The sequence below is a fragment of the Oreochromis aureus genome, linkage group 5, assembly GCF_013358895.1.
Source record: "Oreochromis aureus strain Israel breed Guangdong linkage group 5, ZZ_aureus, whole genome shotgun sequence".
In the NCBI taxonomy this organism is placed as follows: domain Eukaryota; kingdom Metazoa; phylum Chordata; class Actinopteri; order Cichliformes; family Cichlidae; genus Oreochromis; species Oreochromis aureus.
In genome coordinates, this window is record NC_052946.1 from 18856065 (window position 1) to 18977960 (window position 121896).

Consider the following 121896-nt stretch of genomic DNA (forward strand, 5'->3'; position numbering starts at 1 on the left):
AATGTATATATGCAGATGGAGCGCGGCCACACCGACGTTGAGAGGACTGACCTCGGGGTTAACTACTCTGCTAAGTGCTTAAAGTCATAAAGCTAAAGGTGTGAGAAAAGGATCATAAATAGAAGTCGCTTTTAAGAAAGGGCTGGTGTGGCAATGCTGATTGTATGTGTCTCAACCAAAGATGTTTAATTCCCTGTTGCATTGCCTCACACTGGAACCAGACGGGGATTATTCTGCTAAGTGCTGTAAGATCTGGCTGTACAGCATAATTGGCTGCAACTCCAGCTCAGCTGTGATGTGACTGATGTTGTCAAAAGCATATTCAGTATATCACTTTATATTCTTCATGCTGTTGTCAAAACAGTCAAAATTTCACATAATGTGAAATGAAGAGGAGCCCAGCTCACGGGGAAGTTCTATTTCATCTGTAAAAACACTCAAGTCATCCAACCTTGACTTCTGGGGGTAAATCCTGGCTAGCACTGCAGATTTGAGAGTGATTATTGGTTCTGCTGATTTAAATAGCAGGAAAAGCCTCTTTGATTCCCATCACCTCCTGTGGGCCAGGCATGGAAGAAGCGTTAAAGCCTGTTGTGGTACGTGGTTGAAGCGATGACAGTCCATCCCGTGGGAAATATTTCCTTACACTACTGGCTTTTAGATCAGAAAATGTGCATCATCACATGTGTTCAGAATTGAAAACTAAGAACTCCCATTTTCTCAGAGCATGACCTAAAGCCTAACTATCCATTGACCGTCTATTTAGAGGCTGACGTCACTAAAAGGGTGCGAGTGGTGCAGCAGGCCCTGAAGCAGGCATGGAGGGACAGGAGTTGCAGTAGCTCCATGGATGACTCCACACAAGCTTGCTTTGTGTGGAGAGCCGTTTCCTGCATTCACAGGAAACTCTCATATTGGAAACAGATTTTCTCAGATGGTTAATCTGAGCCAAAGCCCAGCTGAAAGCACTCTCAGATGCTGCAGAGTGCACACAGAAAAGGAAGAAGGAACTGTGGGAGGGGGCCAGCTTTGAAACTCATCCCCCTCGTCTTGCAGGGTGTGGGGCATTTCCTTCATTATTTTCTCTTTTTTTATGAGCACATATTTCTCTCTCTCTCCCTCTCTCTCTCTCTCTCTTGCACTTTCTTTTTCCCCTCCTTCACATGCAGGTCTCATGTTTCATTGCTGACTGGTGTTTGGTTTTTCAAATGTCAACACACAGGAGGCTGCCTGCGTGGAGGAGTTACCCCGTCCCCGGCGGCAGAGTGAGGACCACGAAGACCTGTGGTGAGATGGAACTTTCAGGGTCCAAACATAAATACAGCATGCAACACACCATCACAGCATGCTTTTAACCCCTCAAATAAAGGACGTTAACATATATGGATCTCAGCGCAAGCAAGTAGTCATCTATTGGGTGTATAAAACTGTCAGGAGAAATCCAGCTGACCCTGGACTCAACCCAAACAATCTCCCTGCTACATGTGGACACGCACACATATCTGGGTTTCGCACATGCAAGAATGTGCCTGCTTTCTAAGGAGTTGATTTTCTTGGCCTGCAGTACACAGCTTATACTAGAGATTAATTGCAAAACTAAAATAAAAACAAACACATAGCATTCATCACAGAATTTCTGTCTCTTTTTTTGGATCTAGCACTGCTAAAAAGAATTTGTTCCTGCTGTCACATATTAGTCGTACATTAGCTTAAGTAGATGTCACTGCCAGGTATGAACTTTGTAATCTGATATTATTAAGTCGTCATTAGGATATTATCTTTGAGGTGAAAAAAAAAACATGTATCGAGACAGAGCCCAGTGCGCTAAACCAAGCAAACTGCACATGCAAGCATTAAATGCAACCAAGAGCTGACGCCCTGCCAAATGCCTCTAACAGGCTAAGAATAAATTTTGCTCTATGACTGCTGGGGCAGACTCCACCTTTAACACACTGGCTTCAGATCTGGCTGTTTGTGTGGAGTTCTCATGTTGTCCCTGTGCCTATGTGGGGTCTGTCCAGGTACTCTGGCTTCCTCCCATACACATTAGGTTAATTAGTGATTGTAGATGTGAGTGTGAATGGTTGTGTGTCTCTCTGTGTTTGCTCTGTACTAGATTTCCCTCCAGGGTGTAGCCCGCCTCTCGCCCCATGACAGCTGGGGTTGGCTCCAGTAACCCATCCTTATTTCATCTCTGAGAAATTATGTCACACCACTGACCTCAGTGGCATAGTTTACAAATGCAAACTATCCATTGATGATGACATCTCCCTTTGCTGATTCTAACATGCCTCTGACAGCAGGCAACGCATCAGTATGTTCTGAATAAAGTCTCCCAGTGAGAAGGCCATTTGTGAGTATGTCACACTTGATGCACCAAGTAATACCTTAGGGCCCACTACACCAAATCAGCAGCTTAATTCTGTCCAGGTATCACCCAGTAGCCACCACCATACTCCAAGAGCGCTATAGCCAAGGTTACCATGGTGATAACCCTGAGGTCAAGGGAAGTGTGCCGGGGGTGGGACCCCCCACAATACAGGCAGGATTTTCAAGGCCACACAGTTAGATCTCTGGATATTAATGTTTACCTTATGACAATTTAAAGCAACCAAAGAGGCCAAGCAGAAATAAATAAATAAATAGTATAATAAATAATTCTTAAATTGTTTTCTTAAATTGTCTTAAATTTTTTCTGTCACAGGCCCAACTTTTTGGAAAGAACACAGGGTCACGTTCACAGTGTAGCTCTGATTAGCTAAACACAATAAAATGTCTGGTGTTTTTCAGGAACTGTACTAAACTGGTTCAAAACATACTTAGAAAACAGGAAATACTTTGTATCAATAGGTAACTTCACATCTGAGCAGACAAGTATCACATGCGGAGTTCCCCAAGGTTCCATCCTGGGACCCCTTCTGTTTAACATTTACATGCGCCCACTGGCACAGATTATAAAGAACAACAAAATAAACTATCACAGCTATGCAGATGACACACAGATATATATCACAATGTCACCAGGAGACCGAGGCCCTGTACAGGCTCTTGGTAAATGCATTGAGGAAATTAATGACTGGCTGTGCCACAATTTTCTCCAGCTAAACAAAAACAAAACTGAAGTAATAGTCTTTGGTGCCAAAGAAAAACGATTACAGGTCACCAGAGAACTTCAATCTATACACCTAAAAACCACAAACCAGGCGAGAAATTTGGGTGTAGTGATGGATGCAGACCTAAACTTAGAAAAACACATTAAGACAATAACAAAATCAGCTTACTATCACCTCAAGAATATTTCAAGGATAAAAGATCTGATGTCTCAACAGGACCTGGAAAAACTAGTCCATGCATTCATTTTCAGTAGGCTTGATTACTGTAACAGCATCTTTACAGGTCTACCTAAAAAATCAGTCAGACAACTACAGCTCATTCAGAACTCTGCTGCTCGAGTCCTCACTAAGACCAAAAAAGTGGACCACATCAGTCCAGCTCTGAGGTCTTTACACTGGCTGCCTGTCTGTCAGAGGATAGACTTTAAAGTTCTGATGCTAGTCTATAAAGCTCTGAATAGTTTAGGACCAAAATACATCAGTGACCTCCTGACCCAGTATAAACCTTCCAGATCTCTCAGGTCATCTGGATCCGGTCTTTTATCAGTTCCCAGAGTCAGAACCAAACACGGAGAAGCTGCATTCAGCATTTATGCTCCATATATCTGGAACAAACTCCCAGAAAGCCTCAGATCAGCTGAAACACTCAGTTTATTTAAATCCAGGTTGAAGACTCACCTGTTCTCAGCTGCTTTTGAATAAAGCACCAAATCCACACTTTTAAGCTTAAATTCCAAAACTTACATTTTAACTACTGATTTTATCTACTGTTTTGTTTGTTTGTTTGTTTGTTTGCTTGTCTTAATCAATTTTAAATCATGCTTTTTATCTATTTTGTTTTTAATGTCTCTGTAAAGCACTTTGAATCACCTTGTTGTTGAATTGTGCTATATAAATAAATTTGCCTTGCCTTGCCTTGCCTAGAACATGCTTTTTAGTTTATTGTGTGTTTTTTTTTTAATTCGGATGAATGTTGTAAAAAACTGAGATCATAGATCTGGTTGTACAAACCAGTTCAAATAGCTCTGGTTGTATAAAAGTGTAAATCTCAATGAACACAAAAGCAGTGATATTGTTCTAATACAATATATGGACCTAATCTGTGGATTATTCTCTTACCCTGATACTTTGAGTACACTTTACTTTAAAAACCCATGCGATTTTCACTGAAGTGATATTCTCACTGCAGGACTTGTTAATGTTACATAATTTCCTAAGGGATTAATAGATGAATCTGTTTTATATTGCTGCTTTTAAAAGACTGAGCACCTCTTCCACCTTCAGACAAAGAGACAGAAGAAAAGAATAATAAAGAGTGAAACACAAGTATATACCTGTAACTTGATCTGGCCTGGATGCAGTTTCACAGTATTTTAAATGAGGTTTGTAATGTTGCTACATCAGTCACTTCTTTGAGGGTTTTCCAGCTTTTCCTCAGGGTGCATTTCTCAGAAATCCTCATCTCTGTAAGGGTCCTTTTTTTTATTTTGCTTAGTCTTCTTCTTTCCTGTGTGCTGCTTTGGCTGACTGCATATCTTTTGTACATGTTGGTGGGCCAGACCTCATCTTACCTTCCAGGTGTTCTAAATGATCCGGAGGAAACTTGGCAACTTGGCAGCGAGCTGCATCTTGGGGCGCCAAGGCAGATGTGGGCACACTGTGCACTTTGCACATAAATCACTGAAAACAATTGTCCCACTAGAACCATTTATTACAACAATACCACAACTGCAGCCATGCCTCAATTCTAAAACAATCCTGACATCAACCATATGCAACAGTGAGCACACGCATGCATGACGACTCACTTGGGATATAAATAAACCGCCTGAGAGAGAACATATGTGCTTTAGGTTATGGCAAAGAAAGACTTATTCTGCTTTCCTTGAGGGAGAGCGTGAGTGTGTTCAAAAACCCCTACACGTGTAGTTGAAGAGCTCTAAACAGGGGTTAGTGAGAGAAAGGCTTCCCTTCGATCATATTTTATTCACAGGAGTGCCACGCTGCCAAATATGCTGCTTTTTGAACGAGGCCTCAGGGTGTGTGCTGTAAGCTTCTGCTGGGAAAAATGTGCTCTCTTTGTCATTTTCTCCCTCTGCTCTTGTCTATATTTGAACATGAGAATCTCCACTGTGGTAAACCAGATGCTTTGCTCTGGCTTCAGACTGGGAGTTTTTCCTTGGCGTGGCTATGTGATTAAATACTGGGACAGAGAGGAGAGCAGCTGAGCGGATCGGACCTTCAGCCACAAACTGGGATCCTCACCGTGCAAAAATTGCGTTACGGTCAAAGGGATATGAGAGCTGTTATCTTGCTGGCCGCTGTATGTAAAGTATTTTCTGTCATGCTTTTCCCACTGAATTTGTTCTGTCATAATAAACAATGAAAAGCCATCGTTTTATTGTGGCTTATCGTGCACAGTCTGCAAACAATGTCGAATTTGTATAAGATAGAAGAAAAGGTTTCTGTAAATATCACACATCTGTTTAAAATAGCAATGCAAATGAAAGCAAATCCTTAAAGTTCAGCAAAGTGATTTTAAGCAAAAGCAAATGAGCTACCCGAGTATATGTGCCCCCAGTGTTTTTACTCCAGCCCGTATTTTCATTCCGCATATAGTTTATCTTGTTTTTACATCTTGCCATCATCCTTATCTTGTTGAGGCTAGTCATCCCGGGGCAAACCTCACGGCAGATATGCATATAAAAAAAAGAGTAGCCCTGTCCCACAATGCATTAAAAAGCTTTTTGCACTGCTGCACAGCCCTGCAGCTATAATAAGCTGTTCAGCTTATGTTAACACTTGGACCCAAAAGAACATAGCCTTCACATGCACTCACACCCACTTTATTAGGTACACCTTGCTAGCCCCATTTTGCTTTTAGAATTGCCTTCATTCTGTGTGGCGTGGATTCAACAAGGTGCTGAAAAAATTTTGCATTTTGGTGCTACTGCACATTCGTCGACCGTTCCACCACATCACAGAAGTACTCTGGTGGGTTGAGATCTGCTGACTGTGGAGGCCATTTGAGCGAACAGTGAACGTGGCATCAAAAAGGCATTTTCTCTCAGAGAATTGCCACTTGTATTTGGTCTTTTTTAGACCATTCCCAGTGAACTACAGAGATGATTGTGGGAAAATCCCTTTAGATCAGCAGTTTCTGAAGTACTCAGACCAGCCCATCTGGCTTCAACAACAGTGCAGTTCAAACTCACTGAAATTTCTTTTTCCCCATTCTGATGCTCAGTTTGATTTTCAGCAGGTCACCTTCACCATGCCCACATGCCTAACTACACTGAGTTGTGATCGGTTAGATATTTGCATTAACAAATGAGGGAAACCTTGTTATTCTCTTTCTTTTCCACTCAATGCATAAGTGAAGAAAAAGGCAATATGTTTAAGGCAATTAACATAGCACAACCTAACCTGTTGTCTTTTTCTGTCAAATGTACCAAATAACCAAATCTGTGCAATAACCTCCAGTGTTTTGTAAAATATTGGAATTTTCATCTGTGTATTTATTTTTTGCACAGTTACCTCTTAGCATCCTGCCACAATCTGCAAGATGCTGCTGGGAAATCCTGAATAGCAGAAGACGTTATAAATTACTTAATATTATAATATTGAGTAAAATTATATAATTTCTTAATTTTCTTGAAATCTCTTTGTTATTTCTGCCTATTCTTTCCATTCATTTATTTCCACGTTAAATAATCACCAGTATCAGGATCCATGTCAGTATACCATTCATTGAGCACTTGTACTCATCACTAAGCAGTTTTTAGCTTAATGTTGTGTTTAATCGGTTGCCAGTCTGCAGAGTCTGGCCTATGCAGTCAGATGATTATAAGATTTTTAGCAAAGCCACCTATTATTTCATGTACAAAGTTACGACTGTTTGTGTGGCTTTCATGATCTGTTAATGTGCTTTGAATGTAAAGAAATACACAGTGATTCACTGTTCTGAGTCACCGACTCCGGTGACTTAGTCAGTGACAGCAGTGATCCTTCAATAAAAATTTCTGACTTCATTTAATACATGTCTACTCAAAAAGCATGAATGTACAAGCCCTGCATCCAAAAATATATTTCCATTTCCTTCAACAGTTTTTTTTTTTTTTTCCATACTGGCTGGGTGTACGATATCAAGCGCTGTGCAGCATGTAGAAACATGATGGCATTTGATATCTACGGCCACATTCGTGACCACATGTGTATGCTGCTGATTTAAAAATAAATAAATACATAAATACATTTTTAACACGTGATTGGATGTTAACATATGAGTGGCATTCACAGGTCAGTTACAGATCACGTCTTTTCTTACTTTTAACCAGGCTGTCTTTTAACAGCCAGCAGCGACCACGGAAAAAATATGCAGTCATCACTTGTGAGCAAATCTTCAGCAAACACAATAATATTGGTTTAAGGGATGGCAGTGCATTATCTAGACCTGACTACTCACTAAACCCATACGAGTGCAAAGAAGCAAAAAGAATCCAACTCAAACCTTTCTTTGTGGTTTGCAGCCTGGTGCCAATTATCGTGATTGGACCACGGTATGCTGTGTGTCCCAGCACAAAAGCCACACACTATCAGGTGTGGGACCACATGAAAAACCTGAAATAAGAGATGGGCTGGGGGGGGAGCTGACCACTGGTGTATTCCAGCTGTGATCCACTCAACAAAATTAGACTTCAGTTCTAGTCGCTTCTCAGACAAACTAACTGAAATCGGATTCCTTCACAAAGTGGTGCACCGTTTTAAAAACTGGGAAAGCAGCTTACTCTCATTTCCCTGATTGTTGAACCAGAGTTTTACAGGGAGGCCTTCAGTAAAAACAAGCATGTGGGACGTGTTACTGGAGTGGAGGGGCAAGCAATTTATCTTGAAGAACAGCAGTGGACAAGAAGAAGATTAAGTTGAGGCCAGATTTCATTTTTGGGCCAGTGCAAGCACACAAGTGGTTCCACAGGCAACAGAAAATAACTGCTCAGTTATTTTCTGTTGCCTGGGAATGTCAAATACTTCTTTCTGCAGCTCAACTGTTTAGTTCGCTGATTAATTTGACGCTGCTATAGATGTTTTTTTGGAAAAAGCAATAGTTTTGTAAGGTTAAAATCATATCTGTCACGCTTCAAAACTCCCGAGATGTTGCCTGTGGTAAGAAACAGCCTGATAAGCCTCACCTGTCACTTTCATCCAAATATGGTGTTGGATACAAAACGTATAACCCTTCGTCTCCACATCCGCCTCACTTGCTATTGTTTAGACAAGCTGCTGTAAACGTCTGCCCATAGGGAGGACTAGCAGAAGGTAAGTACACTGTTTAAACTCAGCAGCTTTCAGTGCTTTTTTTAGTATCTCCTTATATAGGCCTGGCTCATCAGTTTGTTGGGCTGCAGCATTTCATGTCCTCCAGAGCAGCAGACAGTGAGCCCCTGTATAAGAGCAGCCTTCAGGGTCCAGGAGGTCAGTATGTGCAGCATAGTGCAGGCATCTTTTAGTTTGAGCGGACTCTTGTGTCTTTGTGTTCCTCTGCTCTTGTGCTCTTGTGCCACACTTACTTTCAGGGTGTTAACAGTCCCAGTGGTCTGCAGTAGCCTCTTTTGTAAAGTAGCAGGCCACACTTGGGACTAGTCTGTCACAACTGACCTTATTGATCTTTTTCAGCAAACATGACATCTGCTCGGCGCTAATTGAGAGAAGTTTCATGCCTACAACTGTCAGCCACTATAGCAAAGTGCCAGGCTGTTGTAAAATCTAATTGTCTCTTTGTCCTTAACAAGTAAGTGTTGTTTACTGAAAGGCACCGACCGAGGAGTAAAGATGAACACTCGGTTAATCAGTCATATCTGAAAACAGACAAAAACACACAAAGGGAATAGCTTGGCCATACCATCTACCAGAACCTCTAATGCGCAGTATGCTCACCTGTTACGCTACTGTGTAATTAAACTAAATGAAATGTGTAATTGTGTGATTCCATTCTGGAGTTTGAGGGCACTATATCTGGGCTGATTGCAATAACTTCCTGGGGTCTTGCTGTCACTGTGATGTTTCCCACTACTCTAGTTTTTGTACAGACTAAACAAAGAGGATAAAACATGTTTATAAAAGATCTTCGAAAGATCTGCTATGATCTGGTAGGCTATACTGATCTGTAAACAATGCAAAACAAACCGTTTCAGCGTGGTAAGATCAGATCTTCACACTGAATCACACTGAACATATATAAGGATATAAATATATGTTTATATCCTTATATGTTTCCATATAAGGACATATGCATTCTAAATCTACCATTTATTTTGTTTCAATCTGATTTATTGCTCTTGATGAAGAGAAAAAATGTTTGGCAGATGAATCAATGAACCAATTAAAAACCATTTAAACTGACTGGGTTATTTTAAAAATCTTACATGTATTCTCTGTATTCTCTATAACTATAACACAGTATGTGCTTTGTAGACACTGGACTGTACCATGTAGCATGTGAGGCGTCAGAGATCCAAGTACAGAGAGCAGACTGAAGGGCACACATCACCTCTGGGTTCAGAGGTCAAAAGGAGCCACACTTCCTGTAGCCTGTGCCATGGAACCCCTGCTGACTGCTTTACTGGCTCCCTCATTGTTCAGATTTATCATCCCTGCCACTGATGTGGCTTCTCGCAGGGGCCATTAAAGACCAAAGAGCATCACCCCAAACCAGATGTTCCACCTAACAAAGTCTTCAGTGCAGTCTTTCACTGAAGCTTAAAAGCGCATGAAAGATGGGCCCGACAGTAATCTGTAGAAAGTCACAACATGAAACACTCCTGCAAATGAAAAGACTTCTCCAGGTACAAGACACTTCTGCTTTGGATTAGCACAACTACATCCTTAGATTGTGTGCATTGCATTAATATCGTGCCTTAATAATGGTTGAATTAAAACAATTCTGCAAAGAAGAGCGGGACAAAATTCCATCACAGTGACATGAAAGACTGAAAGATTGCAGCTTTTGATGCCAAGTGTGGCAAAACCAGTTATTAAGTTTAGGGAGAATTTACTTTTCACACAGGACCAGGTAGGTTTGGATAGCTTTTCTCCCCCTTATAAATTAAATCATCATTTAAAACTGCATTTTGTATTGCTCAGGTTATCTTTGTCTAAAATTATTATCAGTTTGAGTATCTAACACATTGAAATAAGACAAATGTGCAAAAAACTAAGAAAGCAGGGAGGTGGTAGATACTTTTTCACAAGACTGTACATAGAGAAAATCAGGAGGATTGTGACATGACCTGACCCACTTCTAATTATTGACTTGTGTGCAAAAAAATGCAGGGGAAAAAAGCACGAAAAGCCCTCTGACCAAAAACCTTTTTTCTTTTCTTTTTCTTTTTTGTTTTTTTTTTTTGACGTAAATTGAACATCAACTTAGTGAGAGTGATGCTCCATCCACCAGGAGTAAGAACAGGGATTGCACAGAACATAATTTAGCTGTCAGAAACCGGCTTGAAGAGCTTATTACGAGACATTCTGTGGTGTGGCTTTGTGTCTGTTCTGGAGGAGGGAGAGCCTGAGCTCATAGAAAAGGGAAAGCAAAAGATGAAAAAGAAGAAAGGAAGATGAGAATGTGAGAAAGACAGACTACAGTCTGGTGTGGTCTGATGATGTGACATGAAAGCTCTCTGTCATTCATAGTGGCGTCTGAAGTCAGCGCTGGAGGATCACCACCCCCGCTGCTGCCTGCTGTGCTACAGAAGCAGAATGTGGCTGAAGAGTCAGGGGGGCTGATGATCATATCAACCCTATTAGGAGAGTGCATGTGCAGAAGGCAGCTGTGCACAAAGGAGCACAGTGTTCACCTCTTTCAGCTGATGGAGGAGGGTTTCACATGCCATGTTGATAATAGCATTAGCATCTAATCAATGGCAGTACTTCAGACTGCTCCCACTGCAGATGATGCACATGTATCCTTGTGATGATCATGTGGTTTCTTATTTGTCTAATGCTGACAGTGAGGCGCTGCAGTAAAAAACAAAAAACAGCCTGTCCCGAATCTTTAATTCTCCTTATGCTAAAGAGATTTAACATTTATTATCACCTCTTGGCTTCACAGCTGTGTCACGGTGCAGCGTGACTGACTAAGCAAATGTTTACTTCTTCCCAAACAACAAGTCACGTGTCATGTGACAGTTTAAATGACTCAAGCAAATTAAGGCACCGGCTCATCACGGTGCACACATGCTGTCTCTGCATGTTTATGTGTAATTAATTTCTACACCCTGCAACTTTGGCGTCGCTTCGGGGTTACTGGAGAAGATGTCAACACCTCATCGTCACGTGCAGGGCTCAGTCTCAGTCAGTTTTCATATATGCACTTTAAATAGACTAGACCGGCAAAATTATTTTTTGTATTATATTTTTGTATTTTTTGTCTCTTTTAAATTTTATCTATTTATTTCTTTTATTTAACTTTTATTTAACCAGGAAATCCCTTGAGAATCTGTTTCCAAAGGAGACCGGTCTGAGAAGGTACACCATTTACAAGGTTACAAAATTGACAAACTTGAATATAACATGTACTGACAAATAAAGCATAGCATAATCCAAAAAATAAAATCTATCTTGGGAACAATAGTTTCACTCTGTAGTCAAGTAATTCTTTATAAATGCAATGAATTCTATAAAAGAGACAAAAATCCAGAAAGGTTTTCGTCTGTCCTTTTGAAATATTGTTGCACAGACTGTTGCTTGCTGCCCAGCAAACATACCATCTTGTATGGCCACTGTGGGTACACCCATGTGGCGCTGTGCCCACGTGCACCTCATACTTCACTCCGGTTTCACATTTGCCCTGCATGTGGTAAATCACCATTTGCTAGTTGGGCAAGTGTGTAAAGCTCTACAGTATGGAGCAACTCGCTCAGCCCATAGTGGGGTTTAAAAAAAGTACATCGTTAAAAGCAAAAGAGAAAAAAGAAGAAGCCAATTCTAAATTCATTCATACTGAATATAGCTTATTTTAAACATTTTCATTTGTCCTTAATAAAAGATAAAGGTTTAAAAGTAAAACTGTAACATTTTGGGACATTGCCACTTGTGTAAGTCACTGAATATATAATAATATATGGCAACATCCAAAAGCCAGTTAGCTTAGCTTAGCATAAAAACCAAGACTCAAAGAAGACAACTAGGCATTGCTGCAAAGAGAAGAAAGTCCAGCTAATAGCATGACTGAAGCTCAAGTTCTTTACTAATTTCATGTTGGTTTGAGGCTTTTTTTTCTTAGCCAATCCCATTAACATCCCATTTTGGGTTCCATTAAAAAAACTAATGCTAACTCAAACTTAACTCAAGTTTTTTAAAACAGTGGGCCACAATCTGACTCATGTCATAGTTCATGTTCAATTTTTTCCTACAGTCTGAGGTTTCCACATTATTATTTAATCTTTATTTATATAATCCCTTATTTGCAAGTTTATACTAAGAAAAAAGCATGCAGCCCAGAGTTTTACACTTACATACAGATATAATGTAGCAACAGTTTTCTCATTTAACTATCACCAAGACATCAGATAAGGGAATAATTTCACAGATGTTTGAACTGTTTCATTGAATAAACACACGGATAATTATTATGTTGCAGCAGTAAGTGCACACTCAGCACATCACAAAAAAATATCCATGGAACCAGGAAAGCCTATTTGTGTCCCGATTTCACCTAATTTAGGTAAAAACACAGCATGCTTGCAGGTTTACAAGGATAGCTGATGCTGCCTCAATGTGTTTTATCTGCACCAAGAGACACACAGCCTTGCAGAGCAATGTATTGCTTAAAGTCAGCCAAGAGCACTGCCTGATTTCACTGTGTAAACACAGGCATTAGCTGAGGTTTATTTGCACTAGTGTTGCAGATGTAAGTTTGTATTCAAATACAGGCAGTGAAATGGCAGAAAACAAAACAGAAATGTTCAAGAAATTATGTCCATTTTATTATGCAGAAAACTATGAGTGAGTCCACAGATAGATGGAATATAAAAGTATGTGTGCTGGTGGGGAGGGGGCTTTTCCCTTTCATTTCCCTATCATTCCTCAGGTCCTTTTATTATTTTGCCAAGGCAAAGATGATCGTGCATCATGTGTTTGGGGGAGGGTCGATGTTGGCAAGTAGGATAGATCGTCACAAGTCACGAGGGGCCACAGAGGTGACGGAGCTCAATGGCACAGTAATTAGCAACACAGTGGTCAGCCTGTGATGTAAAAGCGGCTGTACTGTGTACTGGTCCGCCCCGCAGCTACACAGACGCTGCGGTGCCTCAGGTCACCATGAACGCCCCGGTCATAAAGTGGTCGACATCACAAGCTTATTAGCTCTGTGTGTCCCTGTGCAGCTAATTGTATGAGGACCATTTTGAGCTTTTCACCATCACAGTGAGGGCATTTGGGGAAAGTGAGGACATCTGGCCACCTCTCACTTCATCACATCTACTCTAAGGCAGGTTGTAGGTTTTAGACATGGTTTTGAGTTAAATTAGTGTCCAGTTTAAGCTTTGATTAGGATTAGGGTTACTGTTAGGTGCTGCTTTGGTGTCACAGGCTATAGAGATAGACCGTGTCCTCCAAAAGGACAACAGCTTATAGACTCACAACAGTGTTGCCATGTGTCTGTATAACCTCTGGTTTCACTTTGTTACAAAAGTCATAACAAGAACTGAGGGTAGCCCATAATACTGGTTGTTTAACATAAAAAAAGTCATGTATAACACATTAATTGCTAGTTTTCTTAAAAGTTATGCAATATATTTCCTAATTACTTGCCGGCAAATGTAATTCATTACACTACTCATAACTTAAGTTACATTCAATCCCCTCTCTCAATGAGGACACACATATGATCTTTTATCTAGTGTTTACGTATGAACACAAGGCAGAACTGAAAAGCACAAAGAGACCTCAGAGTGATCATATGTATTGTAAACAAAGTAGCTTTTGATCAGTTATGAATCAATGAGTTTTAGGTAATTTTACCATCTCTGTAAATGTTTTATGTAAACCTTAGCCAGAAAATTATTACAGCAGTCGCTGACAAGCACTCGTTAGCATACCAGCAGCTCTGTGATTAGCACTAAAGTTAAAGGGACAACTTTAGCTGAGAGAAATGTTGGTGGGGTTAATTTTTTGGTTTTTATACCCAAGAAAAAGTTAAACAACAACAAAAGCATCAAACTACATAAGTCAGGAGGAAATTAAAAACATAAAGCAAAATTTCAAGGTGAGCCAGTTGAGGCATTTCTGAGGAATTTCACTACAATGTCACTACAGGGACAGATACAGGATTAACAGATACAGGATTCTTGGCAGGTGAACGCGGATGTTCACCTACTGCCGTCCATCAAACGTTTGATGTGACAAATACCGGTAAGTTTTTCCCAACTTCCATCCAGCTTGTTTTTTCCTTCTACTACAGGGCTGGTTTAGCCGGTCGAAAGAGCTCTCAAGAGTTCCCATATTGCACTCCCTTGCGTGTAACAGTGATCCATTCCATTTCCTGACTCATCATCTAAATCCTGCCGTTCACATCCTTTCTAAGCGACAAAGGGAGTGGCAACAGGTAAAGGAGGGACAGAAATTTGCTTTAAGGCTGATCTGCAGTGGCGGTTGGTTGAGAAGCCTTCAGGCCATTGGATATCCAGAATATTTCTGATTTTACAGGCAGCACCTGTTTTTTTTTCCCGCTAAAAATTGAATGGTGGCTGAATATTACAACTTAATTTCCTAGTGCTGAGCAATGACCTGCTTTGGCACCATATTATAATTGACAAATTTGTCACCAGACATTTCTGGGTAAACTCAATAAAGCACATATTATATTCTCATGATGTGAGGATTGTGTTGGACTGTATTCCAGGTTGTGATCATATGATAGTCTCTCCCGACCGGGTTAACTTCTCCATCAAATTAGCCTGCAGAAGTCACCCCATGACTATGTGCTACTGTCTCCTCTCATCAAAATGTGACTCTCATTAAAGTATCTGGTTTGATGTAATTGATCCCTCTTTGCAGTCCATTTACAAACTAAAGCTGGGTAAAAATGAAAGTGATCATTCTGTTGACTAACTCCACACAAACTAAACTGTTAAAGTTCTTGCGTAACATGTCACCTAACCTGTCTTGTTTTTTTGTTTTTTTGTGCACCGTTGACTCAACTAACCGATCCCGTCTAAATTCTAAGGCAAAGACAGCCACAGCTTGAAATTCTGGTTATTAAACCATGACAGTAGTTGTTGTTGACAAACGTACAGCAATGTGCAAACGTCTTCAGCTACCTCACATTTCCTCATGGTTTCCTGGGAAAGAGGGAAAGAGGAGCAGCGATTGATTTGAAACGTGCAAGCAAAACACGGAAATGCACTGTATAAGCCATAAAACAACTCATTCTAATGAGCTTGAAAGTTGCTCAGTTGTCTCTTGTGTGTAGACAGCAACACAGGTTCATCCCTGGAGTTAGGCGCCTTTTCTTTATGCCTAAATGATTCATAGGTCAGTGTTAAGAGACTTAACAAACAAGAAAAACAATCCCTCTAAAGATGGTTAGGTGCAAGGACTGGACTGAAAAGTGAAAAAGCAGCCCATGTCCAAAGAAAAATTTTAAACATTTGTTATTCTATAGCAGCTGAGATGGGCTCACCTAAAGGTGGAAAGTCAAAAAACTGAGTCTGGTTTTTTTTTGTGTGAAATCATACAGTGTAGATGGGTTTATCAAACTAATACACATTAAATGATAATAACAGTCAACCACTGAAGTTTAAGGCCAAAGAAAAATAGCTTGAGAACAAATGTGAGGTAGCTTTACAGTGATGAGTGCCGAATACATGTAAATGAACAGGACAATGTACGCAGCGTGTCCGCTGAGTGGGAGAGAGATGTGAACGAGCCTTGGGGGCTGTGGGGGGCTCTGAGTTTAATATTTGACTCCATCAGTCGTACTGAAGCGTTCACCCAGTCACGCGGTCCGCATTAGGACTGACAGCTTTGTTTAAAATCAACAGTAGTCCAGGTGCGGCGGGCAGCCATCTGCTGCAGCAGCCCACCTCGTCTGGCCTGTGTTGACACAGGGGCCACAAGGAGAACGTGCCGCTCTGCCAGACAGGGGATTTTACTTTTCAAATATAGCTATGACATTATAAGGAATTTACTAAACACGTGCTAGCTAACGACCTAGCTTTCTGAATGTAAAGCTGCCTAAAATACAGTGTCTGCAAATGTAGAATCAGGTTAGCGAGCTTTATGGGTTCTACCATAATTATGCAAAACATAGAAGTCTCTTTTTTTAATTTACTTTTACAAATTCTGAAGCTGCTGTCAGCAGTCATCAGCTATTCCCATCACCATATGTGGTGTGGAAACTTTTATTTCTATATAGATAAAGGATAGAGATATAATTTTTTAAAATGTAATCTTTAATGGTGCTGATAGGTAGCTTGCCAAAAAGTGCAGTTCCTGAAGTGGACAGTCCTCAAACACTTCCATGGTAATGCTTGTTTTAAGGTAACATAGCTTTGTCTGTTTGCATAGGTAATTGCCTACAGAGAGCCTGCGGAGAGGGGTTTTCAACCAACGCAAACATGCTCCCTTCAAAAACCCAACAGCACCCAGCTCAACCGTGCGTAGGTCGGATACTTATTGGTTGACAAGTGAAAGGAAGAAGTGCAAAAACAATGTTAAAGATTTTTTTTTAATTATTAAAATACAGCATGACTCTGGTCTGTAGTTGCACTGCATACTTGAATTCCAGGGACAGTTATCAGCACTGTTCTCACAATCAGACATCTCATGGATTTTGAGGTCTGGCTGATTAAAGACAATTTAATGTTCAACAATGTGGATCATCTGTGTTCTTCCAAGCAGCTCCATAGGGTAATGTGAATACTGCTGTCAGTCAGTGTTATTACTCAAGGACTCAAGGATGGTAGATTTACCTGCAATGGATAGACAGAAAAATTGTATCAGTCATCGTGGCAAAAAGGTGAACTATATATCTTACAAAATGTCAAACTATCACCTTAAAAACAGGAAATATTTTGAATATATAACATAAATAGAGGTTGCGTTGAGTCAAAAAGAAATAGGATGTGCAAGAAAATTAGCTTTGCTTCTATGAACCTTGAACAATGTTTTGTATTATTTACTACATCTAAAAGGTAGGCATCTGGTCTCTCACATGATTGTGTTACTTTACCGTCTGACGCTCAACAACCACATGATGACGCACACGTTCAATCCAGCTGATCCTCTATGACACATGATTTGAGTTTGGGTTATGTAAAGCTGCTATCTGAGTGGCCTTTTTCAACTTCTGTAAAATGCCATCTACCTCACCTATGGTTTTACAGAGAGTGGTGGAGCAGTTTCAAAGGAAACCGGCGAAGCTCCTTGAATGCATCAGCATCTGTTTTTAATGGATGGAGCCCATGTTGGTTAAAGTGGTCCAAGATGGCCAGATTCTTTCAAAATGAGGTTAACAGTGGGGTTAGCGTTCAGTCATCCACAGTGTATCTTTACTCCATCGTATTAGAAATAAATCTTTGAAAATGTAAACAAACAGCCCGTGAAGTGCCACGATCACTATTTGTGTGTGACTGCGTGAACCCCACCCCCACCCCCCGGACGTTTTCTCTCATTTTTCTCAACATTTCTATTTACACTCGGCCTGCTCTGGCATATATCAGGACAAGAGGTCACTAAATAAGTTCAGCCATCATAACAAATTATCCATAACCAAAACAGTATGAGAGCAAATCAGCCATGACCAACTGGTTCAGCAGAACAGCGATGCACAGTCTGCACAAACAAATATCACATTTTACTAACAAATACCTGCAGGGGTCTGTGGGGAGGGAGTGGGGCTGGGGGGAGTGACGGCAAATTTTATTTCGATTAAAAGTGAATTCTGAATGGAGAATCGAAGAATGAAGATGAGTCGGAGGATGTCAGCAGGAAGTAAAAATGTCAGAGGAAAAAAAAAGAAGAAGAGTGGGAGGAAGCGGGAGACTGAGAGATCTTTGAGACCACACAATGTCTGCTTTCTGTTTGTCTCATCAGTGTAGCACATCTTAAGACTGGAGAAGGACTCCATTGTGCAACCATCCAATGAGGGTTTTCTATCCAGAGCTGTAGAGGGACAGTTAGTGGCGAGACCATGCTGTGGAGCGCCACAGGAAGACAACTTATCAAGGTCGCTCTTCTGACCCCAGTTTCCTGCTCAACAGAATGACCGATTGTCTGATCGGGCTCGCATCCTAATTACTTTTCTCACACCCAGACACTTCTTGCTTCCATAGCTGGGCTTTTCATTGCAGCTTGCTTCACAAAACTCTCATTTATTCCTGTATTTAACTCCTCATTAGCATTTTGCTCCTTGCCTTCTCTTTCTTCTTCATAAGTGTAGGATGAATGTTTCTTCCATCGCTTCTTCTTGTCTCTCTACACTCTTAAAGTTTATCTGACCACAAGCCAGCTCTTCCTCGCTGCTTGTGGCTATGTTGCTTCCTGTGTCTGCAGTAGTTGGGCAAGATGGAGATCCCATTGCTTCACTCTTCTTTGTATGTCAGTCACACGGAAACACTTTAAGTTATGACCCACACAAGGCTACATGTAGATTATTCTGAGTTAAATCATCCCCTAAGATTAAAAGACGGTGCTGTATGGTTGCTTTGGTCAGCACAGATTAAATATGGTTAGCACTTTTGCCTACAGCAGGAAGGTTTGGCGTAATTCTCCTTCATAATGTCTCTGACCAAGGCACTGGCTTTGAGCTGAAGTTGCCCAATGCATGTGGCTGCTTACTGCTCTGAATGCTCAACGTCAATTAAATGCACTGACTGGATTTCCCAGCAGGGATCAATGAAAGATCTTTTCACCATACATGTATATATGTGTGTGTGGCTATACAACATAAATCAGGGTTATAGTCTGTGTTTTTCCATACAGGATTGCAGCAGTTATTTCAAGCAGAGAAATCCAAAAAACTGTTTTCTTTTCAAAAAATAGAGCGTCTTCTTTGTGGTTTCTGGTTTCTGGGTTCAGCTGAGCTCTCCAGCGGGGATGCTGTTTTCTTGCCTGTAGCCTTCTGTCCCTGTTGTATCAAAGCTAAACTATGAGACAATGTTTGTGTGTGTGTGAGTGTGAATACTTGTGTTTGGCAGTGAAAGTTTGACTTAGCCGTGATGTTAGAGTTAATGCCCCGACTGTGTGAGTGCAAACCGACATTAGGTCATGTGGCCGTGAATGGACTCTGAATGCCCAGAGTCGCTCTCACACTTACATCCTCCAAAAGCAAAAGCGTGAAAGAATGTTGAGAATGTGTGGCTTTGGCATCTTCTACATGCTTTGGAGAGTTTCCTTTGTGTTTTTACTGGTAGCGTGTTAAAACCGTTTCCATTGTACTGTAGTTCTATAGAGAGCACCCGCCTCTATTTAGAAATATAAACGCACACACACACAAAAACCATACGTGTTTCTGCCCCACTATCTTAAACCGAATACATTTTCCAAGTGGACATTAGAAAAGGTGATTTTGGACCCTGTGGGCCCCGTCTTAATGAAAGGGAAATTGCTGCTGTGTAGGAGTGCTAAAACGTGAGGTTCTGCAAAAAATAAAAAACCCCATTAATTGTCTCCAGAGAAGCTAATGTTTTTTCCATCCTCTTCAGTGGTGTTTTTCCGTGTCAGAGTGCGGAGACATCACGTTGGCAGGCAGCGGGCTCTGCTCTGCTTTGCAAATATGCATGGAACAGGCTCTGCAGTGGCCCATTATTGTGTACCTGTGCCAAATGTGGGTGAATAGGACACAACGTTACACAAGCTCAGGCAGGTCTGTGCTCACAAGTAGTGCAACTTCAAGGTAAGAATAGAATGCAAAAAAAAAGCCACCACATTCCAGAGATGATGCTTGTTTATTCAAGCCTTAAAAACAGCAAAACAGTCCAGAGTAATCCTTTATGATAGTGCTGAAATCGAGAAATAGCATGGATGGACTGTTTTTACTGATCTCCTGCAAGAATTCCAAACTGAGAGAAAAAACTATGTGGGAAAAATGTGAGAAAACTTGTGGCACAAGTTTAATACAGATAGATCTTTACCTCACGTAGGAACACACAAAAAACCATCTGAACTGCTATGGATAAAACATTAAACCATCAGATTCAAGCACAAAGCAGTGTGGAATTTTAGCTCCTAATGAGGCATTTCTTACACAGTGGCATTGGATTGCTTGCAAAGGCATGTGTTGTACTGAACAGAGGAAGTAGGGTCTGACCTAAGGGGCCCTATTTGGCTATGAGAACCAATGCAAAGCCTCCTGGGATATTTAGAACATGTCATCTCAACTGTTATGATTCCCACGAACTTAAGACACCAGTTTATAATTGTGAAAAGCAGCTGTGTGACTCCTAAATAAAGCTTGTACACACCAAAAGGATGAAAAAGTTCTCATGGATTTGAAATTAGACTGAATATATGTACATATATTTTAATTAAACATATCAAGTCAGTATATATATATATATATATATATATATATATATATATATATATATATATATATATATATATATATATATATATATATATATATATATATATATATATATATATATATATATATATATATATATATATAATGACCAGATTAGTGGGAGTATTGCCTGTTAATGAGTGAAATCTAGCTGATAGCTAGCTGAGTATTAAATTACATTTTCTTCTGTTTTAATTTACTCACCAGAAAAAGAAAAAAAGATGTATATTAATCAAATGTATTCTTTGTCAAACTGCAGGCTAAAGAGCCCCCGCATTTCACTTCCTGTCCCAGTGCTGATAAGTTAATAAGAAGAGCCTGCATTTGTTACACGAAAGGAGCCCCTCTTCAGTAAAGGCAAGAAAGCAAAGGTAATTGACTTTTAATCACTTTCCGGTTCGGAGACAGATGCTGGTGGGCAAGTCCAGCGCATGAAATATTTGATACTGCACACCTTTCTGCATTTGTTTCCTGAGCCTGGGCAAAAATCACATTAGACAGTTAAAGTTTTTTCCCCTAAAGGGATCAGTGATGTTGCACTTTCTGTTTCTCTGAAACATGGAATCCAGAAACTGTTGGTAGCCCCAAACAGCTCAGTGAGTCAGTCCTTTGGAATTCATTCAGAATCCAGTGTAATTCATCAACATTAGTTTTATTAATGTTATATATATTCTACTGTCAACTGATATCCCAGCATTGTGATGCCATGAACGCAAGCCTCCTGATCCACTCTGAGGGTAGGTAGTGGTTACCTTGGGGTTTACCCACTGTAAAATGGAAAAAATTGCCAGATTATGCAATTTCATATTCCTATTTCCAAGTAACACTGATTCACAGTGTAGGTTTCCCTCTGACTTGGTGCTACATAACTGTCAACAGGAGTTTGATGTACAAGGTAAAAACTCCAACTCTCTGTTCTAAACTATCTAAAAAGCAAATTACTAGAAAATCCTTCTTCCACAGAACTAAAAAGAAAATGAAAGAAATTGCACGTTGCTAGATTTTTCCCTTTGTTGTATTTTCAAAAAACAATAGTCACTGGTGCGACAGGAAACTGAGAAGCCCTACTGACTCTACTTGTTCTACTTCTTGTTACTGGACAGCTACTGTTTTCATAATCCTGCCTACGCCTAGGACAAACAATAAATGGCCAGTAACCGTTCAAAGATTTTACCTGCAATTTGATGGTCAGAAGTAAAGTGTAAATATAGCAAAAAACACGAGTTTAATTCTAACAGAGAAGTTTAATTACTGGCCCTTTAGACCAGCCAGCATCAGCAGTAGAAACTTCCACCCCTGAGAGCACAGAAAGACTAAAAGAGCAAATCGTGCTGAAAAACAAATTGTCTGGTTACAATGTAGATTTTAGCGCTCACATGAGCTTGTGTGTATGGCAACACAAAAAAATTACACGGCTGAGGAGTTTGGCAAATTTTGGCACCTCATCCATCTACTCCTTTTATTTACTAACGTGATAATTACATGATTACATTCGTGAACATGATTTCGTGCTGACATTCCCGGTGAGGACCAGGACTAAAATTCCCAGCTAAACTTTTAATTAGCAGGAAATATGTTTTGTGTCCACTCTGTTAGACTGGGCCACCCTGTGAGCGTGCGATGCTTCAACAGATCTGCCTCAGATCATCTCATGTGCCAAGTTCATGAATGTTGTTTACGACAACTGTTAGTAACAGAGTTGAACTTGCTCTAAGCAGAATGTGGGTGGCAGCCATTCTGTTGAAACTGGAGTCATTTTAAAAGGACCTTCTACTCCTGAAGCAACCTCACCTCGTGCCCACTGAACGGTGCTCCTCTAAAGCCTTTACGTGCTTTCAGAAGGAGGCAGTGGAATCAGCTGGATGGGTAATGACACACAGTTCTTAGCTACATCGGTGAAAAATTAGAATATGTCAGTAAGATATTTAAATGTCGGGTAACCTGGCGTTTTTTCTCTTATCGTTCTTATCACTGATCCTACTTTCACCCACATGTATGGAAGTTTGTTTCCTATGCTATCCATAGGTCAAAATTTGAGGTTATTATCTCAGAATTGCAGGTTAGGTGTCTCAAAATTTTGAGTTAAGCATCTCAACATTTCTATGTACTAAGTAGGTTGAGTTAGCGATTCAAATTTTAAGATAAGAACTTATCTTAAAATTTGGGCATCACACTGTTCTCATACACTTTTTCTTTAAATCAATACATAATCATTATGTTTGTGCCTGCTACTATAATCAGTGATCCTTTCCACCTCAGGAGTTAGGTATATTCAGTTCAGTTTATTTATATAGCACCAAATCGCAATAAGAGTTGCCTCAATGTGCTTTATATTGTAAGGTAAAAATCCTACAATAATACAGAGACACCCCTAACATTTAAACAACCCCTATGAACAAACCTTAGCAACAGTGGGAAAGAAAAACTCCCTTTTTAACAGGAAGAAACGTCTGAAAGAATCAGGCTCAGGCAGCCATCTGCTGAAACTGGTTCTGGCCTGTAAATAACTATAAAAGATGCTCCTGCTTTCACATCTACTGCATGTAGTGGGACGTGTTCAGTAGGCAAAATGCCATTGAGGTGATTAATGTGTTGGATTCATTGTTTCCTGTGTCCTTTTCTCTCATTCCCACTGGAAACATGCGCTTTAAATGTAATGAGCTCAAGAAAGAACCAGAGAAAAAGAGCACACCCAGACGATTTGCTGAGGTTCTCTTCACAAAGACGCTCTGTTTAGCTGCCTTTTAGAAACTATCTTGTGAATATTGTAACTGCTTCATGATAAGAGCTCATTTTATCCCCAGTGAGTGCTCAGCAGTGAGCCCTCAGTGACATTCCAACAGGAGACCTTGATAAACAGGCCAAGACAAACAGCGCCCAGTTAGAACCATCTTTCTCTCCTCTCCTCCCCTGTCCTTGATATCAGACATGATTGGTGAGTCTGGCTGCAGCAGGGAGCATGGGAAATCCCACTGGGGGAAAATTCTTTATCTTTATATGGTCTGGTGTAGTTTCTCCTCTGAATTGATGAGCAAAGTGAATTTGTAAAGGCAAAGGTGAAGTGATTGTTAGCTTATCTTGGTGCATATGCCACTCAGCATTTTTTTTTCTCTCTTTGCTTGGTGAGCACAAGATTAAGTATACCATTAAGCAAAGTGTGTGGATGAGTTGGTACCACCTGTAAGGCTGGACCACAATAAGAGCAGAGCCCAGGTTAAATGAGGCAGGGAGCTATTAGCGAGAGGTTCTTCATAAAGCAAAGAGGAGAATAAATGTGTGCACCATCTGCAGCCAGCTGCTTCGCCTCCTCTCACCTCTCACTGCAGACACATGGGGAATTACCTCATCGGGAACACAGCACTCTGTTGATACAGCCTCTGATTCTGGCCTGTAAATAGCTTTGTTGTCCTGGTTAAAGCCTCTCTTTTGTTGAGTAAGAACATGAGTCCCATGGTATCTAACAAAATACTGGAATTACTATAGGTCTGCGCTTCCTACATGCTATCAATTTATCTTTTTTTATTATACCCCAGTTACACTGAACCATGCATCTACAACCACCATCTCATGTGCCCATTTCTAATGAAAATAAATGAAACCACATTCATTTGCTTTATAGGAGAGGACGCTTAAAGCGTCCTTTAACCGACTGCACTGCGGAGATTCATTATCAGTGTAAGGAAACTGAGATAATGATGGCAGAATGTGTTCCAGTAGTCTCTGGGAATTTTAAATAACCAATGAAAGGTACACATAAGAGCAAGTAGAGTTTGGGTTTTTATAACTTCTTTATTTTCAGCATATTAAAAATGGGAAACAGTCATATAAAAATAAAGTGACTCTGAGGATTGTTCAGTCTGTAAATGGCTCCACACGAAAATGGATGTCAGATGTAGCTGATAATATTTTTGCAGATTATGGGCTGCCGGCTGCCTGACTTCATGAGAGCTGCAAAGCGATAGAAGTCCGCATCGAGCTCATTAATGCACGCGTGCGACTTGTGGAAAAATGGAACTCTGGATTGTGCTGCCACAACCGGACAGGACAGACGTTTTGCAGCATTGTCAGTTCTGTTAATCTGAGATTCAGTGGATCTCATCCTCACTTTGTCCTCCACACTCTTAGACAGTCCAACTAGTTTCCTCCTCATATTGACGAAGAAGGTTTTTCCCAGCCTAGGCCTTGAAGTTGGCTTCAGGTTGGTAGGCTCTGGACATTCTGGCAAGTCCATCCAGTTCTGTATGAGATCTGCAAAGCTGTTGTCACCTAAAACCAGAGGTTGGCGGTTGCGCCCTCTGGTCAATAAAGAGTTTGTCCAGTCCTCCGGGTCACTGGCCTCAAATGATGTCCATGTCTCCAGACAAACGTCGGAGGTGGATTTGGGGCGAATACGTCCGCTTGGTAATCTTTGTGTGCGCATGCAGGCTGAAGATGACACCCGCACATTCCTGGTCCTCCTCAGATATACTCCATCATCCTGCCACGAGGCCTCGGAGTAGCCTGAATCAAACTCCAGACTCTTGTGACTGCTGGGAGAGGCCGTGCTCAGTCTGAACCCAAACCGGCTGCTGGAGTCGTCCTCATCCTCTTCCAGAGGACTCGCCAGGCAGCAGGCAGAGTCGTAGGTACTGGCCGTGCTGGCATCAGACATCCGTAGGCGTGCGCGTTGCTCCCGTTGTAAAGCTCGCTGCTGACAAGCGCGCGCCAGTGCCGAGTGTTGGACTAAGGCTGGGAGTTGAGCGTTGATGGGAGCGAGGGGGCGCCTGGCTGCAGGGCAGCTTTTCCAAGGTTGTTTTAAATCTTGCAGTGACCTCATCATATACTGCATCTGCTCCCGTAGGCAGTCACCGGAGTCACTTAGGCAAAGCTGCAAAGAAATGACAAAGAGTTTTAAGAAGTTGGCAATTAGTCATATGATATGGAGCATGAATAAAGCTAACAAAAGAAGATGACTGGTAATCATTAATCCTTTTTAAATGGAGTGCTGGGTAAAGGTAGGAACAGGGACTATTTTTGGGACACGTTCAAACTTGCTTGGAGTACATTTCAGCCTATGAAAGAACATCTTTTCCTATTGTAATCTTTAAGGTCAGCTGACCTGCTGTTCAAAGAGCGCAGTTCTTCAAGAAGCCAATTTCAAAAACAAAGGCTATAGGTTTGTCCGTTAATTCACTGAACCACACCAACAACTAGAGTGAACGCCCTAATTTCATTGACTCAGAAATGATTCAACTGACAACCCAGACAAATGTTATTCCAGAGAGAGAGAGACGTCCTGCCCAAAGTGAAGCGAACTATACACAGAAAGTTGACAGGGGTCCTGTCTCTTTAAGGGTGCAACATGCTTGCATATAAATTTTACCAGGGTAATACTCCTGCTTCCTCTCTGACTCAAGGAGCGGATTGGTCAGAATCAGCCAGTGGACACTGGTGGCTCACTCTCAAACTTAAACAAGAGATCATGTGATAGTGAGTAACATAGAGTTTAAGAGCAGAGGTGAAGGAGTAACAAAAAAGGAAAAGTGGGGTCTCATTTTCTTACATTTTTATAAACCCACTTTAATTCCCCGTTGCAACAAAGTTTGACATCAGTACAGAGGTAAGATATGAAAGGATAAGCAGTACAGGAGGAAACCTGACACAGTCTAACACCAGCCACCACAACTGCAAGGTAGTTGCAGGATTCTTGTCAATACAGTAACCTCTGAACCTCTATGACCCCTCATCTCCTAGTCTACTCCAGAATTTGACCCTGTTGCAAGACCTTCTGCCCCCATTTTGCTTTTTATCATAACTCTGCAAGCTGCACAAAACGTGAGGAAGTAGGGAACGTGCACAGGAGGATTATCAGCACGTATATGAAGTATCGGACAACATGTTCTATCATGCAAATTAAGAGACGTTCCAGCTGATCAAAACAGTGAATGTCTGGTAAACAGTTAAACTTCACCTTGTTTGAAGAACAGAATGAACTCTTATCACGATTTAACATGTTCCACGCGTGGAAAGACTGACTCTACGAGTCTATTCAGAATATACTAGAATGGTTTCGGGGTTTACACTTTTATAATAAAATTAATATAAAGCAAACTTACCATCTCTTTTCCTTTCATCTGTAAAACGTAATATCTGCAAGAAAGAAAATGATGGAGTGGATTTAATGCAGCGCCCCACAGACATGACACCCCTCATAACTAATAAATAACACTTCGTGAAAGTATTTAATAACAAGAGTTTAGGCTACACAGCGCTTACCTTGAACGTGACAGCTTCGTCCCATTAAGAAAAAATTGTCCCGATTCGATCAAAGCAGTCGCGGGATTTAGTGTCCCCAGTAAGGAGTCAGCCCTTTCGGCTCCAGCCGCTTGATATGCTGAGTGAAAATTTCAGCCCCCTTGGCCTCCTTTTACAGCTCCGCGCTCTGCAGCCAGTTACAACCACTCGTGTCTGAATGAGCCAATCAGGGCGCAGGATGCCCGCAGAGCTCATTTGCAAAACAGCAGGAGAGAAAAAAAAAAAGATACTTCTGTAGACTATAGCACCCCCACAACTCAATTCAGATTTTTAAACATACCCTTCATCATAAAACACCGTTGTCGTGTAATGTTTGAACGCAAAGACCTGGGAAGATTGAACCCAGACCTAGAGATTACTTTAGTGGGCCTGTAGCATTTATAAATTATGTTATGAGATTATGAGAGATAGTAAAAGTCTTTCTTTCTATCGCTTCCAGAAATAATAATAATAATAATTCAGCTTTTACTTCATTTTAATTCACTTATTTTGTTGAAAAGGCGTCACATCAGTGCAGATCATAAAATCGCATTCTGGATTCAGAAAAACAAACTAAACAAAACGGCAAATAGTAAAAGTTTTAAGAAGCTTCCTTTTTTTTGGTCAGAGCAAACCCCTAACTTATCATATGGTAAAAAAAAAAAAAACACACACACACACACACACACAAAAAACCACCAATCTTTCTTTCTTTTTGACTGCGACTGACTGACTGCTTCATCCCCCCTGTGATGCATTTATACGTAATCAAACACTTTTCATTGTGTTTCCTTTCCTAGCCCATTTTTTCTATCCCACATGATTGTTTTAACCCAAACCTTGGCACTCTTTTTTTAGGTTACTTCTAATTTTTGTAGTGCTTGTACAATTGGTGGCTTATTGCACTCTCATCCATTTATTCAGAAGCAAAGTGCCCAAGTGTAAATTTAACTGCATGCCACCACCTTGACGGTCAATTGGCACCCCACCGTCCATTCACAATAATGTGTATGCAAATCCAATGGGCTAAGGCATGCATTAAGTTGTTGGTCTTTGGGGAATGATCCTGATGGCCCACTGTTCATGTGCAGATTAGTGCTCACAGCAAGCCCCAGAACAGCGGAGCCAGTTTACCTGTTCCAGAGTTAGATTTCTACGAAAACTTGGCTCTGTGCATCAATCTATCTACCTTGTGAGCGTGTGTGGCTCTGAATCTGCCATCCAGAAAAAAGTCATGTATGAAACATCGCATACATACAATACACAGTGATTTTTTTCAAGGTTTGGGAAATGTGTAGTTTTATTATTTAAAAAAAAGGCTAAAAAGAACTTCTTGCTTCCCTTCTGGGTACAAAATGATTTATTTTATTCTTATATGGGCCTAATATGTACTGCTAAGTTAGCTTTTGTCAGTCTTTATGGGGTGAGGATGATTCATATACCTTCTTATTGTGTGTGACATAGAAAAGTCAAGATCAGTCAAGATTTGGTGATGTGCGTGTAAATAATTTCCCAGCCATTGTTTCCATCGTAAATGTTCAGCCCACACGTTCAGTTATTTTGTGGTTCTTTATAATTCCCGAAGAGGAAGGAAAGCTCTCTTCCTGCTGCTGGCTGGTGGGAAATCATTGGATCACAGTGACAACAAAAGGTTGAGAATGTAAATGTAACGATCAGTCGTTTAGCACCTCACCTGCCGTTTACATTCCGTGAATAGATGTCTATGCAAATCTGAATGACGGATTCATCCAGACAGTTGGGGAGCAATCCAACATTAAGTAGCATATGAGCATTTGCAACATGTCCCCTTGACTCAGATGAGCACTTAAAATAAAACTTTGAAATAACTGGTGACTGCACAGAGACTTTGACATCATACCTGATGATGAAGGGACCTACTGTGTGCCTGAGACTTCACCCTGCCTTCATTCACAGAATCGGAGCGCCCTCTGGAGAAAATACTTTGCAAGGGAAACTGGCTTGAAGAGTGAAAAAGTGTCATGCTGATTTTTCTGCATGCAGTTAACAAGCATTTTTACATTACCACCCCTGTCAATTATATATTCATTTACTAAACCTACAGCAATGCAGAAATGCAATATAGCATTATGATTGTCAGTATTATTATATCTGTGCTTTATAGGCCATAAAAAGTCTAATAAGCTTTGTCAAAACTTCCTCCTGAAGGATCATTTCAGGAGGAAGTCACAGCTTTGGTAAGACTGCATTATTAGTATGCCACAAGCTAATGTGAACTTCTTGCTGTTTTCTGTTCCCACCTTATCACTCTCATCAATAACAATAACAATATCCCAGACATTTTCATGTGCAGGTAAACTGAACGTTGCCGCTGCCATTTGCTAATCAAAAAATCTGAATGGTGAAGTGTTTATGAAGTCAGTTTTCAATAAATAGCAGATGCATCTGACTGTGTGGTTTTTAAGACGCAACATATTTCTCTAGACCTGAAAAGTAAAAAATGTAAACCTTTTCTCCAACACAGAGTCTCATCTACTTCTATAGTTTCCCCTGTAGAAGCTACAATCTAAATATACTATATCTGCTATATAGCAAGAACAGCTGCAGGAAAAAGAAAACAAGTCATTTTCTGCTTGCTGCCAGTGTTAAATACTTTTCGTGGTGATAGTTTTGTTAGAGACTGACCAAGAAAGTTGAATAGTCTGTAAATATTTGTTGATCAGCTATTATCTCTATATGCATGTGTCCACCAGATGGCAGTGTCAGTGTTTTTAAAATTCGTGCATGCCTCTTGCATCAAACGGAAGACATTATTGAAGTAATACAAAGCTGTATATACTTTCAAATTAAGAAGTCTTCCTCCTGTAAATGAAAAGAAACATCAAGCATAAGCAAAACACACTTTTTAACACTTGTGTTTAACCTGTGAACGCCTAGTGTTTTATATTTGACACATGAAGATTTTTGTTTTTGAGACTTCTACGACATCAGTGAGATTTTTCCCCCTGAAAAATCTAAATAAATAGAACAATAAATTTTTAAGCTTTTTTTTTTTTCTCTCTCTTTAAAAAGGGAGATGTAGCAAATAAGATAAAAATGAAAACTCATGGAAATAAAAATGTAATTCATTTTTTAAACAAATTTGTCAGATGGTTCCATAAACTCCTGGCTTTCTGGCAATTATTTCATGGTTCAGGCTTTAAAGGGCTAATGCAGCACTCCTTTAGTCTTTCTTGGTCTAATATAAGGAGTAGCTTGTGCCAATAAGATATGCATGTTTACCAACACTGACTGTTGTACACATTACTCTGCAAAAGTATTGTAACCCCTCGTTTCTTTGTATTTTGTTTGGGAAATGGGTGCAGCGATTTTTGGATTGGAAACCTATAAATACAGTACATCAGTTCGTCTTCCAACAAGCTTAAAAATCATTCTTTGGTTTATTTTCAACACAGCCTGAGCTCTCTTAGTCAAGCTTTCTTGCAATTTCTGTAAGTAGTCTTCAGGAAAAGTTTTGCAGGCTACTTGAAGGACATTCAAAGCTATTTTTTAGATGTTGGCTGCTTTTGTTCTGTTCTTTGTCAAGACGAGCACACACTGGTTCAGAGTAATTGAGGTCCGGGCTCTGAGGAGGCCAATCCATAACCAATAGTTACACATATTTTCTATCCAGGTAATCTTTTACCAGATTTGGGATCATTGTCATGCTGAAAAAAGAAGCCAATCCCAGTAGGACACTTTCCAGATGATATTGCACAGTGGGTTAAAATCTGATGGCATTTTCCTCTGTTCATAATTGCGTCAAGATTTTGACAAGATCCCCAACACCACTGGCTGTGTAGACACAACACTGGTTGATACCTTGGATTTACTGCTTGAATAATTCATTGGTCGGTGTTAAAAAAAAAAATCCTCTGAAAATTAGTCAGTGACAAAGACTGGAACGAAAATTGGCAGAAAAAAAACAACAAAAAAACCAGCATAATGTGCAAATGAAAACTTTGAAAGACCTCCAGAAAGCCCCAAAGTCCGGAGAACTATTTAATCAAGCGCACCTAAAAAAAAAAATATTACAAGTCAGTCACCTTGGAAGCAAAACAAATGGGGGTGGTTCAAGACTTTTGCACAGTACTGTAGCTGTGTTACAGTTCACTACATTTGCCAGCTTTTGATCAGTTGCTCTAATGCTAAAGTCAGTCATCTGTGGAGAATTTAAGGCCAGGAGCATTCTTTGCTTTTACCGTGTCCAATTGACATTGATGAACACAAAGATATGTATTACTGGAGTTTAGTTCTTCCTCCGTGGCTGAAACCATCTAATCAAAACCTGCTTAGCATCTGACCATGATATTAAAAACAACCCTTCAGTTATTTTACTCGTGTAAAACCATCATCCCCCTATTTGAATCATCTGTACAAATTTACAAAAAAATATAGTATCAAAGCTCTCAGTGAACATTTTATTCAGTGATCACCTGAAACACGAACTGGCAGCAATATTAACGTAACACAACAGACAGGAAACCCCAATATACCGAGTCTGGTGATGTCTACTTTTATTTAAATTAAATCATAAAGGAATTTTTAAAGCATTTTATTATTTACCAAAAACACTAACCTCTTTACGGAATTAGATTTTCGTCTCTCATTAACAATCACAATACTACTCAGAGATTCTAGGCAGCAGAGCACAGTAGGTCAAACAGTTCTGAAAGCATTTCTAAGAAATGGTTGTAAACAGAAGTCAAGGCACAAATATACTGCAACAGACATGGAAATGATACTATAAAAGTGAAAGAATGTTAGGTACACACATACTTTAAATATTGTTTAGAATTTAGCTACAATTTCCCCCCAGCAGGTGAAGCCATTTTTTCTTTTTTAGCCTTTTAATTTTTTTTCCTATTTTTTTTTTGTTTTTGTTGGAATGTTACATACTTTGTGTGGATTACAGAGCTAATATTTGCCAAGTTGAGTCATGCAGAATATATACTTTTTGCTATGAATGATGAACTGATGTAAACATTATAAAAAAAGCACTTTCTTTTTTATGAATCATATTTTATGTCCATGCCTGTGCTTCAGCTCTTAAAAAATAAGCATCATGTGATTAAAAGGTTAATAATTTGCACATTGGAATTTCTAGAAGTAAAATGAATGCATTTATATATATATATATATATAAAAAAAAAAAGAAAACATTTCCCTCCTCTAGTAATTGAAAATAAAGAAAAAAAAATAAAATAGATGTTGATTTTTGTGGTCATAGCCCAAAGAGTTAATAACACGAGCAACTGGATCAGCAATTGTTGAAAATCTGCAAGGCTCGTCGGGTTTTCAGTCTCTTAGGTGTCTTTATAAAAAGCAGATCAAAGCATAAATCGTGGTTGGCCAGTGCAGTCATTCATGATCCGTGTATAATCCCCCATCGCTATGGTCAGAGCGGTTCAAGTATCTGACAGAAACACAGAAAACAAACAAAAATATCTCAGTCATTTTGGTTTATGAATCCACATGGCTCTCAGTGACTTCAAGTCCTTTCTTCTTTAGACTCACCTCGACTCTCAGACTGATTTTCAGAAAAGGCCACAGTCCTTCAGGTTGTTCTTGATGATGACATCGGTGACGGCATCAAACACAAACTGCACGTTCTTGGTGTCAGTGGCGCAGGTGAAGTGAGTGTAGATTTCCTTGGTGTCCTTCTTCTTGTTCAGATCCTCAAATTTGGTCTGGATGTAACCCTGGGCCTCCTCATACGTGTTGGGGCCTGAGAAAAGTTTCAGGAGAGCTTAATCAGTGTGGAAAAGAAGTCAAATCTTTTTGCTGATAGGCAGAGACAGTTTCACTTGGCACTCATCCAAACTGACTCATTTCCAGCAATTCCTACAAATCAAGTATTATTATTTCCCTATCCTGCATTGTAGTTGTGCACGTAGTTGCAACTTGCACCATTATGCATGGGCAGGCTGTTACATTTAAGTCAAAGAAGCCCCCGTTTTACTTAAGAACCCCGGGGAATGTTGTTTGCACTTTTCCTTTCTCACATGTAGCAGACGAGAGTTCACCGTCTGCTTCTAAAGAGGTCTCAGGTGAAGGATTTTCCTCATTAGAGCACGCAGCAGGAAGGACACTTGGAGTGCATTTGCTTACACTATACCGACGTGAATTTTTTAAATTTCATATTTTCATAAAAAAAATGGGTGCACCCTTCTTGTGCAAAAACAGTACGGTCATTTCTGGCTTAGTGGAAAGCAAGTGGGGAGGAGGGGAGTAAAATTTGCATCCAGAAGGTTTAAAGAAGATTTTGGGAACGTGTTGTAAAAACACCTTCAGGTTTTTTTTCTAAAAAGTTGCTCATTTCTGACACAGGAATGGACTGATGTTGCACAAGAAATACAAACTGGGGCTAGATTTTGTTTCATGATTTCATGAAAAACTCGGCTTGGCAAGTGAAAACAAGTGCAAGTCTCAAAACATGTTTTTCATGTTTATCATTCTACACAGTTGCAACGTTATCACTGGGCTTGCTATAAAGAATAAACACAATGACAAATGTGTTTATCATTGTGTTTGTACTGAGGCAGTCATACATACCAGTGTACTCAGGGAAGCAGATGGTCAAAGGGCTGTGAGCAATCTTCTCCTGAAACAGGTCCTTCTTGTTGAGGAACAGGATGATGGACGTCTCTGTGAACCACTTGTTGTTGCAGATTGAGTCAAAGAGCTTCATGCTTTCATGCATCCGGTTCTGGGTGGGCCGGGCACAAATGCGGAGATAAAGAGATTATTAGAGAACACTACGAGACCACACAAAGGAAATGAGTTCACTGAAACCTCGGCCCTCCTTCCAGTTCTTTTCATTTTCTTGGGACTGGACTCCAATGTGAAGTTCAGCAACTGTTTTCTAAGTGTTTACTCACCATCTCCTCGTCCTCAGCCAGGACCAGATCATAAGCACTCATGGCTACACAGAAGATGATGGCTGTGACTCCCTCAAAGCAGTGGATCCACTTCTTCCTTTCTGACCGCTGGCCTCCAACATCAAACATCCTGTACAAACAAACGCAGTGTAAATATGTATCTATGAGGTGGACTGGACTCAGCAATGAAGGAAACATTTTTAGGTCTCTCGACCTAGTTTCCCACTTCTACCTCTCTTCAGGCCTCTGTATTTCCCTGCCTCCTGAAGGCATTTCAGCACAGTGCAGCTGCACCGGTAACAAGAAGACTTGAGGCTGACGCATGGTGCGGAAGGTTTCTCACTAAGATTATGTATAATTTATTCATGAAGATGGAGAGGACTTGAATGCACGGGCGAGGATGCTCAACTCGACTGTGCCAGATTCAATAGTCCTTCTTTTCAGCTTCTCAGAACATATAGTTGACCGTTTGTGACATGATTCACTACAGCAGCACTTTAGCTCTCCCAAAACAGCCAGCTTTGGGCTGACTGAAGCGGGGATGTTTAGAACAGTGACACACTTTACACCAGCGGTCCCCAACCCCCGGGCCTCGGACCGGTACCGGTCCGTGAGTCGTTTGGTACCGGGCCGCGAGAGTTGAGGCTCAGGTGTGAAATGTATGGTTTTCAGGGTTTTTATCGGTTTTCAACGTTATTTTGTTATCGTTTTATCGTTAACTCGGTTTTCCTGGGTCTTTTCACGTGTGTTATGAATAAATCTTCTTTTTTTCGGTACCGGCACTAGTTTTATTTTGTTGTATTCATCCGCGACACCTCATTGCCGGTCCGTGAAAATATTGTCGGGCATAAACCGGTCCGTGGCGTAAAAAAGGTTGGGGACCGCTGCTTTACACTGTTTACCCCACCAGTGTGCTCATCCACAGCACTGCTCACATAAGTCAAATATATCATACACTCCAGCACGAAAGAGACTGCATTAGGTAAACACGTCTGCATGGATTTGGTTAATGTCCTTTACAAAGAATTACTTTATTTATTGAGACACGAGTGTGACACCTTCCACATGGGAGCCACACACTGACACGCTTATTTTCAGTAAACTCTGAGTGAAGAGGTGTTGAATATTTTACAAATACTTTCCCCTGTTGCTTGACTACTGTGCGCATCAGATATGAAGTATAATGTGGTTGTGTGTGGTTATAGCAATGGGGGATACACCATTAGCAATAATCACAAACAAAAACATTTCTGAGAAGCATGGCTAGAAATCAGTGTTCAAATTTCCAAAACAGCAACAGTTTGCATTCCTTAATAAATTCTTTCACTGATGTGTATAATCCTGCAATGGCAACTATTCAGTCACTAAAATCCCACACGTTTCCCACAGTTTACTCGCAATCACTGATATTGATCTTTCTGCTCATCACTGAAGGTTTTCCCCTTTTTTTTACCCTATGAATCGTAAACAGAAATGTGACATTACAGTGCAGTAATGGATGGCATGAGCTCTTAAAGGTTAAAATAATACTAATAATAATGGCCTCAATTGTTCAAATGAGCAACTACTCTGCAAACTGGAAAAAAATTAAATGTTTTCCTTTCTGAGAATTTTATGACTTTCGGTAAAGAAGAAACATTGTGTGCTGCAAAGAAGTCACAACAGTTACAGTGCAAATATAAAAGCATGATTCATAAGCCCATAAACACACTTTCTTGGCTGCTTTGACAGTATTCAAAAAGTCACTAGAAGTGGTGGAGCCCAAACTCTTTGAGGTCATGTATATATCATGTATATAAAGTCAAAACCTGACTTACTTGACTTAAGACTTTATCAGTGAGGAATCATTCACAGTTACTTCATTTGCATTATAACAACTGAAAAAGCTAAATAATTAAATAGCAGCTGAAAATGGTCCTCGGGAACACAAGAGTTTCAACGTGACATGCATCCAACACTTTATGGACCTCTACACAGAACCTTTTGATGACAACTTGTAGTCAAAGCAGTAAAGCATCATTTTCTAAGAAAGGCGTTTTTATGTACATATTAAATAGAGCTTAAAGTGATATTATAAAGCCTGGAAGATCAGATTAGACTTCACTGCTTTTGTTCAGTCATTTTTTGTTCACATTCATAATTTAATGTTATCAATATGTAAATAAGAATGCTCAGAGCAATCACAAAAATACAGCACTACCCCTCAGCCTACTAATACACACACCTATGGCATCAATTTAAAAATCCTGCATTTACAAGATTATCTTAAAACTTGACCTCGAGGTCAAGGTCACCAGGATTCGAACTCGTCCGACTTTTAGCAGCTGCACCCAAGGTATCAATTTCAAACTTCTACATTGCCTCATTTTTCAGTTATGACATTTACAAACTTGCATATCCACCTGCCTGCCTGCCCAGCGGTTTGACGACAAACCCCATCATCTGTTTATAGCTGAGGGGTAAAATGTAAAGGTGATGCATCTCATGCTCTATGATTAACTGTATTATTAGAGAAATGTAAAATTCCTTACTCATCAAATTCATGTCTTTTAGTTAGCATGCTTAAACAATTATTCACTTTTGATGTTTAAACACTTCGGGGGAAAAAAGGAAAAAAAAGTTACAGGTTACAGCCTAATGTATCTTTTGTAAAATTCGAATTTTATTTCATAAAATTAGCTTAAAGAGCCAAGAAAAACAGTAAAAGAAGTCTTACTTGAAGTGCAGGTCCTTGAAGGTGAAATGTGTTTCCACAATGCCTGTGGTCTTGACTCGAGTCCGCAGCACATCTTGCTGTGTGGGGATGTAGTCTGGCTTGGCTATCCTCTCCAGGTCATTAAGGTAGCTGATGGAAGGATACAAACACATTATTATTTATCAACCTTGGAGCATCCTCCTCTAACCTAACAAAGGGTGTTTTATCTTGAGATACTTTGTTGAGGTAAGATGTGAGAGAATGTTCTTTCTGGTTCAAAGCCCCATCTGTTCCTGGAGACAGACGTGAGACATGTCTCATGCTGGCAGTAACAGCACCAGCAGCACATTGCTGTCTAAACACAGACGAATTTATGATCGTATTACATGTGTTGACATCCTGTCAGAGAACGCCACAAGACTGCTTGTCCTTTACAGTTTCTATCTACCCAATCGCATTTAAAAAAAAAAAAAAAATACAGTCACGAATACTTAAGGTGGACTTAATGGGCTTTTCCTAACTTGAATTTTAATTGCAGACAATTAATTTCACTATGGGGATCAATTAATAGCATCTTAAATGTAACATACACAAAATTGCTCTGAACCAACGGAAAAGTTTCACAAATAATATTTGAAGCTTGCTTTAAAATGCAGCAAATGTCGCAACCTGCGGTTAGTAAAAGCAGCTCAAACACAAAATTCTGCTGAGACACTGAGATCTTAGTCTTTAAACAGACACGAGCACAAAGGGACAGTGTCTTTTGTTTATCTCATCTCATCTCATAAACTACACAGAAAGAGCCAGAGGGCGAACATATAATCTGTCCATCTTTTAATGCAGTATTCAGCTGCATAAAAAAAGAGTTACTGTGCAAGTGTTGGAACTTAATTTAATCTCCTACAACACCACAACCCAAGTGTAAATATTTGAGCTTTCATACCACTACTCATTCAGCATGCCTGACAGTGTAATCATAATCCCACTCAGCCCAGAGAGTGATTTAGGCTGCTTTTGTAGTTCATACATCAGATTTAAGAGTGTTTGGTTTGATCATTATGTTTATAAATCCTGTATATTCATAGAATTTTGTTCTTAACTGCAGTTGTTCTTTTGGAAGGTTGGTGGCTTAATATTGTCACACTTATTACACAGAAGTTTAAGACACTTGGCACAAGGCTACAGTAGATCTGTAGAATGGCAGACTAGAAATATTGCTGCACTCATAACAATTACAGCACAAAGAAAAACCAGTTTATTGACAGCCACGGTTACTTGATTCTTGAAGCTGATTTTGACAGTTCAGAATATTGTAAATAATGAAACTGGAGCTGTTCTGCTGAGAAAACTATGTACTGACAAAACTTCCAAAATACACCAAGCATCCTTTACTCAAAGAGTGAAATATGTGTGATAGACCAATACTGACCCAGCTTATGTTTATAGATGTGGATGAGAGAAAGTAATAAACTTAGCCTGCCAGGGTAAACCCTCTTTAAAAAAAAAAAAAAGAAGAAGAAGAAAAGAAGAAGGAGAAGGAGAAGAAGAAGAAGGAGAAGAAGAAAAGATCCAGGGTGTGATAGAAGAGAGGCCTCGGTTAATGTGCGCTGTACCATTCTCTTTCTCTTTTATCTCTCCCTTTTCTTTCTCTCCCTCTCAGCAGGTGCTCAGATATGGATTATGGTCTTGTGCCAGACTCATTTGGTCCTCAACCTACTCACTCTGCTCTCTACAAAAGCAATGATGAAACACTGTAGTGTCCACTCCCAGAGGTGCTAAATGTGAGGCCGTGTTAGCAGCATGTTTCAGGGTCCCCTCAGCTTTAACAAGGGCGGTGAATACGAGACTGAGATGTTATGATTATACAGGCCAACACAAACACAGAACAATATTATTCTCCCTGGATGTTAAATATCACCTTGAAGCACTTAGCACTACACTGAAACCTCACAGCACAATCTGGAGGTGTCATCGATCAAAGTGTCATTATTAAAGGGTTTCCATTTAAACAGAAATTAGTGCTGTTAATTGCTGCTGAAGCTTGTAGGAATATAGTGGTTAACAATACTCTCTATTCCCCAAGACTCCCCCGAGGGTGGACGTGATAACCACCTCTCACCGGTAGCGTCTCGCGCTTACCTCATTCTCTTCCCATTATTACACCAGTAGATTAGACCAATGCAGCCAACAAATGGGGCACTTAAATGATAAGGGTCATTGAGCTAATTAAGACCTGCAGAGAGACTGAGCTCGACTCTGTTGTCCGTATAAGGCAAAGCCACTGATAAAATTAAACACTGATCTCTTCAATATTAATAACCATTACTGTTCCCTGCGCAAGCTTTGTCAGTGTTTGATGTGATGAAGTAGTGAAATGTAAGACAATATTAAAAATAACAAAGAGGAATCTAACATACAAGAAAGGTCAAACTAAAAAAGCAAAACAAAAAGAAAAGTAAATTAAATAAATAAATAAAGAATACAAGTGGAACAAAAATAAAAGGTTTGGATATTGGGGATTAACCTACTGATAGCAGTAGTTTTAAACTTTAGCTCTAAATCTGGATTAAGGAATGGTTTCATAAATTAATTAACCATGGGTTTTTTTTTTTTTTAAATGCTTTACAGTGCCAGATACGCCCACAAATGTCTTCTTGTTCTTTCCACTCCCAGGTTATTGAGGCACTTACTAGGCCGCAGAGTCGTTTAGCTGGTACTCTCGGGCCCGTGTGAAGCAGCTCTGCACACCGCCATCAGCCCACAGTCGTTGGATGATGTTGGACAGGTCCTCTGGCAGGGTGCCCTGCTCTTCTGCCGCTCCTGACAGCGCAAAAAGTTGGCGAGCATCATCCTAGTGCAAAAAAACCCCCCCAAAACAAAACATACACATCAATATATAAAAATGCATTTATTCTTACTTTTCTTCATGAAGGAACAGACTAGGTAAGTCTAACACTGCAGGACTTTGCTTTCACATAGCTTCCATTGTATTTTTAGTTTGCATGGAAAAATAATCCTGGCTCAGAATACATTTTATAATCACAAAATATAAGATACTAACTTCATTAGTTAGGGCAAAATCAGAAAAAAATATTATTACAGTAAAACCATCAATCACATGAACCACAGAATTATTTTTTAAACCAATTGAGAAAATTGAAACTTGAGTTTATTGAAGCGTACAGCCAAGATTCCCGGGGTTACTGATATTCTGATTAAAATCCGTTATTAAATTTGGTAACTGGTTATATGCCACTGCCACAGAAAAAAAAACAAACAAACATGCTGTTATTCCACGTATTCTGTGTGTGCTTATGGTAATTTTGTTTTTTAAAGACTGATATCTTGATCGGCATCAATTAAAAGTAGCACAAACTACAACCCCTACACACTTCTGGTTTCATAACCGGACAACTTCTTTTTCTTTCCACATTACGTAACTTGAATTTCCTGTAACTGTACGACCTTCAAACAAGTCAATCAACTGGCTCGGGTTAATGATTCTCACGGCTTCATCCAGGCATACCCACAAAGTGATGGTAAAAGTATGTGTATGCTTGAATTCTCTCTCTCTCTGTCCTCTGTGTCAGTGTCCTGCAGCTCACCCTTCCCCCTCGCAGTCAAGTTTACGGGAGGTAAACAATATTCTGGATTACGAAAACTCAAATCCCTCAGTGATGATTCAAAACAGGTAGGTTTTTAGTGAGCTCAGCAACACACAGACATGCAAAAGAGTTCTGTGCACTCTAAATCTTGTGAATGCTTCAATGTTAATGTGACTAAGATTAATGTGATTGATAAAAGGAGTATATGTCTGAAAGGGCCTTATCTGATCCTATACCAGTACCTTGCATTCACACTTATTTGGTAAACAATAAAGACGCATGTACACAACAAGTGTAGAGTATAGTAGCTTGTTTCTTTTTGACTGAAATGATTGAAAGATACAGGATACTAAAAAGCTCTTTGCAGCTCACCACAATGGGGGAATGCTTAACTTAAAAATTACCTTTTAATACCGCACTCTGTCTGGCAGAACCTGTCATGTAGCGCTTACTACCTTGGCAGAGCCAATCCTGACACACAACAGGCAGTTGTGTGTCAGGATTGGCTGGCGCGCGCACACACACACACACACACACACTCACTCATGTTTATACAGCTACACTGAAATAAAGGTCACCCAGGAGGGTGAAATTTGGAAAAACGTATCAAATGTGTTTAGAAACTCCAAATCAAGGATTAATCGAGTTACAAAATAATCAGTGTTTCACAGCCTGCATGAATCTAAGATGGGGTGGAATATGAGGCAAGAATCACATGAGAAATGATGGCTCAGTAGAACAAATGATTGTGTTTCATGTTCTCTTGAGTAAAGACCGACTTTATTTCCGTGATCTTTTTATGGGTGGTACTCTGACACTGCAGGCTTCCATCTTCAATATCTGCTACCCAGTGTTCATTTATGAATAGAATAGATCACACAGCACTTAGAGAAATTCTTGATCTGCATAATTTCTGCTGCCTCAAATCCTTAAATCCTCAGGGTAAGATATGGAGGGTTATGAAGAAGGCAGAGAGGAAAATTTGGGTAGCGATTAGTCAAGATGTTATCACTGAATTGCGTGCTAAAGCTTAATTGCACTATACTATCCTGCAGGTTTAGTATAACCCTTGAATGGCAAAGTTAAAATTACGTGGGAGCATTGGAGCACTTCGACACTTTGTCTGCATTTTAATGTATATTTAATATTCATTATATTATAACAGGTGCACTGAGCAAAGTTTAAAAGTCTAAAGCTCAGAAGTTTCCAGTGATTTATGAAAAGAGCTGCAAAATCTTAACATTTTTGCATCACTAATATCATTTCACTCATATCTCCCTCATGGAGGGGATGGCACTGGGTGAAAAGTTCTGTATTTTAAAGACATACCGCTCTGGCAGACTCCTCATAGTCAACCTTGAGGTTGGCCATGGCTTTGATGATAGCCATAATGGACTGGATTGTGTTGCTGTAGACGACTGCTCTGTACTGCCTACACTCATCTTCTGAGTATCCATCCTCGTGAATAATCCTGGAGAAAAGAGGGAAGGATGGTGATTCAGATAAAGCAACAACTCATACATAATTTATGTTAAAAAACTGAACTTAGCAATTATTCACAAAGCTGAATGCTGCTATAAAATAATGAAAAGTACTGTAGCAGACACCTAAAAAAAGAACCCATTAAAACAATAGAAATGTATATTTCATGAGATTAATAAAAAAAAAAAAAAGACACACACAGATTTGCATGTGATGCTGCTGGTCTGAGCTACTGGGAACGTTCAGGTGTTTTATATCATTCAGTTACAAGAGACTAGAGCAAATATTTACTTCCTTTTTGAGTTGTGTAGATACAACTGTAGAGAGGGAAAAAAGCATGTGTTTGAAAAGACAGAAGCCTCTGGGCTGGAAACCAAACAGAACTATCTTCCCCAGCCTGCCTCAGCCAGGATGTTCAGTGGTTGTGTGATGTGCTGAATAGGACCACATTAAAATGCAAGAGAGCCCACTGTGAAGCAATGTGAGGCGCAGCCAAAATTACTGAAAGCTCATGGGTGGCTTCCTCTCACACTAAATGATTTTAGAGAAATTCGTCTAACTGACAGTCTTGTAAGGCAAAAATAAACTTGTCATTAAAGCCTTTACAACTAAGAACAATCAGGAACTTGATATTTGGCACAAAACTGTTCATATGCCGAACTCAAACCGATGTGGTTTCTCATGTGATGCCAGGCGCACATTGCTTGGGAGTTTTCTGCCATATTGGACATGAAGCAACTGCCAGTTGCTAAGGAAAAATGTATTCCCAGCTGGTTGGAAGCGATTCCTGAACTTTTCTGGCTCTTGCTATGTGAAATTAGTTGGAAAGAAGGTCCTACACCAAAAACCTCCTACTGATTGCTTTGGTTGATTGTAGTTTTTCCATGTTTGTCTGCAAATACTTGCCAACTGCTAGCCGATCGGTAGTTCAACTTGGAGACCTTTGTCTGCAAAGCAAAAGCTGTTCTGCAGCAACTATGTTTTAAAGTATGTAACTTTTAATTTGAAGGCAATCGATCTCCATGTCAACTTTGCATTACACTTTTCATTTTCACTACAGCTCTAGGAGTAGCTGGCTTGTGTTTCTAGACAAGCCCATCACTTCCACCAAGTCCACAAACATACAGTCCGGATCAAAAGTTTAAGACCAATTGAAAAATGGCAAAAAATCATATTTTGCATGGTTGGATCTTACCAAGGTTCAAAGTAGAGCTTCAACATGCAACAAGAAGAAATGGCAGTGAGACAAAACGTTTTTTGTGCGTGCAATTTATTGAAAACAACACTTAAACTAAAACAAGCTGTTTTACAGCTGATCAACATTTAGGACCACATGCCTTTAAAAGACCATCTGTGCAAAAATGTGGATTCATTGTCATTTTCTGTCAGGTAGTCACACTGTCATGATGTTCTGATGGCAAAGGCAAAAAAAACATTCTTTTTTGAACGTGGTCGGGTTGTTGAAATGCATAAGCAGGGTCTCTTGCAACGCGCTATCGCTGTTGAGGTGGGACGTAGTAAGACAGTCATTTGGAATTTCTTAAATGATCCTGAGGGTTATGGAATAAAAAAGTCAAGGGGAAGACCCAAAACAATTTCACCAGCACTGACCCGGAGTATCCAATTGGGTGTCTGTCAAATCTTTGACCCTTACTGGTGCCGACTGTATTAGACGGCATCTGAGACTGAAGGGCTTCAAAAACAAAAAAACGTCTTCAAAGACCTCGTCTCCTTGAATGCCACAGAACTGACCGTTTGGACTTTGCAAGAGAGCACCAAACATGGGACATTGAAAGGTGGAAGAAAGTTTTATTCTTTGATGAGAAAAGAATTTCACCTTGATGGTCCTGATGGTTTCCAACGTTATTGGCATGACAAACAGATCCCACCTGAGATGTTTTCTAGGCGCCACAGTGGAAGGGGCGCCATAAGGGGGTGCTTTTTCCTTAGGTGGAACAATGGAGCTTCAGGAGGTGCAGAGGCATCAAAAGGCCGCTGGCTATGTCCAAATGTTGCAGAGAGCATCCCTCATGACTGAGGGCCCTCGTCTGTGTGGTGACGACTGGTGTTACAGGGTTTTTTTTTTGGAGGTGTAGTCCTAAACGTTTGATCAGCTGTAAAACAGTCCATTTCAGTTTAAGTGTTGTTTCTAATAAATTGCACGCTCAAAAAAATGTTTTGTCTCGCTGCCATTTCTTCTTGTTGCATGTTGAAGCTCTACTTTGAATCTTGGTAAGATCCAACCATGCAAAATATGATTTTTTGCCATTTTTCAATTGGTCTTAAACTTTTGATTGGGACTGTATTAGTGACCAAAGCAATCACAAGGTGTTTTTTTTCCCTCAGCTGACTGGGGAATACACTTTTTTCCCTAAAAACCAGTGGCAGTCAGATGGTCACTGACTGTAAACCAATGAGGGAATACTCAGTTTTCCCTTATGACTGGCGATGGTTGACCATTCCCCTAGGGCATATGACTGAGAGCTTAGTCATTGAATTGTCACACATCCAAAATTACAGACAAGTTAACGTCACATGGTTAGCGGTCACATGTCTGCAAAACCTCAAAAAAATTTTATATGTCAAAAGAAAAAGTACTCGCACATCATCCATCAAAATACAATAACATGTTTGACTTCTGGAAAAGTTTTAATCACAAGAGTATTAGAAGAGTGAGTGGATTTTGTTATTTTAATTTAGTTTTTATTGTTGGAATATGCTTTGTTTAAATTTAATTTTTATTAGTTAAAGTGTTAGTTTCAGTCTTTTTAATGATTACTTTAATTGTTTTCTTTTATTACTGTAGGGAGGGCATGTGTCAAAGGCAAGATTAGTGAAAAATCAACACGTTTTACAATAAAAACACAAAACTTCATGAAAGCAGCTGACTCAGTGTTGTAGACATCCAAAGTCTCAATAAACACACTCATCAGGTCCTCATCAGGCAGCATCATTGTGTTTATTTTATATCAGTTAACTTCCCAAGTTCACAAAATACTTTCAGTTAGTTTCAATTTTTTCAAATGACCAGTTTTTATTTTTATTTCTGTTAACTAAAATGTTTTGTCACTTGTAGTTTTAGTATTTAGTTTAGTTTTTTTTAACTATATCAATCTTGTTGCTTTTTTTCTCATTTAACCATTTTATGACTGCTGGTTTCAAGGTCTATAATGGTCACCGCATTGGTCTGTGGTGTCACGTACATCCCCACAGCCTTGTCACCATCTGTAGCGGCACTAAGGGCGTGGGTACTTGCTACAATATTCTTTGAACAATGTTGGTGTTTTTTGTTCTTAAGTTTTTTCTCTGACTTTCACCCGCGGATGTGGCGTCACTTTTGGGCTGCACCAACTTCTGTGAGGGCGACACCGGCGGGTATAATGGGCCTGTATACAATGTGGACCAGAGGGAATTTTTTAGAGAACTCCAAAAACTGTAATCCACTCATGTTGTCATTTCCTGGAAATGTCAAAATTTTTGGCAAGCTTAAGTTGTCCCAACCTGGATGTCTAGCAGTGGAATTTATTTATAGTACTTTAATATTTTCAAAACTAGATTAAAAGAAACCCCCTCAGTAATGCTGCAGGCCCCCTGGGAGTCTCACACATTTTTTTACAACAAAAATTCTCCTTTTCATCATTATTAGTAACGGAAAAATTCCACACACCAAATATAAAATTTATTTTGTACTCCAACATAGGAAGACAAAAATGCTGAATCTCTCTCTCTCTCTTTTTTAAGTTACTCTGGGATTAATGCTAACGATGTATCCAAAAAAACAAAACAAAAAAAAGAAAACACATCAAGCATATTAATATGCCTGTGAGCAGGTTTTCAAGAACTATATAAGTGCTTAGTAAGCTGCAGCAAGTGAAGAAAATCTACACAACGTGTATGACTTGATGCGTATTTTATGCATTTGTGCACCGGAAATAATTGTTTGATATCAGTGTAAGAGCGAGTAAGGAGGGTTTCAGAGACTGATGAGAGTGAGAATCAGGCGAGAGACCAGCAGTTTCATTTATGAGTACCGAGTAATCAAAGCCTATAAATACACAAGAGAAACCATGTTAGTGCTTGTATGACTAGCTTCTCATACATTTACCACATCTGTTGTAAATATTTCTACAAAACCTCTAAAAAAATAAATAAAAAGTCCTTGTATCCTTATCAGTTTGTCTGACAGTTTCAGATTATGAAGCAACCATCTGGCCTGCACAATATAAAATCATCACTTTTGACAAATAAAATTAAGACTTGTGATAAATATATAAATAATTTCTGCTTTAAATGTACTTTTATTGTTATTGAACCACACAGACCAAATATTACTGTTTTATAGTGGCACAAAGCAACAATTTGTCTTATTTATCTTTTAATAATGGAGCCTTAAGCCAAGCATAAAAGAAATATGTGATGGGGTTTTTTTCAAGATTATAGCTCTCTCACTAATTTGTTCACACAAAACAAAGGATGTGCATAAAAACAGGTGGCTCAAGATGTACTTAAAATGAATAGTTAAACAACACCAATAGCACATTTATACATTCCTTATAGAATCACTTATGCTTAAAACATATACTGAATTGGCATTCATGATGGGAGGAAAAGCGAAACAATGAGCAGTCACTCACTTCATCTGCTTCACAATGGTGCTCTTCCCCGACTCCCCAGCACCTGCAGAGAGAACAAAAACAGGCAGAGGTTAAAAATATGCTCCTGTTAGCTGAGAAATGTAAACAGGCAGCCAGTAAGGCTGGCTCACATCTGGACCCTCGTCTTATCCCCTGGCCCTTCACCTCACAGCGTTGGCTACTGCCTCTCATTTTCATCGTGGACCAGTCTCCTTTTTTAACTCACTGTATACCTATGAGTATTCTGCAGCTATAAGTCAGTTCTACAGTCTGAATTCAAAAGGCAATGCAGGGATCTGTTAATTTCACAGCAGACACGTCACAGCCACTCTCAAGAAACTACTTTTATCGTAGTTAACATTTTAATGGAAATGTCTTGCACTGACAGGATATAGGCTTTTCTTATCCTCTACTATGTTTATTCTAACAGCCTGAGGCGACCAGAGAGAGCTCATCTGCCACAAGGAATCTAACACTACACACAGACGTACACCCAGGGGTGCCTGTCAGTGCACTCTCTGCTCGTACTCGCCTGGGGTAAAGTCTTTATGGGATGACCCTCAAAATACACTGCAACGCAGCATGCAGCACGCACAATCAAGCCCCAGGGTAGGAATGGGCCAAGATACTTTCCAGCTGTCAGCTCCTACTCCTCCATGGCATACAAGTGAAGACACTAATAGATCACATGCAGTTTGCCTTTCAATAAAAACAGCTTACACAAACATCCAAAGATTTAGATTGACTAAAGTCGCTTTGTGTACGGTGTGTACTATGATTAAATATATGACCACAGCAATGTCTGAGTGGACAAAAGGTGAAATCGTGCTGCTGTTCAGCAGGATATTGCAACATTCTCAAATTTACGTTATCCTCATGGTTATGAGGCAACTTGCAATTCACACCATGATGGAGTATTCATGATGCAACACGGTCTCTGAGGCACATTATCAAGAAAGGGAAGAAAGACAGACTCTCTGGTTCTCGTTGATTTGAGTGTAAAGTAAAAACTACAAACTGATTCCCTATTTCAAATAACAATGACGCAGGTAGATTAAATATTGTGGGGTGTTCACAACATTTTAATCGATTATTGTTCTCAGAATTCAGATCAAATACTTAATCTTGAATAAATCATATTTGCTGTCATAGACTTTTCTTGTTTTATTTAAGCTGCAGCAGTAGTATTTAGTAGTAGTTAATATACCTACAATAACAGGGCTCTCTTGGAAGAAAAAAAACAGAGTTTATAAATCTGACTGACCAGAGCTGAGAGAGCTAGCCTTTCTCTTACCACACCTACACACAGATTCTTCTGAAGGTAGTAAACAAGCACTTTGGAGTTTGACCTGTGAAGCTAAAACTGCTAACAGAAATGAGTAATGATGTCTGGCACATACCTTGATGTCCCTGCTGCTTTGATTAACAAATAACTAGAAGCTTTTGATATCATACAATACAAATACTTTCTGTGATAATTGCACTGATACTACTGATCCTGTTATTTTCTCACAGCATACTTTGATCACCATATCTCATTTGGATTATAGAAGTCCAGAAGACTTCAGATCCATAAACACAGAGACAACTCATTCCCACATGCCATTTCGATACTAGTGCTTGGAAACATTTCACGAGTCAGCGCTGGCTAGAGTCCCTCCACAGTAACCTATAACTTGTGACTGAATACACAAAAAGTCAGTCAATCCTTTTTAAAAAAAAAATATTTTTTAGTATAAGCAATGACATGGAAATGACAAACAAATGAATGCAATATACTTTAATTACCGGTATATGAAGAAAATACAGCAAGGGATCACACTGCTGGTGGAAAAGCAGCAGACGGAGAAAAGTTAAGTCTGAGAGAAAATAAATACTGCCCACTGCCTAGCAACTGGGCAATGTGCACGACAGTTGTGGTTATGTCTGACTCATGGCAGAAAATGAGGAGAAAAACAACACAGAGGGGGAAACAGGACTGCCAGTGCCCAATGTCCAGTTTCATTTGAACAAGATCAGTCAGCTTTAGTGTTTAGTGTTTAGCTTACTCTCACATAAGTATGTTAAAAATACACACAAACATACACACAAAATATATATAAAGCTGAAGAATGTTAGTGTGCATGCATGCGTAGCTCATCTTGCTTGCATGGGTGTTGCTGAAGTAGGGCTTATTAGCATGAAGATGTGTAGTACTAGGAAAAGCAGCAGGGAATTTGTAAATCTCCCAGCAAGACTCAGGAAATTGTCTGATTACTGATGGGTTACCATGTGACTGGCAGAACCAACACAGAGATAGTACAAGGTGCCAGGAAGCCCACAGGATTAACTGGGGTCCGGCTGCAGCTGGATGAAGCTGAGGCCTGACCCGTACATCTCCCTGTATATAATCTGTGAATCTTTGAGCTTCTGTACTAATATTTCTTCAAAATGGTAGTAAAAACTGACAGAATCTTACACTCATGTCTTCAACCCAGCTGCAGCAGAAGTAGCACAATGAACCAGATTACAAATATCAAGAGCTGCACGACCAGCCAAAGTGTTGAGACATCAACACACCGTCATCTAACAAGCCCTTCGGAGACTGAATGAATTTACAGATTTGGGGATGGGGTGGGCTGTCATTAATACATTTGTGTTAAAGGAAAATGATCCCAAATGACTGAGGTATTTTTTGGATGTATTCCTTTCACACATTACATCAGCACAAAAAGAAAAAACTTCAATCAAGTCCCAGGTTGCCATAGAGAGAAGAACTTCTAATCGCAGAAATGGAGAGAATGCATCAATCCCACTGGGTTATGTAAGACATCAAAAACAATCCATTTGTGCGTGTGGTTGCTCCAGGCCACCCAGTGAGTTTCATTAATTTCACTGTTAAAGAGCTGATAGAGATGAAGAAAAACCCATGTCATGTGTAGGGACCCATTTGGTTTGTGTTTTCTACTAAGTTAAAACCTAAATGAGTTTGCCTGTAATTGGGTATCTACCCTTTTTTTGCAGATGAGCTGGTAGCTGCTTTATGTCATGTTGGAATGAAATGCAATTACCTCTATTATCCTAAGGGAAATCTATCTGCTCCCTGTGTGCCAACAGGTGGTTTAATGTTGGATACTAGTAGGTGTTAAATAAACCACACAGACAGTAATTCCCAAAGCATGAAGGGGAAACACTAATTATCCCTGCAGAACTTCACCTCACTAACACAGACTCCCGTGAGGGACAGTCATTGTATGTATAGCCTTTAAGTCTATTAGAGCCACATTTGTCTCGGCAGGAAGAATGTGATGATGGTTCAAATGCACACAGCAGCACCACCACCTGCCACTGCCCAAAGAGTTTAACTTTTCTGAGGGGTTCCAGTAATAGATTGGCTTATTAGCAGTCATTAGCTCCAAGCTACAGAGATTTCCTGAGGGCTAATTTGCAGATTAAGCCTAGAAAACAGACCCATTAGCTCATTTTTTTCCCCTCTTCTTAACCTAGGAACCTATGGGTTGACAAGATTTTAGTTTTCTTATGCAGAAACAGGGTCTTAGAGGGGAAAAAACAACAAAAAGCAAAGCTCTATCCACCCCCACATTTGACCAGCAATGAAACATGACGAGAGGAATAACTCTAATGCTTCTGTGAGAATTCCCGGCATGCCCACACCATCTCTACAGTTTTGTCATTTGGGTGAAGCAAGAAGAAACAGACAAGTCTAGACACAACACAAGAAAGAAAATGAAAGGTTCTTCCTGCTGTTGTGTTAAGATTCAACTGCCTGATATAATGAACCTTTATGCACTGTCTCATCAGCACTATTTTACTGCTAGAAAAGAATTGCGTTTAAAATCAAACTAGTTTCAAAGACCTACCTCCCATGCCATTAAAGTTTTTATGCTATGTATGTGAATAGATGTGCATGTGTTTGGAGCAAGTGTGATCTATCCTGGTGGGACTGGGAGCGGGACAAAGACAGCAGTGTGGGTCCCTGCTAGCTGAGAACACAGGCCCGCTGTTGATGTTTAAGACTCGACCACTCCAATCAGTGCTATAGCTCACACAAGTTACTCACACTGCACCACCTCCTTTCACTCAGCATGACAACTTACTTGGGCAGCCATAGCCATTCTCCAGCAAAAACATGACACAAGGTAAATCTCGACAGACAACAGGCACTTAAGAGTCAAAACAGACGAGATTGAACTCCCTTTTACCTTCTTATTGTACAACTATTTTCTCTTTTAATCCCTGAAAGTCCCCTAAAATTTCCTTACAAAGCACTGAACACAAAAACTGGGCTGGAAAGAAATCCATCAACTGCTCTTAGATGAAAATTATGTCTGAGGGTCAGTACAATATGAGGGGGTGTACTCACTTTGGATTTTTGTTATTAGAGTGAAAAAGAGAAATGAAATTTTGATGTCATTTACATGGAAAATAAATACAAATAAGTCAAAATTTCTAGTATTTTTGGACACGATATGAATAGAAGGTTTTTTAACACTTGCATTTAGATTTCCTGGCTGACACAGTTACTATGGATTATTATGCCTGCACTCCAAACACCACTATGATATAATATATTCCAATTAAAGTTTCATAAAGGCAGTTTTTTTTTGCAGTCGTTTTGTGCTGCATTGCTTTTAACCACATACTGTGCGTGCTTATGATATTGTGAACACTACTGAAGCTGTGTTTCCTGGAGGTTTTAAGCAGCTTTTACAAACTGTTAAAAATATTTAAAACATACTGTCGTTGTGTAATGAGACTGTTTTGTAACCATCTTGACAATTTGTATTAAACCCTTAGGCACACAAAAAGAAAAAAAACAAAACAACCGTAGCTGCCGGAAAACAACTAAAGCAAAAGAATACATATGCATTAAGTCTGGCTTATTTTTCCACTGAATTTACAATGGGCCTATGGTCAATCCTGTCCCCAAGTCAGAACAGAGCTGATGAATAAATCAATATCTGACCCCTTGGTGACTGGCTGATCCATGGAAATCTATTTCAACCCTCAAGAAAGTAGAAGCAAACATTGGATGTCATAAGGCTTCAAATCAATATCCACTTAGAGCAACTGAGACTTAATACTGTTTAGCACACTATGCCATTTTTTTCATTATATTTGCTTGGTGCTGATAAATACTGGCTGCAGCCTTGTCTGCACTTCGACTCACTTGAGACTTCTAACAATTTCTTTTTCCTCACTTTCCACAGTCTGAGATACAGAGATGCACAAATAGTACAAGACGTGTGAATTCTCACAATCTCCTTACTAATATCTATACATATAGTACATTACACGAAACAGCAGAAACAGAAAGTAATAAAACAGCTTATGACAGTGTACACTAAAGCAATAAAGTGAGCAATAGGACCTCAAAGAAAAAAGCAGAGAAGGGCAGAGTTAGCTGGGGGAAGATAAAACCAACACACCCTGAACTCTTGGATGTACATGGATCTTTTATACAACAAAATATTCAATGTCCCCTTCCCAACTCATCATAACTAATTTCTCCCTCTTCTATAATCTAATCAATTTTATATTCCACCATTTCTCAGACTCTTCCTCCTGCTGTCCTCAGCCGCCTACACACCAACAGTGAGTGGCCCTATGCTGCCTGCGCCTCTCAGCTACATTGTGCCAATGTGGAAACCAGACCTGAGGACTTCAACAATGCACGTGCCACTTCCTATTCTCAAAACCAGTCAAGAAGGAAATGGAAGCAGCTTGCATGAACATGTATAAGCTGTAGAACACAAAAACACACATATACCCATACATATCTGCCCGTTTGAAAGACGGGGACAGCGATTCGGTCTCATCCGACAGATGGCTACAACGCCTCGGGCAAAGAGCACGTCTGGACAGCACACTGACAACTGCTGCCAGGGATGAGAGAAGACCAATTCCACTCCCTGTATGTATGCTGACTGAATGATCAGGGTGGAGGATGAAAATGTTTGATTAAAATTTTACAAACATGCAAGTTCTCTTACACAATTATCCACAGTAACAAGCAAAAATCCATTAATCATTAAAAGCCTCCCAATAAAAAGTCTTAATCTTTTCCTCAATGACAAAGCCGCCATAATAATAAGGTGAACAGCTGCAAAACCTCAGCTCTCCAACAATATGACTGCAACAATATTTTCTATGGAAAACCCCCTGCGCTGTGCCTGCAGTAACGCTCTGTTCAGGGTTAAAATTGATTAATCATTAACATCACTGACTCTAGAGGCAGAAAGAGAACGCAATAATTTTCAAATGTAATGCATTTGATAAGGGAACCATAAACACAGAAAATAAAGTAACAGAGCTTGAAGCACTTTGTGGTGGTTGCAACTCTAAAGTAATTAGTCACAATGGAACCACATATATAATATGCCTCTAGAGGAATTAGGAAGGGTAAAGATTAAGTAAGGCATATCAGAGGACTCAAGAGAGCCGAGGAGAGAAAAGAAAGAAGCCTTTATAATAGATGGCAGATGAAATCTATTAAAATTTTAAGTAGGTAGTCTCTGTGCGGCTCATCATAAATATCTGCTTTGTTTTCATATCAGACTGCAGACTGAATAGTCACAAAGCAATTCCCTTACTTGAAAGTAAGGATGCTGCACAGACAGCTCCGTGTCTTCAGTAGAAGACTGAGATGTAAAAAGCTGCTCTAGGAGAAAATGAAAATAAGAGACAGGATAAAAACACAGAGGTAAGCTGAGATATGTCTGAGAGGAGATCGAAACTGACACTTGTAGGAACAGTCAGCCTTGAAAGTGTATTAGGAGAGCATTGTTCTGAGAAGCTAGGGGGACATCTGGAGCAAAATATTTCTGTCTCCTTGTTCACTCTGAGGATGTGGTGAACAAAACACACAGAAGGAAACAGCAGCTGGTTTTAGGACAGACTGACAAGTCCCAGCTAACATTTTTGACACTTAGATCCCCCAGCAGATACTTCACAACTACAGCTGATAACAGCAGATTAAACAAATGTTTCCATCTTATTTCCCTGCAAAAGTGGGAGGGGGAAAAAAACCCCACACAAATTATATATACATATATATATAATTTTTTAAAAATCCCATAGTGCATCATTAAAATAATTGCAAGATGATGGTGTCTGAGAAGAAATAAAAATCCATTAGTTCTTTGCCTCCATGTCCAGCTCTATTCAATACACTATCTAAAAACAGTTGTCTCAATTCCTATAGCAACAGCCGACACACACACACACACACACACACACACACACACACACACACACACACACACGGATTTAAAACAATTCTAATCTGCTAGAGGAGGAAATATCTCTATAAACCATCTGTATTGCAATCTGTAGGGTTGTGAAGCCGAGGGTCTGCTGAGACTAGCAGAAGTAAGAAGTGCTCTGTGACACATGTAGGACAAACCTAGCAGAGGTCAAGAGAAGTGCCTGTTTGGAAGGCACTGATAATACAGTGAGATGAGTGCAACGGCAAACCATTAATCATTGGAGAGGATCAACTCAGGAGAGTGAAACATGACTAAAGGAGAGGTAGAGGAGGAAGAGGAGCAGACAGCCTTTACAGACTATGATGGAAGACCAGAGCAATGTCCCACCGGGTGGGTTGGACATCGTAGCCCCTGGCCTTAACTTCTAATGAATGAAACAACCTTGAAATCCCCAACATCCTGTAGCAGACAACACGTGTATTTAAAAAAAATTAAAATAAAAAAAAGAAGCTCAAGTTAGCCAAACAGCCAATATTTGTTACAAACGCAAAAGGCATAGAGAAGTGTCAAACTAATCAAGAATTTCTGTAATTTTATTGGTAAAATATTCCAGAAACTTGCTTCCACAGGACTGGCATTCGGAGGGCCAGTCAACAAATTTTTATTGATTTTAAAAGTATTCTGGGATTATGACATGTGAGGAGCTGCAAAAGATAGGTTTCCCTCACTTCCTTGAATTTCAGCTGGTAAGAGAACATCAGGTTCTTCCAAGTAGTGAGGGAAGCATTTAATTTATTCTTTTCTCCACTTCCTCTTAGCCTTTCTGCGTTTCCTCTTTAAAATTCCTAATTCCTCAGTTAATGAGGGAAGAGCCGTAGTTTTCAATTTTTCAAACCTGACTGGAGATATAGACTCCAAAGCACTTGAGGTTTGCCTGCTCAACCAGTAAGCTGTTATTTTATGCACAGTTATTTCCTTGTATTTTTAATATCGGTGCTGCAGATGCTGGTTCCATTCTCTGTTTAACTCCTCCCTCTTTGTTTTTGTATGTTCTTTGTGCTATACACAGGTTTTACCTGGCCAGTCAGCTATCCATCTAAGAAAACAACACTATCCAAAACTGACTTGAAGCGGATATTTGCCCCAGTCTCATTTTAAAAGTTCAGTCACTTCTAAGCAGCTACCAGCTACCGTCCAATTAGGTGGTTGATGTGGCGGTCCCAGTTATGACCGTTGTCCCGACATCAACCATAGTCCAAATCCACCACTTCAGACTGCAGCTGGAAATGGTAGTCGCCTTCTGCTGTGAGAGCCGCTGTGAGCTCTAACCAGAACCTGCAGCAAGTGGAGAAATGGATCATATGCCAATATGCCAAGTTCACCAAGGCCCAGAGCAGAGCTCTTGTGTGTGGCCAGCTGTAGTTAAAAACAGTGGAGTTGGAGTCCATCAGGAGTCATCAGCAGAATCTGAGACTCCATGGAAAAGCAAGTACAAAAGCTGAGGCTGAGTGACAGACTGTTAGGGGAACTGTAATTAATATAAACAATTCAGCCATATCAAGGACTCTCAAAAATCACACTGGTATCAAGAGGAGAGTGATGGTGGAAACTACTAAATCTGCCATCCTGTTAAGAATACAACTCACATGTGCACCTGGTATATGTTATGCCTCCTTGGCCTTGTCCTTTGCCATCATTATATAAATTATTAAGTTAATTTTCAGTCAACACGTCAGGATTTATTTGCAGCTGTAACAATAATTAAGTTGTGGAAGTTTTATGTATATATTGATATATTAAAAAAAAAAAAAAAAAAAGACAGTGGAACATATTGTTTAGACATGTCCTGAATGATATTATGATGACTTCTGCTACTTCACATTCACAGTAGGAGCATCTCCACACCATTATTATTTGAGCTTCAGTTTCACTTCAAGCTGCCAAACAAAGCTGGGAGCTCAGGGTCTCTTCCTGGCATTAGCATTCCACAGTCATACCAGCTTTAGCCTCACAATGGTGAGGATGAACAATTGGAAGCACTTTCGTATTGGATACAGCTGAATCACAGCTGATTTGTACTACTTATCCTTCACACTCACACTGAACATTACACTGAGAAAAATGTTCCTTTTTTATGATAACCTGGATAAAATGAAGGCAAACATGAACGCATATCGGTCAGCTACATCTACTGCATCATGGGCTTATGCATTATAAAAATATCCATTACCTTCCCGCCGTGTTGCACTAATCTTTTTACTTAGACACACATATAGATGCATATGTGCAGGCTCACAGATAGAAAAGTTCAATGAATTATGGATTTGTGTATCAAAACATAAGCTGTGAGCTGTAGATGTAGAATGATATAAACATTTGGAAAGAAACAGGCTTTGTGACAAAAGCAAACATTAAAGCCATAAAATTAAAAGTTTCTTATATATTGTTCTGATATAATATGTAATGTAGGTGCAGACCTAGAGGTAACTGTATATGTATGTACGCATGTATGCATGTGTCTTAATTTTATATTAATTGAATAAGTATGGTCAAATATCATGCATCAAGACATATGGTCAAATCATTACCATGGGAACATTCTTAACAAATTCAATAGCAAAGAGCTCAAAACATGCCTCAATTCCAGTGTATGTTGCTTAATAAAATTTAGTACACCAATATAACTAATTATTGTTCAATTTCTGCTGGAATTCAGCAGAGGAATAAGTACGTCTTTCTGCTTCAGTAGTCTTGCATATCTTTGGCATTCTGCATGAATAAAAAGATGCCGACACATCAAACACCTTTACAAACAAACAGATGCCTTATCCAACCAAGGACAGGTGAATGTAAAATCATACATAAAATACATAAAATCATTTCTAACTTTTGTCCATCCATGTTGTCCCTCAAGTATTTTCTTTATAATTTTGTTCTTCCCTGAAAGGGACAATCTTGTGTTATAAGACTGATCAACAAAACAAAGTATGCCTGGATTTGCTGTTGCACCACAGTAACATTTAGAAACCACCATCTCCAGCTTTCTATGTGTCAACTTAAAATCAAGTTTATGACAGTAAACTTTAAGCATGCTATCACATCAGGCAATTTCATTATTATGTGATTATTATGTGATTTCTTTCTTTGCACTGCAGATGGCATTTGTAACCTGGAAATAAATCCATATTTTATAACTGTATCGATTCAGACAATGGAAACAGAAACATGTCAATTATATTGACTAAATTTAATTTTAAATGCACTACTATGCACTACTCAAATATGATAAAAATTATCAGACAAAAATATTAAACATCAAATGAAACCTGCTGAGACAGAACAGACACCGTTTACATGATAGCACCGACTACAATAGACTATTTTGACATTTTCTAACATAAGGAGACATTTACTTTTTTAATTTCAGTCATGGCAGCTCATCTTTTTGTGCCGTCTGTACTGGATGCAAGTCTTTTACACATAAGGTCAGAATTTTTAGGAGTATCCGCCTTTGTGCGGACATGGTAGACCACAAAAATCATCAACCTCCAGTCTGGCCCAGGATAATTACTCTAAACTGAAAGGCCATCGATCAAAGAGCAAACGAGGCGAGCAAGGCTGCCCGTGACGCCCGACCCTCTCACAGGCCTAAAAATCAGAGGCTGTCCTGGCCTTGAAGCCTTCAGACATGAAAGGCCCGACCAGACCGATGCATCCAACGTTGCCAAAGCAAACATCATCACTCAGCTTTTCATTTTACATTTAAACGTTGCACCAACTTTGCATCCAACTTAAACTATCAAGTAAACAACTTAATAAATAGACTCAAAATGTACTTAATAATAAGTGAGATGACTAAAAAGAGTCCTGTAGACCTGTAAGAAAAAAAAAAAAAAAAAAAAAAGGAAACTCAGTCTTTAAAGGTCTTGATCAGATAAGTCAGAAGATAAGTTCTTCTAACAAGGTTTTGTCTTATACACAAACACCAAGGCCCGCGTGTTGTAAACTTTGATGGTTAAGAAATGAAGCAGGTGGTATTTTGTCAAAATCCCGCAATTTTGTAAATGCTTTGATTTCAAACATGAAAATTTTGTGTGCAAGTTGTGTAAAAAGTGGCATATAACCACTCCACTAGAACAATGAATAATCACATTTAGTATAGGCATATAGGGGACGTAAACTGGTACTACTGGTGCACTTTTAAAATTAACCACACTATTATTTCATACTTTTATGGCAGTCAATCGATTTCTCTCCCATGCTCAGTTGCTAAGAACATCCCTAAATGAAAAATCTGAGAAAATTATTTGAACAGCTGGGTCAGAAGACTGTTTAGAGACTCGTATTCCTGCCATGCTACTTGCTGCCAATCACTTAATGATGCCAATTTAGTCATAAAGCACACTTTCATTGTTTCCGCCACTGCTTTTAGCACAGTCTTGAAAGGTTCTTTTGTCAGAGTTCAAATGCATAACAAAAATACTCAACTTCACATTTAAAAACTGTTCTGAAAAAGCCTGTGGCTCATCAAGCAAACTAATAATGTACTGTGTCTCTTATAATAAGCTAAATGAAACAGTGAATAGGATGTTAAAATTAGAAGAGGGCCAACAGTAGCTGCAATTAACCACAGGAAAAAGACAGGAAGTTTATTCCATCTCTGAGTCACTATGGCAACCTTAACTTGCAAGTTCAAAAAAAGCACAGGAAATGAAAAGAGGAGGGGGTGAAATGTGAGGTTCTCTCAACGGTTTACACATTTTCTTCAGCGCATACCAGCTGAAACTTGCTTAGCTGACACATTTCACTGAATGAAAGAATTCAATCCACCTCACCCCATTGTGAAGCTAAATGCTGTTCCTGGCCTCAACTTTTACACTCATCTGATTTTGCTAAACAAAAAGACAAATTTTTCAATGTCTGGTGAATTAAAAAGTTCTGTTATAAAATACTGTTGACACTGTAGGTTTGATTGGGAGGTTCACTAGGCACAGTCACTCCTGAAAAATTAAATATTTCTGGAAGTACCAACCCCCCTGCCTCCAATTATTGCAAGCTGAATGTCTGCAAGCACCTGAAAGTAATTGCACACAAGTGTATTTAGATTTCTGAATCAGTATTGTACCTACTGACCTCAGAGGATGTGGAAATTGCTTCGAGACGTCATCATGCAGACTTAAGCAAAAGAGATACCACTGCAGTATCCAGCTCACCAAGGAAACCTTTGATCAGTGCTAGCACAATGCTATGTCAAGACACTCTTAATGTAGCACATCTTAAACAACATTCCTGAAACTTAAATCTACACCAACAGATTTGTAAAGTAAAGAGAAAAAATGTACAAGGTTAAGCAATAAATAATAAATGCCCCTTGAGACTGCTCCATTTGTTTGCAGATGACACCCCTTCTTAAGTTTGTGTCTTTACTGACAATCTGTTCTGGGCCATAAGAGAAAAAACAAACAAACAAAAAACAAACAAACAAACAAAAAAAACCACACAAGTACTAGCATGACACACTGGCCTTAAAGAATACAGCTCTCTACACACTGAGGACAACCACCACACTTCTCTGGTTTATGCATAACCTTGAGTTGTCCACATAGTCATTGGGGCATTAACTGTCAACTGTGCACCACATGCTGCATGTCATGGTGGTGGTGAGGGACAAAAAAGCAGCAAAGCCGGCAAATGGTTCTGTCTAACTAGTTCCCCAAGCATTTGTTCTCCCCTGGGGATTCACTAATCTTGCTCTTTTCCTACAGTTTACTGTTGAAAATGTTTTTTAAACCAAGTTCAATCTAGTCTGAAGTCTCTGAGAAGCAAGTATCACAAATACGAGAGAACGTCAGAAATATTAATTTAAAATAAACAAAACAAAAAAAAGGGGGGAATTTAAGGTGGTGCATGAATTAAAGCATCCTTATGTGACAAAGTTACTTAAGATTACAAAGCTTTTTTTTTTTTTTTTAAACATTTCCACTGAAGTACAGTGTTTACATTCTTAGGCTTATGTCCCTCAGTATAAGACAAAGGATTAGCTTAACAGTTCTCTTTTTTTAATGGATCTTTTTTGCAAAGAATGCAAAAAAGTGTTAATACAGAACCTGACCGAACAAATTCTTGGATTTTTTTTGCAGCAAAAAATGTGCCTTGTGCTCTTTTTGGCTGATATTTTATACAACTTAAAAAAGGGGGGGGGGAGGGGGCAGCACGCACACACATGCCCACACAGAATAAGCCAAGCACAGAAACAAGGAAACTAGTCTGGACTTGCCTAAGGACAGCCTCTTTCCAGAGTGTAGTATGAAACAAAGTCGTCTTCCCAAGGAATAACACATCATCATCAGTGGTGACATGTGAAAAACTCCAACCAAGCTCCAATTGTGTTGAACTACCACTGACGCAGTAACTTTCCTGTCCGCAGACAAACAAGTCATAGACATTTCTAATTCTGGTTCTTTTCTTTCTCCCCACTCATTGTCCTAGGACTGTAAATGTGTTTACCCTTATGGATATATATTCATTATCACACACTTTATTACCATGCGCGTTATGGACACTGCTTTACAATGTCAATGCTCAGCTTCCTGTACACTTTGCCACTTTATGGCCTAATGAACTTTCTGTTCTGTCAATGCTATGACCTTTTCAAGTTGACCCTGCCACCCGACTACTTCAACACAATCAGACATCACTGTCCCATAACAAGACAAAGAAATATTCATGTATTTATACTAGAGTCATACACATTTGTTGCTTGTACAACACTGCCCTTATGTTTCACATGCAAGATATTTATCATGTCAGTGCATCCTAAAAAACAAACCTGTTCTGGTTGTCAATATTCATTATGCTGTCAACAATATAATAAAATAATGTAACGTCAAAGAATAAGGTCCCAGTTCTGTTGCTCCCAAATTTGTGATTTTTCAGTCCTACACCGAACACTGTTGGTACTGACCGAAAATTCAGTTCAGGTAGGTATTATGGCAAAAAAAAATTTAAATGAGGCACTAGAAATCAAAATAAAGTTTGTTAAACTATTTAGTCAATGCTCAATACCATTATTAAGAATATAAATTAAAGACTAGCACTGAAATACTCCATCCCTCAAAAGTTGGGACTCTGTTTACAAAAAAAAAAAAAAAAAAAAAAAAACACATGAAATTGTTTCTTTATGGAAAATGCACTGCAAAAAATCTGTTCTGACATTAGTTACTCATGAAGAGTGTCTTTTTAGAAAACACATTGGTATGCAAAAAAGATAAAAACTGTGGAAAAAAAAAAAGAAGGAAATCTACTTTGTCTGTGTACTGTGCTGTGGATGTGATTTTAATTAATGTGTGTGTGTGTGTGTGTGTGTGTGTGTGTGTGTGTGTGTGTGTGTGTGTGTGTGTGTGTGTGTTCGTGTGAGTGGATGAGTACTCTCCAGGAATACGGAGTGCTCCTACTCTCACAGAGAGCTCTTTGTGTGGGCACATTGCCCCTGAACCAGCATGTCTACCAAAGCCTCGTTGAAGCTTTGTTTGGCTTGCTTTCCTTTTGTTTATTCCACTTCCTTTCAGGTTCCTCTCTGTGCAGCTGATCAGAATGATGGCCATGGATAGAGCGAAAGAGGCTTATTGAGAGAAAAAGAAAAAGAAATAAATGCCAGCACCTGATAACTGAATAATGATTTTAAAAAGCCACCAAACACTCAAACTAGCTGTACTTCATTCAATCATTTAAGGTGTTTTGACATTTTTACAAACTAATGAGTAAACCTGTCCACTGTTAGCGAAAAACAAAACTATCAGAAGGATATTCCAACTACGGAGACTATAAATAACTCAATAAGCTCTTGCTGAGAGAGCCAAGTAAGTATTTTTGTTCATTTGCTGTGCTCATTTGTCAACATTTTAGCATAGTTTGTGGCTATGCAGCCCATTCATAACTTCAATACACACTGCAAAAGTTATTGACAGATCTCTAAAGTGACTGCAGCTACTCATGTTGCCTACAGGGCATAAAAGGTAATGGGGACTCCAGCGTACTAAAAGCTACACTGCTCACCAAACCTAAGCTGACCCCCTTGCCTGTCCAAAACACTTTTTGTGAGTTTTTTATTTATTTGGTTTTAGACTTAAGTTCAAAAGTGAATAAGAACCAGACAAATGTTATGATTCCATTTCACTTTACTATACTGTAGCCCATGTATTGTGTCCACTTTTCTGTATGCCCGTTTAATGGTACAGAATCACAGTATGATTTACTGGGACCGTTTTAAAAATCTATAACAGCCCACTGGAACAACTGGAAATAGAAAAAAGCACGCATGAAAGACAGACCAGAGGCTCTGTGAGAAAAACAAAGCCACAATCTGGGAATCCTTAAAAGTTCCCAAAGAGTCGATATAGCCACTGCTTATAAGTGCGCCTGATGACCAATCATCTTTGCATTTAGAAATAGCAACCACAGGCAGTCACATACTAAGCAGGTGACTACTGTTGCATCTAAAACAATGACAATATGGAGTCTGTATTGAATTAAATACATTTTCACTAATCAATGTGCTAGATTTTACAGCTGTGAAATGAACTACTGTACACCTCTACACCAGTCACCGATGAAGCAAAAATATTGTGTCTGGAATCTCAAAATTCTGCTCATTATTTTTTAGAGAGAAGTACTAAATCAATACATAAAAGATTTTAAAAACGTTTAAACTTTGTGTGCACATAAAAGGTCTTCATGCAGTCCAGTTAGTATCTATTGATAGAAGCAAAGTGTGTAAAAGTAAAAGTGGGGAAAAGGGCCATAAATTACACTGTATTTTATTCCATGATGGTTTAAGGTATCAAGAATTAAAACACAGAGTCACAAGTTTTCTTTTGAGACATTTCCAGGCGCACATCACCTTCATTACTCTTGGTGACATCCTTTCTGCAGTTTATTGTCCCAAACAGTCCTGTTTGCTTTGAAAACACTCTCTGCTCCAGCGATAATTGCCATAGTAACAAGAGAACTGAACCCAAAGCTGTCTGGATCTTTCCACACATTAACAATTACGGTTCACTGAAGCTGATATGCACAAGACTGCCATCAAACACTGGGTCAAAGATGACTAGACAAAGAAGATTCATTAACACCACTGCACTGAGAGAAAAGCCTCAGAGTTGACCCTTGATGATAAAAACATTTACTTGACACTCACATGGTTTCCTAATTGCATTCAAGAAATGGCACAAAAAAGGGTGAAGATATAGTCTCTGTTTGGTGCACTCAGCTGCTGATTTTATTTTACGCCTTTTTAACTGTTGTTAATCCTGGACTGACTCACTGTGTATTAATGCTCTTTTACAAAAACATCCCCAACAGTCAGTCAAGGTAAAAGCCGCCCTACGCTACACACCAACAGCCCAAGCTAATGGAAATATTATAAGCATATCAGAACCACAAAGACACTATGAGGAAGTTGACTTCAAAGGGAAAAAAAAAACTTTCTTTGACTGTACAAAAGTCGAAACAATCTGCAGAATGTGGCCTTGTGAGGGTCAGGCTCAAGAAGAATGAAAAAGTCCCTCAAAACTTATACTGTTTATACATAATCTCATGTAATCTCAGTTAACATTTCATCATGCATGAACCATTAAGCATTTTGCAAGACTAAGCCTTTGTTAAACTGTGCAAACTTTATGTCTAGGAGGAGATCTAAAGGACAATATGGATCAAAGAGAAATATTCAATGGAAAAGGAGTACATTATTTTCTCTAAGTTCTCTGAAGGCTTAGTAACTGTCTAACCCAGAAATTATTACAAGGGAATTTTAAGTTGTTTTGTTTGGTTGTTGCATGTGAACATGGTCTCCACGCTCTCATGTAGAAGCTGTGCATGTTCTCATAGGACTATAATTAAGTCTAGTGACTACGGTTTCAAACACATGCTGCACCAACACAAGTCCCCATTATTAGACTATTTATATAAGGCAAAGAAAAAAACTAAACTAAACTAAACACTTTGTCTCCATCTATCCATTATCTGCTTCTTTTTTTTAATTTTATTTTTTAATCCAAAGTAAGTTCTAAGATCTCTCTCTAGTGCAATCAAAATTAATTTAAAAATACTGAGTAGATTTTTTTCTGGGTTTTTTTTAATAATTATTATTTAAACAAGTAACAGGCCAATCACAGCTTTACGTGGATTATCTCTTTAATCTGACACTGAATCCCAAAGAAAAAACAAAGAAAATTTGCCAAAAATCAAAAAACATGCTGAATTCTGATGTGGGGTATATTTGCTGGCTGCCAGTGCCAATAACACAGAAACTGGGGCAGAGTGAACCTAGCTGTCATCAAGTTTTCACATCCTGATGTGAACACTTTAAGTGGCTGATAATGAAGTTCTGCTGATGCTGGTGCAAATGTAGATGTTCTGAAACTCCAGTTTTGACTAGTATTATAATACCAACTGTAATGGGGTGTGACAACACAAGCTGCCTGTCTGAGAGAGTCTAAATAAATCATTCAGATACCAGTAGTAAGAGAGTCAGTAAAGGTAGGTTATAGATGCATATCATACAGCAACGCAGAAAAAGATTTAAATTTAACTCTATAGATGTGTGGAAAGACTTGGTATAAAGATTTGTTTAAGGCTGATGGCTTTTTCAAACTCAGGGATTTATTTTCCTGTTTAAGAAACCATAGCTTTGTGCATCCCATTAGCTTTTCTGGTATATACGTCAAGCACTAAGTCTGAGACCTTAACACAATCACTGCATTACATCCTCCGCTTTCCTGTCTTTCTATAGCTGCTCCATCAAATAAAAGGCAAAACAAATTTGTGTTACTGTCAGTAGGAGTCTTGAAAAGTTCCAAAATTTTGCTCCCACCTGCACTGACGACAGTGTGGGTGCATGCAAATGTGTTTATAGTCTGAACACAAAAATGGGAGCAAAGAACATATGCAGTCCAGAACTTAATGTCAGCATAAACAGACTACACCCAAACAACTGAGTCATCCGTGTCCCTGCTCCTCTAATGCTCGTCTCTTTTCATGTAAAAGGTCACGGTTTGATCCTCAGACGAATGTCAGGTTCCTATCCTTCCTCATGCTGCATCACTGATACTATTAATTCTTCTCTGAGGCGCATTAACCTTCAGAAATCATATATTGCAGGAGCTACATGACCACAGGCGTTCAAATGCATGCAGGAGCAAAGATCTGTGTGCTGTGTTTGCAGATTCACAATCTGTTAAGGTAAAAGAAGCAACAAATGCAGTCAACATACATTAGTGGCTGTTTTAACTGCATCTATCAATACTCTTCAAGTGCACAATGTCTCTGTAAGGGTACAGTGGGTCATTTTTAGTGTAGAATGCTACTGCCAACTGGGAAGTGAAACAAAAGTGAATGTAGCCGCCTAATCAAAATCAAGTAACAAATCAGAGTGAAGTGCGAGACATCAATGAACTGTTTATTTTGGACTTTGGCAGCAGCAGCTTAGAGCAATAACTCATAGCATTTCTGCAGCCTGACCCTGCTCACTTCCTGCTTTACAGGAAACACGCTACACAGCTCCGCCCTGCCCTTCCTGTTCACTGAGCCTGTATTTGTACAGACATACAGTTTGCAGTGGTTGATGTCCGTTGCTCCAACCACTACCAACTCAACCAAGTAACAGAACACATTAACCAAGCTACATACTGCACAATATCATTTTATCCAACGGTGTGTATATAATCTGCAGAATTAACCTTAGTACACTAAACTCACAAAAACATTACAGCTAAAGTCTCTGAAGATCATAACTGCCACTATTCTGTTGCACTGCAAGTCCAATCTACCTTGTCTTTGCCCCTGAATGACAACATGAGATTGAGCCAACGAAAACCCCCGAGACACACAGCTTGGACAACATTAGGACTGCACATGTGCCTGGACTGACCTGGTCTGTAATTGAGAAGTTGGTGTTAACAAAACAGTTCTCCTGTAAAGATGAAAAAGTTCTGTTTAAGGTTCCCTTGAGAAACTGCTGAGACCCTCCTCAGAATCCTCCATTGTCACCAGCTCCCCACAGTCTTTAATCAAACTGGAATATAAAGGGCAGGCCATTTTTCACCACAGGCCCAGGCAAAATCACCAAAATTGCTTAAAAATGGAGATCTTTAAAAACAAGAACCCTTCATATCAGCACGAAGACCCGTATGTCTTATTATATTAAAATTGTCATCATCATCGTTATGTCAAGGTTTTTGTAAAACATGAAAATCTATCCATTCAAAAGATACCATATAAAAGGAAGACAAACACAGAGACAATGAAGGGAGGGGTGGGCGAAATCGCTGGTGTCTATGCTCCTCGATGCTGACAAGAGCTCAGCTTTCTGTCATCCGCTGTTAGAGATCAGCGTACAGATCAAACTAAAGCCTTACAATAAAATGGCTTCCACTAAAAGTCATTTCAGAGATTAGCATTCATCACCATCAAATAGTCCTCTACCTTCTTTCCTTCCAATCCAAGTCAGATTCATCTTCACTCATATAAGCATGGTTCAATCTGGTGCCCACTGTACAGCTGCATTCATGTCTACATCAATCAGTGCATCAGTTTTAATTGAAGAACACTGAAGAGATTTCTGAGCTGACAAAAGTGACAGACTGTCAGTCACAACTGTAAAAATAAAGGAACCTATCTGTTTGCTTTAAAGGCCTAGTGTGGGAATATCAGAGGTTGCTTAGACTGTGTGGCAGAAAATACCACACGCAGCATTTTTTTTAGTTGCTGAAAACAGCCAAGAAAATTCATGGGCTTGTTTAGTCAGACTAAATGTATCAGGACAGAAGTGCTGAGATGCATCGGAGACAGAAGCTGTATGTTATTTTTTGGAGGTTTTATCTGCCCCTCTCTTCTCTTATTGATTTAAGAAAAAGAAAAAAAAAAAAAAAAAAGCTCTGAACACTAACACCGTTTCCCTTTCTTTCTGATACGGAGCACCACACTGAGACATTTTTTTATATACTTTTATCATCTAGTCCATTACAAATATAAACTTTATGAAGTCAGATCCAAGGTGCAGGATTATAGTCTCAAGTTTGCTGACATTTGCTGCTGATTTGTTTCCCTCTGAAGGTACAGAGCTGCAGGTCTAAATGCGTGCAGTGTTTTACAGAGGCAAAAAAGCGAGCAGAAAAACAGGAAGTCAACCTAGTGTGACTGGCAGCCGTTGTGGGCAAGTTTGAGTCAGTGCATGGCATCCTTTCTTTGGCTCAGTTTTCCTTTGAGGCATACTCAAAGAAGATTGGTCAATAGGCAGATGCTCAGAAAAGGTCAGAATCACTTGTCAATGCAGAGAATGACTGACACAAAAACTAAAAATAAGAGCACTACTTTGAAAGATCAGATTAAAACTTTCAGCACCAAACCAAGCTCAGGAAAACATATCTCACATCTAAGATCAAAAGCCATTTCTGAACCACTACAACTAAAGAGGCATGCAGGTACATCACTGGTTATCTGCCTTCTGCTAAAGTCATGCATCTCCTGCATAGTTCACCTCAGTACAGTTGTCTGTTCTCTTCAAATTAACTGGCAGAGCTCAACTACTAACTGACAGCAAAGCATGCAGCACAGCCATTCAACACCCCAACACTTTATCACATCAGGTTCCCTTTAAGCTCCTTCCTTCAGCACCCTGTCCATCAACCTCTTAATTCCTAGCCATGTTGAGTTGGGTGAGGCCTAAAGTTTTGAGCTCAACCCTTTTAATCTCACCTGTTCCACTTTCTGTAGCCTTTATGTTTTTTTTAACTGCTGCCACATTTTAAGAAAAGGGACTTCAGTCTGTCGGTCTCCAGAGGGTGCTAAGAATAAAGATTTAGGTATCACTCAGCACATGTCTGTTTCCACACATGAAATCCAGGTAATGTTGAAGTTACCGAAAGTTACCGAAGTTACAACACACTTAAAATACTGTTTCATTTCACCAAAGGAACTGCATGGGTAAAGCAGGCAGGAGGCAGGACACATGACACTCACTCACTGTGAATTCGACAAACAAATACCTGTATTATCATCATATGGCCACAAATGGACATTTTGGTTTTCTCATGTGCTTCCATTAGCTAATGTCTAGAAAAGTTCAGGATTGCAGTGCCTTCAATGTTTTTTTTTTGTTTTTTTTTTAAACATACCGATGATCAAGTGTTGCCTAACATGCTCTATTTTTAGTGCATTTCCTGCTTGTAAAAGCAAAAGTAAAGCATCTGTGGAATCACTTACTGTAGCTCTTCATTATTTAAAGTTTCCTCCCCGCCTCAAACATCTTTTATTTAGAAAATACTCCTGATAGTAAGACACTCCTGATAAGCAATAATGTTACACGCCTCAGTGCTGCTATTGGACGGACTGGCAGAAGTATTAGACAAGAAAAAACAAAACAGCCAAGAAAAACTACAAACATAAAGAGGTAGAAAATGTTTATTTACAAAAAGCAGGCAGTGTTAATATGTTACTTCTAGTGTAACAAAGGGAATTATCACTTGTGCAATCGATTGACCTCTGTCCTGAAGCTAAAGCAAGCCAGGGAACATTATCTCAGGAAACCAGTGAGTGAATCATCTTCTGAATGAGCTGCTGCTCTTCAGCAGAAAGAACATGTAGCTGCAAAATAACATTATGTTACAAAAGCTGGCAAGAGTGAAGCGGTGCAATGCTCCACACAAATGATAACATCGAGCTCTCTCTAAGTTGGCCTAAGTATGCTGGGTGCTAAGTATGGGTGCCATCATTGCCACTCAGTTTCTCAAAAATATGCACATGCAGCAGGTCTTTAAGAGAAAAGACTTTAGTCATAAGCATTTATTAAACTGCATTCACTGGTATCAAATGTGATACTTAAAAACACGAAAATCTAGAGGAATTGCTACTAGGCATGCACCCCCTCGAGACCCCCCAATTGTCCATACATTTTTGATTTTACAAATTAGCAGTTGTCCAGTTGAAGCATCACACCAACCACACACATCGACAGCAGGAAGGATATGGTGAAAAAAGGGAAAGCTCTTTTTCCAAAAAGTCTGCCTTTAAATATCTATTTCTGAGTCTGACTTCAGTTCAACTCTCAGATCTCGTGCAGATCCAGCCAAGTCTGCTCATTCTTGGTTAAACAGAAATAGTTAACAGTGACCATGGTCCCACCCTCTCTCTGTTCTCCTACTCAGTATTCCCTGGCTAAAAAGAGCCTCAGTGTGGGAGCACACCAAACTGAGGCCCCACAGAAAAACCACATAATTACAAATCACAATAAAGCCCTCAGTACTGTGTTCCTGCCTGAAGCTCAGCTGCACCCTACTCTGCTCCAACTTGAGGCCTTTGCTCACAGCTACATGCCCCCCCTTCTTTTGACACTTTCTTTTAGTCTGCTTAGCCGCCCCTCCTCCTTCATCCCTCGTCCTTCTCTTGTCCCTGCAGTAAGTCTTACTGTGCATTCGGACAAACAGATACAAACGAGGTAGCACTATGCTACCTCCATGTCGCTGTATTTCTGGAGTTGTTCTGTAAAAGGCATAATATACAGTCTACTCTGGCTGGACATTAGTTTGATGTACCAAGAGTTCATAACTATATGTACAGTAGTATGTGATCGATGCTTTTGTACTTAGATTACCTAAGTACACAGCAGGAGAGAGTAGCCTTATACTTGTTGCAATCTTTTAATAACATAATTACACCTAAACCTTTATGCCTGGCAGTTTGAATCATTATGTGTCAGTGGACTGTAACTCATTGTGTCCATCTCTCTCCTGTTTTTTTTAATTCAAGTCACACAACCCTCCAAAAGCAGCCTACACTATAGTCATAACTATTCTTTAATAGAGAGTACTCAGCCTGCTTCACTTCAATTTAGCTTCTGCAAAAATCACATGAACACTTAAGAAGTAGAGATTTACTACTACAGCTTGCAGTAGTTAAGTGTAAAAGAGGCTGCAGGACTGCTCCAGGCACATCATTGACAGACAATGTTCAGCCTTCTGAAGAGGCTCTGAGCAATGATCAGCTACAGATAATTTAAAAAAAAAACCCAACTTTTTACCTGTAGCTGTGCCTCAACAAGACATTGTTCAGATCATTTTGTTTAGGTCAACACTAAAAGAGCTTAAATTAACTTTCTGTGAGAGCACCAACTACAAACACACAAAAAAAATTTTATTAGCCAAGGACTGGTGCCATCGAAATAAAGAGCTAATACAGTCCAATAAAGAGCTAAAGCTACGGCTCTAAACAAACAAGACTAAGCCGATCATTAAGCTGTATTCAGGCATAAGAAGCAAGTCTCTCCAATGACTTAAAAAGGTATATGGGTTCAATTATTGCTACAGGCAAGTGGTGGTCTGAAAAGATGGCAAGGGCATACTAATTTTTCAAGTGTCTTCACCTTGTAGACTCAGCAGAAACACAAGTAAGATAACTCAGAGATAGAAACAGTACAGAAAATCCACACAGCTAAATGCATGCAGAATAATCCTGGAAATAAATAAATCCTGGAAAAAGTGAAATGCCACTGCGTCTAAAGTCTTATACGCATAATAGCATGTGAGACCTTATTCAGTAAAAGGACTAGATGTTACAATCCCTGACAATTTAAATGGAGAAAATCTCGGGGGATGGCTGTTATGAGGAAAAGCAGCCCAGAAACTTTACCAGCGGCACACATCGTTGTGTGCCTCAACTTTCGTTCTTTTACCCAAACTAATCTGCCATTTTTCCTTGGTTAGGTTTAGGGATTGATCTAAATTATCATATTAAAATTTGGGACACATCGTCAGTAGTGGACCTTGGATTACAACTAAGTATCCAGACATGCACCGGATGATTTCACAACGATAACCAAAATCAGTTACTTTTAAAGTCAGATATGAGATATTAGATCAGCTCCTCCTGTATCCACTCACTTGATGATTATTTATAACCCGGTACCTGACAACAGATAACAAGTCATCCCTGAAAAGGTTCAAAAGGTTGAGAATTAACCTAAAGAGTCATAAAAATGGATAGCTGTGATTTTTATGGAAAGGCCATACCTAACTTAAGAGCTATTGCATGCGTTCCCGTTTAGTCAGCTGTTGTTTTTATTTGTCAGCTAGGAAAAGTAGGTCACTAGAAAAGCATGATTTCGTCATCCGGCACCTATTCTCTGTCGATATTTAGGTGACAACATTAGGTCCACTGACAACTTTTTGGCTGTTGTTATTTTCTTTTTCTGTTAGAGAAAAGTTACTCCAATTACACCAACATTAAGTATCACTTAAGCAACTGTGTCTCAGGGAAGGAATTTGGACTAACACAAATAAAACCATCACGTGCTCCACTTATTTGTTTTCCTAACCTTCAGCTCAATGATACTTGACAAGTGAGCATGAGCCATTGGAGTAGTTGTTGCAGTCACAGTTATTTGAGTAGAAAGTGGCTAGGGTGTCAGTTTTAGGCTAGGTTAGGATTTATAGTAACAATAACCTAATATCTACTTTACACTTCCAGCATTCTAAGGATAAGAATTTGGCTAATGTCATAGGTTTTTTTCTTTACCTTGAAAAACTCCTGAGTTGTATGCTTTGAGTCATTACCAATTTGCACTGTGAAAACCTTTCTAATCAGTTTTGCAGCATTTGGTTGAATCTGAGCAGATGGTATAGCTCTGTGCACTTAAAAATTCATCCTGCAACTTTTATCAGCAGTCACATCATCAATAAACACTAGTGACCTGGTTCCAGTGGCAGCCATACATCCCTCTACCATAACATTGCCCCCACATGTTTGACAGATGATGCGGTATGCTTCAGATTAGCTTTTTCCCATGCCTTGCCACACTTTTCTTTTCCCATCAATCTGGTAGAAGTTAATCGTGGCTTCTTCTGCTCATATTACGTTTTTGCCCCCCCAAACTGTGCCGACTCTTTTAGATGTTTGTTGTTCTTTTGTTTGTTTTTTCCTTGGCAAAGTGTAATCTGGGCTTCCTGTTCCCAAGTGCAACCACTGCAACCTGTTGTAAACCCTCTGCATTTCCATTCATAAAGGCATCTCTTGATTGTAGACTTTAACAATGATACGCCTTCCTCCTTGAGAGTGTTCTTGACTTGATTAGATGTTGTGAAGGGCTTTTTCTTAAGAACAGAAATAATTCTCTCATCATCCACTTTAATTGTCTTCTGCAATTATTCAGGATGTTTAGGGTTGCTGAGCTGGCCGATACATTCTTTTTAAGCATGTGCCAGGGTGTGGATTTGGCCATTCCTAAAGTTTTTGCTGTCTCTGACATGTTTAATTTGGTTTGTGCAAGCTGATGATGGCCTTCACTTGTACTGTCACCTCTCATATTAAGAGTTCCAATGAACAGTTACCAAGTGCAGAAGGAACAGACCTAATCTGGCCACAAAAAACTTGCCAATATGTTCTCCAATTAGTTCCCAATTTTCATACAAAAAAGTAAGTATAAAAAGTGGCATGATTTCTAAACATTTAATACAATACGCTTGTGAAACAACTTGAATTAAAGCTGACAGACTGCCCTTCAAAACATATTGTGATAGTCTGATTTAAAACCCACTGTGTGTGTGTGTGTGTGTGTGTATATATATATATATATATATATATTTTTTTTTTTTTTTAAGCAACAACTTGTATACATAGCAACATACATGTGATATACCTCCCCCTTATTACAGTTACAGCCCCTAAATAAATCAGTACTCTGACACTAAGCTCCAGTTATATAAATGTTATATATGTGTTACCACACATGGGTGTTCGACACTTATCTTACTTTAAAAAATGTTTTACGAAAAACTTTTTACACCACCCGCTTTTAATAGCAGAGGTTCTATTTATGCAATGCCTCTACATGCAAAGTGGACAGGGGAGGGGACACTGCTTCGTGCTTTAACATGCAAAAACCAATAAATCACCATGTCATCATCCAGACGTGTCACAGCTACTGAGAATATAGTCTAAAAGGTTATGAAATCAACTAGGAAACACTTCTATTGTTGCTGTTAATTATACGTATTTTAATAAGCACTTCCTACTAAGCACATTTCCTTCACAGGAAGGGTTTTGTTTTTTTTTTTGGAGCTGATATGAAACTGAACACAAGTTCAGATGTCATGTTGGAGGGAATGTCACACTGCTTTCCTCCTGCCAAATTATACACCACACGAAAGCTCTCAATAACACACACTCACACAAACACACACAACTAACAAGTGGCAAAACCCAGCTTATGCTGCCAGGGATTTTTCTTTATAAAAAATCCCAGGGGTCCTAATTGTGCCCTGCTGCTTTAAGAGTCAATTTTTATGGGGTGGAAAACAAAACAACACACAAAGTACAAACACACTTTATTGCTCATACACATTCTTTCCAAAAGCCTTTTTTAGCTTGAGGGGTGTATTCAGTCAAATCTGACTATTATGTGAAAAAGATCATTTATAGCAGTCCCAAAGTATCACTAACATTATCAACAACTACAGTTCAACTATGCACGCACACACTATGCTACTGGCCAATTAAGGGGTAAGTCATATGTCAGTCTCTTTTTTGTTAGTGTCTGCACTCCTTCTTCTTTTAAGCATACAGTTTTAAATAAGACACAGAAATGATTCATAAAACTTGTTAAAAAGCTCGTCACATATACTTGTTCAGCTCTTTGCGACACGCTGCCGTGCCTGCACTTTGCCAACATGAACCAAGCAACTGACACAGGATGGGAGTGCTGGTTTCCTCAAACCCGTCAAACAAAAGGCTCACATCTAGTTCTCTTTTACATGCAGTCAGCCAAAAGAGGAAGTGAGAGATGGGGGATGGGGGGTTTGGTACTGAAACAGGAAATGACATCAATTGCATCTGCACAGTTAGCAACCATGAGGGAGGGAGCATCACCACTCGTTGGGGGGGTTCGTTGAGGTAATTCGGGGTACTGACTTAGATTTATATAAATGGAATTTAGATTATTTAATTATTTAGTAAGCAGAAGAGGAATACTCTGAATGGTTTTCATGAAAACTCTTCAAGAATATGGGAGGAATAAAACAGTAATGGCATTTTCAACTCAAAGGGATGAGATTGCCTAAAATGCTCAACTTTTTGACACAGTATTTTTTGAGTTACTAAGTAATTTTCCAAGAAGAAATCCTTAATTTTATTAGACACTCTAGTCTACATTTCCAGGGAAAATTAATTTTGCAGAACCAACATGAATCCTATGGCAATATTAATATTTGTGAGGTCAGTATAGCAATAAAAAAGCCACTCAGGTTGTCTGATAAGGGAGCGGAGAATGCAGTAGAGGTTTCAGCTGCTGCAAGGTTAGCAGCAATGCACAACTTCAGCATGTGTTCAGATTTTTAAAAAAAAGGATAAAATGTGACTTGAGCAACTCAGCAACCATGACTATCTTTTTTTCTTTTCTTTTTTTTATGGTAATAATTAACTGTTCTTTTTCACAAAGCCAAACCACATGAGTGTAGCAACATGAACTGTTTCAGTTTGGTGCTCTAATGAAACTCTACTGCTGTTGACCTCAGTTTGGTAGATTTTCAAGGAATCTTTTAGAGGACAGAACTTTGTAAAACAGTATTGTTGTTACACAGGACTTAACAACAAAAATAGCTGTCTACATGGCAGGAAAATTAATTACCTTTTACTGTGGTTTTAATTGGTTTAATGGGGAGAAATTAGGTGGATAATACACATGCAGTTATTTTATTTGTCCATCTGCCAGATAGTGGAGAGGTTAGCAGATACAATAATACTGCACTGTAGTAACTGTACATTTAGAGTGCAGCTGTCATAATATTAGTACCCTGAATCCTCTGGGAGGAAAAACAAAAAAAAACAAACCATGCCCTCGCCCATTGTGACATGTAAACTAAACCCACCATCTATCATGTTCATATAAAGCCCTGCTGCTTAAGTTATGTTAGTCACCTCACTTGTTGCATTTCCTCCACAGCACACAGCTCTAATGAACCAACACCACCAAACAGAGGTCAGCATCAGCTTAAAGCCTGTAGAGTGAGAGATCAAGTGACATCATAGACAAACTTTTACCAGATACTGAAAGACTTTAAAGAAGCAAGGATGGAGTACAGTGTGAAACACTAAAGAAAAACAGTTCCAACATGCACTCCTGGGAGAGAGACACCTCCATTCTTCTAAAGTCTGCTTCCTGACAATGTCACTACACTATCCTTTCACATCACAGAAGCACATTGGCACTAGTTACAAAAAACAGAGATACAGTCATTTCATTTGTTTGTGACATTTTGCAAGATTAAATTTCTGATGTAGCTAATCTTCTTATCACCTAGACGCTGTCTCTATTTTTCCACTCCTGCAGTTTTTTCTGCCTGCTACCACCTTGAAAACACAAGGTACTAAAAGACAAGACAAAGCGGATCAAACTGAGGCTGCGCTGTGAACAAGCACAGCAGGGATATTTACAGGTGAATGTAGAAGCCATGATGAGCATACCAAGTTTGACCTGAACTATGGGCCCACTCTCTCAACTTAGATCCCCACTCATAATCCCACGTTTTTCTACAATGATTTTATCCTACATTAAATTCAAACAAATTTTTTCCCACATTTGGCTTTTCAAGTGTACTTAAGCTGTTCCAGTTTAAATAGGCTCAAAGCTGATGGTGGATGCTCCCCGTGGAACTCAGGAGGACAAGAACAACCACAGCAGAAAAATGACAGGATGACCCAATGAGGATGGAGGGGAAATGAAGTGAGATCACTTCCTAGAATGGAAAGAAAAAGGAAATGGATTGTAGTGGAGAAGGGAGGGGATAGCAATTTACTGTGTGTGTGCTTAATGACATGATCAGCCCAAGAAAGTCCCGACCCCTAGCTCTCCATTGCTTTGTCCTCAGTCAAACCCACTATTTTTATTGTTTCAATCATAATTTCTCTGTACACAGAGTTCATCATTCTATCAATAAATACAAGAGCAACGCCACCCCAGAAAGAAAAGACAGCGCCATAATGGGACGTTCAAAACATCTTAATTGTGACGAAATGTTGCAAAATTGTGACCAAATCTATCAACAGACAACCATATAAACATGCGTCAAAGTAGTCAAAACCGCCTTTGTGGTAGTTCCTGCTACAGCAGGCATCTCCAGAATTGCATTCTGACATGATGACAGACAAGCAGACAGACAGAAAACAAACAATATGATTAATTGTTTGTGATGCTACTGCACTGACAAAAGCTGAGTATGAAAAAACTCCTGACCAAGTGCCAAAACCACCTTTGTAGTAGTTCCCCCTACAACAGGTGTCTCAAGGACAACGCCATGATGAAACGCACACAGACTCACAAAGGAAAAACAAATACCAACCACACTGTCATGGATGGTAATTACATAAATTCTGGGAAAACAAATGAACTCATGGTTCAACACCTGAAGGTTGAATGCTTACCTTCTCTACTGTACAGGCTCTACAACTTAAGCGTCAGAGGATAAGATCTAAGACACTATACATATAACAAGACAAATCTGAATAAACATGAATGGATTCCCTTGAGATTAAATTGGATTTCATTTCATTGTATTTGCAATTTACCCAATCCTTTAAAAACAATCATTCATTCATCTTATTTTGTATCTTTCTGTTTCTGGCAGGAACTGTTTCAAAATTCCTGTGTCTGTGCTGGACTGTCTACACTGTGCAGTAGCCACTTCCTCCTTACTCTTTTATCTAAGCTAATGGGCATGCACACAAATGAGGCTTGTGATCTGGTTTGGTTTCTTTCACACCCTGTGATATCTAGAACTAAGCTGCAACAACCTGAAGGATGCATTTTAAAACAGCTACTATTCACACAAACTCACACACAAAATGTCTACATGCTGCTTTCGGCTCTTTGCTAATGTAGGATTTTAAGAAACAGTGGGAACAGTGTAACAATCAAGCAAAGATATGAGCTATGGATAGACACTCAGAAGACGATGGTAGAAGATTTTCCAAGCTATCAGTATTTCCAGAGCAAAGAGGATAGTGAAGCCAAGTCCCAGTGGACCTGTACTGAGACATGCAGTCTGCAGGAACAGGCTTTATCTTCAGAGCTCTCCCTGTAATTGCAGGATATTCAACCCTTTCACATACCAATTCACAGATCTGCCATCCAGTGCGTCATACAGTTAATTGGACAGCACTGTGGTGCAGACTGTTGAGTAAACAAGGTCAAGTCACCCAAAAACACAGGGCAGCAGCTCACTTGATACATTTCACAGAACAGGCACATTTCTGCCAATATGTCTCTAAGAAGTTGAAGTTCAGTAAACGGACGTTCATTCCTGTAAAACGAGTCGGTCGGACTTGTTTTCTCCAGAGAAACCCGGGTCTCTGTAATGAGCCAACTGTGATTACACTACACATCCACTAAAGCTCAGCCATCGACTTTAATAAGTGGGAGGCACTCTGTCTCAGTGCTGACCACACTGAACTGACCAACAGCAGAACGCGTCACCTTGTGCAGTCATCGGGCACGTGTACAGTAAATAGGTGATCCTGTTGAAGACTCACCTTCGCAATGCATGTTCATAAAAATTAAGTCTTCATTTGAGCACAGGATCGGGTGCACACCATTAAAAATAAATGCAAGGTTTTGGACAAATACTGTAAAATTTGGAGAGTTACTGCTAAATTGCCCCCTCGCCTTTTTGTGTGTGTTTCTATTATTCGCTTATTTGAAATGTGGTGAGGTACAAGAGCAAATGAAACAAATTGAGTATTACACGTTGTGCAATAATAAGAGCAGTCAAACACACTGAACACCAACTGGCAAACACATAATCGGTTCAGATGTACACTCCTGCTCTCTGCTATCACAACTGCAATAGCTCAGGTTTCCCAGCCTAGATCTGCTTAGACTGGCAGTTTTCACAAATTGTAGCCTCACTCTGTGATCAATACTCTGTCTGCAGTGCCACGCTTTGAGAAAGCTACATTCATTTCTCTTAAACTCTTTGATAAAGTAACCGTTTTCCTGCAGGAACCTACAGTTGGAAACTGCCTCTGAAGATATGTGCTAGCGGGGACAATCTAATGAAGCTCAGTGGGAAAAAAATCTTCATCCTCACAGGTTTGCCTGTCTTTTCATTGTGATGACATTAAAAATGTATTTTTTGGAAATTAACTAATAAAAGAATGGTTAAAACTTCATGAATTATTAAAAGAGAAAAATATACTCACTAAAAAGATGTGTGGTGGTATAGTCAAGACCATATTCTTTCTAATATTTCTAAGGGTATTACCTTGAGTATAGTTAAAATAATTGCTCCTAAGTTTGCCTTAGAAGCAAAGTACTGCACTGTGTACCCATGAGCAACCATTACTCACAAGTACTGAGTAATGGGTGCCACAAGTTGGGGCCCAAGGGTAGTAAAACACATAAAAATATTGCAATAACTTCTAATCAAACACATCTACAAAATCCAAACAATGCTTGAATGCTTACTTAAAGTCCAACTCCATGATAAAGACTACAATGTGCATGAGGATGACTGCTAATTAATCTGTGCATGTTGCTAAAAAGGGTAGATGTAAAAGAGGAACAGAAAATGACTGGTTTCATATCATGTGTGTGTCTAGCTTAAAGAATTTGTCATTCATAATGATGGCCAGTGCATTTAGGCAAGCGAACATGGTCAAAATGACCTGCTGAAGTTCAAACAGAGCATCAAAACGGTGAAGAAAGGTGATTTAAGTGACTTTGAAAATGGCACGGTTGTTCGTGCCAAACAGGCTGATCTGAGCATATGAGAAACTCCTGATCTGCTGGGATTTTCCAACACAGGAAAAGTATAGGGTCTACAAAGAACTGTCTGAGAAAGAGAAAATATCCAGCGAAAAAAGCTGATAGGACAGCAACAATAACTCAAACAAACCCTCCTTACAATTTAAGTATGCAGATGAGCACCTCTGAACTCGCAGCACGTTGAACCTTGAAGTGGATGGGCTAAAGCAGCAGAAGACCACACACGGCAAATTAAACTAAACTGATGCTACAGTTTACTTTTAATTCACATGAGCTCACCAAAAATGGACAATAGAGGATTAAAAAAAATGTTTAATTGAGATGGTACAGTCAGAATTTGGCATAAACAACATGAAAGTATGGATCCATTCTGCCTTGTACAGTTCAGGTTGGGGGTGGTGGTGTAATGGAGTAGGAGATATTTTCTTGGCATACTTTGGGCAGCTTACTACAAACCAAGCAAACCAATGCGTTGAACGGATTTTTTCTTTGACTAATTTTTTTCATTTGTTGAAAGGAGGAAATGATCAAAGTTGACATAACAGGAGACCTGTCATATCCGCCCCTGCCTGCAACTAAAACCGAGGCTCGTCTTTGAACCCAAACCCCCACAGCTCATCTTAGACGGTCTACAGTTTGCTCCGTTTAGTAGACCGACAGCTTACCCGCATGCCATCAAGGGCACAGACTTTATGTGTATAAACAGCTGACAGCTTTAAAAAAAAAAAAAGATTACCTGGATTTGTGATAAGACACCTCTGTCACAAATCATTTTTTCAGTCAATGGATTACATGCTCAATGAAAGAGTAATCCATTAAACTGAACCTGTCACCAACTCGAGTCTACCTGCACGACAGGCAGAAAAGGAGAGTGGAAGTAGTGACTATTAAGGGTACAAAATTGTTATCAAGATGAGTATTGTTTAGTCTTGAATGAACTGCTGACATACAACTATACACCACTTTAAATAGTTGGAATGTAACTTTGACTTTTTTAGGCGGCAAGACATTCCCCACAACACATTTCAGGTTTTTATGTATGTGAAAGCCAAAGCATGTTGTGACACGTTCAAATATCAAATGAGCGGAAGAACCACGGTTTAAGTGGCACTCTATATTTGGTGTAATATGAGTTTTTTCTTTTCTGTTTGTTTGCTTGTACCACTTTTCAGTCAACTGTTAGTGTTTATAGGATGCAACATTATTACACCAATTTAATTAATATAAATAAAAAAGGGATGTTTTAATGGATCCAAATAGGAATTATAATGAGATCTGGGCCTGTCCCCGTATGTAGGTTAATTAGTAAATGTTACGTGATTCATTCTTAGAGTTGGTATGGATATTAATGCTGACGTTTTGCCCTATGACTGAGCTGTGCTGCTGAGCAGCATAGATCTGAGCGGTGAAGCATATCAGAGGAAAGGTTTTTTCTGGTTTTTTTCTTCCTCATACTTTGTGTTATTTAATATTTCAAAAGATTCTCATGTTGGACCAACTATTCCATACCTACCACAAATACTGTATTTATGCATGGTTAGCATTGCATCTGTGTAAGTATTTTAATCAAAGTCGTGTGAAGCAGAGCTCCCTCTTGATTGTCCTGAAACCGAAAAAGTGTGCATTTTTCAAAGAAATGAAGGCAGTGCAGTCTCCATGTTGTGGCAGAATGTGACAGCGGTAAAGGTGATGAGACTGCTACGCCGGCCGCCCATGCTCTTTATGTAGAAACTCACCAACCCTCGGTTCATTTTCAGACCTCTCCTGTAATTCCTCTCAACCCTCACACACTGCAGCGGATAGTAATTACTGATTCGAAACCTCCAGTACAGAGCAGGGTATGTAATTAGCCTTCTAACCAGGGGCACATCTCAACAACCAGCCGTCTCTTCAAAGACCCAGGAGAGAAAAAGATGGCATGTGTTCCCCATCAAACCAAGCAGAATTTTCTGCTCTGTCCAGAAAGAGGGTGTCAAATTAAATTTGTAATTCTGTGATCAACCAACAAAGTACATGACAGCTAAATTAACTAAGTTAAACGGATTATATGTGAGAGTGGTGCAAATTTATACTGTAGGGGGAAAAAATGTAACACTGCCAAGAAGTGATGTTTGTTTGGTTTTTATATGCAGGACATGATTACCTGAGAATTTCTGCTTGGCTGTTGATTTTCTTCAAACATATGTTTGAGTTGTGGGGGAAAATATTCTGAAGTTTCTTGTTTTTGTTTCAGACCTATATCAGTTTTAAGACAGTCATATGATCAGCAAGGTGCCACCAAGAACTGCTCTAATTAACAAAAAAAACACACACAAAATAGAAAAAAAATGCAATCCTTAACGTAATAATTGGAGTTTCAACTTTTTATTTATATGGATTAATTCAGCAGCCATTGAGAAATCCCATTAGCCTTTGTTCCTGTGCATCTGAACTTCATATCTGATAAAGCTTTAGGAAACTTTTTTAAGTAAATACCTGAAAATGCTTTTAGAGTAAAAGGTGGTGAGCAAACCCTGAGTTAAATATTTAGAGACAAATCAAATGTATCCAGAAATTCCATCATAAGCTGATATCTGCTAATATTCCCAACTGAAAGAGTTGCAAGTTAGTTTATGCTCTAGCAGTCCTGGGAGCAGTCAATTTCATCCAAACGCCCACTCCTAATAAACCAGATCCCGTTCCCTATGTGCTATGAGCAACCCCCTCCAAACTTTTTTTTTTTTTGGTGGGGGGGTGTGACTGCCTATTCTGGTTGTCCCTGAAATGATCTCACGGTAATCGTTGTGAAACTCCTTGCTGTGCAGGGACCTTTGCTTTAGCGTGCCGTTTCTACTCCAAACTTTCCCATGCGTTTTTCACTGAAGCCCTCATGTTTGTGTCAAAGCAGCTCTGACACTGAGGGCAAAGCAGACGAGGACAACCCAGCAACATCGGCAGATGGAAGATCTTGGACGCGTGCAATTGTGCCACGTTTTCTCTTCAACATACGAGAAAATCCCACAAGATTCCAAACAGCCCCGGTGTTTTCCCTGAGCCCACACTTAACAGGGACTAATAATAGCGCTGGTTAAAATGTAACTCGCTCAAATTGCCCGTTTCTGTCAGATGTCTTTGACGCTGCGCATTTCACCCGTGACCATCATTGTGCCACTTTTGCAACCTAGTGTTGTGACATTGTACTCACCGAGCAGGAGCAGTTTCACTTCTCTTGCCGCCTTCTCTCCATCTTCTCGCAGGTTTTTATCAATCATTTTAGACCTCTCGGCCGCCAACTTATCTTCCTGACTCACAGTACAACCCATGGTTCCCAGTGCACGCTTCAGGTCTGCTGCTTAGTGGGAAAATAACACCTGGGGGAAAAAAAACAACTAACGGCTGACCCCCTTTTCTTAAAAACAAGGGCTGAAGTTAAGTGAGGCGAGTTCCCTTTTTGATGAGTGGCGAAAAACGTGACGGAGTCCGTTCATCCGCTAGAAGGGACCAAAATCATTAAAAAAGACAAATTATTTCCCAAATGAACTTGGTTTTCTAACTAACGTACGAATTTCCCAAAGATACGCACGTTTGTTATTTAGTTTGTCCGCATTTGGGAGATTTTTTAACGCGGGTAACGCTGCCCGAAAAAAAAAGCTTAGCAACTTTTTTCGTTGACTTTTAGCTGCTCCCTACGGTATTTCATTAGAGCAGGTTAAACACCCGAAAAACGACCGCGAAGTTAGAAAAAAAAAAGTATTCCAGCTGTGGAAAACCGAGCACACAGATTCCTGCTGCCAGTTACGCTACCGGATGCATACCACACTTGCCTGTGAATATTTCTATTTTTTCTACTAAAAAATATTTATATATTGATTTAATCCGAGTTGCCGATCCGCATTCTTTCCCTGCGAAGAGATTTACCACGTTCGCCACACCCGTGAAGTTCCCCTACGACCGACAGACAGACAGCGCCGTCACCTCCCACCCGAACTGCGGAGAGACGTAAAGCCGCAGTGCTTCATGGGAAATGTAGGTAAAGCGCTGTAGAACGGTGACCTTCAAGAACTGTCGGACATTTCTGCGTTCAGTCTTCAAGTTTTTTGAATTAGGACTGCTCCGAGTGGGCAGCCGATTTTTATGTGAAAAAGAAAAGACACGAGCTGTAGCTTAGTGTTCATTATAAAATGATTTTGGGGTCATTATCTCAAATATTTTCTTGTTGTTTTTTGTTTTTGTTTTATTTTTGCGAAATCAAATTCGAGTTATTTTCTCATATCCAGTTGGTAAGCCTCAGACAACCACAGCCCTGTTTTTGAGGTAAAATTTCGAGCTAATATCCCAAAATTGTAACTTACAGACAGCAAAACAAATAAATTACAGTAATTTCACATTAAGGTTGTTAAGGTTAGGAAAAATATTAATATACATATATTTATAAGGTTAATCATTACTAAGTAAACACACTATTGATATTGGGCTTGCACACAGTTGAGTCAGTAAACTTAAAATTACTTAAAATTAAAATTATGTTCATATTTTATAAAATATTTGTCTCAGTTGTAACCTTAAAAGAATCTTATATTGTGTTTACTGATCTAAAATGTGGAGGACCAAATGAGAAGCACGAGTCTGTACAAAAGTGCACACAGAATATTCGGAATCTAAAACGTAGGATAAATAAGGTGTTTTGTTACCGTATTTTGCATACCGGTGATCCAGTGTGGTTTATGCAAATAAGTGAGGGAACGGCTGCTGTTTGCGGTGTTTTTAAAATAACAGCAGCTTCATAACAAATGATCCAGAAACCGTATGAAATCAAAATTGAGAGTCAGTTTATGCCCCGTGCGAGCTAAATAATTCATACTGAAATGTCCATAAATTGTGTCCTGGCGCTTTAGATAATTTATTGCAGATCTATAGCGACACCTGGTGGACAGTTTTCTAATTCTTGAAAAAAGTCATAATGACTAGCAAATTGTAACATTAATTAATTATGAAGTAATTAATTAATTCATAACTATATCGTATAAATTAATTTTTATTCATTTATTTAATGGGGGATTATTTGCATTTGCGAAACTTTTTTTAAAGCACTGTTATGGACCCTAGGGTTGTTGTTTTTACGTGTTGGGTTCTTTTTGAGATCTTCTTGCTTTGTTAACATATTTGAGTCTTGGTTTATTTGCAGTGTTTTATATTTGTTCCAGCGTTTTAGTATTTCATTTCCTGTTTAGATTTCTTCATAACTCTAATTTGTGAGCCGCAGTTCTAGTAATATTTAGTTTGTGAAAAACTTTATTGTTATTCTTATGGTGAACTTTATTTTTGACACATTATTGAGTCTCATGCTGTCTTTATTGTTTATAGTTTCTACTGATCTTGTGTCCTGGTTTATAGCTTGTCTAATATTAGAAGTAGGGGTCTGTGTTTTATTATGTTTTTACATTCTTCTGTCTCACTTTTTTGTTTATGGCTTGGTTCATTTGTGCTTCCTTGTCTCTTAGATCTCAGCTGTTAGTATTCGTGTCTCTTTCAGTCCCCTTTTGTTATTTCTTATTTTACACTTACTGGCCACTGCATTAGGCCCACCTGTTCAACTCCTCATTATTGCACATTTCTAACCAGGCAACCAAATAGCGGCATCTCAATGCATTTAGGCACACAGATGTAGTCAAGATGACTTGATGAAGTTCCAACTGTGGCTCAGAATGGAGAAGAAAGTTGGCTTAAGTGACTTTGAAAATGGCAAGTGGTCTGAGTACTTCTGAAACCGTGGATCCCAAAATTAACATTTATTGCCAAGATTTTAAAAACAGCTCTGACAAAGTAGGTTAAAATTTACATAAATCCCAATTTCTGCTGCAAAATTCAGATACTAGGGTCAGAATTTTGGCATAAACAACATGAAAGTATGGATCCATCCTGCCTTGAATAAACAGTTTAGGATGGTGCTGTAATGATGAGGGGGATATTTCCTTGACACATTTTGGGCCTCTTTGAGTATCAACGCAGAGTCTACCTGAGCATTGTTGCTGATCATGTCTGTGGTCCATTCCTTTATGACCACAATGTACCCATCTTCTGATTTCTGTTTCCAGCAGGATAATGTGTCATGTCAAAGCACTCGCATCATCTCAAACATGACAATGAATCCAATGGACTCATATGGCCCTCATAGTCCCCTCATCTCATTTCAATAGAGCACCTTTGGGATCTGGTGGATCCAGAGATTTGCATCATGGATGTACAGCCAACAAATCTGCAGCAACCGTGTGATGCTGTCGTGTCAACATGGAACAAAATCTCTGAGGAATCTTTCTAGCACTTTGTTAAATCTATGACATGAAGAACTGAGGCAGTTCTGAAGGTAAAAGTAGGTTCAATCCAGTATTAGCAATACGCTTATGCAGTGCTTTGTCCCATTTGTCCTTGTGGAGCTGTCTGTAAATGTTTCCCTGTGCATAACCTGTTTATTTCTTTGGATTTGATTATGTATTACTGTTTTCTTCATTCTTTGGGACTTTGCTATTTTTGACCTGTTTACATGAGCTATGAAACATTTGTTTTTTAGTTAATTCCTGCATTTCACACGTCTACATTCGACCCCAACTACATTATAAACTGTGACATACGCAGCTGTTGTGCTTCATTTAAAGCTGTTGATATTTTATTTAGTATACAACATAATTCAGCTAACTGAAATTCGCATTACAGAAGGTAAGCATTTAAATGCATAGAGGCAGGTTATTCATAATCAACTAAAAACAAAGAAAACTGAAAACCTTTTGATGCATGTAAAAGAGGATGAAAGCTCCGAGTCATGTTACCCTTTATCTTTATTGCAACATTGTTTTACAGTACAACAACTGCCAGCAACATATTAAAATATATAGAGATACCAGAAAATAGACATGGATTGAAGGACAAAAAGGTTTAAAAGCACTTTGAAAATGATTACATTTACATTTTTAATCGAACTAAAACTTTAATCGCTATTTACATTATACAAACTAGATATGAATATAGAATATAAAGGGTATACATTTATATACATTATTTATAAATGATGCTGGCTGATGTCAATATTTAATATGTTACTATTCAGTCATACACATTTCCAAAAATCAAACAGAGGGAGAGAAGGAGAAGACTAACGACTCTTCGATCTAAATAGAGGTCCTCAGAGATCATCTGGTATCAACCACTAGCACAGTGTAGCCCCCTCATGTTGATGCCTCATTCGTTTTTTTTGTGTGTATTTTTTGCATGTTGTGAGGCTTTTGTGCGTGGGCACCATTTATAAACTCATATCACTGTATTTACCTAATGGCGTCACATTACATACATGGCTGATAAAACATGATGTCGGGAGATAAATATAACCATTGCATTGGTTAAACAATACCAAACACTAAGTTATGCACAGGTGGCTGATTCAGATGATTCTTCCCCACAGAGATACATAAATACATATCACAGCTAGACAATATTTAATAAAAATGGATTAAAAGAGGTTTGTTGCATAACAAATAGAACATATAAAGTTACCCCCACAGCACTTATAGTAGTGTGGTGTAAAAAAAAAGTATGATGAAAAAAAACCAAAAGAAATGAAATTGTAGGCAGCTCACTAACAACTCTCAGGAAGCAGCAAGGAAGTCAGACATGACCCGACTACACCACTGATAAAATACCACTGACTACAAATGTAAGAAAAAACAAAACAAAAGCAATAATCGTGTGTTTCATCACTGAATCAGATTCAACTTATACATAAAACATGGAGTTTAAAACAACAGTTAGGATATCAATGGTAGAGGATTTCTGATCAGAGTATAGGTGCAGGTTAAACAACACAAATGCATACAGGTCATATAGATCATATAGATTTTTCTTTCTTTTTTTTAAACACAGACACTTAAAAACCTCCAAGAATACATCCAACAAATTAGCCGTTGCATTTAAAGAACAGACGAGAGCTGAAAATGATTACAGGGGCTTTACAGGGAAGCTAACTTTAATGCAGTCGTTTCAAGTAGTTTCTGACAACCATCAACACGTTACTTATTCATCACTTACATTACATTAAGATTTAGTTATGCAGAGGACATGGCCTTAAAATCACATCTATCGAATATATTGTGTTTGCCTTTCGCTGTATTAATGCTACAAGAAGTTGTGCTTATCAAAGAAAAGTGCTATTGCTAAGCGGCGACTTTTCAAGAGTGGTAAAGAGAAAGAAAACCCCTGTCGTTCTGTTAGAGATCAGGCTTGTGCTGGACACTCAAATGTTTACTAACCACTTCACAAAGTGACCCTGTTGTCGTTGTTTTATAGACATTTTGGTTATCTCCGAATCCTTCAGGTAAAATGTTCCGAATACAACACATCCCAATTTTCTTTTTCTAAGTAACAATCAAATCTTATCCAATTTCAGTTCCGACTTCGGTCTGTACAATCTTGCAGATGAGTTTTCTGGTACCATTCGTGACAGTGATTTACACAGTAACACTGGAAAAGAGAACGTCTTTGCGCAGTAGGCGTTCTTCCACATAATGTGTAACCCAGACACCCGAAAACCACTGAAAAGGCTCCTGGCTAAAACCCTTTCTCTCTCTCTCTCTGGTATTGCTGGCCTCAGTTAGCAGGAGCTGAGGATCAAGCTTTTAGTCTATACTGCATCATCTGAGGTTTTCATCAAGTAGAGATTAATAATAAAAAATATACATCTAGTATATGTTGTGTAGGAATCTCATAGTAAATGTGCTGACTGTGCCATATATTTTGTGGTTTTGCACCCTGCTCTGTCAGAGGTGAGGATTTTAACTCCCCCCCTCCAGAAAAACATAACAAATATCAGCAGCAGTACAGGTTAAGGAAGTGGGAACTAAAGGCAGCACACTTTGAAGGAATAATTCAACATTTTGAAGTCTTTGTGCCTAAATAAACTCACTGTGCACTGGCTGTAAATACATATTTACTATTAAGATATAGGTGTGCTATCTGTCTGTAAGTAGTTCCAAAGATGCTGAATTATTCTTTCTATCAGTCCAGTACTATCACTTTTGCTATCACTTTTTTCTGCAATTGCACATAATGAATCATATTTAATTATTTAAATAACTTCAATAATAATAATAATACTAATATCCATGAGAATCATGAAAGAATTGTTGATTAATCAATTTCATTCAACAGTTAAAAAGGAGGGCTGCTTATTACAGTCTAAGTAAGAGTTTGCAGAGCTATAGATAATCTTAGGATAAGATCTGAGTAGTGAGAGGGGCAGATGCTCATAACTAACATAGTTGCAGGTGTATAAAGACGGCAGCTTTCTACATTGTTGCTTTTCTGTTTGCTTTAATGTCTTTTTCACAGCGTCACCGTCAGTCCTTATGCACCTGCTCTCTCGGTGAATTCCCAAAGAGCCTTCCTCAAAAGCTTACTGGCCTGGATCTACGGTCACCGTTTGACAGGATGCGCAGTGTAACACAACCACGTCAAAGCGAGAGCACTTGCCGAGGAACCGAGAGCCCTCCCCCCAAACTCTACACTCTGTGGACAAAATATCCTTCTAATGGGAAAGAGAGGGCATCTTCAACATTAACCGTGATTCAAAGTAAAAACAGTAAAATTACAACACAAGACTAAATCAACAATATAAAACCTGAAAATAAAAAAAGAAACGGAAGGTGCTGCTTAGTGACCGCTGCTGGCTTTGCTGGTCCCCGTTGTCCAGTCGATGATGATAAAGCTGAGGCTCATTGTCATAAACAGGAAACCAATCCCAGCGAAGCAGGCAGCCTGAGCGTAGAAACGGAGAACGCGAGTTAAAGAGAGGCAAGCAGTGAAGAGAGCAAGTAACTATGTTATCAGCATTTACTTTACGGTCATGTCCGTAAACACAGTTTGGTTTTTTGGGGGTTTTTAAGTTTAGCTTGTTTACACCACCACAGGAGATATTAATTCAAACAATAACATGTGATTGAAGTGCAGACCTTCAGTCTTGCCTTGCATATTCAGAGGCTCAACCTTAATTGGACCAACTCACAAAATTTTAAATAAGAAGACTTTTTTTAATACTTGGTGTACAATCAAGAGACACCTTCGCTCTTTAAAACATTTCAAAGGGTTTAAAGTGAAAGCTGCCTTAGTGCTAGTGTATCACATCACAGATGGTGAATCTGTGACAAAACTGCAGTACAATAATACTTTATTAATTAAAAGTTTGTTAAAGTTTATTAATGAAGTATAGGAAATGTTATGTGTTTCCATGTCATTAGATCTTAGTTATACACGTAATGATACGATACCTAACATGTACTCAGGAGACAAATATGGCCGAGTTGATTTCGTCACGTGGTTAAAATGCACAACCATGTAGGATTTTTGAGGCTAGTATTACTTTTAATATTAGTGAATTTTATAAATGGTTCCATAAACAGTTTACATTGTACAGATGATCATAGCATCCCTTGAAAATAATGTTTCTTTTGAGCCTTTTGCCAGTTGGTTTAACTTCTCACCTTTGCCTCACTAATGTAGACGTTTGTGCCTGCATGTGCTGGTACAGCCTGACGTCACTGCTGGCTGTGGTTGCAGGTGTAAGTCTCGACACACCCAGCCGCGGTCAGAGATTAAACAGAACGTTTCAAAGAGAACGGCAAAAGTTGTTTTTATTTTGATAGTTTTTGGCCGTTTTTTTTTTTTTTTTACTAAATTGTTACCTCAATAAAGATAACTAAAATGAAACTCTCTGATAGACTCAGTAGGTACATGGCAGTAAGATTTTTAAATGATCTCAAATGCACTGCAGTTTCTTGTCTTTAATTCTGGCAAACTACAGACAATTGATGAAATTCTCAACTGGACTTTTGATCACTTTCCTCATTTCCTCCTTTCAGTGTTACACAAAGCACCTACTGTGAAATAATATGAAAACTCAATACTGCGTGGGGACGTCTTTAAACGCTGAACTTAATTTTCTATCTTTCTCAATAAACTCACCAGGATTTTGGGGAAGGAGCGCAGTGGCTCCTCTTCTTTGGGTACAATGCGAATGTAGAAGACAGCAGGGAAGATGAAAATGAGACAAGGAGCAGACGTGGCACCTGGAAAACGCAAAACAGAAAATGATTCTCTGTGAATGATAACACCCTTCAGTCCTTAATAAGTCCTCCAAGCCAGTCTAACAGGACTGTATTAACATAAATGGAAATTAACACAAAATGGAAAACAGGTGTAGTTACATTCAATTTTTCACTACCGAAAATAATATTAAAGATTTAAATGCTCAAAAGTTGGGCAGATGGTCAATTCCACTTTTTTTCAAGGTCTGATCAAGAACAATTCACCAAAATGGATTTTTGTTACTTGATTAACTGTGTTGTGGGGGTGTATTAAGGAAGGTAAGCCTTTACTGACACAGTCAGAACAAATTAAAGCCACATCAAAGGAAACAGTTTTACCAGCAAGCAGGGTTTTACATGTTGGTGCTTTAATATGTAAATCCACCCCAACAACCTTGTCACATGGTTGATCTACTTACCAATGACTCCAAAGATGCCCAGTATGTTGGGCGCAAAGATGACCAGGAGGTTGATGAAAAGGAGCAGAACGAAAGCAATGGCGATGTGGCGAGGCCAGTAGAATGTCTTATTAGGAAACGCCATCTGCTGGATCGCTCTCCTTACCTTAAAAAAAAAAGAAAGAAAATTCGCTGTTTCACACTGCTTCTATGAAATATCATAGAAGCACAATTTGTGTCAGCTGATGTATAAACAGTAAGTTCTAAATGCGTACTTACAGGAAAGAGCACAATTGGCACAGTGAGCGTGACAGCAGTGAGCACAGCCACACGCACACACAAAATCAAAGTGTCGTACGGGTCAACGCGGCTGTATGTGTGGAGCAGCTCTGCTTCCACTGCACCTGGAAGACACGAGGACAGGATAACAGAGCAGGTTTAAGGAACACATAGAAGGTCTTTAAATGCATTTCAGTCAATGCAGAATGCATTATTTTATGTTAAGGGATTATATCTCCATGTAGTACTAGACTAAATGTTTGTATTAATATGTTTGTTTGCTTTTCATTCTTTTTATTTTATTGATTTCATTATGTCCTTCTTGCTAATATGCTTATGTTACATTGCTTGTTTGGATATTAATTAATGTGAGTATGAGCATAACATGAGAAATAAATAGGAGGAAAAAATTAGCATTGTGAATGACTCTGTAATATGCTACTAGATGTGTAGTATGGCCACTAGAGGGCATAGAAACATTATTATTCTTTTCAGCCTACAGCCCTACAGTTTAGAACGTGACTAGATAGATAGATAGATGGATGGACGGATAGATAGATAGATAGATAGATAGATGGATGGACAGATAGATAGATAGATAGATAGATAGATAGATAGATAGATAGATGGATGGACAGATAGATAGATAGATAGATAGATAGATAGATAGATAGATAGATAGATAGATAGATAGATAGATAGATAGATAGATAGATAGATAGATAGATAGATAGATAGATAGATAGATAGATAGATAGATAGATAGATAGATAGATAGAGGACCAGGCCTCACCATAGAAAGTTAGGTATCCAAAAAGAGCAGCCAGGAAGTACATGATGTACATTATTGCAATGGAGATGTTGGCCACATGCTGCATCTTTTTCTTGGTGGCACTGAAACCAGAAAATATTGCCATGTGATGTCATAAACACGCACACACAAAAACAAACACAGATACACACAAAACATTACTGTATTATGCCCACAAAGAAAACATGTAGCCCAGTTACTTTAAAATACCGTCTTCTGCTCCAGGGCTACTTCTCTTGCACGCATATGCAAAGATTCAAATTAAAAGCACCAGTGGGTCAAAGCGCGATGATACATTTAAACTAACAGCATGCTACATCATTCAAGCAGTGCCAACATACTTCAAAATAAAGTGAAAGCAGTGCATGTGACTAGGTTATGATCAGCCAAGCACAAAGCAGACACAGTAGCTTTGCTCTTTGTTATGCAATTTATTTCTTATCCAAGAACTTAGCAGGAGTTGCCATCATAAGAACATACTTGCGCAGCTCTGTGTAGATGGGGAGCACCTCGGGATGGCACACAAAGGCGAACGCCAGGATGGGGATGGTGTAGGCCGTCTGAAAATGAACCCCAACAGGTCACCATAGATACAGCACCGCCATCCCAGACGTCTTACCACCAACCTCGCGCTTTACTGCCCAATACTCCCCCAGACATATCACAGAGAGCTAATTGTTTCCCTGTGATTAACTTGGGCCTGGCTGTAGACCAGCTTTAGCCTATTTAAGAATGCCTTACTGGTAAGCTGCTAAGCTGCAGGAATTGGTCTTACTAGCCTGGGCAAAGAAAGTTTCATACTTTATTAAGGGGTCCTAATAAAATGTTCTTGAGGTTGTTAATCCTAAGATGATGGAAATTCTCTGGTTTCTGTTCTTAAACTTTCAGCTCTGAGGTAACAGACGCTGTGGTACTAGTCTTCTCACTGGCTGGGTTTCTTCTCCCTCCTCCATATAGACAATATCAAAAATACATATCAGAGTGACTTATAGAGCAGAGAGACAGTGATCAAAGGACTTAATGGTTTTATTATCAGCTCAGAACAAAACTGACACTACATGGTTCTAACACTGACTCTGTAGAGAGTAAGGCATCTGGCACTGAAACATTTACTGGACATTACTGAAGCAATTCTTAAATAAACTGTCTAAATAAAATTAAAAAAAAAAAAAATACTAAGCTGTAGAAACTGAAAACACTGCTCAATGAACAAACATTTGTCTTGTTGCAATTCTTTACTGATGGAAAAAATGCCTGTTACTGGCATCTTTTTGGGATGATGTAAATATTTGCGTGAGATAGACTGAAAATGTTCTAACTCAATGTTATGATGAAATATGTTCATGAGTAATTAATTCTAAAGATTTTTAAAAGTTTGAACCTAAATGCCTTTTTGTTGGAGGTAACCAAAATGAATCTTACTGACTGGTAACTAAAAGCTCCATTACAGCTATATCGCTTAAGAGAAAATAAGCACTGAGTAAAATTATTTATTCCCCGCTTCCTGTCCCTTAAGATGCTTCCACATATTTCTAGCTTCACTGAATAAAAATTGAGGCTCTGGTCTTTATTGACCAGTTGCCATGGTGAATCCTGGCATTTTTGTTGGCTCTTCTTTATTACCCGCAAACATGCTCATAAATCAATGTGAACATACTCAGAGTTAACTCTGATCGCCTGTTCTGGAGTTTCCGATCGCAGAGTTTATAAACTCGGAGTTCAGGGTTAGGCACACAGTTTGTTAAATCTGCTTCCTGGAACAGGCCGTGGAAAGAAAGTGAACTGATAAATTTATTTAGCTGTGGTTAAGGTTCTTTGAAGACCATCCTGTTGTGAACGTATCTATTCTTTGTAAAGAAAAAAACCCCAAACGTACTTAGTAAAATGTCAGGCCTTTCCCATTTCACTCATTACCTGTCTCTTTGGCCCAGAGAGGGCAAACCTGGTGATGTCACTATAGGAACCCAAATGCCAAAGCAATTTCTTCAGACAGCTCATGGGTCACTGTCCACCTTCAAGACTTTAATTAATCTGGGTTGTGTCTAGCGTTAAAAGCTCGATAAATGTCCTGATCTCTTGCTCAGTGCAATTGAGTGCTTCAAACCAAGATTTCCATGCTTAGACTGTGAAGTGGCACTGGCAACATGCTGAAGATGACTGTGAAATAAGTGGGTGGCTGTCAGTGGCCATGGCAGTTGAGGTGCATTTGCAGAGTGAGTGACATGCGTGAACCTACTTGAGAGTTGAGGTTGGCCATTTTGGGAATACAGGCAGGATCTTCCTCCCCACCAGGATCTGTGCCATTCATCCAGCTGGTAGTGCTGGTAGCGTTAAATGAAAAGTCCGTAAATGGACAAGGGACGTTGAACTTCTTGTAGATGACCTGTTCATCACAGAGGAGAAAAGTGTCAGGCAGAAACGAAGGCTTTGGGACGCAGTTAACATATAAACAGGTAGAAAATATGTCACTGAGACCCCCAGAGAGAAAGCGAGAGCGAGCGAGAGAGAGAGTAAAGAGTGGATTATAGCTCACGCAGCCAAAACTAGGTCAGAGAAACACAGAGAACACAGCCTGGAACAGCCGCACGCAGACATTAGTCCATAGCAATGAGTAGGGACAGTAGGGAATACTAAATAGGTGGTGGGAGGCTCCCAGCGCATCTGACTACGCTGTCACCCAACAGGCAATAATAAAGATGTGACGTGTCGTTTACATGCGTGCATTGCTAAAATCAAAGGACTTACAGCGATGAGGAAGAACACCATGCAGCTCAGTGAAAAGCCACTGGTGTATCCCAGATATCCTGTAACAAAAATGATTCATTAGCCTTTCATGTCGTCACGAAATATAAGAAACATCTAAGGTATCACTAATAACTAATCACATGTGAGGTAAAGCAGCACAACACACAGCATAAACTGACTTAACATGCTCAGAGCTCATTAGTGGAGTCAGACTGCTGCACCGACTGGCTCTGTTCCAGTAGGTGACTCGACAGAACACAGACTTCTTCCAAGAGGTCAGAAAATATGCGCCCTCTTGTCATTTCCAACCTAGATATTCTTTTTCTTCCTTCCCTTTATTTTATTTTGTGCTGCTTTATCACGCACGACATCCGACTGTCTTTCTGAAATGCAATGTGCGCCACAAGAGTTGTAGTTTAGAAAATGAATGAACTCTTCTCTTTATTGTACCTGCAAACTTCTATAAAGAAGAGGAATATGGGATGTGACAAAGAAGGAGGTGTGTCATTGTTTGGAGTTCTCTTTCGTGTTGTATTTTTTTAAATGTTGAAGCTGTTTCGTAGCGTTTCTTTCAGATTTTGCTTCTTTTTTCCCCACTGAACCTGGATCCTATCTGCTATTTGCTAACCTGCTTCATATGGATGTAGTTTGAGTTCTTTAACTTATCCTTACCTACTCATATCAAAGATCTGTGGTTTTGGGACCTTGGTTCTGGTGTCTTACATTTGAGTTTTGTCCTCTTTGCTAAAAAAGGGGGGAAAAAAACCAAAACATCTCACTTGGCCCTGAAATACCTTCTCTCTGCCAGTAAAACTATTAATAAAGCATGGGCATCATCCAGAGAGAGAATTCACTGTCCTAAAATCTAAACAGAAACATGTATGAATGGGCCTTAAAATATTTGATAAAAGAAATATATAAATACTATAAGATATGAGATCAGTCAATCAGTTAATCAAACGCGTTAGAGGAAATTCTTATTTAGGCAATATGCTTGGTTGAGTGTTTAAGCATTGACAGTGGACATAAATCTACTCAAAGCATCGTTGATTGCTAACTATTTTAAATCTTAGGAGCCAAATTTTTTGTAATATCTAAGGTTGGTTTGACTAAGATAGTTTAGACCAGAGTGTAGGTTTAGGCCAGACTAGACCATTTCACAAAAACATATACTGAATCATTTTAAGTCAAACAAACTTGGCTTAAATGAGCTAGTCTATGTTACCCCTGGGCTATAATAACACTAAAACCCAATGTTAGCATTCTATCAATCAGGGATTCTTCTTCATCACAGCTTTGCTGCCAGCAGCTTCTCTAAAGCTGCATAATTAAAGCCAGCTAGCACTAAGCTCTAGGCTTTAAGCTTTTCCTGGGGTCCTCCTTCTGTTTGAAACATTTTCTGAGGGAAAACAGCCGAGCTAACAGGATGCTGAGAGAAGAACTGCATTCATATTTCTAATATACTGCCTTGCTTGGCCTTGTATGAGCCCCAGTTTAGCATGAGCAGCAAAAAATAAGCTCCTACTCGATCCTGTTCCAAACAAAGTCATGACATTTCACACTCACCTAGCTGTTTCATGAGAGCCAGCGGTAATATTACTGCAATAGATACGATGATCACAAGGTAGTTTCCATTCAGGTACCATTCACTGCAGAGAGGCAGAAACATAAAACAGAAACAGCTAAATGTCAAAACGATGCATAAGAAAAAACATGTGTGAACATCTTACTCAGTACGCTAAAAAAAGGATTATTCTTTATTGCTACAAATATGCCAAGCAGTTTAATTCACATCTGAAAAGAAAGGAGCACAAACAAAATTCAGCTGGCTTGAAGTCAAATATTTAGAGGTGAAAACATAAGCCTCTTTGCTGCCCATAGCACACGACACTAAAAGCTGTGGCTGTAACAAGGAAACAGAGGTCACGTTCCTCAATATTTTTATGAGAGGGTTTTTAGGGGCTCTTGCATGGCATGGCATGACGGGACATAAAAAGTTTAACTTTAATGTCTCTAATTAAATGGATTTCTAGACCTGTCAGCTGTTATTATTCTGCAAATTAAGATAAGAGTCAAATTCAACAAAGACTACACTCAGTAACATTAATCCCAACGTTCTTTTGCAAACATGGACACTGACATAAACATATATATTAGTATATTATGAGTTTAGATAATATACCGTATATCCTTTTTTTGACTGTATTTAATCTGACTATCATTGCATATCATATCACTGTTATATGGAACACAGGGAACGACTACATGTTGTGCAAAGCAGGAAAAACAGAATCTTGACTACAAAGAAGACATTCATATGTGGAGTTGAGCAAAACATACAAAAAACAGACTCCCCTGACACAACGTGCCACACGTTACAGTCACATGAAGAGCAACGTCTAGGAAGAAACCTGTGAGTTATTTTTAGCAGGACACAGTATGGGGTGATTCATTTCCAGCCTTCTGTCAGGTGAGAGATGCAACATCTGTTGCAGGATACACACCCACGGTCACGTATCTCAGAAAAGAACAGGCTCATCTATCCCTTGTCTATCCTCTTCTTACCCTGCCCTGCAGCCATCTGGCCTATGGGACACAATCTCTCACTGAAACACACACACATGCACACACACACACAATTCCCTAAAAAAGACAGATGTAGAATCACAATTTACCTCCATAAGAACATATAGATACAGCCCTCTGGACACTGAGGCACCAGCAACCTGATCATAAGCTGAGCGATCAAACATGTAATCAAACACGCTGACACAGTCTCCAGTGTTCATTAATTGTGTATGTGAGCTAGCCACATAAGACATCCAAACACAAAAGGACACGGACACGTTTACATATGGAGAGGGTGGTCAAAGCATATGCAACCCGTACATACGAGACAAAGGAAATGATCTATGTGAAGGTTAATATTTTAAATGTTTGTTGAGGTTGTGTGAGAGACCATGAGCAGCGCAAGCTACAATAAACGACAGGATTTAACAAAACCATTTGACAGAGAACACCAAAATTTATATTTAAATTAAATTCACAGTTTAGTATATGGTTGTGTTTGTTACGAAATGTGATGCTCCCCCATTATTTTGGCCGCCCCCTCTACAGTCCAGCAATATAAACGCGCACCCACTGACAGGATGAAATGCCACTGGGACAATCTAGCCTGTCATTTCACATAAACAGTGATTGTTGACCGTGACCCACAGCACCGAGACTGCTACACAGAGAAAACAGAGCTGAGACCAGAAAACAACGTGGACGCTGTGTCACAGTATATTACTTCTACTGGGACTGCATATAGTGTGACACATCAATCTAAACTTTTAAGAGCAAATGTAGCAGTGAGCCTTCTTTCCCCACTCTAAAGGTAAAAACCAACAATGTGCATGCACTATTTTTGTGGCAAGCTTTATAATTTGGAAGAAACAGTCCCTCCGCTTTAAAGATTTCCATAAGCCTCTTTGTCTGAAGGCTGAGTAACTTGCAACTGTAACTTGTACACTCTCATTTCTCCCCCCCTTCTTCAACCCCGTCTTTCAAAAACAAAAAGGTAGGTGAGGAGAGGCTCTAATTGGGGTAAAGGCTGACAGGGTAGGATCACACTTGAAATCCCATCTAAGAAAGGGAGTGTTGTTTGTCCCTGAGACCACCTGCACTAACCAGTGATATCCCATGGTTTACATTTTCAGCTGTGGAGTCTAGCGGTGTTTTGATGTCAGTGCGCTCGTTGGTCGCGGTGCTCTCCTCCTCCGGGGTGACCCTGACAGCTGTTCTCACGCCAGCTGCTCAGCGCATCCAGAGCAGCACCAGGCCCGACAACTGCCGTAGCTTGGCAGGACTCCTCTGTAGATGCTGAAATCTTTGCTGACGCAGAATGTCTGCATGAGGTCCCATTGAGAAGAGTACACTACGTTTTGTAGTGTGAGGAGGTTTGTGGATGTCAGCAAATGTCATACTGACCCAGATTTAAGTGCATTATCATACTTTTGCAAAATATTGAAATGTAGCATTTATAATTCGAGCGACAAGACCAAAATATAGTTTTTACATTTTACAAGAACAGATTTTTGACATACAGTACTGTGGAAAAGTGCTGAGCCACCCCTAATTTTCAGATATTTTGCTGGGAAAATTCTGGAACAATTCTTCATTCTTCTTGGAGGACATTCAAAGCTCTTCTTTGGATCTTAGTTGCATTTTGTTTGATTCTCTATCAAGATGATCTCACACTGCATCAATAATGTCCAGGTGTAGGGCAGGCCTATCAGTGATGGATTGTGTTCCACTGTGTGTTTTTACACCTACATATGCTTTTATTGCGGTGGCAGCGTGTTTGGGATCAGCCAATCAGCCACTTTCTAGATGATATTGCATAGTGGATCAAAATCTGACTGTACTTTTCCACATTCCATCAATTTCATAAAATCCCCAATACAACTGGCTGAAATGCAGCCCCAAGCCATGACACAGCCACCACCATGTTTTACAGATGGCTGTACACAGTCACTGTTACACTACTCTCCTTCCTCTCTACATACTGACAATAAATTCCACCAAAAATGTCAAAATTTCAGATACTGTTCATCTGCTGTCTGCTAATAGTTTTTAATCACTTCTTTTGTCCTGCACTTGACAATTTTCCTTAATTTTTTTAAGGACACACTGCACGTCATGCCGAGATGTAGCTCTTTGTGAATCATCTTGTTGATGCAAAAATACAATTTTATGCCTTCCTCTGTAGATTCGGCTAAAGAAATGGGTTCGAAATGACGTGGTTTTGTAAAAGCATGCTAGTAAAAAGGGCCAAAAGATACAATTTAAAATAGTTTGTTTTCAAAGTTTTCTGTTATGTGAAGATGCATAACTCAGTGAGGGCCTTTTTCATTGTTGAATGAACAGTGTTAGATGGTTTAACGTGAGCACCAAAATGCAACATTCATCTGAAGAAAAATATTGAATGGCCTTCAGAAAGCCTGTAGAACTACTGGTCAAGAACACCTTAAAAACTGCAATGAAATATAAATAAATGGAAGTTCACTCAAAACTTTTGAAGAGTACTATATAGAGTACTATTTGCATTCTGCGCCTTCTGTTCTCCCTGGATCTGATATCAAATGTTGCAAAAGTGAGCAAACAAATATTTGTAGTATTTTATATTTTGTGTGCTTTAGTAACTCACCCTGCAGGTTTGTCCACCTTTAGAAAAGCCTGGATGACCAAAGGCAGCTCATATTTGACTATGTAAAGGTAACTGGACATGGCTGTGGACAAGACATATAAGCACATATGTTAGTACAAACATATTGCAGGAGATAATAAAATAAATAATAATATCAATATCCCTGAAAATAAAATAATAGAAAAGACAGTGTGGGGAAGATGGCAGTGTGTGTGACCTCACCTCCAATGTTCTGCAGTGTGATGGCGATACCTGCCGCCATCTTCCCCGGGGTGCCAAACGCCCTGTATCCAAGCTGCTCATATGCACGTATGCCTGAGGTATAAAGGCCGCGAGATAAAAGAACATTATTTATGGATTAAATCCAGGTCATAGAGTAGAGAGGATTCACACACTGTAATCATTCGATACTGCAATCAATTTATGTATGCTAATGAGAAAATCCACATCGTTTAGCTCCACACGTACCTACAATGCCAGACGACTTCAGCAGTAAATGGATGGAATATGATGAAAGCACTGCTACCACTGTTAGCAGTAACCTGAAAGAAAAGGACAACATCAGATGAACATTACTGCCACTTCTCCCACCAACTGTCACGACTAATCGACAACCCTAAAAAAATGTGGCTTTATATGTAACACTTTTACACCGCACATTATCCTGGAGGTTATTTATACAGCTGCACAATAAGCTTTCATTATCTATAGTTGCGTAGGAAAACTGGTGTCCCCGTGGCTTCGATTTATACCAGATTGTTACTCCAGCTGAACCAAGGAGGTTACCCTGTGTGCCCCTCTGGCCTCATAGCTAACGGCTCACACACCAGATGGGCTGTTTAAAAAAACATTTTCAGTCCTAAGATTGACGGACAATGAGAATGAGAAAAATCCTTTGTAAACAGTAATCATCCTTCTCTTTATTCCACAGTGGGAAATAACCTACTTCAGTCACAACATGTCTATCCTCCATTTTCAGGAACTGAGTTATTTCCTCAGGAGGATCTTTTGCTTTGCATGTAATTTCTCTTCTTCTCTTTTCTGTCTTTTCTATTTGATAATTCGATTCATATATTTGGACGCAGGAACAGGCTAATTGTATTCTGCCTCAAAAACAGATTTCACTGTTGTGCTCATTAAAAAAATATATTTTATTTGTGAGTTTCTGTTTTTTTCAAGCCACCGTTGTTCAAACAGGGACCGCTCCAGATGCCTGACCATCTGCAGTTGTCTCTGTTTAGAAATCAGAGACGATATTAGCAAAGATTTGAAAAATAAATGCTCTTAGTGTATAAATATACATGCACACAGTAACCACAAAAACATGGTCTATTTGTGTTGTATTTATAGATGGATATGTGTATTTGCATGGATGACCTGCCAGTACTTTAATGTAATATTCTAACATTTTACTGGGATTGTTTAGAGAAATATCACAATTTTAAGAATTTCGTTTAAGTTTCACACGTGATATAGTGACTTTCCCAGACCCCGTCCACTTCATTCCAACTATTTTTCTCCTTTCTCTTTTGCTGTTACTGTTGGCAACATTATTAATGTTCTTTCTCACACGCCCTCCTCTCTCCATTTCTCTCGCTTTAGAAAGGCCAGGCAGCCGGTCTTTCACCTCTCCTTCAACTCTTGGCCACTTTACAGTTTTTTTTTTGTTTGTTTGGGGTTTTTTTCCAACTATGTGGAAGAATACTGGGCTGACTTGAGGGCAAGGATTTAGTCAGTCAAGTGGCGGTGGGAGGACAGATCTGCTGACAGTCAGACAGACTGACACACTTGGGTCACTGTAGTTCTGCTCTCAGCTTTCCACCCCACTGCATTCCTGCCCAGACCAGTGAAAATGACCCGCTTAAGCACCCACAAGCAAAAATCGGGGTGATATAAAACATCTGGAGATATAACTAAACCTTAAATCACCTCACATCTGGTCAGTATTCACCATAAATATTTACAGATAGTAGACAAATACAAGGTATACACTCACTGGACACTTCATTAGGTATACCTATTCAACTGCACTCTAACACAAATTTTTAATCTGACAATCACACTGTAGCAACTTAATCCGTTTAGGCATACAGAAAATGGTAAAGACGACCCGCTGAAGTTTAAATTGGGCATTAGAGTGTGGAACGTGACTTTGAACATAGTTCATTACTAGAAAACTGCACTTCATGAAGTATTCAGTGAGCGTAAACATCATGCATGCATATTGTTCAGCCATCCCTACAGTTTGCCAACTAAAATACATGTAACTATTGACTTACACACAGTCAATAATGACTTGCAGTATGTGGGTTGTTGCCCTGCAGGCCTAAGTAATTACATATTAACATATGCATTTTAGCTTATACTAGTTCACTCATTTATATTATTATGTTGTTGTCTTTTTTCCACTTATTTGAGCAAACACTGGTATTGTGTTCAGAATGACACAGCAGTTCGCTGACTCCACCAACCTGCATGTCAAAGAATCCTTGGGTGAAAGCCGTAGGATAAGGAAAACAGCACTTGTGTACATGAAGCTCATAGTAATAAAGTGTTCTGAGTGCTCAAATTGAGTAAAAAAAAGCACTATATAAGTACCAGTCCATTTAATAAAAGATTATATGGGACTTCTGAAGCAATCGACAGCCTGAAGCCCTATGTAGAGCATAGAAACATTTCCAGGATTTCTTGCCAAATGGTGTCTCTGATCCTGACTTTGTTTCTCAGCTGCTGCTCTATTGTTTGGTACAAGATCATACAGATATGGACAAAAAGACAAAAAGGAAGAGGCTTTCATCTATAACAGGATGGATAAATAGACACTACTTGTTTCATTTGGTCACGTACTATAAACTCGCACATGCTTATTTGCGATGAGTTAGTTTCAGCTGTTGGTTACTGTCAAACAAAATGCTGTTGCATTCGCACAACAAAGTTCAAAATAAGGAGCTTTCTATACGCACACATAATTGCCTTGGAAATAACATCACAAACAAAACAGGTTTGGATGCTGTACAAATGCACAAATCCACTTGAAAACAGTTCAAAGGCAACATATTAACTCCTGAAAATAAGAAAAAAAATTTTTGAAAAATAAATGACATGTTGACTATTTTTAAAAGAGCTCACATGCTCATTGGTTAATGGACTACTTTTTCATATTCTTTATTTTCTATTGTAGCAACAGTTTTTTATAGGGTTACTGATTTGGATTGCAAGCTTTCAGCACAGATGCATGGTGTTGCTATACGTGCAGCATAACTACATTTTGTGTGCATTGCAGCTTGGCAATGTCTTACTGAAATAAGCAAGGCCTTCCATTTCAATTTTTAAATTAAATGTTGTTAAATGATCACTGGTTGGCTGTACGGCACAAACTAGCGAAACATTTCAGATCAAGACAGATTTACATTTGAATGTCATTTAAAGATTGATCATCGAGCTACAAGCACACCTAAGACTCAACGCTACTATACATTTTATTGCTTGACGTTTCACTTTAACTGAAGGACAGTTCAATAAACTGTGGCTGTCAGAAATCTCTAACAAATTGAGTGCTATACGTCTTAGAACAGCACCCTTTAATCATTCAAAGAAAGATGTGTAGGTTCAGCACCAGCCACCTTACAGTCTCGCACCATCAATCAGGGATGACAAGAAGACAAGAAGATGAGTGAAAGTGCTGATTCCACCCATGGGATTATCCTCTAGAAACACAAACCTCATTATTTTTCAGAACTGTGCAATAAAACAGATTAATCTTCAAACTATAAGCTTTGTGAACATGCACATTAAGACCCCACAAACCACGCAAAGCTTTGACAGCTCATCAGTCCAGTATTGAATCAACATGTTAGCTTTAATATTGTTTTAGAAAAGAAATAGGAGCTATATTGCACCCCACAGTATTACTATATCTTACTATAAATCACGTCATTATGAAACTGATGTTAAGATACATGGATACAGTAGACCTGTCTATAATGGAATGACACTCAGATAGGGCGGTGTCATGTCTTTTTTTTTGTAATTGTTCACCTTCATCCAACTTACGTTAGTTCTGCTTCCGCCCTTTGTCCTATGTCCCGACAGTTTACGGCCACACCCGTGTATCACACCCTCAGTATATATACTCCCCTGCGTCCCCTCGTTCCTTTGAGAGACTGTCTTGTGGTTTCCCTTCAACATTTTCTACTCTGTTCTCCTTGAGTTCTTTTGTTTGGAGTTGAGATTTTGCTCGAGTATTTTCGCTAGCGTCTTTGTGTTTCCAGTGAGCTTTATAGATGAATGATGCTTTTGTTGTCTTTGGATTTTTGCCTTGGTGCGTTTGTTTGCTTGTCTGAACCCGTATGACCCTCTCTTTGCATTAAAGATTGGGATTTGGGGCTTTAACATGTGATTGTCGCAGCTACCATGACAGAAAGATATAAAAATATGCTGGATGATGCCAGGACATGACACAACAACAAAATCTAAAGCAATTTAGTATTTAGTTTGCAAGATTTTAAGGATCATTCTGATCGTCTGTGAAGGTTCTCAGTCATCCAGGTCATCGTAGTCTAAGGAGCTTGGAAAGAAAAGCGTCTGGACTCTGAGACGTTTCACCTCTCATCCGAGAAGCTTCTTCAGTTCTAGGATCAAGGAGAGTCCCAGATTTAAGCCCTATGGGAGTGTCCCCCCATGAGGGACAATGAACCCCCTAATGATCCTCTACCTAATCACACGAGCCAAAGTGTGAAGACAGGTGTGGGTCACAATCAGCCAAGGTTTTGGGTGAGCCCATTGTGAAACCTAACCCCACCCTATCATGTGATTTCCTGAGGTCAGATGGCCCATGATCATTCTGATTGTCTTCTGTCTTTTCAACGAATACCATAACCAACAATAAATAAATAAATGGTCCAATCAAGCATAGAGAGCATGGGAACTCTGTCAATGAAAGGTCAAAAGACCTCCAGTGCATGTAATTGGACAGAAAATAACAACTGCAGTGGACTGCGACGTCATTAATCTGACAGACTGCACTGCTATTTTAAATGTTAAGCTGTTCTCACACACAGCACCCACATGCACTGTCTGAAGGTAGAAAAACAACCGCACAGAAAAAAAGTGCAAATTTTTTGCATCTGTTACTGCAAATGTACTTGTTTGCAGCACATGTAAATGAGTTCCAGTGCGATCTGTCTGAGTCATTATTTATCAAACAAATGTGCCCGGTGTTATCGGTTTCTGTGTCATAATGAAGTTCTGCCGCTGGGTTAATACAAAACAATTATATTTTTCAATTAGGTGCTATTTATGACCCGGAATGACCTTAGAGGGAGGGAATGAATCAGACATGTGTCAGTGATGTCGTGCGGTTAACGTGCAATCAAGGGAGTAACACGTTCATCAGATCGGACGTTTATGAACAACTTACAAAAACAGGACGACCCCCGCGTTGGCCATGGCATACGCAAGTCCTAGGATTCCACTTCCCATGATTGCATTGCCCAAGTTGAAGACAGACATCCCGAATGAGGTTTTTCCTTCAAACTGCAACCGACAAGAGACAGAGGGCCAGAGTAAGCGTGTTAAAACTTCAAGCACTTGCAGGCTTTGCCTGTAATTATAATAAAGCCGTTTGAACTTACATCTGTAAAGCGTGTCGTCTTCTTCTCCTCCACGCCTGATAAGAACTCCTGGCTCTCTGGTAGATTGGTGTCTGCATTTTCAGTCCTGTTAGGACTAACAATTACAAAAACCGTCAGAGGAAGACAAAGGAGCCGCACAAAGAGCAAAAATACTCAACTTAACAGCTTTACTGTGTTTCTGCCTTAATTTTCACAAAGAGAAAACAGGTGAGACAGATGCCACAAACTTACTGTAAAACATTTTTTACTCCTTTATTGCATCATACATACCTAGCATTCTGGGCACTATTGGCTACAGTTTCCCTACAAGCAGCGTAGAGAGCGGTCATCCATCACCCAACGAGAGCACAAAGTGGAAAAACAACACCCAGAGTCATAATTTAATAAGAGCAATAACACTACAGTGAAAGGAGTGTCTATAAATTATCGCCTGTGTCCTGGATAGAGACACTTTAATTATCCCATCTATTACATGGGCACAGGATACAACAAGTATTGCTAGACAGCCAGTGACATGATAATTAGGCACTGAGCTCATTCCATTATCCAGCACAAATTCCGGTACAGTAACCGAGAAGGCGATAGGAGAATACTTTGCTCAAAGGCACTTTAAAAGACATTTAATATTCATGCATTATTTGCTGTTACATGGGTTGTGCCTTCAGTTATGAGAGTCACTCTAATGACTAGGCCACAGCAATGCCACAGGCAGCAGGTTAGAATAATCGGTCTAACCGGAAAGAACAAACTTATCTACTGCACTGTATCTGTCTTCAATGTGTTGTGAGTATAGTGATTGAAATACAACATTCCACCCATATACAGTATTTTGTCTCTTGACTCTGTAGATGAGGGTCACGTCTTGATGTTGATGAAGGCAACTTCTTGTTTGGTGGAGAAAAACCACAAGTAAGCTACACACTCATGTAAGAGTAAGATTTCCACTGCCACAGGTAAAGACTTCAAGTCAGAGCAACCACTGAATAAATCATCTTACTTCATTTAAGATGAAGAGCCATGAGAATTTGCTCTCTTTTATTAGAGGCAATTTTGAGACCCAAGACTGAATATTTTTTTTTAAAACCTTGAAAATTTTTTGGTGTTTTATTGAAAAAAACAACAACTTTTGACCACTAGAAAAAGAGTAATAGATCATATTTATGGACCTGTATTTTCCAAAGGCAACATGAGCAAAGTAAAAGAAATCCAAATTTACTCCAAACGTTGTTTTACTTTTTCTTTTTTTTTAAATTCCTACTTCAGTGACAGTAGCTTCCAGATTACCTCAAACACTGATATTATTTAGGATTTGCTTGTTAAATGTAAAAACACATGACATTTTACCTTTGCAAAAAAAGTGCATATCAACAACATAATTATCCTTAAAGTGGAAAAAACTGGTTAAGTATTATTATTAAGTATATCATTCTGCATTATTGACACAAGTGTACACTGTAATAATCTATAGTATACTCACTTTTCACCGTCCTCTGCGAGTGGTGTTTTGGCTGATGCTGAGATTTCCTCCCCAGGCTCATGGCCTTTCCCATTAGGAATGGCACTCGCCTCAGCTGGAGTGTTCTCCACAGTCTCTGCTGGTTTATCCTCACTCATATCTGCTACAGTAGCTAATAATTTGTCCCTTGAAATTATGTGACCTTTTTTACTTCTTGTGAGAAAGTGAAGCTCTTATTTCCCTCGGTGGATCTGTAAGAGAAAAAAATAGGAGTTTAGGATGACCATTTTGCAATGAAACATGACTGGGCAGCCCACTATCCAAATTATAGCAGTTCTCTGGCATGTAATAAACAACACGACAATGAGAAGAATCACAGTTAACCCACATTAATGATTTTATCCACTGGTAAGAAGAGGATGGCAATGACAACTCAGACGATTCAGAAAAATAATGCAAAAAAATTCAGTGAATTCAATTTTCTTTTTTTTTAAATTAACTTTTTATTAAACCACACACTGGAAATGGAAGTAAATCAAGATCACCGTGACTGTAAAACTAGCCAACATTTCCTCCTGTAATCAAAAGCGAAAACAAGCTCCCACTAAAATAGATGTTTTGGCAAGTGCCATGAATAATTAACACATCAGCTGAAAGGTCTACACTCAGATGAGCATACACATCTTTTAGTTAGCTGTGACACACTGGGCTTTGCATCAGGACTCTATTTCCTGGGTATCCTGTAGTGTTTTGTTGTCTTAGCTGACCAGCTGACATGAGAGGCCCAGAAAAGCCCCAGTGACATGTATCTCCTGGATGCTGTTGTCTAAAGCCCCCTATCTGGCTTGCCCTGAATGCTCTCCTTTGGTCTGCTGCATAAACAGTGGTGGAAGCTATGACACTGGGGGCCACAAAGGAGGAACACACAAATGTTTAAATCCCCAGCACTGGGATAAAAAGAGCAGAACCAGCCAAGACCAGCTACAAACCAGTTCTACTCGTCTTTGTGCCTTCATTTTTCTGCTTGTCACTTTTCTCTTGGTTTCCTCTTTTATTGAAGAGGGTTCAGCATTGCCACAATGCTCAGGGTTTTCTGTACTACCATTCCTGGCAACCACTCAGCTCTCCTTGTTCTCTCAGGCTTCTTCCGTTTCACAGCCCGCTCTTTTAAATGTACCAGCTCTTTTTTTCACAAATGTTTCACCGCATCAAATACAGTGTGCGGTGAATAAACTCCTCACCTAGCAGTCCTCTGAACCTGTCCTACCAACCACATTGCTGCGAGCTTCACTGCGCAGCCAGGCCTCTTGGTATCTCTGGCTAAAGCCAGGCAACGTGGTTGGGCAGCAAAGCACAGTGCACAATGGCACATGTTGTGTGGTTTCCTGGGAACGGCTTGGAGAACAGTGGCACTATTGTGCCAGGCATCATTATACTCCTGGGGCCCCCTTGGCTGTAGTTCGCCAGGCCACTCGAGAGGCTGAAAAGGTATTTTACTGGCCTCTAATTGAAAAGACGCCACCTTGAATTCAGTAAATGCCAGTATCCTGTATTCATGCACAGTTGTAGCAGAGATGCTGACGGCAGCAATGGCAGAGGCAGGGCCACTCTCATGGGACAAATCACGGCACAGAACCACATTGCCACTCAAACAGTCTACAAATCTCCAAGCAGTTCAGGGAAGCCATTCAAAGACAATACACGATGGGCTGTCCAGCTACAAGGGTTTCTCCTAAATGACCTTGTGCAGCAGAGCTTGAAACAGCAGACCTGATTGGCGTGAGTTGTATCTTCGGCAATCATTATGTTCAGCAAAGGAAATACAAGACATTCTTGAAGGCAATTGAGTGAGAAGCCATAAACTGTCATGGACAGCATACGATGTATACTGTGTATCCCTTACACGGTCATTAGTGAGCATGGATGTTGATAGGATTTGAAAATAGGATGTGAAAAAGCCTACGTAGCCTTTCAGTAGCAAACAACTACTTTATTATCTCTGAGTCTGAACATAGTACAGACATCAAGTAGTAAAAAACAAATCTTTGCACATGACTCAGGTGTCCTATATCTTTTTTTTCTCCATTACTAACATGCATGTATGCATGTATTGTTCTTAGTTTTATGACCACACAAGCGCAAATGACTACAGACAAGAAGCGATGGAGTTGCAGCCCAACAGCTTGAAACCCAGTAGCCACAGAACCATTGTGATATTAAACAGTGGCAGGCTTGTGTCTATAAACTGAGATTTTCTGTAGTCTCTAGACACTATGTCATGCTAGTATGTAATATCTGTTTAGCCTGATTTCAGATCCAAGGGTTTGAAGAATTTTCAAGGTTGTTTATTTGGGGTTAAATGCCAAAGGTTGTAGCTAAAATACTACAGTACTAAAGTACTACAGTACTTAAGTAGAATTTTTGGATATCTATCCATTACTTGAATATTTATTTTTGTTGCATGCTTAAATTTTACTCCCTACATTTTCACACAATTATCTTTACTTTGCACTACTTACATCTTTGTAACAGGCTCATTACTTTAGGTTTAACACGCTTGAGACTTATTGATTACTTTGTGCTACTGCCCAAGTTTCCACCTAAATTGGGGAAACAATACTATTAGTATGTCCTTGATCGATGCTTATCACATATGACTGACGTAAACAACGTGGAAACGAAAGTGGCAAAACAACCGCACAATTTGCACTATATTGTACTAGACTGCGCTACACTCAGTAGTTAGTCCATAAGATATGTCCATAAGTTTTGGCAGCAGTACTTCAGCATCTAGCTAGCGCAACTGAAGAGGCGCGAGCTTACAAGGAGTAACATCTTTTAAATGCCAGGTAACTTCAAATGCAACATTTGAAGCAACTCAACAAACATCAGAAAACACTCAACATGTTTCTGTGCAGTTTGTCACACAAGGTGTCTGCTGCTGTTATTTTAGGCCACCTGTGGGCTGTGTGATGGTTTTATAGCTGACCTCATGTTGTTTTTTCCATGCTGGCTGTGTTTACTTTTAGTCAACTGAGGGTGGAGCTGAACTGGTTAGAGATCGAACAAACCTGAGCAGACTGGGCTCAGGAGGCTTTAAAGCATTTAAAGCTGTTTTCCATTCACAAACTCAGGTGATTTAAATGTACTGACTAATATATATGGCTGATACACGGCTTATTTAAATTAAGCAAAAAATTGTAGACCAGAAAAAACATTAAATTTGACTAAACAACAGAAGGTCCATGTAAGAAAACTTGTATTTCCACATTGCTTTCCAAAAATCCTTAATCCTATGCAAGACTTAATGCCACATTGTGATGCTCTTGGTGGGAGTAAATGAGTCTTTTCACAGCAACTGCAGAGGCTATGTTTATTCAAGCCCTCATCTAAAGCATCACCTCCGTTTGCCAACACACAGTGAGTGTGTGTGCCTCCATTCGCCAGCTCTGACGTAAGCAATTTTGCAGCGAGACGTCATCCCAGGAGGAGGGAAGCAGAGGCGGGCAGTTTTTGCTGATTGTTATTCCCGAGTGATACCTGAATCAAATAACACTGATTCACCCTAAAGTATCGCTGTGCTTGTGCGAATTTGTGTTTGCAGTCAATTTAGTGTATACTGTAATTAAATGTGTGGCTTTCTATGCGTCTTGGTGGGTGGTTTGGGTGTTTATGTAATGAGTAATCTCAAACTGTAATACTGCTGCTTCTGCCACTGCTTGATGACATTCTAACAGGCCCGAGGGTCATATGAGCCTTCTTAATTGAGTCCCCAGTGTAATTTTCAGAGGCTCTTAATCTGTTGAAATGTGTCTGACAATCAGTGACTGTTTTTCACACCCAGGTCCAGTAAAGCAGACCTAAGATGTTTTAAACGTGAATTTTCATATCTATGTTGGTCATATAAAAGCTGACAAAGCGACTGTGCTGTGCAAAAGTCTGAGTCAATCGTCATTTCTTTGTATTTTGTTGGGAAAATGGGAAATAGTTACAGAGATTTGTTAAAAGATCTACAAGCACATATGAGGCAAAACAGAGTTTGTAAAATTCTGACAAACTTTAAAGACAATATTTGGTAAGACCATCTTTGTTTTTTAACACATTCTGAATTCTCTTAGGAAAGCTTTCATGGAATTACTTTCTTCAGGAACAGCTCTCCATGCTTGCTGAAGGACATTCAAAGCTTTCCTTTGGATGTTGGCAGCGTTTTGTTCTGTTCTCTGTCAATATGATCCCACTCTGCTTCAATAATGTTGAGGTCTGGGCTCTGGGGAGGCCAGTCCATGACTGATAGTGCTCCACTGTATGTTTCTCTATGGTATGCTTATCCTGCATGCTGAAAATTCACCATACAACATCATCCACCATAGATGATGCTGTATGGTGGATCAATATCTGATGATACTTTTCTGAGTTTTATTCCATGACACAATCTCAAACACCACTGACTGAAAAGCAGCCCCAAACTATGACACATTTTCCCATTTGCTTACAGTAATGTATCACTAAAAATGCTAAACAAAAGAAAAATGAAAATGTGTTTGATTACTCATTTATATGCTCTTGCCTATTTTGTAATCATTTGTGTCCTGGAAAAATGACAGGCAGATCTCATCCTGTTCTGTCCATGAATGTAAAAAGATTTCCTGGCGCTTAAGAGATTACACATGCCCATAATTTCACTGATGAGCTGCTAATCAGTCTATCAGCTGACCGTTTACTGTAAAACAATGAGTTCAGATTTGGTACCTCTGAAAGTCGGGCTGATAAAAATGATCAGATTAGGGTCCATCTCTTTAAAGCAGGAAATGAGGATCAAACAGCTCAGGTCACTCCTGTATAAAAATAGCTGCTGACGAGGGAATAGCCTGAGTGTAACCTCACATCATGTCACACAGAAAGCCGTGTTTAAGTCCTCTGAATGTGCCACTGCACACAGCAGCTGCCTCAAATCAGCAGAAAATGCTTAACTAAAGCATCCAACAACCATCTGTTGGTGTTCTGGTGTTCACATAAAGGTAAAATTTACACAGATACACTCACACAAAGCATAAGCAACTTAATAATGGAAGAATCTCATGCTGTTATTGAATGAAGGAAACCCGCCAAACAGCTACAGGCAGAAAATAAAGCTATCGTCTTTATGATAGAAAAGTGTAAGAGACCAGTGTAGAATTTACCTTGCAGTAAACATGGCTTTTTTTAGTCCAACATCTGTGGTCATAAGAAATACTTATATATGTAGACAAAAGCATGAATGGAAACAAACAAGAAAACCAGAAAAACCATCAGGTCAGTACAGTTGCTTTCTGTATCCATGTATCGAGGAAATGTTTCTATTGGTACAGATGTTAGTCATGGTACTGGTACCGCCATTGGTTCAATAGTTCAAATATGAAAGCTATCTAGTCCTATTTACTAGTATTTCATTATTAACATCTAATGCTTTTATGAGATGCATTCATCTCATGAATGAGATGAATGCATCTCATTCATCCGTTTTCTTCCACTTACCCAGTTCCATCCATCCCAGCTGCCACAGGCCGGTCCCACCCCCACCCCCACACAGGTCGCCAATCTGTTGCAGACCTAATGCAGAAACGACCACCTGCACCCACAGGCAATTTAGGATCACCCATTAACCTAACCTCATACATTTGAACAGGGAGAACATAAAAAGCCCCCAGGCTGGATTCGAACCCACTTCCTTCTTGTTGTGAGGTAAGAGTGGAAACCACTGCACCACTGTGACAGCCAGATACAAAAACAGAGAACACATTTTGTGCTCTCCAAAGGCACAGCACTAGCTCCTTTTAGCTTTGTAGAAATGACTGATCAACCTTAAAAGATGTCAAATTAAAGCATTACAGACTTTCTATTTGTTGTACATTTTGATGCCCTGACTAAAAAAATAAAAATAAAGTAAAAAGTTTGACCGCTTCTGTAGTTTCTGCACTCTGTAGGGCAGCAGAGTTTCTATAGTACTTCACTGTAAGCAGAGTAAGTATTGTCTTCGGCACATCGCAGATGAGTTAGCTTGCATTTATATGACTGGAGTTGTGTTGCTGCTATTCATTTAACGCTCAAAAAGAATTAAATATTCCCAATACAACCTGCACAAGGGTTGAAAATCTTGTGTTAACTGCCTTCAGGCTTCTCTTTACCGCTGCCCCCATGAACACTGGCATCCTCTGCTTCTGTTTCCTTACAGGTTGTTTTCCCGACCTCTCTCTCTCTCTCTCTCTGCAGCAGGCCATGAAGCACCACTGTGATTAGCCAGCAGGGAGAATAGGAGATTAACTTCTGACTGACAGATTTGTATGTCAGCTTCTGAGATGCTCCTCATATCCAGGGTTTCTATAAGCTGCTGTGAGACACACACGTCAGAGACTATAATACCACACCGGATGTGGTCCTAGATTAGCAGTGCACTTTAATATACACTGAGGTAGAAGGCATTATATCACAGCAAATGTTTCAGACGGAGTCAATAATCATGATCATTGTGACTGTTTAAAGCAGCAAAAAGCAGACTGCAATAATTTCTCCTTCAAACTACATTTGAAACAGAAGAGTGGACGATGAGTAGGAATGCACTAATTTAAAAACACTCACTATTTTAACCAACTGTTACCGATGTTTGGCCGACATATGATGACATGTGCCAATAAAGCCTGAAAGCATGAACTTCTGTTGGCTATTCTGCTTCACATCAAAACATTCCTGGTTAGTAGCAGTATTAGTACATGGAATCGTGTACAATTAGTGAAAAATCATGGGAAACATTTGCACAGATTTTGTGAATTTAATAATAACTATCCTGAGTATGTATTAGGCTATCTAATCATGGTGATAGTTGCTCAGAGGTTGTAAGGTTTTATCTTAGTAAAGTTGGCTCTATTGCTCCATACCCAGCTAGAATAACACTGGCTTTGGTCAGCAACTTTTAAAATCGTGGACCCACTCCTTGGCTTCATGCATGGGACACTAATCAAGGTTGAGCCCACCTGACCGCATTTTAAGACCTGAAATCAAATCTGTATCATTTTACTTCATCTGCTGAAAACTGTTAGCCTCTGCCTCTTTACCTTTTTCAACTGAGAATACCTGCATTACATGACAGCTATACAAGAGGGACAATTATAACTATTTCAAAATAACCAAACCTTCAGTTGAAACCTGAAATGGAAGTGCTATTGCATTTCCAAAGCCTCTTGAGGACTGGTTTGATGTAAGGTCCACCCAAACATATTTTGGGTGGACCTCAGTGTTTTTGCCTCCTGGCCCGACTGCCCTGCCCAGCCTCAAGGATGACGGCTGAATGTACTACAAGGTTAGGCTTGACTCATGAAAAACTGAAGGTATGATGCAGCACAAATTGTCTTTAGTACCTTGTGATACGCCAGCATGGGGGCACCAGTGTGGTGACTCAGTGGAAATGAAATTTATTTATAGACTCACCCAACACTTCCGGTCACTTTGCCTCAACTTTAACACTGAACACCCTACAGACTGGAAGCGACAGTCGAACAACAACCACGCAGGGAAGAGTGCACTGTGAGCTTCAGACCAATGCAAGCAGGACTCTAGATAAAGAAATAATGTCTACAGGGATGGGTTTAAGACATACTGTATATAAAGATGTCACTTCCTTCCACTTCACAGAAATAATCCCAAAATATATACGCTCTTAGCTTGGTATTGAGGGCGTGCCACGAGTTGGGACTTGGTATGACTTCTCCAGCTTTCATCATAATTGCGCGTGACATCACCAGTGCAAGATGCAAGAACACTGAAGCACAAAATTGTACTCCATCAGAAAAGGGTGAAACAGATGATGATATAGATGCAGTAAGATGTTGAGGATTTGTTCAGACTGGTAGTAGCCATCCACGGGGCTAATAACACCTCAGAATTTCAAGTAACTACTTGAGAAATAAATTTGCACTGCAAATACAAAGATCACTATAATGCAGAAAGGAACTAAATCTCCTCAGCCCTACTTTATTGATGCATTTCTATAATTACTGCTTGTGTAATATTGAAAAGATTCCAGTTCCTAGTGCAATCTTCCTGTAGCAGCCTGTGCCTTTGCATTTCCTTTAAAAGGTGCAAAAAAATCTATTTACATAATGAAGGTTATTGCACCTGTAATCTGCCAAATCTCTGATCAAGCAGACTTCCTCCTTGTTTTCCCAGTCCTCTATCAAACACGTGCATTTGGCTCAGCACATAATTATATTTTGGCTCGAGGATGCGATGCATGTTTGACGCTTAGTGGGTTGGTGCTTGGCATAATAAATGACTTTTGCTGCCTTTTGTTGACTTTGTGTTTCGATACGAGATAGGTGCATCCAAATAGAAAGCACAAAAAGCTCATTCTCTAACATGACCACCTATGAGGACCATATTCTCTTAAAGTGCTAAGCAACTTAATAAGCATCTGTACAGTCTTCTGATCTGAATGTGATCCAAGCCCTGTGGTTTGGTGGCTCACAAGACGCTATTACGTCGTCTGTAGAGAGCATAGGAGCACAAAAGTGAGATGGTTTAATTAAAAATTGCAAATAAATGCTTAATGAGCACAATTTTTATAAAGAATAGAACTGTTGTCCAACTTTATTGGGCTTGTGCTCTAAGCGAATAAACTACGATGTGAGGATATAATCAAACTATTTATCAGATGTTAGATGACGAGTGTGATTTGAGGACACCCAAATCTAACATTAGCTAGCACAATGTCTTGATGCATGCTCAGTCACCCAGGTAAGTAAATTCCAAAAGGTTGATTCTGTTCATCTGGACGTAGCATTTAGCTAGCACAACGTTAACTTGTGGTTGTTGTTTAGCCAGCTTGTTGTCAGATGTGCAGAGACAGAAGGGTTACATAGCTAATCTGCTGACAATAAGTAATTGTGACAATACTGGAAATAAATAAGCACATTTATAAACATTTTATACGCAAAAGGTTCAGGATATCCTCAAAAACTCATCTCAGTATCGCTGTCATCAGACAGAAGTGACCTTCGCGACTCATCGATTGGTATCAAACCCCTTTCACAAAGATTTAAAGCCTCCTCCAGAGTAAAAAGATGTGGACATATTGACAGCTGAGGTAAACAGCAGCTATCTTAGTTAGGATTAGACACTGGAAAACAAAATTCAGTTGACTGCAATCTGCAATCTACTGACACCTAGTGGTGATATTTTACACATTGTAATTTTAAGCGAAACAGGTAAAGACGAGACACTTTATTTGGTAAGTTATGAGAATGCGGTTTAAAATTGTTTATGTTTATCCATGAAAACATCAGGGTGTGTATTTTAGACTTTATTTATTATATCAAAACTGTGTTTTGCACAGAAGCGTTAAGACTACAGCCATGAGATATACTATGATTGATATGATATGGCTTCTCTTTGTCAACCACTTGCCTGATGATGGTTTAATGCAAATGTTGCTGTCTGTCTGACTGTCTGTTCCTTTATTATGTACCTGTTTTATTAAATACATGTGCAAACTGGTTTTGTTATTAAAATAGGTTAAAAGACAAATATACAGTATATAAATGACAGAAAACCATACAGACAACATATGACTTTTTTCTCTTCACAAATTTTTGTTGCTCAGTATCTCAAACAGATGATTGTCAAGGACATCATATATATAATGCCTTCCATCCAGACAATCCTCCGTCATCGCCACACTTTTCAATGCCAGCTCAGGCTTCTCTTTATCATTTGCCCCAAAACAAAGAACCATCCTCTCCTGGCATCTGCTACCCGTCTCTCTCCTGTTACCTCCTCATCACATGGTGATGCAAGTGTGGGGGAAAAGAGTGCATTTATTCAACTGGAAGTACAACTCACGCAGTGTGTGACCACCAGGGTGGATATTGTACTGCTGACTATGTCACATGCCACAGCACCATGGAAGTCCAAATCCCAAATGTCCAAATGACAGAGAACTCCACGGCACATTGGGCATGCAATGTAATCAGATCAATGTAAGGCTTAAGAATTAAATCCCTTATAGAAATCACACAGCACAGTGCCCAGTGATGGATAATGAGTAAAAATTCAGTTCTGGGAGTAATATATTCAGAATTTAGGAGCTTCTAAGTTGGACTAGTGGTAAGATTTTCCTCTGTGTGTTGTAGTGAAATCTCTTTGCCAATTTAATCAAACCCTGTGACCACCTAAAGTCCACTAACAGAACTCGCTGGCAGTGGTTCTCAAACTTGATACTGGGAATTTGAAAAAAAAAAATCCACAGAACAAAATTATTTCCATCTTTGTGTGGTCCTTTTTTAAAAAACTAATGTTTGTTTTTCTACCCTTTTCTCAGCTTACAAGTCAGAAATCAGACATTCGCCCAAAGGGGTCACAAACAAAAGATAATGAAAAACAATCCACATAAAAAAACAATCAATATTATTATACACGCAGCTGCACCTTTCCAAGACCAGGCGTTAAGCAAATATAAAATTTCAATTAAACAGGCAGTGCCTCGCATGAGGCATTGATTTAGACTCTTCTCTTAATTACTTAGTTTGGTATAATAATTTTCCCCTTCTTGGAGCTCATCCATTGGGCTGGCATTTATCCCGAGTGGTCTGACCTTATGCAAGCTGTAAATAATCTAAAATACCCTTCAGGACATGTGCAGATAGTTTTCAATAAACCTGTCTGCACTTTGAAAATGCAGTAATGCTGCGACTGGTGACACCTTAACCACAGGACCTCCTTGTCTATGAATCTAAGTCTGCATACTATAATGAGTACTAGTATTAACTATACACTAATGGTATAGCTGATGTATATTTTTAGTGAATAAGATGAGAAGTTCCAGTCTAAAGCACATGCACTCAAAACACAAAAAAGCTGTTATGTCCCATCATTTAAGGAAGAATAAACCCATGAAACTCACAAAATACAGAACTGATCATTAAAAAGCAAAATGAATATCTATTTGTGACTATGGAGGGTAAATGGTTAAGCAAATTCTTTAGTTTATCCCTGTGACCAAAATCAAATCTCTCAAGACCAGACAGTGGCTCAGGTCCTTTCATAGTTTAATACTATTGACAAAGTCACCACAGGGTGCTGCTTTCTTCTCACGGTGAACTATATTGCCTTCTAAGACTGAGAAATCCCTCCATGTTTTCTTTTCATTCTTGCACACGTAAACCAATACTTCTCCAGGATCTGAATATACTTCTCACAGATGCAGAGCTTTGATCATATTAAACAAGAACTTAGGGAAGTCCTGTGTCTTCATCTGATCTAATAATGGAGAGAAAAAGAGGGCGGTGAAGGAATCGTCAACATTTCTAATCCAGTTTGAAAGACAAGAAACACAAATATTGATAGACACTTGAATGACTGTACTGGGTGTGAGTGAAATAAGATGTGACTGATCACTTTACAGTAGAGGACCATTTATAGGTGTGAACGGAGCCAACGAACACATTTACACGGCGCTCCTCAGTCTTTCCCATTTGTTTTCTTAGTCGATGTATATTTTTAGTCAATCTGAGGGGCAGTGACATTTACATCACAGAGTCTTTTCAACCTCCATTTCAATAATCAGTGCTGTATGCATGTATGTGCACATGTGCATGTGCTTACACGCACACAAATACAATCTGACCAAGTCAAATGGAGGCTTTTAATCACACAGCAGCTCAAAAGCTCAGCGCACACAATGTCACCGGAGGCCAGATCAATCTGTTAACAGTGTGATTTAATTCTGGGATTGGGTGGGAGACTGCCCTCACATGGACCAGAAAGAGGAGTCAGTCAATTGTAACATCAGTGGCCAAGTAGGCTACACATGAGCTCTTGACAGCCCGCTCCAGCCTGTCGAGTCCAGCAGTCACAGTTTCACCTGCTGCCCTCAAGCCCCTGAAGTGACTCATCATGGAGGAGAGAATGACTGAACACTTTTCCCGCAGGTCACCCCAGAAAACCTGCCGCTGCTGTTCAGTCATTAGAATTTTTTACACAAACCCTTGTAGTATGGATTCATGCATTTCCTAAATGTCATTCTGTGCAAGCATGATAGTAAGTATCCATATCGTGTTAAACAAACAGAGGTAATGCACGTCTGTAGCACAGCCCGAAAACATCAGATACAGAGTTATTACTGCATATATGTGTGTTATATGCAGCATTCTCTGTTTCCCCGCTTCCTCATCAGAATTGGCATACAAACAGAAGTGTTAATTATGCCTCTCAGGCTGGCAAAGATCACGAAACACGAGGACCAGATGGCACCTGTAGCCACACTGTGACAGTGCGAGCCAGCTGTGGATGCCTTGCAAGTTTGACTGAAATACATCCAGATTAAACGGCCAGAACCAGTAAAATCCAACCTAGTCACTAAAATCCAAGGCATTAAAACGCAATTCCTAATCCCGAGTGCCATATACATGCAATAAAAATAGAAAAGTAATCAGTGTAGAGTTTAGTTGGGCTTTAAGTTTGCAGTGGCCATTAAAAAATAGAGTCAGGGAATTTTAATGTGAATATCATTCTTTTTCCCCAAAAAAATGTCACCAATTTTTTGCTGATGGAAAAAAAAAATCTGTCAGCTGATGTGCACAGGAATGTGTATGTAGTTCTATCCTACGGAATACGTGGATAAGCCCTCAAGAAGAAAGTAGCCTACTTGGGGAGTCTGTGTAGCCCAAAGGGTGGCACAGGATCTCAATAGCAATGTCATCTGTCTGTGGCAAGGACCTTACATGTTACTTGAATGAAAGAACGTAACAGCGTTATCCAGCAGCATACTCATGTTCTGTCTATGTGCATGCACAGAGAGCATCATTTTTCTTTTACCTGAGCGAAGTCTAACATTTTCATCTCTACAGCGTGAGAAAACATGCTCGTTGCTAAGTTTAACACACTGAAAGGGCTACAAATCAAGGTTAGGCAGATTTCCATTGCCTTACCAGAGAAGTACCAATGCCCTCCTCCAACTCCAAATATCTCCACACGAATCCTGCCTCCGCTCGCCTCTGCCTGCCTGCGCGTTGACAGTCTCTGTCCCGCTACGTCCGAGCGCCTTGCCTCCCTGCTGCCTTTCTGTCATGTGTTTCCCGATGAATTCTCCTCGTAATCTTCTCAAAAGTGGGATGTGAAGAGTGTTCGGGTTCCGCCTACTGCTTGCACAGCGACACAAATCAAATTCTTGTTGTGTATGCTGCGAGAACGCGCCGGGTCGCGAGACACCCCCCTTGTCCTCCTCCTCCTCCTCGTGCTCCTCCTGGACTATGTTTGGCACGCGCCTTTAATCGCGCAGAAATGATGACCACCACGAGATGGGTTAAAACGTCACACCCGCTGGCATTAAGATGTTGTGGATACACGGTGTTGGTGGTGGTTTATGTTTCATGTTCATGCATTTCTCATCACCGTGCCTGCGTGCGCGCGGCGAGACAAAGAGATCGTGAATGAACAGAGGGAGCCGACACATAGATTTGTTTACTCAATTTAATTGCGTCTCCTTTAATTGCCTCCAAAAGAAAATATAATGAAATTTTAACCAATTGCAGCGTCTCCCGTTTGAAACGCCATCAGCAACGTAAAACAGCATCCTCGACTATTTGCCACCAGCGCTGCTTACGCACACGGTCGACGCACGCTCCATTTCTAGGTCACCGGCAGTAGCGCGTTTTGATGTCACACGGCTTCGGGGATCGTCTCCTTTCTCTCTCCCCCAGCTCACGTTCACAGGATAGGTCACACACACACCTGAGCTAAAATTAAACGAGGTGCCTCTTTCCTCGGATGTCTCTGAGTGTGTGTGTGTGTGTGTGTGTGTGTGTGTGTGTTGGTGATTTACAGGAAATAAACGCTCATTTTCCTTTTTAAAAAATGTACTAATTTATGGGCAATTTATATTAATTTTCTAGAAACTTTAAATGTCTTTTAAAGTCTCTCCACAATAAACGCCATGCAAGCCTCCATTTTCTTTGAAGCTGTACAGCACTGAGCCCTGACCTTGTGGAAAAGACAGGACGTTTAACCCCACTGTGCATCTCCTCTGGGGATGACCCAGTGGGGAACAGCTACCCATAGAGGCAAGGGCCAGAGATGCTGAGAAAGTGGCTTGTGGATCCCGGAAGGTCAGCAGAGGAGCGCAACAGATGTATGCTATGGTACATCAAAGAGTGAACCCCATGAGTGTGTGCATCAATGTATATGCTTTAATGTGTGGTTTAACTCCAGAGAACTATCTTTTATTGGTTCCCTTTCCCATAAACGAGGGGCTAGTATGTTAACTAATGAGGAGGAGGCGGTGGATGCAAAGGAGATGCAGCCACTGATTCCAGAGGGACAGCAATTCATTTACCTCCCTCTGTTCTTCCTTCTTTTGAGGATGTGGACTCACCTTGCCTCACCTTATCTGTCTGCTAACAAGATGAAGTGCACGCAGTGCTCCGCGAGAGCGAGGTGTAACCATAGAAACTGCTTGTGCCAAAGGTTTGTTTCACATGTTAGATGAGCACTGAGAAGAGATACTAATGAAATTAACCCAAAAGTATGACAGTAATTAATTCATCTCAGCCAATCCGAACAGAGAGAGTAATTACATGGTTAATTATGAGGTAAGTCATTAAATAACCTCACTGAAATTGGTGACAAACACAGCAGAGCAGGAAATGGACTGGTTCTTACTGGTTCTTACTTGACACTTTTCAGCTTGAGCACTGAAAGCACTTTATACAACATGTCTCATTCACACAAGCATTTTCTACAACTAAGTGCTTTCTATCTAACATTCACACTCCAATGAACACATCGAAGAGCAACTTGGGGTTCAGTGTCTCTTGTTTTAACAAGTTTTGGAGACAGTATTCCACGGACATCCTTTCAATCAGCACTGACTAAGCATGTGGTTACTACCAGCTGTACTCAGATGTCATCTGCAGTCTAAAACCTTTCAGCTTAAAAACTTGATATGCATATGAATTAATAGGTTGCAGTTATTTTCTCTTGACCTGAAGATAACTTGTTTTGTTGGCATAAAAGCTCCCAACAAACAGCAAATAAGAATATCTTCTGGCTGCCTGCATTCTTTGTCTCTCTGGCCAAAGTTCACGGGTGAACTTGGATCGACAAATTGTTGTTCTGGCTTAGACACCAACAAACATTACACAGACTAACATGGCAGTGTTTTCACAATAACAATATAATCAAATAAAGTGTATTTTCCAATTAGCGAGATTACAGAACATTATGAGGAGCTTAATAATCAGATTCTGCTTTTAAACTATGGAGCTGTCACAGTTTGCTCATAGGACTGAATTGAAAAAGTTCAAAGATTTTAATGAACAAATTCAGATTAATCACAGGTGAGTATTAGCAATAATTCAAAGTTACAGAGACTGTTCAAGCAAAGGGTTTCAAGCTCTAGTCCATAAATCACAAAGGTCATTTAGCCTGTAAATGTTCGCTGCTTTCACAGGTTGCGGTTTCTGGTAAGTTGACACCGGTGCAGTTTCAGGTAAGTTCTCACAGTTTCTCACAGGTAAGGATACAGGTAGGGATTCAGTGTTTTTCCACAGACCTGTGCACAGGTAAGCATACTCAGATTTCACATGTTTGAATCCAGATGACTCTTTCTTCGTGTGGTCAGGGAGGTTTCACCACAGGTAAGGCAGACTGGCACAACCAAATCAAAATCTGCAGCAGAGGAGAGTCAATATGGTAAATGCATAGAATTACTGAGCAACAAGAAAACAAGCTTCAATCACCAGGAGATCTTAGTGTCAACAACCCAGCAAGAAGAGGAGGACCAAGGTCATATACTGTAGGCAAGTGGAAGTGGAAATCAGCTGTGCCAGGAGAAACTAGGGCAACCATACCCATAGCGGTGAGGAGGTAAGCACCGTTAGCCCACACACAAGCCCACACAGACACAATCGAGAGACAGAGAAGAGCAAATAGGGGTGAGACATACAGAAGGCGAGTCAGGACCTGGGAGGACT

At 39.5% G+C, this 121896-nt stretch overlaps 3 protein-coding genes across 4 annotated transcripts; all 3 read right to left on the reverse strand.

Annotated features, from left to right (window-relative positions):
* Positions 1–24443: 24443 nt before the first annotated feature.
* Positions 24444–27087, reverse strand: LOC116333843 (PAK4-inhibitor inka1-like). The gene is made up of 3 exons (XM_031757115.2): positions 26935–27087; positions 26775–26808; positions 24444–25546 (listed from the first exon to the last, which is right to left on the reverse strand). Exons 2-3 carry the CDS (start codon positions 26790–26792, stop codon positions 24566–24568), a joined length of 999 nt encoding a protein of 332 aa, XP_031612975.1. The 5' UTR covers positions 26793–26808; positions 26935–27087; the 3' UTR covers positions 24444–24565.
* A 4290-nt stretch (positions 27088–31377) lies between these two features.
* On the reverse strand, positions 31378–82244 carry LOC116333879 (guanine nucleotide-binding protein G(i) subunit alpha-2-like). The gene is made up of 9 exons (XM_031757158.2): positions 81465–82244; positions 46268–46310; positions 41481–41622; positions 39237–39397; positions 36568–36696; positions 33852–33981; positions 33526–33679; positions 32488–32698; positions 31378–32386 (listed from the first exon to the last, which is right to left on the reverse strand). Exons 1-8 carry the CDS (start codon positions 81580–81582, stop codon positions 32508–32510), a joined length of 1068 nt encoding a protein of 355 aa, XP_031613018.1. The 5' UTR covers positions 81583–82244; the 3' UTR covers positions 31378–32386; positions 32488–32507.
* A 2830-nt stretch (positions 82245–85074) lies between these two features.
* On the reverse strand, positions 85075–119275 carry LOC116333903 (sodium-coupled neutral amino acid transporter 3-like). Of its 2 annotated transcripts, XM_031757196.2 has the most exons (17): positions 118855–119275; positions 105920–106149; positions 104713–104745; positions 104443–104536; positions 104229–104344; positions 99278–99351; positions 99032–99124; positions 98810–98891; positions 95185–95267; positions 93619–93677; positions 93110–93256; positions 91354–91433; positions 90856–90956; positions 90063–90187; positions 89805–89949; positions 89264–89367; positions 85075–88060 (listed from the first exon to the last, which is right to left on the reverse strand). In XM_031757196.2, the coding sequence occupies exons 2-17, from the start codon at positions 106054–106056 to the stop codon at positions 87956–87958; spliced, it is 1578 nt and encodes a 525-aa protein (XP_031613056.1). In that variant the 5' UTR covers positions 106057–106149; positions 118855–119275; the 3' UTR covers positions 85075–87955. The 2 variants fall into 2 exon arrangements, with proteins under 2 accessions (XP_031613056.1, XP_031613057.1); XM_031757197.2 differs by lacking the exon at positions 104713–104745 and having other exon boundaries at positions 118855–119165.
* Between the last annotated feature and the right edge of the window lie 2621 nt (positions 119276–121896).

What these genes read in the sequence shown, in the direction of transcription:
- LOC116333879 (XM_031757158.2), bottom strand. Translation starts at nt 81,582, where the DNA reads ATGGGTTGTACTGTGAGTCAGGAAGATAAGTTGGCGGCCGAGAGGTCT. An exon ending in CTAAACGACTCTGCGGCCTA is followed by an intron (nt 36,697 to 39,236) that starts GTAAGTGCCTCA and finishes TCCTTCCATCAG; the next exon opens with CTACCTTAATGACCTGGAGA. An exon ending in TGGCTGAGGACGAGGAGATG is followed by an intron (nt 33,680 to 33,851) that starts GTGAGTAAACAC and finishes CGGCCCACCCAG; the next exon opens with AACCGGATGCATGAAAGCAT.
- LOC116333903 (XM_031757196.2), bottom strand. Translation starts at nt 106,056, where the DNA reads ATGAGTGAGGATAAACCAGCAGAGACTGTGGAGAACACTCCAGCTGAG. An exon ending in AATAGTGCCCAGAATGCTAG is followed by an intron (nt 104,537 to 104,712) that starts GTATGTATGATG and finishes TGTAATTGTTAG; the next exon opens with TCCTAACAGGACTGAAAATG. An exon ending in GCGGGGGTCGTCCTGTTTTT is followed by an intron (nt 99,352 to 104,228) that starts GTAAGTTGTTCA and finishes CTTTTCTTTCAG; the next exon opens with GTTACTGCTAACAGTGGTAG.